This window comes from Amia ocellicauda, chromosome 20 (genome assembly GCF_036373705.1).
Source record: "Amia ocellicauda isolate fAmiCal2 chromosome 20, fAmiCal2.hap1, whole genome shotgun sequence".
Lineage (NCBI taxonomy): Eukaryota > Metazoa > Chordata > Actinopteri > Amiiformes > Amiidae > Amia > Amia ocellicauda.
The window spans coordinates 14,853,832-14,962,549 of NC_089869.1; the positions used below are offsets into that span (position 1 = coordinate 14,853,832).

At 36.5% G+C, this 108,718-nt stretch overlaps 7 protein-coding genes across 8 annotated transcripts in view; 2 read left to right on the forward strand and 5 right to left on the reverse strand.

Moving 5' to 3' along the window:
• Positions 1-1,883: 1,883 nt before the first annotated feature.
• On the reverse strand, positions 1,884-9,143 carry LOC136715893 (putative ZDHHC-type palmitoyltransferase 6). The gene is made up of 10 exons (XM_066693293.1): positions 8,813-9,143; positions 8,288-8,423; positions 8,076-8,186; positions 7,733-7,865; positions 7,278-7,456; positions 6,871-6,944; positions 6,337-6,499; positions 5,760-5,842; positions 4,959-5,149; positions 1,884-4,823 (listed from the first exon to the last, which is right to left on the reverse strand). The coding sequence occupies exons 1-10, from the start codon at positions 8,916-8,918 to the stop codon at positions 4,359-4,361; spliced, it is 1,641 nt and encodes a 546-aa protein (XP_066549390.1). The 5' UTR covers positions 8,919-9,143; the 3' UTR covers positions 1,884-4,358.
• Positions 9,144-10,927: 1,784 nt separating this feature from the next.
• wdfy4 (WDFY family member 4) lies at positions 10,928-62,558 on the forward strand. Its single transcript, XM_066692806.1, has 62 exons — positions 10,928-11,044; positions 12,313-12,620; positions 12,932-13,046; positions 14,125-14,234; positions 14,675-14,821; positions 15,303-15,492; positions 16,185-16,374; positions 17,650-17,810; positions 18,660-19,118; positions 19,243-19,344; positions 19,651-19,841; positions 21,390-22,018; positions 22,191-22,281; positions 22,520-22,734; positions 22,897-22,997; positions 23,223-23,427; positions 23,581-23,657; positions 24,020-24,238; positions 24,652-24,824; positions 24,960-25,191; positions 25,309-25,460; positions 25,593-25,704; positions 26,001-26,191; positions 26,843-26,995; positions 27,358-27,431; positions 28,175-28,336; positions 28,867-28,958; positions 29,284-29,380; positions 29,711-29,916; positions 30,228-30,394; positions 30,810-30,929; positions 31,301-31,462; positions 31,911-32,102; positions 32,580-32,706; positions 33,070-33,227; positions 33,623-33,861; positions 34,107-34,228; positions 35,097-35,288; positions 35,664-35,776; positions 39,431-39,508; positions 39,637-39,837; positions 39,937-40,024; positions 40,160-40,326; positions 42,374-42,522; positions 42,894-43,014; positions 43,544-43,629; positions 43,715-43,777; positions 50,700-50,742; positions 50,836-50,955; positions 51,043-51,160; positions 51,342-51,451; positions 52,781-52,934; positions 53,116-53,207; positions 54,526-54,738; positions 55,371-55,506; positions 56,167-56,324; positions 56,820-56,978; positions 57,330-57,509; positions 57,826-58,008; positions 58,403-58,499; positions 59,475-59,586; positions 61,017-62,558. Exons 2-62 carry the CDS (start codon positions 12,381-12,383, stop codon positions 61,081-61,083), a joined length of 9,573 nt encoding a protein of 3,190 aa, XP_066548903.1. The 5' UTR covers positions 10,928-11,044; positions 12,313-12,380; the 3' UTR covers positions 61,084-62,558.
• Positions 44,820-47,906, reverse strand: lrrc18a (leucine rich repeat containing 18a). The gene is made up of 2 exons (XM_066692807.1): positions 47,599-47,906; positions 44,820-46,369 (listed from the first exon to the last, which is right to left on the reverse strand). The coding sequence occupies exon 2, from the start codon at positions 46,363-46,365 to the stop codon at positions 45,598-45,600; it is 768 nt and encodes a 255-aa protein (XP_066548904.1). The 5' UTR covers positions 46,366-46,369; positions 47,599-47,906; the 3' UTR covers positions 44,820-45,597.
• A 3,626-nt stretch (positions 62,559-66,184) lies between the features above and the next one.
• Positions 66,185-76,851, reverse strand: vstm4a (V-set and transmembrane domain containing 4a). The gene is made up of 8 exons (XM_066693478.1): positions 76,627-76,851; positions 75,244-75,639; positions 72,167-72,220; positions 71,053-71,160; positions 70,677-70,710; positions 69,661-69,782; positions 68,391-68,455; positions 66,185-66,774 (listed from the first exon to the last, which is right to left on the reverse strand). Exons 1-8 carry the CDS (start codon positions 76,676-76,678, stop codon positions 66,649-66,651), a joined length of 957 nt encoding a protein of 318 aa, XP_066549575.1. The 5' UTR covers positions 76,679-76,851; the 3' UTR covers positions 66,185-66,648.
• Positions 76,852-82,963: 6,112 nt separating this feature from the next.
• On the reverse strand, positions 82,964-104,247 carry LOC136715921 (transmembrane protein 273). The gene is made up of 7 exons (XM_066693333.1): positions 104,101-104,247; positions 87,117-87,204; positions 86,398-86,451; positions 86,005-86,115; positions 85,603-85,633; positions 84,956-84,977; positions 82,964-83,267 (listed from the first exon to the last, which is right to left on the reverse strand). Exons 2-7 carry the CDS (start codon positions 87,166-87,168, stop codon positions 83,262-83,264), a joined length of 276 nt encoding a protein of 91 aa, XP_066549430.1. The 5' UTR covers positions 87,169-87,204; positions 104,101-104,247; the 3' UTR covers positions 82,964-83,261.
• c20h10orf71 (chromosome 20 C10orf71 homolog) lies at positions 90,166-103,608 on the forward strand. 2 transcript variants are annotated; one of them, XM_066693331.1, is made up of 4 exons: positions 90,166-90,330; positions 91,942-92,042; positions 96,496-96,602; positions 96,990-103,608. In XM_066693331.1, exon 4 carries the CDS (start codon positions 97,113-97,115, stop codon positions 101,037-101,039), a length of 3,927 nt encoding a protein of 1,308 aa, XP_066549428.1. In that variant the 5' UTR covers positions 90,166-90,330; positions 91,942-92,042; positions 96,496-96,602; positions 96,990-97,112; the 3' UTR covers positions 101,040-103,608. The 2 variants fall into 2 exon arrangements, with proteins under 2 accessions (XP_066549428.1, XP_066549429.1); XM_066693332.1 differs by lacking the exon at positions 90,166-90,330 and adding an exon at positions 91,730-91,850.
• A 2,267-nt stretch (positions 104,248-106,514) lies between the features above and the next one.
• drgx (dorsal root ganglia homeobox) overlaps positions 106,515-108,718 on the reverse strand; it is a 7,252-nt gene continuing 5,048 nt past the window's right edge. Inside the window, exons 5-7 of the mRNA XM_066693599.1 lie at positions 108,561-108,718; positions 108,356-108,468; positions 106,515-107,664 (exon numbers count right to left, since the gene is read on the reverse strand). The exon at positions 108,561-108,718 is cut by the window's right edge and continues 15 nt beyond it. Coding sequence (XP_066549696.1) covers positions 107,399-107,664; positions 108,356-108,468; positions 108,561-108,718 — 537 coding nt within the window. The 3' untranslated portion in view covers positions 106,515-107,398. The remainder of the gene's footprint in view (positions 107,665-108,355; positions 108,469-108,560) is intronic.

Sequence of the window (108,718 nt, forward strand, 5' to 3'; positions counted from 1 at the left end):
GAGCTATAAAAGCCACAATTCAAGAAAGAATACATAACTTACGGCTTAAAAACACACACACACAAACATAAGCTACAGCAGAGTATTCTGTAGTGCATTTGCTAAAAGTACCAATGTTTAAAGGAAAAATTAACAATACATGTTCCTTTCTTTTCCTTTCAGAAGATCTTTGTGTTTTTTCTCTGCCTTGTACGGAACCTAAATAATGGTTATTTGGTTCCATTTTCATTTGTGAATATTATATCCTCAGAATGGAGCATTTCTAACCACACAAAACACATTATGCACATTACGTTTGGGTTAATAGGTGTCACAGTGTTAATAAAAATGGCTGAAATGGGTTTCTGCTGAGTGAGGGGCTCCAGGAGGATTAATCACTTATGAGACGATAAGGGAAGCATGTTTTTAATGTTCTTCTTTTTGTTATTATAAGGATGGTTGTATTCTGTCTTCACTTAACCTTAAATCAAGAAGGCTGACATTATGTACTTTTTACATTGGGGAAAATATATTCAAGGGCCAGAAAATCTCCTGTATCACTATTATCATAAATTGTATTGGCAAACTTTACAGCTGACACACCCAGGCACCCCCAACACAAAACATTATTGAAACATTTCAGAAACATTGCTGTAATGTTTTGTTTTGGTTGTAACAGACAGTGTCAATTTAACATCACAGAAACTGTAATACGTGTTTGTATATGAATGTTATTACAGAACTTTATATCATTACATTTCCAAAAAAAAGACATCTGTAATAAATACCTATCCATAGTAGGACCTGTCAATCTACATTTTTTTTTTTTTTACATTTTCCTAATAATTACACAACATTCCCACAAGGTTTATAGCAAAATAAATGAATGGTTGCAAGAGACAATGTGTTTATATTGCAAGGAAATTCTACTTTCACATGAGCAGAATATTATAACATAGTCCCAACATTAAACTGGCAGCTGACAATTTGTATGCTTAATATCAAACACAATATATTTTTCTTGAAAAGGGGAAGAGTTTATTGTAAAATGTTTTTGCCCCTCTACCCCAAAATGAAATGCCACCTTTCAAATGTTTGTATTTATTTTATTTCTATATTAGATGTATACACGTCAGCACCATCCAAATCAGTTATATAGAAAATTTTGCCCAACAACAAAAACAATTGAGATGGTTCCCTAATGTAAAAATAGTTTCACTAATTGAATTTAACATTATACTAAATACAGATTCTTATTATACAGATTACTAAAGTTGAATGGATTGCACTTGTTTTGCTAGAAACCACTCAGAAATGGCTTTTGCAGTAGTGGAGTACATCTCGACTTCAAATGCTTTTACTTTTTTTTTATGATGTCAGACATCATTTGTGGTCTGTGCATAACTATAAATTTCACAGTGATTTGATGCAGTCACTGCGTAGTTTGTCAAATAAGATCAGAATGATGTAATGGAATGGAACACGACTATTGATTCTTCAGCTGATCTTTATAATCTGCAAGAATTAATGACTTGACTCATACCATACTAGATGTGTCTAGTTAAGCATAAACTAAAACAAGAGTAGACATTTGTTTCAGTACAATATCCCATTGGCATGTTAGTATGTGAGCACACATTGGATAATTACCTAGTGTTCTGCTGAGGGATCTTGAGAGGTTCATCTGTACTGCGAGTCATTTTCCTAGACCTTAAGCTTGTCCTACCAGAAATATGAGTGATAATATACGTGAATCTCTGCAGTGAAAGAAAGCAGAACTACAAATCGGACTAAGTCTGTACAAGCACAGCATGTCAGTGAGAGGTTAACCCTCACAAAAGTTAACTGCGTTCCCTCAGCAAACACAATACAGAGGGTGTGAAGGAAGAGCTAAACACTAAGGAAACCAAAGAGCTTCACTTTATTCATGGGAGGTGCGTTATGCACAGTACAAACACTGCAAACAAACAACCTGCACTTTAAAACATACTTTAGCAAGACAATATGATGGCATGAATTATTCTTCAACCTCAGACAAACCTTGGCAACTGTGGTTGTCTGAGCAAGCACTTAGGAGCTGAAGAAAAGGTCAATGGAGAAGTGAAAATGATGTGCTCAGCTGCAAGATTTTTCTATTTTTATTATTGTGAGATTGCTTGCTTGAATATTAAAGTTCATAACCACAGTATAAAATCATACTGTTACTCTAGTACATGTGCAGCTGTGCTAAAAGATATTGATGTATATGAATTGATTTAATAGTAGGCCACAAACATTCTTGTTGTTTGTGTAAGGCCAAAATAGATGTTGACAAATTCTAAAGAGAATCGTTTTAAAGATGATTCCATAAATACTAATTGAGAAATACTCATTTCTGCAGCAAACCCAACCTATGCAACAGACACCTAAGTAGCAGGAAATTCTGTGCATAAACCTGAAATGAGATTAACTTGTAATACGCAATTAGATTTGAAATATTATTTAATTTACTAATGGATTTGGAACAATTGAATAGTAGACATGCAGAAGACACAATGTTTCGCATAAAGATGGCTGTTAAAGTCTATAACAATGATTCACTGCAGATAAGGACAGAAAGGCTGTCAGTTGGTATGGAGACAAATGTTATTACGAGACAGGAGGCTTCTGGTCCTTTAAACTCTGCCAAACCTTCTTGGTGGATTTTTTCATGATTGCTTCAGTTATATTACAGGCAATGTAAAATATATTAAAACAATCGCATGTGATATTATAGTTTAGGTGTAAAGATATGTTTATAGGATGAGATGGATATATACATTTGCAGTCTTATTAATAAAAAGTTAATAAAATATATCAGGCAGAGGTGGGATTTCATGTCAGTGTAATTCTAAAACCGTCAACATCTTTGATTTTGCATTCCTTGTGTATTGTTAATGTAATCGTATGTTAATCTCTCAATTGGTATTCACATTGCAGGTCAAAGATGAACTGGCAATAATGAGAGGACATGGAAATCATGCATGCTTACTGCCTGAAACAAGCGCTCGACAAAGCCTGTTGGGACGCTGTATGAATAGACTTTTCCCTAATCCTTCATTGACCAGAAACCTTCTGATAAGCATTCTCAGATCCAGTCTGTTTAGCTGACCATTGATCACATCACAATGTAAACTATTAAATCCTTTTGCAACACTGGGATTTACTAGATCTTAGTTTAGAAGCAATGACAATTATGATGAAAAGTGGTAATAATAAAAATTTAAGGTGGCAATTTGTTAAAATGAAAATGCTCAAAAGTCCTGACACAGATAGTGGTCTCATTTTTAATGTTCTTCTATACTTTTCTGACATACTGAATGTCACAGTACAAATATGTTCAAATGTATGGTACAATATCAAACACCTGACAGTGACAAAAGTGCCCACCAAATGTGACCAAGCAGACCCACATGTACACATTATTTATAATGTATTGCATTTAATGGAAAAGAGGCAATATTCACATTCTTAAAATAAATATACAGTATTCAAAAATCTAGTCATGGGAGGTAGGAAAATATATTAGGAAGAATTCAGTGATATTCAAGTACATAATAAAACACTCTCTGTTGTATAACAAATTGTTTCCTAATACTTACGGTTCACTTTTTTAGCAGATAGCTTTACAATGTATTTATTTTTAACAAAAAACTATTGTTCAAAAGTGAATCCACAAACAACATGGACATTTCCTTGCTCATACTGAAATGAATGAGGTGTGTCTGCCTTTAAGAATAATTCAGAATAAACAAGCGTTTTGGGATAACCATTGAAATATTTAGCTATTGATAGATGTTCTACTCTTAAACACTTTTTTCACTATCCGCCCCCCACCACTGCCCACCCCTGCCAGATGGCTATATTTAAGTTACTTTGCTAAGACATCAATTAGATTAGTTGGTTTCCCCTTCTCATAAGCCACAGCTGGATTTCACAAGAGTGTGGTACAGTATGAGGAATTCCCCTTTGACTCTGTGAGATACAATACTCTTTATATACTTTAAAAATGTATACTTTATTATGAGTATTATTCTATTTGTAAAAGTGTCAAACAGCAGATTCCCCTCTTGCTACTTCACATTATTATATGGGCAGTAGTGTGGAGCAGTGGTTAGGACTCTGGAGGTGGAGGGTTGTGGGTTCAATCCCAGGTGGGGACACTGCTGTTGTACCCTTGAGCAATGTCCTTTACCTAGATTGCTCCAGTAAATGCCCAGCTGTATAAATGGGTAAATGTGAAAAATAATGTGATATCTTATAACATTTGTAAGTCACCCTGGATAAGGGTGTCTGCTAAGAAATCAAGTAATAATAATAATAATAATAATAATATTGTCATGGTATTACCATATAATACTTTATATGTCTATAGATCTCTCTAGCTGGAAATCGTGTCTCCTTTTGTCTTCAATTAGAAACATAAAAAATGTTCGGCATCGCAAGCTCCGGGAGTAACGTCTGTCAGAGTTTTGTTTGAAGTATGTAGTGGTGCCCATTGATATTGCTTCAAACTGTTCTTTAAGGAGCCAGCTTTCCCAAATCAGTGTAAAGGCGTTCATTACAGTCAGAACCAACACCCACACTTCTTCACTAATAACTGTTGTCCACACAGTCAAGAAAGGCCGATTGTACTTCAGGTATATGTAATAAAGTGCCGACACGATAAAGATCACATGTGCAACTATTAACTCCATTATGAAGATAACGAAGATCCGATGGTTATTCTTTGCCACACAGTTGTTTAGAAAAAGACAGTGGTGGTCATATTCAAGTACACAGATGTTGCAAAGTTTACAGTGCCTGGATTTGTCTGGTTGGATCATCTAAAAGAAAGATAAAAATAGATTGCCTGTAAGTATTTGCATTTGTTTTGCAGAGTGTATTCATTTAACAACAAAAAGTAGGAAACGGGTTATTACAGTAATACTTTGACGCGTAATTATTAGAATATCGCTTACCTCACAATGAATGCAGAACTTGTACGGGTTCTGGTTTGCTTCGACAAGCTCGGCAATTGTTGTAAACTTTGAGTCAGTGTCAGCTCTTCGTAACCGCCCTGGATCTTTTGTCAGAACCAGACGGAACATCCAGAGCATCGCTGTGAAGTGGGTGACGGACATCAGGAGCAATGCATTGACAGGAGAAATAAGTATTGGAGTCAAGGAAATGCTTAACTTTCAAATACTAAGATGTATGCTTCTCATTTTAACTTCTAAAACAAATGTTGAAATACCAATGCCTACAGTAATACCTTCACATGGTATAAACATTGTGAGGCAATTTCTGGAATTGTGCAAAATGTAATGAGTATGCATTTTGTACTAGAACCATTTTCATTTACATTCACATCAATTCACTTCATATTAGTGGGATCTGCTCTGGCTTTTATTTAATAGGAAATGCTTTTGGCGTTTAGTTTTGTTTTTTGGACAATCTCTTCCCAAAAATTTGATACAAGCATCAGATGCCAAGTTACTTTCAAGATGGATTGTTTGCACTGTACCGTAACCCGAGTGGTTATTTAAGCTGCTATTTCCACCAGTCCTTATTGTATCCAGGTGTGAAGCAGGTTTGACAGTTTGCTTTTCAAAATGATCAGTTTGCAGGTAGGAATTTTCAAATGCTCATATATAAAAAAATAACTTCAGAACATAAATGTTAATAAAGCATACAATGGAAATAGGGGTTTAACAAAACATTAAATTCTGCCTTTCCAATACAAAGATGCATTCTGAAACCTGACTTATTGCAAAGGATATTTGGCATGATCTTGTGGAAGAAGCACAGCAATGAATGAAATATGCCAGCTGCAAATGTACCAAGATAGATAGGATTTGGCAGCCTGCAAAAAGCACAAAAGAACAACAAATTGTAAAATCTCCTGCAGACGAACAGTGCACGGTCACAGAGAATATTCAGATTGTTTTACACGGAAGCACATTCCCGTATCCGTGGCATAAATGCGTCACACTGCCTGCTCTGCATAGACTCTGCACACCCTCAATAGGCTACTTTCTTGAGCCTCAAAACACAGACAGAGCAGAGATCTCTTCCAGGAAATGTAATTAGCTGCAGAAGTGTGTTGAATGACTGTGCTCTCTGGTCAAAGCAAGCAACCAACCTCAGCAATTGATTTGAAGCCAACATGCTGATCTCAGGCATTACCTCACCCGGCTCACATCACATCATCTCGGCATACCTAGATAAGACACTTCAAAAGCAGAGTACAATGCTGATGTTCTCTCTCATGGGTGTGGTGCCACCTGTACTTGAATTGGATTCTAATGGGCACATTCACAGAGCAGGATATTTAATTAGGGTTTTAATGCGACATACCTCTGGTAGCTGTTCATTCTGTGATATTGTGAGAAAATGCTCTTTGCCAGTGAAGGGAATACCAGCCCACAAAATATCCCCCCGTATTTTCCCAGTACTGCCGCAATCAGGAGGACAATCGATCCACTGATGGCAGGGAACAGAAGGGCCCAGTAGTACATGCCTTTGAAAGAAAGCACAAACACATGATAAAGTATGGGTTTATAATGTGAAGAAGACACAAATATTGTTAATTAACAGGGACCATCTTGTATGAGAAAATGATAACCAATCCCTGATCGAATTCAGTCATGATATGATGGACTTTGCTGCACTCTAGTGGTAAAATAATTCAAATGAACTGATTGAACTACTGTATTGTCTATTATTACTATAGTAGTACATTGGATCAATAGAACACTTTATTGAAAAGGATATGATGAAGTAGAGAAAATATTAAAACATTGATCTTAATTAAGTAGCTTATTTAATGACTTATGCATGAGTGATTAGACATAGTGTTGTTGAAAAGTTTTCAAAATTACAATTTGTTACCATAAGAAGCTTTAGGTTTCTGCTCCACTGGTTGGTTGATGAAGTCACATAAAATCTTTGTAAGTTGTTTATGTCTAGGATAGCAAAATAAACAAACCAAATATTTATCTGTTCCCAATCAGTGTTCTTAAGTGCCAAAATGTATTTACATTTTTTTTAACAGACCTAATTGTGATTTTACTTATCGTGCCCCATATTCAGTGAATATGTATATACAATGACTACACTGTTCAATTAGTATAGACAATCAACTTTTTTAAATCGTACAATCGTACAGAAATAAAACTGATTTATATATGTGCATTCACATACTATCACAGTAATGGGGAATAACCTATTGCATATTAAAAACAATCCTGATTTGATATATTCTCATAACATTGTCTATTCTACTACAGTTCACACACCTGTATGTTGTTCCTTGCCTACAAAGGTCAACTGGGGTAAGTCCACCCTTGTTTTTTAAATGCAGGAGCTGAAACCCAAACTGCTGCAACAATATCCAGCTTATTTCTATTGCTCCTCTCTCAGCCGCTACATGCATGGCAGTCATACCCTGATTGTCAGCAGCATGTGCTTGACACCTCTGTACAACAAATACACAAACAACATTGCCATTTGTTAGTCTCCATTATTCAACTTCTGTGCAATTTAATCAATGATTGCCATGCATTGGATTCTACAACATATTGTTTTTAAAGAAAGGGAATCATAGTGTAATATTTTATAAAACACCAGATAATTATCTGTCATTAACTTTAAATTGTTAGAAAATGTTCCAGTCGTATAGTGTGGGACAAGACATTGTCTAAGTTTATACGACTGTTAATGAAAAATGAATGAATGGCTGAAGAATACATACATTGTTTCTCAGTAAGTACTTCACGACATCGATGTTTCCAGTTGACACCGCGAGGTGCAGGGGATTGACTAAAAACTTATCTGTGTCCGAAAAACTGAAGACCCCAGTATCCTCTATGTACCTTATAGCAATTCTGCAAATACAATCAATACATGATAAACAATTAAAGTAATTATTTTGAATACAAACATTTCAGTCTGTAATCTCTAATCAAAATATAATTCCACACTATGATTTACTGACATTATTTCCAAAATATTTAAAATGAACAGGACTAGCATGAAACTAGTATCTATTGTATAATTTAAATCAGCCTTAAAACAACAACAAAACAGTAACTTACATATTACCCCCGGAGACTGACTGGTGAAGTGCTGTTTTCCCCTGGTGATCAACAATGCTCAGATCTGCTCCATGTTTCAGCATCAGATGGATTACATACACGTCACCATGCCTGGGTGGACAGAGCTCCTGTTATTGCAGTCCTTTCACTGTGTCACACTTTCCAATTGTTTAAGGATGTATACAAATCGAGTTGTGAATAGAAATACTGACCTACAAGAAAGATGAAAAGCTGTTTGCCCGGCATCACTTGGTATGTTGGGGTCAGCTCCATTTTTTAGGAACAGTTCGCTTAGTTTCCTGTTCCCCTGAAATGCAGCATAATGAAGTGGGGTGAACCCACTCCAACCTAGACAGAGAAACAGAGAGACAACTAGTATCCCAACCTCAAAAGTAGATGTATACATATTTCAAGTTCAGCCAGGGAATGATTAGAAAAATAAAAAAGAAATCAGTGATGGCAATAGCAAGTCTACTCCTCCTCAAAGTGGTTCTTCCTCCCTCTGTCATCCAGCACTGAATATTAACAGCAGCAGCTCTATGGATGCTGTAGTTCACTAAACTGATAAAGATGGACAATGGATGTCGCTGTAGGTGTTGCTACCCTATACTAACACTAGCAGGCGCTCTTCTGCACTTGGGTACACAATCAAAACAAAAACGCAGACCCACAGTGATGCATCCACCATAAAGATAATATAATTAAACCGCATCAGTCATCCTCCAGCCACGGCTTACCTCTGCGTGTCAGGAGAGAGCGGTCCAGCTGGACGACCCTCTCGCACTCCTCCACGTTTCCCCTTTGAGCGACTTCAAATATGGCGTATGCGGGGGAAGGATGCATGTCAATGGCAGTGCAGATTACAGATTACAACCCGACTGGACTGCGTTTTATTGTAATCAGACGCACAAACGGCACTTCCGTTGAGCCTCCTCTCATCCCATCACTTGCCAGTTTCAACGCAACACTGGAATCGAGAGGGGAGGGCGGGTAACCCGAAAGGGGAACTTCACAGTGTGTGAATAATTCAGTCTGGGTGACCTGTATCCCGTCCCGCAGCGATGACGCACGCCGGCGTGTTGTTTTCGTCAGCGCTTCGTGTGACGTCAAGCACAGACGGTGCCGCGCATGTCAGTTTGTGTAAACAAGACAGAGACGCGTCGTTTCAAAGACACGTGTGTGTGTTTGATGTATTGAAATGACATTTTGAACTTAAAAATAAAATTGTATTATTGATCAACTAGGTAACAACTTATAAGCTGTAAAGAATTCAACCTGTTCATGTAGGTAACATTATTATTATTATTAATCATTATTAATCTATTTCTGCTTAACCAATCTCAATGCTTCGTTCTCGCCCCTGGGCATATAGTCCCATGACAAGAAATACCAGGGCGTTTTACAACATATAATGAAATAAAGAAGTACAACGCAGCCATTGTTTGACTTGACGCACAACGATCACCGGCGACGATCCGCAGAGTCTTTGGCTACTTTTCTCTCCATGTAAGAGCACGTCTACCATAATGAATATTGTTCAATGCTGATTTTGAGGTGAGCTAGGTTAGTGCTTTATATTATAGTGTCTCAATCAGAGTAGTCGATTAGATCCCAACTAAGTGCAGCATCTCGATCTATCGGCTGTTTGTGTCGGATTGACGGGCCGATTGATTGTATTTGCATTGGAAGTAATACGTAACTGATTACTAGATAGTGTGACGTCATGCTGGCATGCGAAAATGCAACAGAACGAGTTTGATAAGGAAATCTGAAATAAAGCTGCACATTTATACACACTGAGACTCCGCTAACGACGTTTCAGTTTTAAATAAACCCGTATGTAGAAAGAAACTCCTTAACAAACATACTAGACTCATTGTTAGCTCTAGACTTTGGACGGGGAATTAAGTCTGGGGGATCAAGTTAAACGACGCCTTTTTGAACAATTTGGGGTTTGCTGAGGACATCGTCTTATTTGCAAAACCACACCTGCAGCTTCAATGCCGACACCTCTCAGATGCGAGCAAGAAAAGCGCACTGCAAATGAACCCGAGTGAAACAAAAGTAATGTTTAACAGCTTTGTAAGGAGATCAACGGATACCCGAAGAAGACGACAGATGGATGGACAGATACAGATCTAGATAAAGACACTGACAGACACCTGTCTCTCTTCTTGGACGTGTGTGAATGGCCAGGCTGCGCTACCGTGCATTGCCACTAGATGTCGCTGTAGGCTAAACATTGTGGTTCATCAGCACAGGTTCTCATTTTAACACGATTTCAATTGTAACTTTCACTTGTTATTAATTATTTACCAAATCGGCTAGGTGGTGCATTTGTTCAGGTTTATACTTCTCAGCACTATGAATATGTTGGCCTATCATTTAGTATTGTGAAGTGACAAACACGTGTTGTTGTTACCAGTCCTAATTACCTACACCTACTAACTGGTATATCCCCAAAACGACACTGGCTCATAGGGTGAGTATGACGAAAACACTGTTAATCCTCCGTATCTAATTTGGCAGGTGAATTTCACACATTAGCACAAAGCCTGTGCAATGGACGCGTCCTGGAAGTGTTGAAATGTATGCCGTGCTGTTGAAAGTGCATCTCTGTGTGAAGAAGTGTCTCCTGTTTTCTGCCTTGAAGCCCAATTTCCATGCGTGTCCCTGCTGATCTGGAAAAGCTCCTCTGGTCTGATGTGCTCGATGGCCTCATGAATTAGAACAAAGTTTCCCACAAATATGTTGTTATTGATTAGGGGTTAAATATATATTTTTTCTTCTATAAAGCACATGCGTTTAAACGAGCTCGCAACATGTGAACTTCTGCTTTTTCCCAGGAAATGAAGCACATGATCCGCGCAGCTGAGGTGCACGCCATGCATTGTGCAAAGTTCACGCCGGGATTAATGTGACTAGATCATGCCTGCAGTTTCAGAGGGGATATGAACATGTTTTGACAGGTAAAACTTTGACCAGATTCACACATGGACATTCACGGTAAATGCTGTTTAGTGTCGCATGCTCATGCCATAGCAGGCGAACATATTTATTCATTGATGTATATATCGCACATGTAGTACTCGACTCCTTACTTGTACCAAATGAAGTTCAGCAACCTGAATTACATTTGTATGTTAAAATCCTAAAATGGTGTATTAACTACACTGAAAACCAACAATGATGATTGCATTGTCTTGCACAGGTCAAGTTTATGTGAGTGACATGCATCTGTTCTTTGTTCATTTGGGCTTTACAGGTACAGTGGTGATTTACAATGATTCAGATGATCCAAATAAAATAAGTGTGTATGTATATATACAGCTCTGGACAAAATTGAGACCCCTGCAAAATGTTCAGGTTCTCTGGTTTTACTATTTATAGGTATGCGTTTGGGTAAAATGGAACATTTTAGTTTTTTTCTATAAACTACTGACAACATTTCTCCCAAATTCCCAATAAAAACATGAATGGACTGAAATGGCTGCCATACATGTAGAGATGCTGATTTAAGAAAAAAAATGCGGTGGTCTCTTAATTTTTTCCAGAGCTGTATATTGTAAGTTGCAGAATACAGATATAATAATGTAGTGCAATATGTGGTGTAATTGCAGTGCTGTGGTACTATATAAAGAAACAAGGACTTTTATTTGTTTGTTTTTCCTGTTTGGATTAACTGTCGTTCACAATATTTATTCTCATGGATTACATTGGTTAATTCCAGACACTGTTATTTCACTGGAATAACAGCATAGGATTAATGAATCACACAGGGGTGGCTATTTGCTGCTGATGAGCATGTGTTTAAATTACAGAGTGCTGGTAATTATACACTGCATTCCAATGCTAAGGTCTTGGAAAATTCCTTAACAATGTTATTATGCATAGTCTTTTTGGAAAGGAATTATCCTCCCTCCTTTGTACCACAGCGCACAAATAATTAGGTATCATACGATTTGCTTTCAGTCTGATACAGATGATTTGAATCTGAGAAGACAACAAGTTACACTGAGCAGGGAAAAAATGGACATGACTGTGGTCTCGTTAATTGATAGCTTAATGTGTAATCAGTAAAGACGTTTTTTTCTTACAGCAGACTATTGATTTTAGAAAATCAGTGTAACAACTATTCCCAGTTAACTTTACTATTTCCCATCCTGTATTGTTATAAATGCATAAATGAAACTAAAATATCACAATGCTTAAATGTTTTTTGTTTTTCTTTTTAAAGCAGGTGGTGACTTGTTCAGAAAATGAACACATTCTTAACATATTTCAAGGAAACATACTGTACATGACATGGAGGAACTTCATAAAACAGAAGGCACAGAGCTGAAAAATTCCAGACAGCCTGCCGCTTCTGAGCAAGAGGACGCTGTTCAAGACGTCACAAGCCAGCCACAGAATCTGCTCCGACTGGATCAGGACTCCACAATGGCACTGAGCAGTTTCAGAGATGAGTTTCTGATGCTGGACAAAAACGTTGCCCCTGAAAAACGGGAGGCAGAAGTTGTCAATTTATTGCCACATTTTCTTCAGGTATTCTATAGTATGCACTAAATACAGAAACCACACAGGTTAATACATGTAGAAAACACCAACAACGTTAGTTCAGAAAAAGAAACTTGCTAAATGATTTAATTTCAGATGTATGTTCTTCTCTTCAGTAGCTTACAGTTGTCCTTAGGGTTGAATTCTGTTTTAGCAATGGCCCACATGGTAAAAATCACACACACATTTTTTTGACATTTTGCATACATCTCCCAATATATATACATTGCTACATTAGGGAGAGTCAACCAGATCTTGTTTTAAACCTCTAATTTTAAATATTTAAATTTTTCTTGAAGGTTGCTGAAAACTTGCATGGGGAAGAAGAGCTGGCCAGCTTTCACGCCTTTGCTGGTGAAATTGCACAGATCTTGGTTTTAAATATCCAACAAAAATTGTCAAACAAGCCTGCAGGTATCTATGAAGTCATTACTTTGTACTTCTGTAAAGGATCACCCAGAATCCTTGTGATTCAACATATCCCTTTTTGTTAAAGCTCTGTTTGAGTCAGTGAGTCACTTTCCTAATTCAAATATGTAAATGCTGGCCTATTTTGAAATCCTTTATGTGAGTCATGTGTTTTTTTTTTTTGGACACAATGATGTATTTGACTATTTTTGGTTTTAGAAAAAGTAACACCTAAACCCCTGAACATGTGCATCATTGTGTATGTTTTTTTGGGGGAAATTAGGTAGCAATTTATTGCTCACAATATTAAATTAAACAAATTAAAACCTGTGCCATGCAATGTAAATCTAAAAAGAACTGCTAAGCCTGAATTTTAAGTTAAATAGCTATTTTGACCAGTGTGTAATTAGTTGTAATGATAGTGTTTCAGTGGATAGAGATACATTTCTTTGCAGGGAAGTGCTAGAGTTCTGATTTGAGCAATTCAATGTGTGTTTATGTTGCAAATTAGTATAAAGTATAATGATATAGCTTATTTTAGCTTGTGTTTTGTTGTGAACTTACATTTCCTGAGACAATCCATCCCTTATTTCTGCAACAAAGAGGCAGTAAAACGTATTGTATTTAGAGGAGAAAGATGGCATGTCAAAAATGACATCAAACAAATAACTTGGAGATGGTGGTAAATCGGTGGTAAATCCGATTCCATTGCTATCGAGAGGTGAAGGTTGACTTCTGAAACGTAGGGGTGTGTCCCTGACAGTGTGAGCCTAAGCCTTACAAAGCCAGCATGACATGCATTCGTCACAAACATTTTACATTCTTTAAAACAACATATCCCAGTTTTCCAGACCTGGGCAGGTGACCTATAAGTCACTCTGGGTTCCTAAGGGTTATTTCACATAAAACTTTCTTTATATAGACTATAGGCCCTGCAGCTGGTACTGTATAGAATTTATTTGTATTATTATTTTTATTTTAAGTGCCCCATCAATAATTTTAGTTTAACATTAAACAACCTGTTAGCTAACATTTTAACTCACTTCTGTTGGTTAATTTTGATTCTTCTTCTTTTTTTCTTCAGAGGAAGCACGAATTGCGGTGGAACATTTTTTTGAGTGGAAAGAGGAAGTGAGAAGCAACAAAGGGTGGCTGTTATTGAAATCCATTTATATCTTGTCCAGTGTTGATTCTGTAAGTAATAAAGCACTAATTCCCATGGAAGACATTGGCCATGGTCGTTCTACTTAGTTAAGAAATAATCCTGTGAGTTTTCATGTGTATATTCCCCCCAGTATACAGTTTAGTTATACAAATATTTGGAGAATCTGACCAATATTAAAAGTGGTTTGTTCGTAATGGACTTTATAAGATGTGAGTTTACATTTGATATTAAAAGCTGCAAAGGACCTTTTAATAGGCGGGCAGAGAAGCACTGTTACCTTGGTTGGTAAAAGATTTTGCCCATACCATCACACTAAACACATTCCTGTCATTAATAGTAGTTATAAATCCATATAACTGACTGTGAGGATTTCAAAAGACTTTTGCTTTCGTTAGATTGATATTGTAGTGCGTATTTCACATGCACTGGTGTTAGTTAGTCAATCTAACATTCAGTTAACATGTTTTAGTTTGCAACCCAAGCCATCATCGAGAGTGAACTCCCAGATATTCTCATGAAGTGCCTGTATCTGTTTGCCGTCTTGCCTTCAAATCCGAAAAACCAGAAGCATGGGGAAGAGGCAGCCCAGTCTTCCTTCCAAGAGATATTCACTCGGGTAAACTGTATTTTCTATTCATAATCCTAGTAACTTAGTCCAGAAAGTAACCGCATTAAAAATGGACCAGGTATAAATTAACATGTAGGCTTTACAGACCTCCAAAGCAAGAAGGGAAGGTGCTAAGGATTCTTTCGGGCTTTTAAAAAACCAAGTAGTGAATTAAAGTCTAGTATGTGGTTATATAATTAAGGAGCACATTAAGCTTTATGACTCATGGCCGCCTTGACCATGAAATTCACAATGTTCATCTTCTGTATGAGTAATCTGTGGTAGCCTTTTGAAAAGACATTATACAGTGGGATTTTAGATACAGCATTAAAAGTCTGAACCCAAGTATTCATTTAGTTGGTCTTATATTCAATAAAACAAACCGCTATGTTTCAGTTGATCCTGAATAAAGCGATGCAGATGTTTGCACTCTTTAAGAAACATACAGTTGTTCCCCAGCCATTGAATCGTGACTTGTTTGCTTTTGCAGATCATCTTACAGCTTTGTAGGCAAGTGAAATGTGTGGAGGAAATGGTAGAAACCCGTGAACTGCAGTGCCTAATTATAGCCCTGACCTCCCTGTGGGACCAGTGCAGCTCTTCCTGGAGACATCGCACTTCTCTAGTGCTCAGGGCTGTGTCTCGAGCTCGGGCCAAAAACATCGCTGCGGTTCTGAAAGGTGAGCACTCATGCTTGTAAGCTTTATCGTGCCACGCTGTCCTGGTAGAAAAAATGAGCCCCCGTTTTCGAATATACCCACGTGGTTTAGTGATGAAGCCATGCCAAGGTGTAAATTGTGCAATAAAGGAATATGCACTCTATTGTTGATCTATTCCCTACTATTAGCCAAGAATACAATCAGTGGGGGCCTGCCTTTATTGCTCAATATATGTGAGTGAGTGGGTGGGTTGTTTTGCTGTTTACTTCTAACTTGCTCTTCTTAGACTTACTCATGTTAAGCACCTATTTTACGAAGCAGGTCTTTTGCTTACCCCACTGACATGATATGAATACTTAATCGATGATACCAGCTGAATAAAAACATTTAATCCTTGATTCTTCCTTATGTTGGAAGAATGAATAATCAATTAATCCAAAGTTGTTGCACACATTCTCATATGACACTCCTTGTGGGCCGATAATGTCACTTGACATTTATGATTCATATGAAATACTGTAGTGTTTCTCGATTATTGAAGAAGCAGAAAACAAAAGATAGAAAGGTATTTTCCCACTGGCTTTTAAATATATGATGTATTTGTAAAATTAAAAAAACGACTAGAATGTTTATTAAACTGTGGGAACATTTTGAGGCTAAAATCAGAACAGCCACTGTAGAAATGTAACACTTTTTTTCCCCCTCTTGTACAGCGATGGACTGCATAAAGATCTGCATTCAGAACTTGTTTAAAATCACAGATCAAGTGTCGGCTCTCGTCTTGGCTGAAGTTGCTGTCAGTGTGTTCAGTTTTGTTAAGGACTCCTACAGCACCAACCCAGTGCTGCTCGAAGAATTTGAAAATAATGAAGGTTACAGAGTTCTGCAGACAATACTGTCCCGGCAAGTACATCGCACTAAGATTCACGCTGGTATAAGGCAAATGTACTCGCATCAAAAGACTAATGTTGCAATAACTAGGTGTACATCATCACAGAATAAAAGGACGTCACCTCTGCCCAATTCACTGTTTTAATAAAGTGATGTATTGCATGTATGAGGCTTCCATGTTGGTGAAGTCAGCATCTTCTGGTAAATCAATAGTAACAATCTCAGGAAACTGCTTCAGTCGGGACAACTCATGCAATAACATGATGTTTAAAATGATTTTACATAGACTTTTGGCTTTGGCCTCAAGTGGTCCCCGCCTGCCAGTAATTTGATTAGAGCCAGGACGCAGGTGGAGGCTGGGGAGGTGCAGGTGAATTCAAACGCAGGGCAGGGGACGAAAATATCATCACCCCCCCTGGTTGGTGAACTTTGAGTGATCTGGGTCATTTGAAAGCTCTTCAAAGAGATTGTGGATATTGTAGTAAAATACAGATATGCTGTTTTTAGGGCGTGTAAAAATGCCAAGTAATGTCATTAGTGTTCTGTGGGGAACTCCTAACAGACATGGGAAGATTTGTACAAGATATATACAACCAGTCAAGAATTGGCCTTATGAACATGAATGCTGTGCCAGAACACTAGTACGTTTATACCCATGAAAAGTGTATTGTGGAGCAATTGAGCTGTATTCTCTTTACTAATGAGTAATGGTACAGTCTTTTCAGTGATTTTCTATATGCTAGGCAATGGGAAGTACCTCTCAGATCTCATGCTGTGATTTGTGTAATAATCTCCTCTTGGTAGGTATAGTGGTCTGATGAAAGTTTACTATGGATGGCTGTACTGACCTACATGCTTTAAAAGGAGGGCATTTGAAAAGTCATTTTGAATGTTCTTTTTCAGAAATGAAAGAGATGATGATCAGATAATCGAAAGTAAGAATTCCCCCAGCCTCAGCCCGAATAGTGGTTTATCGTACAGCTCTGCCACTCTGTAGAGACTTTCACATCTCGCTGAAATTGTGCACTGCTCTGGTTTGTTCTATATTGAAACCTTATGGTTATTTTAAAAACAATAGCACTTCCATCTTGACAACTCTTTGGTTTCAGAAAAAAAAAAAACCACACTGGTGAAGTGGGAGTGACCTCTTTTGTTTTAAATATCAGGGTTAAATTTCACCACCAAAAAGACAAGGTGGTTTAAAAAAGGAAATATTTAAATACATATTAGTAACTGATGTATTTTGTTGATTTTGGCTGACCAGCATATTTCTTGTTTATGTTGCAGTTGTGATGCGGCAGTGAACCACGAAAATGGAAAACCTATTGAGGAGCTGATGGATTTCATAGCCGCTCTAACAATTTGTGGGAAAGCCGAATTAAAAGTTGCTGTTTGTGTTAGCAATCCTCAGCCTCCAGACTTCAAGTTTGATCCACCTATTAGCTCAGGTATGCAGCTGAATTAAGCCAGAGAAGACCTGAGATTTAGGTTTTAACATGGTGATCAGAAACACTAGTCTAATGCAAGGCAATTATGTCCGGGATGATGAAATGTACCATACTCATTTAACAAGGTTATGATGTACAGCATTTGTTTTCCAGTTCTGTGCACTAAGGAACCATTTTTCATGTGTCTGTGCTTTTGCAAGAGAGAGAAGGTTTATGGAAAAGAGAGAAAAAATATTTAATTTTGTTCTGATTTGAATGGAATCAACAGTGAAATTAAATCTTATTACCCTCTTAGTATGCATTTATTTGGTATGTAGCGGCACTGAGTCTTGGGCTCAGTTGTTGAGGGCGTTCTTTGCACTGTGATATCAAATTGCTTCCACAGGCAGGTGCACATCTGTAGTGAGCACATCATGAGATGACTTTTCACTTGTTAATCTATTTGCCTGAACTCCCTAGAGATTATAACCCAAGCTTTAAACATGCAGTACTTATTAACATGTAAAATATACTAGCCTGCTGTGTTAGTTTGTTAGATTTTAATTACACTCCTGTAACCCCCTAAAGCCACTTTTACATCTGACTTCCCCTTTTTACTGTTACAGTACAGTTTATACAGGTTTTTTTTTGTGTCTGTGCATTTACATTTTTTCCGTTTGTGCTTGTGGAGAATTTTTTTTATCGGTTGCACATTTATGAACAAATATTTCAAAGGTCATTTTTTAATTTTAAAACCCGCTACTACATATTAAATACTATCTCTGTCAGTTGTCAGTGACACATTGTTTACTGTGGATGAACACTTTTGATGTGCTGTTTGGAATTTATATTGTTTCCCTGTCTTGCAAGGTTCTTCTTCCATTGTGAAAAACCTCCCAGCTTTCAGGATATTACAATCTACATTTCTCCAGTCTGAAAACCCATACATCTGTACCCAGCTTCTGCGCACCATTAAGATGATATGGACTTGGGATAAGGCAAATTTCTTTCTCTTGGAGTGGACCCTCCAGTCTCTCTCACAGCTAGCTGAGTGCATTTGTCTGAAATCTCAACAAATCCACCACTTATTCTTTGAACTTGTGGAATTGGTGGTTTTCTGCTTATCCTACATCCCCCACGAAACCCTGAATAAAATCCAATGTGTCTTTAAGAGAAACCTATACGATATATTTAACATAGAAGCCTTGGAGTGCTTTTACAAATTGACCTTGTACAACCCGCTGTTCAGCGATATCTTCAGCGACTCTGGACTTTTGGAGCAGCTCTTGGGGGAGCTAAGGAAACAAGCAAAAATACTGAGAAAAGCAGGTATGAATCGATACGCCATCTTATTTATTTGTTTAGCACACGTGGCTTTCTATCCAGTTTCTTCCATTTGACTATACAGCATACTTACAGTCAAAACAGTAAATTATATTCTTGATTACTGAAGGGAACAAGGAACAAGGAAATGGAGCTGATTGTCAGAAGAAGCTCACCTCCAATATGCTGAAAGTAGTAGCTGCACTGACATTGACATCTGTGAAAAATACAGGTCAGGATGACAATGTTATCATACAATACTGTTAGAAATTGAATAATGTCTACCAAACAAAAGCATTGTTTTATTACATGTTCAACACCAAACAACATACCAACATAAGAAAAACACTCCAATACGAAATACTTTGAAATAAATACTTAAAAAAAAAAAAAAATATCTGTACATGTCTATTAAACGCTAATCCACTGTACTAATTAAATGCACTGTATAACTCAAAACTCCCATTGTATGGTGAGGTTGTTGTAGAAAATCACATTTTGTTTTAAGATATCTTAATAAGGCTTATGTGTTTTTTAGTGTTTATAAGGGACTCTGGGATGATTCCATACATTAAGATATTTCTTGACGAGCAGCAGTTCCGGAATTCCACGCTGTGCATTCTGGAGCAGCTGTCCGATATAAACCCAGAGGAGTACATGAGCACAGCCATCGGGGCTTTGTGCTCCTCCACGGAGGCCGAGCTCCAGCTAAAACGAGACCTCCTTCAGGTACAATCTCCTTTTTTATTTTAGGAAGAACCTGGGCGCTGTCGGAGAAATTACATAAACTAATTGACATCGTTTCATGGCATCCTCGGGCGTACAGAAAGTGGGATGAGTTGAGATTATACCGCTGAATTCTGGGAACTCTTTGGAACTCAGTGGCACATAACAGATACAGTACAGGATCTGCTGTCACTGCTTCATAGCTGATTGTAATACATCAGAATTGTTTACCTGATACAGTTCTAAAACATCCTGTGTAATGTTTACACAATATTAAGTGAATAGAAATTAAGGTATAAAGGTATTGACTTTCCAATAACAAAACTCAGTATTCCCTGTGAAACAGTGCATATGCTTATATATAATGACCTACTCACAAAATACGAAAGCACTGTATGAAGTGAAAACAGGCATTTGAAAAATACAGTTCCATGCGCGAGAACCAGAATGATGTGCAAATTCAGTTTTTGTGTCTAATTTTGACAAATTGTAACACATTTAAAACATAATAAGCAAGTGAATTTATTATCTTAGCCTTAGGGAGCCTGATTGCATTACAGACAAATTCAGATTGATTTGCTAATATACATTTAGCTGTTAACTCAGCTTCAATTTGATTACAGCACCAGTCTTGCAGTGTGACACACCAAAAATTATGAACAATATCAGATCATGGAATGTGAAATAAATCCAATTAGGTCTAACCAAGTTACTGAGTTACAGTACACATCAGTTTTTATAGATTCAAGCCAGAGGAATACTAACTCACAGACGATTAAACTGTAACTGAGTTAAAGCCAGTGGCAATCAGATTTACTCTGACCTTTACTGAAATGTGTCAAAGCCATTCTGATTACTTCTATTGGTGCTGATTAAATTTCTTTTCCCTTTATGACACATTACCCATTTGATATATTATCATGCTAAATTGAATAACACTAATTTAATTCTCTTCAGTCCTTTAAAACAGTTTCCCAAAGAAATATCATATTTATTTATTTTTGTATCTACAAATCCCACTTGCTTTAAATGATTTAGCTTGAAAAAAAAAAGTAATTTGATTTTAAAGATAAATATTAAGCTAATTAAAAACAAACAAACAATAAAATGTGCAGATATCTTGGATGTAGATGTGAACAATTTTTTTGTTTTGCTGTGGTAAAGAAATTATTTGCAAGAGGAAAGTGGATTATAAGAGAAGAAAGTTCAGTATACTTTTTTGTGGGCCTGTCTCTTTTTCCCACTTTGATGTATTTGCCTATTTAATTTTTTATATTAGGTTTAATTAGTGCAATCAGATAGGAAAAAATATGAGCTAAAAACAAATACACTTTTGAAGTATGAGAGAGCTTCTAAGACACTTTGAAAGTGTAGCATACATTTATACAGAAAATGAATTGCGTAAGTTACATAATTTTATATTGCCTAATACATTTCCAAATTTGATAACCTAATTGCACAGATTTCTTACATATAATCATAGACAACAAAGTGTAATTCCCTAAATGTAGATGTGCAGTTTGTTGAACATGGTTTTCTCTGCTCTTTCAGTCTGTTCTGAAGGTGCTGGAGACTCCAAAGGGATGGAATGCCTTTCGCACAGCCGGAGGCTTTAATGGGCTGCTGTCCATTATTGTGGACATGGAGGGGGCACTGAATAACAAGCGCTGTGGAGTCTGGGCTGCAGTGGATCACAACAGCATTATGGACCTCATTCTCTTAACACTTCACACCATTGCGGTGGCAATTCACTTAAACCCCGTCAACGGCCACTTCTTCAAATCGACCGGCCACTATGAGAAAATGGCTGAAGCTATCTTTCAACTGGGCTGCTTCCAGGAGGCAGATGTTGTGGATGACAGTGTGGAGTGCACACACTGGAGGATGTTTCATGAGTTTGTGGAGACTGTTCAGATCAGCAAGGTCTGTTGGCCTCTGCCCCTCAGAGACTGTATAAAGCTTTTGGACTGTCTTGATCAAATGGCCAGAGGAACACATGTGACCATGGACTTCCCCGACACCTCTGTGGCGATGGCCGATAGATGTGACGTACAGTTAATGGAACAAGACAATCGGACAAACACTTCACAGTCTCAGCATATGGGGGACCACGATTTCATAGGCAGAATTCGAAGTGCTGCAAGCAGCGTGTCCTCTGTGGCTAATGAATATGAGAACAGGTATGCTGCCTTTCTGCCTTTAGACCTTTCTTACTGCTTTGTATTTATAAACCCCAAAACATTGGCTCTAGTGCCAAGCCTTTAGTGTTTTCTATCCTAGGATGGGCTGATGCAGTTGTGTGCCTTGCTTTGTTGATATCTGTGACCATAACGTTGTGTTTGTTTGATCCAGGTCGATGAGTGACCAGTTGATAGTTCATCCTGGCGCAGTTCATGTTATTATGACTCTTCTCCCAAAAATAACTTCTCAGGAAGACAAACTGGTATGTTCATATGTAATACATAATGAATTATCAGCTTTTTTTCCTCCTTTGAAAATAGCATCTGTGAAATGAATGGATACAATCTGCCTTTATTGACTTTTCAATCGCTTGGCCCATCTAGAAATGCACCGCAAACTGTAATAATGTGGTAAATGTATATTGAGATATGTTGTTGTGTTTTGGTCTTATTTGTTATTATTGAAAAATCAAGCAGTTAACATTCTTGATTCCTTTCCAGTTGTCTCAAGAGCTTCGTTGTGCTGTAGCTAACCATGTTCAGTCCTTAGTGAAGTCTGAGAGAAATCGGCAGATAGTGTGTGAGTCCGGGCTTCTAAAAACACTCCTTACTCACTGCCAAAGCATCCTTGAAAACACAGAAGATCCTATCCACCTGCCAGTCATAAGGATCTTTGAGAAACTGGCTTCCCAAGCTATTGACCACAAATCTTTAAGGTGAATATTTTAGATTTCTGTAAATAGTTTTTCTAATGGTACATCGACCTACCACATTTTCCTGAAAATAAACAAAACTTACAATGGCTTTGGTTTTGAGGCCATATGAAGATATGTTTAATGTGATTATGAGCTTTAATCGGTTATAATTTACATTTGTAGATTGTTTCTGCGACTGGGAGATCCTCTAAAATGTGGTGCTGGAAAACCGTCCCACTCCACGTTAAGGGATGACTCTAAGGCTGAAAGTCTTGTCCCAGATGGTAAAAATATGTTGCTTGATCCATCATTCTGTTGCTCAAATCAACATATTTTCTTAGTACTGGAATGGAGTTTTCATTTTTATAATAATGTTTTAAAATGTCTATATAAATCTAATAAAACTGCACAAAATCAGACTCCGCTGTACCGATTTCGGGGGGTGCTTTTTTGTAATTTAAATTGTATATGCAGATGTTCTTCATACCACTTTTTTGGCTTTTTTTTAGGGGAAAAGATAGATCACACTGACCGAAATGTTAACCAAAAGCTGAAGCCAAGTTTTAGTTTGCTGAATGTGTCTTGGGGATCAGTCATCCCAGAGCACCGCATTGTCAGCCTCATCTCGATGACCTCGCCGCGGAACTTTCACCCCAACAAAGTGTCCACATCCCCGTCCTTCGTCGAATTTGATATGAGTGGCCCTGGATATGGGTATGGATGCCACGGTCAAGTCAAGCTTTTTGCCATCGTGGATAATTAGAATTGAAATCTGTAGACTGTCTGATGTACCTATGATCATGTGGTAGCTGCTTGCAGTGCCTTATTATTATTTTAACTGACAGCATGTTCTTGTCATTTTGGCAGATGCCTGTTCCTCCCGTCACTAGCCACAGTGAAGGGTGTCAGTGCAGACACTATCTCGACTGGCGGTGTTGGCTCTGGTAGGGACTTCTGTGTTCTCCTGTCTTTAGGTCTGCGGTTATGAATTTGTTTGTGTTTTTACTTTAATTGCATTCTTTAATTCATAACTTATAAAGCCAGAGGAGAGTACTGGACAGGGATGAATATGTGTTACCCTAAGGTGGTGAATGTCATCCTGAGTGTAACATAAATCATTACATCATGCTTCTGAGTAATCTATGTTGTCACTTCAGTTGATTTTAATTATTACATCTGAAATCTGTGTCTGAAATATAATATTCATTTTCAGGTCACTCATACTTTGTTTATCTTGTGGCTGCTTTAGTCAAATCTCAGATAGCAGAAATGCCATTGCATCTTTTCTCTTTTTTCCCCATTTCAGAGTGCCGGGGATTTCCTCCATCTGCTGGCTTGTCCTTTTCCACTTGGTTTTTGATCAGCAGGTTCAGTTCCTCTTGTGACACACATCCCATCCATCTGTTCGCCATAGTGCGCCACATGTCCAGAATGCCCTTGCACTTTATATGTCTGTCCATTAGCATCTCTGCATCAGATGGCTGTTTGGTTATTTCTACAGAGGAAGAAGCATTTCAGTTTCTAGGTAAAAAAAAAAAAAAAAAAAAAAACTTTGTAAAAAGGAGAAACAGTCCTTTATTTTTGTTTTTGATATAGTCTTAATATCCATTTCATTCTTAGTTCTTCTCACATAATAGGAAGCAGTGAAATTGTCAGCCCATCCATCAGTTGTTGTTTCTTCCAGACGTGATCTTGATTTAATTTCACATTTTCCCACCATTTTATCCTTGAAAGTTCACAGGATAATTTGACAAATGTGGCTCAATTTGATCAAGAAAAGGGTGATCCTTGTTCAACTCATAAACCAACTACAACATCTCATTATCAGTGTTTTCATTGTATATATCAGCTGCACCATGTAGGCAGTAAAGTGTTGTACATAACAAAATTAATGTCTTCTGATCTGCAATTCTCTCGGATCGAATCTTTGTGTTACAGATGTGATGGAGCCCGAAGTCACCAGCGCTCTGCCCAGCTCCGTTCGCTTCCAGTGCTCCAAACACCTCATTCCAGGACAGTGGCATCACTTGGCAGTGCTCATTTCCAAGGACCTGAAAAAAACATGTAAAGTCTCTGCATATCTGAATGGAAAGTTAATGGGGACAGGCAAGGTAATCCATGATTGATAGGTGTTATGTTGGTTTTGTTTTGTAACTTCACAGGCACTCAGTGATGTTTGGCAACCTACAGATCTTGAATGTACTTCAAAGTAAATTAAAAAAATCTGTCTGTTTGTCTTCTTGTAGATGCGTTACATCCTGCCCTTCCCTGGCCAGTGTATCTCAATGGAACCGACTGCCGTCATCGATGTGTACGGGATTATAGGCACTCCGCTGCTATGGAAGCAGAAAGCGTCTTTGATCTGGCGCATTGGCCCCACATATTTGTTTGAGGAAGTGATGAGCTCAGAGTCTATTGAAATTATTTATAGATTGGGTCCAAAATATGTTGGGAATTTTCAGTGCCTGTCTCTTGAAGGTGTGTTCAGAAATGTGGGCATCTATTTAAACAGAAAAAGTTAACTTACATAAATAAAGAAACATTAAAAACACATTCTTGTTGCTGTTGTTGTAAATGGTTCTGTGTTTGTTTTAGGGGTGGATCTCAACAGTGAGCTGTCACCATGCAGGATCATCACAGAGGAAAGAATTTCTTTTGGAATCAATCCAGAAATGTCTTCCGTCACAACTGTCGCTGAAATTCGAGACTCTTACAATGAAGTTGACAGTCGCCTCATAGCTCAAGAGGTTATGTTTTTAATATATAGTTTTTAAATTGAGAAAGTTTTCATCTGAAAGTAATTGCAAATGTCTGTATTTTTAAGTTAAATGATCCACATCTTATACGTTATTAATTCAGCTTCTATTGTTGTTTTTTAGGTGGGGATTACATCACGTGACAGCTCAACTCCAGTTTACCTGGCCAGAAATATCAGCCAGCACCTTGCAGGGACCTCCCGCACTATAGGAGCTGTCCTTGTGGGACAAACAGGTAAATGCAACAAATAAATATGCACTGAGGGAGTTTCAAAAGGATGTCTCTGGAATTATACGAAGTTCTTTTGTTTTTATAATAATTAAAAAATATATATGTTGCAAGGGACTTAATAGCATTATCATAGAACATATTCCTGTAAGGAGAAAACACCAACAAAATGTGTCTCCAGTTTTGCAGTTGGCTAGAGACAGACTTCTGCCAATTGCTGTGTTTTCTCTAGTAGGGTATTGTAGTATATTGGTATTATTCAGTTGTGCTGCATCTTTCTTTAAATGTGTGATGTCTTTCAGGAGTGAGGACATTCATTTCGAAATGCGCTGCCAACAGCTTTCAGAGCATCGGTGGACCCACAGTGATCCTCAGCCTAGTTGCGATGGCGTCCGATGACAACTCATTGTATGCCGCCATGAAAGTTCTCCTCTCCGTCCTGAGCACCAGCCCTAGCTTTGAGAAGGAAATGATTCGAATACATGGCTACAAGGTACTGAAAAAACAAGATGACCTTAATTGTCCTCTGTAGGTGAGGAAGTGAAAGCTTTTCAACTCCAGAAGGTCTAGTGAAGTGCCATGTGGAAAGCTGTTCATTCATTGGAGATTCATTAGTGGTGCTGGATATCATCTGTGTTTTTTGTTTGAACCACAGAAATGTAATTCTTTTTAAAGAATTATCATTACTCATCTGAGTCTTAATTGCTTAATTGTGCAACACTAATTAAGACACTACATAGTATTAATCATTGCACACATCCAGAGCCTAGTGCAAACAATCATGGTCATAAAAAAGAAAACTGGTCATACCATACTTATATTGTATAAACTGATGTATAAATAGCATGGGATGAACACATTAATACTGTATGCACTTAATCTGAAACCTGCCGTTAATTGCATGTACAACAAGGTTACTGTTAGGGATTGGGTTACAGACTAGTTTTGGGGTTAGGTCTTATACATGTGATTAGCTTTAGAACTCAGTGGAAGTGCGTGAAGCATTCATGTGTTATTCCTGTGGGATTCATTCATATATTCATTAAGAATTGGTGTCCATTATTGTAAAGTATTACATAACTGTTCAGTTTGAATATTTCTTCCTAAAAGCCTTCTGAGATTGAATCATGCTTTCTCTTGTCAGCTGCTGGCATTTCTGTTAAAGATGAAGTCTCCTCTGATCAACAACAGAATATTTCAGCTCGTTCTGTCTATCGTGGGAACCATGGCACTGGGCTGTGATTCGGTGTCTGTCCAGAACCTCTGTGCCTTTGAGGGCATCCTCTGTGATTTTCAGGTGCTTAGAAGTTTCTCAGAGATTACAGAGTGAGATGTTTGTGACCAAGAGTATACTTCATACTAGATTAAAATTAACAAACAAACATGAATACATTAAAATACCATCACTCACTTCAAGAATTGCATATTGTGTCTTGCTTTTGCATGGACTTTGATTTTCATGTTTAGAGTTTAACAAGAAATTGCATCTCCAGGACTATTAAGGCACTGTCTGTCTCAAGGCTATAATATTCTATTTAAAAGTGATTTTTAACAGTGTATTTATTCAACTGAGAGGTATTTATTTTGATTGAAGCCATTGAATGATGCTATTGCTGCATTATGATAAAATAAACATTTTTTTTATTTTTCTATTTTAAGGTTTGGCAAAATGCTCCAGAAAGTCTTGACTTGGCTGTTTTAAATCACTTTGTGGACATTCTGAAATCTTCAAGGTACTCTTATTTGAATCCATAATCGAGTATAAATGATGTGTAGTCATGGAAACATCTCTTATTAAAATTCTAGTATTGTTCAACTTTTAATTGAATCATGCAGAATAGAGTTTCCCGAGCACTACTTACTAATAAATATGAAGTAACATAAACAGTGGGGAAAGGATAGACCATTGTCTAGACTTTTAAAATGTACTGTTAGACAAATCAATACATTCATAAAAAATAACCTGACAGATAAAGTGGCTGTCTGTGCTGCCATAATGCATATAGATGCAACAATTGAATGTTATGTTCTTTAATGGTTTTAATCCCCAGACGACTGCAGGAGTTGGAAAAAGTATTACAACCACAGCCTTGATTGAAAATGAAGATACCAATCAATTAATAATTACTTCCAATATTTAGGTACAGCCACAATATGTGGTAATATGATGTAAAATAAACTTTCTGCTCTCTAAATTATATTAGTTATGTTGAATTCTGAAATGTATCCATTACTGGTATTGAAATATGAATATGCAGTGGGCTTTGGTTAAAACATCTAAAAATATGGAGACAAAAAGTTACAGATTTCTGTTGCATTGATATCAGGAAGAGTAGCAGCATTCCTCTATCTGACACATAGCTGTGTTTTGGGGACACATGCTGTTCTCACTATCCTGTGCTGGTAGTGATGTGTAGTTGATGCTACTAATAATAGATATGGCTCTGCGCTAAGTTGATATTCTTGTGATTGACAGGGGTAACCCTCGAAATGCAGAAATCATGCATCGGCTGAATGTGATGAAAAAACTAATTTTCCTACTAAATGAACCCAGTGTGACTTGTGAGAAAGTACGCATCATTTCTACAATCATGAAACGTCTGCTGAAAGGGTTTTTCAACACCAAGGATGTTTGCAGGTACGACAGTCTCGTTGGTGAATTATGTTTTTTGTTTGAAGCTGTATCTGTTTCAACACAGCCCCCCTCCCCCCCATTTCTGTGCTGAATGCTGTACTGATATCTCCGCACCACTTCTAAGCTGGTCTAAACCAGACAAGGCCTCCCGTTTCAGCTTCAGAGCAGCTCCTATGGAAATGTCTTCTTGGAATTCTCTGTGTGTGGTCAAGCCCATTTTATCTAATCCCATAATAAATAATGGACTAATGTATTTATCTTAACTTGACAAACATACAATTTGTTATATTTAGTGACTAGTTATCAATAGGAATCTATGTAACCTCCAGTATTGTTCCTCTACATGAGTTAAATGATTATTTATTATTATTCTTGCAGTTAAAACAACCTAGATAGGCTACTATCTTTGATTCAGAACAATATTACAATTTATTGCATGTTTACATTTCATAGTTTGTATGGATTTTTGCTAAATATATTTAATATCATAATGTATGTGCCTTTTTCTGATTGTGCATTTGTTTTTTGCCTAGACTTGGACTGTACCTGGTTTACACATTGCTGCCACCTAACCTAAATGAGAATATCATCTTTTCAGATATTGTCTTTGATTTGTCTGCACAAGGTAACGTTTCATATTTAAATATCCAAATTATGTAAAATAAAACTTGACCTACTTGAATTTTGCAACTGTTGCCATTATGAATCCCTGATCATTGATATAAAGTTTCAGGAGGCATGTGTGTGGCTTTCAGACTTAATTTCCCTTATATATGCATGGTTACACCTTGCTGAAACTTAAAATCTCCCCCTATTACACGTTTTACATTAATCAAATATTGTTCAGCAATTTATCTTCTGCACTAGAAAGAGACATATATATTTTTCAATACCTACAGTGATTTGAGTAGAAGTTCAACCAACAGTTTCTTTTGCTTCTACTTTTGTAGCCTTGAGCCAAACACCTGCAAGAACAATCTGGATACGAAACCAATTGTTGGGGATGCTGTTTGATTTAATCTGTTCAGACAAGGCTCTCCCTTCAAAGTGAGTGTCAGTAAGAGGAAATGCATTTGACATTGCTTAGCTGTTGTGTGTATTTATAGCTTATAGATATGACAATAATAATGTTGTACCTTACTAATTTTCAACTAAATTATATCATAATGTATATTTTATTTATATTTATATTTTTATTCAACATTTTGTCTTCTAATGAAGGATGACAATTATGTGTACTTTTACTGCTGATTATTCGCGATTAGACTTTGTACCTCTTTCAGCGCATCAAAGTGCATTGCTGGCTATACATGTATTTAACAGTTACGTTCTTTTTTTTTTTATTCTGAATTTACGTGTTGTGTTCACTTTTTAAAGGGATCAGGAGGAAATCTTTACTGCTTTGGGGTCAGACTGGATTCTTCTCTTTATACAAGGAAATCTTCATTCAACGTCTGTCCTGCTGGGGGTCAAGTTACTAACAGGGTTCCTGTATAACCGGAACAATTTGGTGAAGTTCAGAGATGGCATGTCACCAGGAACCTTAGTAGAAAACATGCTGGAAAAGCGTGAAAACCTCCTGGGTATGCTTCTGTCACCTAGGGACATATTTATCCTACCCTACAATACAACTGCACCATGCTGCACGTCTAAGGCTTAAATAAATAAAAAAAGAGACATTTGACATTAAAATATTTTTGAGTGTTCCATATAAACTGCTGTTAATTTAATTCAATTATTTTATCTTTTAATGCTAGTATAACAATTTATATAATGCCACCATTACTTTTGAAGGTTGATGGGGTAGTAACTTATCTAATGTTTTGATAAGAAGGCTTTCAGTGTTCCTTAACTGGCTGCCGTTTAATGTTTTTATTTTATTTTTCTTTAACAGACAATTTAAAAAGCAATTCCTGGTCATTTGAACGTACAAGTTCTTCATGTCTCGGATTTGACTTGTTGCAAAGACTCTTGGGAAGCCATGTGAACATCCCCCAGATCTACTCTTTACTGGCAGCTTTGTTCCTGCAAACGACAGGCTTTGAGACCCCGACAGAAAAGGTAGTCATTTGCGTTTTGGTCTTCCGCTCTACAGAGAAATGATAAATGGGATAAATGTAGTCTGGGTGGATTTGTAATCAATTTGTTTGGTTCAGATTCCATTTTCAGAGAACAGACTTTTATACAGTGCATATATGTATACTCAAGGAAATCCTCATATCCTGGAACTGATTTCCCAGGCCCAAAGAAATAAATGGAAGTGGAGATAGAAAATATTTCTGAGAAGTCCTACATTAGCAGAATGATGGATAAGTGTGGTTGTTAACTATGTACTGACACTGGTAAAATGGAAGTGTGTAAGAGAGGGTTAAGGATTGTGTTGCCTTGATGAGTAAAACGGTTTGTGTTGCATGAAGTTGGTTCATTAGCAACAGTTTAACACTTCATTTAGTGAGACAGTCTACTCTGTTCCCAGCTGAACCTTGATGATGTGCTACAGAGTCTGATAGATAGCAGAAGTGAGAGCCAAGACATCCTGCTGTGTCCCGATGTGGCCATTCTTCTGTTAGAGCTTGTGAAGACCATTTTAACCAAGGTATGGGGAAAAGAAACCAAGAACAAATTGATCAACTCACTAATTAGGAATAGGCCTTTCTCGCTCTCTGTGATATACGTACACAGTATCTACAGGAAGTGCCTACTCTGTGTCTCAAAACCAAAGTTGATTTATAAAATGTGTCTATATAAATTTGAACATCAGTTTTTTTTTAGAGATTATGTAATAAAATAAATAAAATGACATTATTGCATTCCAGTTATACAATCCTTATGTAGTTCTGTGCACTCTATGCCCTTTAGTTAACTTTCTTATGAGCTATTTAAAATGGGCTGAGGCTGAGATAGAAAATATATTTGCTCTAACCTTGATCTGATATTTTATGTCTTTGCCATTCCCAATCCACGAAGCCCACAACTGGTACAGAGGACTCCTGGGAAATAAACTTCCCGGGCAGTATCATGCAGTTCTTTTGCTTGGTCCACAACCTGTTCACCAGGGATCCTCTTTGGCACTCTCCAGATTTTCTTCATGCTTTGGCTGGAACGGTTTTCCCACCAGCTTCTCATGAGGTGAGCTGTAATTCTTTGTTTGTTGTAATTGCTAAACTTTTTTAATTGACACTTCCACTCTTGTTTCTTAAAAACGACCTTAGGAAATACATTAAGTTAAAGTGCATGTGTAAGACAAGTTGTTGAAATTGAGGTAGTGAGTTTGTAATGTTCCTGTTTCTGGAAAAGTCCCGGACTGAGTATAGTCTAAGGCCCACCAGACAGAGTCTAAAAGCAAGCCTTTGGTCAACAGAAAAACTCCACCCGTGTCGCATTTTGAATTTATGATCGATTTGGTTTTATGTCTTTCATGTTGATTGAATTACTGTTATAATTAATTCTTTATGAGTGGTGTCTAAATCCGTCCTGTATGTCTGTTTTCAACGCACTGCTTGCTGTCGATCTCATGATAAAGTCATGCTTGAAATGTTGATCATCTGCACTGGGTGATGTCATTATTCTTCTGCAGAGTTTTTGTGCGCCAGCCTCACAGGACGGCTCAGTTGTGTCAGAGGCCGGTGCTCTTCCCGAGGGGGTGTTGCCCAAGGTCGCCCACCCCGCCAGGAAGCAGGTGTGCGATTTTATGCGGATCCTGTTGATGGACACTCTCATCAACATCCCCGCCAAGAAACATCCGCACCCCTTCATGCTTCTCCTGGAGGTACCAAATGGCGTGTGTTTCTGTTATCTTAGTATGACAAATATTTGAAACTCCACAATGAAGCTCCATGTCTTCCATAGTCTTGTGTTGTAATTGAAATGACTCCTTAGTTGAATACTGTAGAGTATTTGGAGAACATGAGGAAAATGCAGGGTCACATTTCTTTTGTTTTGCAAGGCACACACTGGCTACAGACTGTTTTCATTTTCCTCCATGGGGTGCCACTGTTTGCTCAGTTTTGAGGAAAATGTTTTCACCGTATTTACAGTATACAGGATTAATGACATAATGCATTTGCTAGGGAACACTTTTCAGGTGGGATTCGATAACTGATGCACAAAACTGTATTCCGAGAGTTTAATGTAATATTTGATTAAATTAAGGACATTTCAGTAAAGATGAGAATGTGTTCACTTCTGTTTTTTTTGTTTTGTTGCGGTTGTTGTTTTTGTTTTAATGTATGCGTTTTATTTTAAGTTTTCAACAGAGAATGCAACCCAAGATCAAAAGCAAAGTTTCCAGACGGAGGTGCTGGTGTTTTTGATGGACATTGTTCGTATGACTTGTCAGGAAGAGGGACAAGCTACGCATGTATCACGAGATGGTAAAGAACCATCTAGCTGTTACTCAGTGCCATGCATTTTCCAGCCCAGGATCATGTAATTACTGATCAATAGCATTGTAACAGGCCTGCTTTTGAATTATGCATATATCGCATTATGTATATTCTGCTGTCATTTTTCTCCTTCATATTCTGCAGTTGTTAAATTCAGCAAACTTAATTAATTCAAGTGAGATGTCTAAGAAAGAAGTGGAAGGGTCTAAAAGTCATGGCAGGAGGACAATAACAAACATACATTTCTGAAACACATGACATGAAAAGCTTTAATGTTTGAGCAGGATGTTTTGAATGAATAGGCAATATCCTAAGGGGAATGGAAATGATACAGTTTTGATGTTTAAGCAGACTACAAATCCTCCAAAGCAAGAGAAGATGGGAAGATCGCCACACTGGTGGGGAACGTTGCTTTCTTCAGTAAAAAACTAATGGAGAAGCTCTACCTGGGAATGTTTGTCGTCGAGCCGGAAAAACTTCTTCAGTTTATTACGGAGCAGATAGTGGTGGTAAGTGTGTCCTTTCATCAGGTGAAGAGACATTTGTGCTTATGTTATTAATCATTTATTTATTTAATATTTATTTACCCCAACATAATACAATCCGTTATAATGTGAATAATTGCCCTGCAAAAAGGAGAATCCAATATTTGAAAATTCAATCAAGCTGAACTACAATCAGGGATACAGTAATTATATGTATATTTAGATTAAGTTTAGTGATTCAATTAGGGTTACATTTTGGAGGAAATACTAGTATAAAAGGAATTGCTTATCTGTCCTGTATCTATGGTGAGAGCCTCAGTGTGAAGGTCCTTTGGCTAACCTCAGTGTTTTCCGTTTCTTTTCTTTGGCCTGACTATATGAAATCGTACAAATCTTTAAAACAAGTTCTTATTTTACAGGTGATGGAGAAAGCACAGTCTCACCGGGAGAAAACTGTGAGTGTCCTGTACAACAGTTTAAACAGAGCGATCCTGTACTTTCTGTCTCGACCACGGCAGACGTTGCCAGAGCAGACGGCCATTGTCAACACGCTGAAAATCCTACAGGAGCAGTGGGACATCATCTTGGCTACATACAACGCCAATGTCAACTTCATAACCTGTTTGATGCACTGCCTCATTCAAATTAAATCTGGAAGGTATGAACATTTCATTGCAGAGCTTTTAGTCGTTAGCTTGGGTGTCATTGCCAATAGATACAATAACTGCCCTTCTATGCATAATTTGACAATCGCTCCAAATATTTTAAAGTAGATTATTTTTTTCATTATTCAGGGCTACAGAAACTATTTTAAATATTTTTTGCTGAACAATTCAAACAATTACTTCAGTTCATAATGAAGTTACGTTAACATGTTTAACAAATGCCATTTAAATGTCACAGCTACACTGATGGGTTTGGATGGGAGGCACACAAAAAACATCCCAAGAAAATTTGGTATAATTTTTTGCCAAATAAAAACTTGCAGACGTATGTGACCCCTGAGGTGCTTGACAAATTTGATGGTAAGTTTGCTTTCTGTGGAAATATATTTCCAAGACATATTTGTTATTTTCAGTGAGAGAATATGGGAAACCGCTTGGATGTATCCACAGTTGCCAGCATAAAGTGATTAATTTTGAACTGGCAAAGAGCAAGGCAGGGGGAATACACAAAAGCAGTAGAACACAGTGTTGCGCTTTTCTCATTACCAAAGTCCTGGCTTAAATATTTAATCCCCTGTTAACATTACCAAGCAACATAATTCTGAATTAATGAACTGTGGCCTGGAATGCTTAGCTTCATACAGTAGCTGCTCATAGTTCATTAACCATGTAATATGCACATATTTTTGGTGCGGCTCAAATGCCTTTATAAACTTTTACACTTAGCAGGGTACTATCCAGATTAAAGGTATAGTTTTCTTTGTTAATTACTATTAAATTCATCTTTAAATTAGTTTTCACAATATGAATATGTATATTTGCTTCTCAGTCAGGTGTTAAGTTTTGGCATTAACTATTTCTTATAGGTTTGCCTGTTTTGTTACAGATTTAGCATTGCACTTTTTACTGTTTATCAAGGCAGGATGCTTGTACCTAGTGTGAGTCATTTTGTTTCGTTTTTAAGAGTTCAAAATTTTACTTCAAGGTTTGTGTATATATGAAGTCATCTTAACATTAAAATGTGATTTCAAATATATATTTTAAAGAAACCTTATAATTGTTTAAAAAAACACATTTGATAAAAAAGCAGTCCATTCAAGAAAATATACACTAGTGTTTATTTATCAACTGGCAGTGGAGAAATGCTTTTCAAATACTATATAAACAAAGCTGAGAAATAAAATTTGAAATGCACATATTTTTCCTAACTTTATCTCTTTTTTTATAGTTAAATCAGAACTGTTTAATCTTGTGGAAAGTATATGGAAGAAACTTATGACTGAGAGAAAACACACTTTAGAGGATACATACAAGATTGATCTCTCTGTGAAGCAGGGGAATACAGAGGGTGCAGTAAGCATTTCTGAGGTGTCTCCTCTCTGGGAGGAAACGGCACTGAAGGCTTGGCAACAGTTTATGGGTTTGTTCAGTTTTAAAATTCGTATTAATTGCAATTGGAACAATAATGAATTGATGTGCTCGTGTGTGAGTGAGTCATCCTCCGAAATAGATTCAGCTGATCTAGATATGACACTGACTCTTCTAAATTTCTACACAATAAATAAATATATGGTATATATATAATGACAAAACATGTTTTTTCCACCTCTCTATACATTTATTATCAGTGTATTTGTCTTTAAATCAGGTGTGTGATATTCTAAAAAAACATAAAAACATAATTTATTTCTTAATATTAAACATCTTTCACGATTGTAAAATGTATTGTTTTGTATAATCACGGAATACCCATTTTGTTTTTTGACATGATAATGAAGATTTTCTTCTTGCTTAGATTCTCAGAAAAAGAAATTGAACAAGATCCACAATAAGAAGCCCAATGCTCTGACAACTGCAGTACGCACAGCTCAGAAGAAGTTTGGTAAAGACACATGGTGCACTGTAGAGGTAAAACATAAAAATCCACCATTATTATTATTATTATGCGTTTGCATTCTATAATTTATTCAGTACATATTATTCTGTTTTCATAAATACAAATGCATAGTTTCCTTGTATGGAATGTAAAATGCGATGAGAATTTCCAAAAATCTTAATCTCATTAAACTAATTTTCTTGAATCCGCAGGGTAAATAAAAGCTACCAAGATAACATTAATTTTAATATAAATCATAAAAATAAAAAAATGGTTTTAGAAGAGCAGCATGTTTGAACTGATACCTATGCAATACTAAGCTGTGGTTTTCTGATTTATACTTTGCATGCAAAACTGAAATGAAAACATTTTCAAATAATATAGTACATACTGGATTTTAATGGATGTTTCCAGACACCCAGAGTGCTATTACATTTTATGTGAAGCGAACTTGTTGGCACCAAATACGTGCACATATATCATTAATGACATATTTTCAATCAGGCAACAACAATAAAAAAAAAATGTAGTCATTTCTTCTACACTGATACAAAAATCTGTATCTCTTAGCTGTGTTGTTATGCTGCAAGACTTTTGTGATGGACAGGCATTGAAAGTTCAGTTCTCTAAGAAACTGGGGTTATTAGCATAGTGAAAACTCATTCACAGGTACATATGTATCTTGTGATGTCATACCACTGAGCTGGGGCAATTCGCCCTGGGGTCTGTTTAATTATTTTTTAAAATTAATTTTGATTATTACAGCCGATTACACCTCAGTGAGCAATGTAATTGATATTTGTTAATTTATCCCAGGGAACATTTTGTAGAACATGCATTTTGCTGTTGAAGGTTAAAGACGCTGTTATTGTTGTTTTTTTCCCTAAATGTGCCCACATCATTAGTTCCTCCAGTGAAAACGTTGCCATCTGGAAAAGGAAGCACAGAGATATTATTCAGGCACGAGTGCATGAAATTGGCGTTTCTGCAACTGCTGTCTCTGTTCACTGACAAAAGGGGGTTGTAATTATAAAAAGTCCCAATCTGATGAAAACATTATTCATTTTGTGTTATTCCTTATCATATCAAGCCTTGACAGACTATCAGCACCTTTGATAAATTGTTTCTCTTTGAGATACAATATACCACAAGTAAAATGTGGATTGTTATTGATTTTAAGGGCATTAACATAGTTGCCATCACTGAACTGTCCTTGAAAGGGAAAACATTTATCTGGACTAAAAGTACAGATGGGTTTTATTTTTGAACTTCAGGTGTGGAGTGATATGAGCTTCATACAATGTCATTACATCTAAAATTAGTTGAAATTGTAGCTCTTGTAGTATTGTTATTATCCATTTTATTAGAATTAGGATTGATTCACCTATAATGTGGCTTGTCTGTTTATGTATCCATTCTAGGTGACACACACACACTGAATATCTGGAATTCCCCATGCCAGATAAAACTTAATTGTTGTTCTGGATATTTGCTGTGAATTTTTTGTTGTGTTCTTGTAATGTGACCTATAACTTTCACCATCCCAGGGATCTTATTCCATTGCCAGATCAGTGACATTTTAGAAGCACATTTGTGTTTAGCATTGCCCTGTATATGCACTATAACTCTGTTGTTTTCTGTCACTTGTTTGGTAAGTAAGACTTAGAAAATATGTACTTTCTTGGTTTTAAAAGTTATCGGCAACTAAAAGATGCGCTAACAAAGAAGAGCCTTCACTTGTGAATTGGCATTTGTTGAGTGTATCCTGGATATGATGAGAGAGACAGATGTTTTACCTCCCCAGACGTTGGCCTTGCAGTTGTTTTAGTGCAAACCTTTAAGGGATTTAGTTCGAAAACCAATGTACTATTTGCATAATTATATCTTTATCTTCATATTAGAAAGATAATTAACATCACTAATTATCAAATTAAGTTCATTACGCATTCACCAACAGCACACAATGAAGTTGACATTATGTTGTATTGTCAACAAAGGTAGTGATTTCTTGGGAAGTAATTAAAATGTAAATTAGCATGATGTTAATTGCAGAGAGGATGTTAGGAATTGAATATTTAATTCAGGATGCTTACAGCAACAATTTACTTTTTATTTAACACGCATATTCATTAATGCTATATATCACTTGTTATGTTTAGTTTAATAATGGATGGGGTCACTAGATAGCAATGAAAATTTTTTATTTTAGTTGGAACAAAATAAGCCACCTGTAGTATTCATGAAAGAAGGCTTGTTGCAAGAAGATACAGCAAAAATGTTGTATTTAGCAGTGCACTGTTTGCCCCTTTTTTATCAGTTATTTGTCTACTTGATATGCTTTTTTATGTCTTGTTTTAGCAGTTGAAAGAGATAAAAATAATTTAATGATATCCATTTCTGGCAAAACTATGCCTGGGTGGAATAGTCAGTTCTAGATTTGCTTCTGCAAGTGTTCATTTATGGCTTTCTTCATATGGCACAAAGTAAATTAGGTCGGCGTTTGTGAAACCATGGAGTTTCTTTTTTAATTATTCATTCTTATGCACATATACCACAAAAGCTCTTTCAGTTTTCCATCATATCCTTCAATTCCAACACTAGAGGATGCCATATTCCAAGGAACAAACCTCACAGGTATACCTTACACGAGACCGAAAGATGTCTAGCAGCTTACAGAAACCTAGAATCTCAGAAATGAACTTGCCGTGCGTGTCAGAATTGACTACATTCAGATAGAAAATGACTTTAATGGTTTTCTTAACAGAAGCTGTCTGTGTTTATCCTGCACAGGACTCATATTGTTAACTGGCACTCCCTGAAGAAAGCAAAATGTGCTTTCTGGGTCACTCTTTATAGTGGTGTCATGTTGATAGCTGACTAGTTTTGTGAGGACACCACTGTGATTATTGGCTTAATGACCCTTTAAGCAAACTAAATATAAGTGTGTTGTCAGTGTACTACATGAGCTTCCTGCAGAGTAATGCCAATCATTGTAATATATCAGCAGGGCATCAACCCTGGCAAGCAGCCAGAAGCCATCTTGCACCATTTAGATATTATAGTTTAACTTAATTATATCACACTGAAAACAATTGTGTTTGGATCCAGGTTTTATTGTAGCCACTGTAGCCAGTAGGTTATTTGCCCAGCAAATGTAATTTATATTTCGTGCAAAAAATAATTCAAAAAACACAAAACTGGCCACTAAATGTATAAAGCAAAGCAATAAATAAAATTAGAGTATTAACGTGTAGCATGGAGTAATCAAAAAATAAATTGCTTTTTTTGTTTGTTTGTTTTTAATAAATCAGGTAATTTTCTTGGAACACATAATGTAATGTAGTTAAACTTTTAAATATTAAGCCTTTGTGGCCTTTAATCTTTGTATTTTTATAGACCTTTAAGGTATTAATTGGAAATTTCCTCATAGCTTTCATTTACATTTTAAATTTTGCTTGCAACTTTAAAGAATAAAAAACACATAGTTGAAAATTATCTGTGACCAGTCTCTGTCACACAGTGAAAACATTTTGGAGCTGTGTGTCCGTTGAATGGGGAAAATTATTAGGAGACTTCTGTGCCAACAGTGGCTGTCTATTCTCCCAGAAAACATGTCACAATGTCTGACTTCAATTTAAAGAATTCAATAGTGATGGGTTGCCTGTGTTTTCCTTTTTGTTTTTTAGGTATATCTGACTTGTATGGAGGTCCACAGGAAAGCCTGCCAGGAAATGTTTGAAGCCATATTAAAGAATCACATACAGGTCTTGTTATAGATGTATTTTGTCATATTTTGGTGTGATGTAGTTTGTTAAAGTGTGTCAATATATGTGAATCTCAAATTAATTCTGGTAAGTGAATCAGTTTTAGAATGTTTTATTTGTATCGACAGATGCTTCACAGTGAAAACAATAGATTCACTAAAGAGTGGCTCAAGACTGAACGGGCGCTCCTTCGTGAACGAGGATTATTTGGGCCTGGAGAAGGTGCTTTCCTCCCAGAGGAGTGGACACAGGATACCGCAGAGGGGCCATCACGAATGAGGAAGAGGCTACGGAAGAAGGCCACACCTTATACGAATAAGGTGTTGCAAGTCAGTAATTTTTCAATTAATTATGAAAATAATAAAATTCACCTTTTATGTCATATTATTCTTTATAAATACTATGTGAGTTAAAATGTTATTTTAAAGTTCCCAGCATCCATCAAAGGACTTTACCTGAAGTGTAATCCCATTGAAGAGATTACAGGGGTGACAGAAGACAGTGAGGCAGATTCAGGTAACTAATACTTCTCCAATACCTCTACTGCTGTGGATAAACATGAAAGAAAATAAAGTCATATAGTAATGTCTGTGTTGAAATGCATTATAACATTTCCATTTTTACTCTCCATTATATATCCTGCTGAACTAGTGCCAGGCATCCTGTGTTCAGTGGGTGAGGAAGTCGATGAAAACGGTCTTGACTGCGACAAGCTGACGTTCTTTCCTTCTCTGAATGATTCCTTGCTTTCGGATGACTTCTCTGAGCAATGTATGGAGACTCATGTCATTCTCCAGGAGCTTCGTGAAGCAGAAGAGGTAAGGGGTGCTTTCAGGTTTCGGATTTTGTATTTTTATTTTATTTTTTATTGATGACCACTTGCTAGTTGTAGTTCTAGCTTTAGATTGCAGAGGACAAATCCCTAGCCACATTAGAAATATTATATTTACACATCGCTCCTGCTATTAGTTGTGTTTACCAATCAATGAAGCTGCAGTTTTACCAAATTTCATGCAAGTATTAATTATTTCCTCGTAGATGTGTTTGATGATGCATTAACAAATAAGTAAAGCCATCAAGTATTGCATCCTGTTTCTCAGTAAATGTTTTAAATAAATTGCATCAATGCAGTCAAGTTGGAGGGGTTTACAGTCCCCAGGAAGATGAGTCTAAGGATGACTATTGCAAGTGTGAAAATGCTCGAAACAGCCACAGGTTGAGTGGGAATTAAAAAAAGACTGGCATGGTTTTGAATATTTGACAGTAGTATTAATAAAAACAGTAGGGGGTGACGTCAGCTGTCTTGTATTCATTTAGAGGTTTTTAGTCCTGCTGTGCTGACTGTCAGATGAATAGTTTCTTTCATGCTCATTAATCTATGATCACAGTTCAAGCTGTCTTGTATAGTACTTTCTGTTTCTCAGAATAATTAGGCTTGTACTGTATGACAACACAGTGATGAACTCTTTTCATAATCACTGTGCTCCCATTTAGTTTATATAGTCTTTAATTTGAAGCTAATGCATCTTTTTATACATACCATTAAACAACCATTTAAGAAGAGAACCTTACAAAAATTTTGAGGAAACGGTTTGAACAACAAAGGGAAGTGGTTCCCTTTTTAGACATTTGATTATATAAAAACATCCAGTAGTAATAACATGGCTTTTATTTGGCATAAGTGAAAGTTTTTGCATCAGCCAGAGGGAGTGTGTGTAATAAACAGAGGAGTTTGCCATCGGTGTTGAAGCAGACTGGTTGATTCTTCAAATTATACCAAAAGGCTACGGTAACGCCAGCTGCATAGATAACTATAACATCCCAGAGCTTTCGAATTCCTGTCTGCAAATGCATGAGAATCTCTCAAATAAATCTCCTTTTTAAATTCCGTTGTGCCTCACGCTGGTGACGTTATAGATACTAATCTTGTGTACAATAAATATCACAAATGTGTAAAGGTGTAAGATCATTTCGAAAAAATGTAATGTGCAGACAGAAGACACTTTCACTTTTAAGAAGTATTTAACCATGACACCTGTGCAGCTCCAAACCAAAATACATACATTAATGTGTGCTTGTTAGGTTACGAAATATTAGATTGAACTGAATGAGAAAATCCCTGACTTTCTGGGGCAGAAAGAAAATATCTTTAGTCTGTTCCATTTGATCAGGTGTGCAAATGTAAGGAATTCAGTATTAAATGTGTCCTGTTGCAACAGTCTTTGTAATTTTGGTGCTTTTGTTTTATTTTGCATATATTAAAAAATTTAACCAAAATATTTTTTTTTTCCTTGGGGGATCATTGCATCGCAAAGTTATAATCAATTAGCATGTTTCTATTGTGTGCATGTCATTGATTAATTCTTGTAATAAACACCAAGGTCTCTTTTCACTGTGGCCTAGAAGTGTTTACTGAAAGGGAAGGTTTATATGATTTGTATTAATTGCAAACCGGCTGCCAGTAAGCTGGTGCCCCATATGGTTTGGGTATTTCAGTCCTATGGGGTTTCAGCTAGGTTGATGATAGGAAGGGGCCAGGTGCAGTTGTTGTGTTTGAAATGAAGAGGAACAATAAAATTAGCTAAGCATAATTAAGGCATTTACTGCAGGTTTCAGTTCTGTGCTTGTTTCTGCCTTCTGTTTCATAGATATAACCACTGTCAACTTATTTCGGTTTTTGTTAAGATTAGTTTTTTAGATAAATCTATTTTGCATTTTTAAATCTTATTCTATGTTTCAAGACGTATATTAATACATCACCTAGGTTTAAAATAAAACATACTTTTCTATTATATTTTGTTTTCTTAATTTTGTAATTGAATTATCTTGATATTTATTTTTTGTTTTAAATCTCTGCCTATTTAGGTCAACATGAAGCTGTCTGTGGTCATTGTTGAAGCTCATGCCATAGCAGAGGGAATCCTGCTGTTTGGGAAAGCGGATTTCTATATATGTGAGGGCTTTGCACTGTCAAAAGCAGGGGACGTGTATTGTAAAAAACACCATCCTACCAGGTAATGGAATTATTTTGCTGGTCTGAAAGACTTTAATGTAATTGGTAACAAGACGAAGAAAAACGAATCGAAGTACATTTAATCTAAATACTGCTGTACATTTGGGAACAATGTATTCTGTCTATTGAACTTATATTTCTGACGTTTGTTAGTGGCTAATGTTTGAATGAGGGTCCAGATGTTGTGATAAACAAATTTAATATGATCGAATTCAAACTAGTGAACGTGACTGCGTATAAAAGAGCTTATAAAAGTTATGCTTAATACACTTGCATTTTTATTTAGCTTTGTTTTTATACCTTATGCTCAAATCAGAAAAAATGCATTATTAAAATACTGATGTACACTTTTTTTTTTTTTTTTTTTCCCAGTGTCAGGGATTCCTTTATTTGTAGCATGTTTAACAAGGAGAAATCCTCTGGGAGTGTAAGCTGTAGCAGGTATCCTTATGAAGACATTAAGGAAGCACATTTTATGCGCTTCCTTCTTCAGGTGAGGCTTAATAATCAGAAAATAAACAGGAGCTGGAAACATTCCCAAAGGCACAAATTCCACCATGTAAATTCACTAGATACACTTTTGTATTTCCTGCGTGTGTGGTTTTACTGAATTGGTTTCATTACACCATGGGTGAACTCCACATTGCTTTAGTGTCTTCAGTGCTAAAGGGAATGAATTTGGCCCACATGGCAAATGTATTTTGATTGTAGTAAAACTGTATTTTCATTTGTAATTTTATATCTGCTCCTGCAGTTGCAAAGTAAACACCCCATATGACCTTAAATCACATGACTTCGCTTCTTATCTGCAGTTATATAGTTCCTTCTAGAGGAACCTGTTTTGTCTAGTTGTGTCCTTCGAAAATGGAAACTTAGCCAAAGTGACACTTGATTCATAACTGTTGACAATAATCTGATGTCCCACGACCACACTTGAAATGGGGAAAATCATACATTTTTATTCTGTATATTTGTGTGTGCGCGTGCCGATGGTTTGTTTTGTTGTTTTGTATCTTTTCCAGGATAATGCAGTTGAAATATTTATGAGAAACGGACAGTCCAGGTTTCTCGTTTTTGAGAACAAAGATCATGTCACAGCATTTAAGAGGTAAAGTCAGGAGCTTTAACAGTTTCCACTGTCAATGCCTGATGTACTTAAATGAAGAGTAAGATTGATTTTCTTGTTTCCTTAGGTTGAGCTCTGCTGTACCTTCATTAAAAGGGAAAGGGGTCACAGAAGCCATTATTAATGTGCGGTAAGAGCCAATAGAGTCTGAATCTTGTATCGGCTTAGCTAATTATAAGACATAATAGAAACAGCTGATATGTGGACACATGTCATTTGTACAGTACTAGTTAAGTATATTGTGTCTCTTGTGATTTAGGTACTTTTTTTTTAAGCAATTGGTAGAGGCAGGTAATCATTTGGAGCTATATATATAGAGTGGTATCGAACCCTTTTACAGACGATATCCTCTGTTTTTCAGTTGGTACACATAATACAAATTACTAATCTCAAAGACACTTGACAGCTTATCACAATCAGTCTCTGGAAGCCATTATGCTGATACATGGCCACTATAACTAGAAAATTTGCTCCCAATTAAAAAGCTAGTGAGCATTCTTCAGATGCTTCATAATAGCAATAGGATGCGATGAATTTGGCATTTCCACTTGGTAATTGTCTACAAGGGTACAGTAAGCCCCCTTCAACTAATATGTCAGCGTTTATCCGAAAACTCATTCTCTCACCCCTCCTTCAGATTTTAATTTTGGAAGCTGTTATTTGTATCTAATAAACTTCCTATCTCAACTGTAAATCATATGCAAGACTGAAGACATTTTTTAAGGCCGATGTCACTGCAGCTTGGCATAATCACTTTGAAATAGTTATCTGATTTTGTCTAATGTTTTGCTTATTATTGGCTACAGAGCTTAATCAGTTTACATTTCATAATCCGCAATTTGTTATGCATTGTAAAACATCTCCTCAGGAAATCTATACAGTTTTAGTTTGAATGCCAAATAGCTACTCTCTTCAACAAAATGTCTGGAGAAACTTATGCTTTAAACAAATAATCCTAATTAAAGATGGTGTCTTTAAAATTGACTTAGAAGATGGACTTTGCATGGGTTTTGTCCTCACTTTTTAAAATTTAACCCTTTGATACTCACGGTCAATACATTGTTGAATTTCATAACTAATTATATAATTTGAAGAACTATTTTCCATTTTATTTTATCTTCATAATATTTGTATGAACATATTTGTGTACATGTTTGATTTATAGCAAACTCACCAGTACTGTTTAAATATATATACATAACCTCTGATTACATAACATAACCTTTGATAAAAATACCCATAATTTTAGGGTTTACATTTTCTTTATGGAGTCTGATGCTTCAGATTTTTCAAATTGTGTTCATAATCTACTATAGGTAACATATCTGTCTTTCCCCAAATTACAGTAATCTAGTAATTTAAATTTAATTCGGCTTCCAGTTTGAGATCAGATCAACTCTAGGGGTGAAACGTTGTGGTGTAGTCCATGTTACTGCAATCACACTAACTTTACCAAAGCACTGTTCAGGAAAAAAACAAAAAACATTTTTTTATGATTACACAGACCTTCCAGTTTAAAATTGTAATACTTTTCACATTTCAATGCTCAGAAGAACATTTTACTCTAACCATTTAATTATTAATCAAAACAATAATCTCTTATGCAGTATTCACAGGTACTTTCTCTTTATTTATGTCTAAGATTAAGTTGTCTGAACACATTATTAGTATTTTGTTTACATGAATATGTATTGCGCTACTGGGTTACAGTGTGTTTATTTTGTTGTTGCTGATTTATGTGGAAGGCTAAATATGAAGATAAAACCTAAATTTAAAATCAAAATGTTTCTGTTCAGATTATATGTAGATTGTTGCAAAATGAAGCATTCTCTAATTTTGATTTATGTATGTATTGTTCTATTTCAACATATTTGTAATTTAAAAAGAAGACTGTGACAATTGTCTACATCTGTGCTTTTCTGAGAAGTCTTGCAGGCTTGTGGGGTTCTTTCATCTCCACAGCGCTTGAGTTTCCTGGGCAGTTGAGTTTGGTGTTAGCAGCCCAGAGAAATTTGACTTCTTCTGTGAAGGGGCTGAGCTCCTTAGTTTGTTTAATCTATCCCTTTCATCTTTACATTTATTGCTACAAGGCCTGCACAGACCTGCCTCATTCACTAAATACAGACTTTCTACTCGCTTGATGGTGTCTAAATCTTGGTCGTCATCAGGCTTAGGTAGTGGGTTGCGTGTTGTGTTTACTTTCTTCAGTTTGGGAAGTTTCACAATGATCTCTGGCAGACCGGTTAGGCTGTTGTCGAACAAGCCAAGTTCCTGTAGCTCTTTGAGAGCAGCAATAGACGAAGGAAGGCATTCGATGTAATTCATTCCAAGGTTCAAAATGCGCAGGTTCTTCAGCTGGCCTATCTCGACGGGGAGATTGGTAGACGTCAGTTTGTTGTTGCAGAGGTTGAGGTAATAAAGATTTTTGAGCTGTCCTATGGTATCTGGAAGATGTTCGATTTTGTTGCTGTGGAAGTCCAGCCAGCGCAGGTTCTGGAACTTGTCGATGTAGTCTGGGATCTTCTTCAACATGTTTCTGCTCAGGTCAAGCTCATCCACATCAGCCAATTTCAGGATGCATTTGGGGAAGGTAGCAATGCCCATGTTGCTGAGGTCAAGTCGGCGCTTTCCATCAATTGTCATCTTCAAGGAGTTTTTGGCTATTTTAAGGGTAATTTTTTTCCCTTTGGGGCCTGCCTTTTTCTTCCCTTTAGCCATTGTCCTATATAGAGAGAAGATGTATTTTGTCAGTGCTAACACTATTACAGCAACATTTTCAGTATTTTATGGAAAAATAAAACATTCCCTGTGATTAAATGTTAAGAAGTTGCCCTTGGTGGTCAAGGGAGGTAAAGCAATGTCCTAGAATTATGCAAATACAACGCTATTATTTACAGAAAAACAGCGGTGTCATAATGCCTGCAGCAGTATGAAGAAAAGCATAGCCTTGTGGGACTGAAAAGGTGTCAAGTCTCCAGTCTTGTTCGCTCACCCATCTCTGCCTCAGGGGGAATTCTAAATTCTTCCCCTAATTAAGGTTAATAAACAATAACAATAGGTAGGGAAGTAATTAATGTAATTTTACAAAAACAAATGACTGTTGATTGCAAGCTGAAAACTAACATGGGTTACAGCTGATTGATCTCTAGCTTCCTTCACGCTACAGACTCCAAATGAATGAAGTCAAATCAGGGCTGTGATAAATGATAGTTTGGGAAGTGATGTGGGTTTTTGTACTTCACACCTCCCTGTTTAAAATAAAGGCTTTATTATTAGCCCTTCAGGCCCTTTGGCTACTCATTAATCATATTCATGACTATGAAGGGGAGCTCTAAGAGAAGCTAATGTAGTTTAGCTAATTTCGATTATCTAGAATACAAAACAATTGAAGTACGTGTGTGTGTAATTTACACATTCGTCTGCATGGGATTATTCATTTAACATACAAATGCACAATCTCATGAATCAATAATTATATTTATTATTACGTTATTTTATCAGTGTAACCCTAGGTTTTGATTTGCAGTGTAGCTGTGTGGCTACAGATATTCAGAATAATTCACAGCTAGCTTGTAGCAAATACGCACAAGCTCTATTGTACCTGTCTAAGTAATAAAGAAAAATACATGTCCTTTATATTAAAGAAGCAATTGTCCTAGAAAATTGGTAATTTGGTACATAATTAAAAATAAAAACAGATTTTGACAAAACTAACATATACTAATGTATATAATCTATTAATTTGACACCTTTTTCAGCATACCTATGGTCAATTATTTTCAGATGAAATTAACAGGTCATTGGTACAACATTCAACACAGATTATAACATTTTATTCATCTAGACATATGATGTTGATCTTTGTAAAACAAGATAAGTTGACCTAAAATGTTATTTCATTAGTGCTAAGAGGAAAGTTGTAAACCGATAAACACTTCTATTTGCTCTTACCAGCTCCTGATTCAGTAAACTCAGTAATGCAAAACACACGCTGCTCAGCTCAGGCACTGCAGTCAAAACTGTGGAATTTTCTCCCTCTGACCGCCTTTGTTGCACTTTCTTCCATCTCCGGTCCTTTGAATTATAAATAGAGCCTTCTGACGATTCGGTAAATAAAACCAGTAGGTAACAATTGCGTAGCTTACACTCTACAATACATTTAAATTAAAGTATTGGAAATAAAACCGCCTAATATGCAGCTCCTAGACGCACTGTAGACACGCTGTAAAGCAAGCCTAGTTTAACTTCTGTTCCTTGCCTTGTTTAACTTTGTTACTAAGCAACCAAAATCTGTGGTGCCTGGTGTTTATTGCGATGGCCGTGGCCTACATGGGGAAAAGGGGATTTGATGTTCTTTACTATATACTATAAGCCTTGAACAATTCTGAAACCAAAAGGATAGTAAGAATTCTGAACAAAATGTCACCTTGAACAAAAAATGTAAGGCTTTAAGAATGAATAACTGAAGAAAAGAACAGCTGCCAAAAAGGACAGCTATTCCACAGTGTAGGGTGGTCAATTAAAATTCACGAATGAATCACTCAAACTTTGTCCACATTGGTAGTGCTGTCATCTTTCCAACAAGACAAAAAGGATTTCCCAACCCTTCTTTAACAGACTGTCTTAAAATGTCTGCGCTTAAAATAAATAAATAAATAAAAATACAATTCTTAATGGCTATGCTTGCTGTAGTGATTATATCATTTTAATCTCGTAAATTGTTATAAAGTGATGCTGTTCTGGGTAAATGATTTGCTTATCTCTCCCTCCACATTATTGACACTGCAGATTAATATTTTACACTGCGCTTCATATGTATATATCCGCAGTACAAAAAAAGAACATAAAATGCAACAATTACATTTTATGATAATGAAATTGTTGTTGTTTTAAAAGTCGACCTTTTGTTTGGAGTGTGAACTGTTGTTAGGGAGTCACCGTCCTTGCTTTTGCTTACAAATAGTCTACATAATGAATGTCGGAGCACAAACTCAGCATGTTGAAACATGTTCAGTTGAAGGAAATTTGAGGTTTGGTTTAAGATATCAAATTAGTAGATTGCCCTGGAAAGGTGTAATTGTATAAGGCCTGTGTTGTAAAGAACACAGAGCAGGCAGAGTGACTCAGGGCTTCTGTCCAGTACTGCGTGTGTGTTGCAGAGAGCTTACAGATTGCTTATCTTAATATCGCAGCGTCTGGTAACCAGTGCCAACAGAGAGGGATTGCTTCTCACAAACATCAAGAAAACACAAACTGGGTCCAAATGAATGTAACCACCCCCACCATATATATGCAATCCATGAAAATGCTAGATGGTCTTTTGTGCACACATTTTATTATTAGGTCTTTAAAGTTAAGGATGATTATGATTCCTGTAGCTCTGCAGCTCCATCTATTACCTTCAGGGGCAATAATATCTCTGAGAAAATCATAATTTTTTAACAGTGAGTTACTAATGGCTGTAATTGCAGATGCGCGTTTACTTTTCTGGTGTCTTCAATCTCATACCTGTAGGTTTTGGCTGCAATAGTCTTTACCTGTAAATAATTCCTTTACGTATATTGGAAGAGTGATTCTTACTTTCTCCACATTATTTTCCAGCTGTCAAGCAAACAATGCCCATGTTTTTTTAATGTGGTCTTCTTTGTTAGCAGTAATATAATACTACAGACATGGTGGGAATTGACCACTGTTTCATAAAGTTTTGTAACAATATTAATTTAGCTTTTACATTATTTTGTTATTCCTCAGTTAAACCAGAAATATAATTTTTTATGTCTGTTCCGTTAAGTAATTTGGTGGTTCTCTCTGGAATTATTTTGTAATTCTGAGATGAGCGGTAATAAAAGACTTGAACAAACCGGATCTGTTTTTCACTTATAAACACTTAATTACATTTCAGCAATCTCTCATACTGAACAAGAATGAGAATATACATAAATAAAGGAATCATTTCTTTTTTTGAGTGTGTATTATATGAAGGTGATACAATTTGTGGCACAGAATATAACTGTAAACCACCCATAGATGGCACTACACTACATTTTGAAAATATTTTAGGTGTATGAGATAAATAAAATGTAGATTATATGTATTTTTCTTTTGCCATCAAGTTTCTAAATAAATCCAATGTACCTCCTCAGTATGCTTTAAGGCACCGTTCTGCTCTGGAAATGCTTTGTGTTTTCGAATACAAAGAATAATTTAAGATAGTAATTTGCTTCGTTTTCAGTTGCTATGCAACTAGCAATGAAACTAATTGTTATGATGTAATTCTTGTAGTTCAGGACTAAACTGCTACATTAGCAATACTAAATATAAACTACAAAATAATAGAGGTTTGCTCTCCAGTTTCGATCAGCTTAGGAAATAATACAAATAAATATATGTTTAAGTGTGTATATGTCACCTTTTCACTGGTATAAATTTGTCTATGACAAAGTTGACTAATTTCTTATTTTTTAAGACTAACCGCATTTAATGTTAATTTGAGAATATTAGTTATTGCACTACTTTTATTACTTGTTTTTAGAGATTAAAAATCTTAATATTTGATTATTTATGTACATCGTTTTGGCTAGTCTATATCCTTGACATCAATTTTCTGTTGAAATTTTTGTCTAGGCTCGTATTACAGGCTACAAAATTCTCTCATCAGTTTTAGCATCTTCTACAAGATAATGCCACTGCAGTTAGAGAGAGATTAAGAGACATGGTCAGATGTAAATCAACATACCATCCAGTAAACCGTGTTACTATTTCTTGTTTTCTTGTTAGGTTTCAGTATGGTAGTTGTAATAACATGTCCTGGTTAAAGGTGGCAGTATCCTCACCTTGGTTCCTTGGTTTTCAGCCGCTGTCATGCAGGCCCCTTGCCCTGTAGCCTTGCTAGACTGTGGAACAGAGAATGTGATTATTTCCATCACAATGTAAAACTAAACCGTTCTGACATTCAACATCAATATATTATTTTCAGTGATTATCACAATTTCTCCAGTATTTTTTTTTTATAATACATACAATCAATACATTTTGTTTTATTTTAATTTCAGAAAGAACGCAGGAGGAGAGAAGTCTGTGCTCCATAGATGGCAGGTATGGCTACATGTTTTTAATGTACATAATATAAGTTACATATTAGGTCACATGTTGCTGGTTTTATTCCTCTGAATGTATTCTTTCTAACAGAAGGGAGAGATCAGTAATTTTGAATACCTCATGCACCTAAACACCTTGGCTGGACGGACATACAATGACTTAATGCAGTATCCTATATTCCCATGGATCATTGCTGATTACGATTCACAGGTGAGCAAAATGAAGTTACTGCTAAAGAAAGATCATGTCGATTTAACTTTTCCCTAGACAGTTAACCAAACTATTTTTGATTTGCAGGAACTGGATCTTTCTTGCCCGAATACCTTCCGAGACTTATCAAAACCTATGGGTGCCCAAACTGACAAAAGAAAAGATAAATTTATTCAGAGATACAAAGAAGTTGAGAACAATGATGGTGAGCATGAAATTGATTCACACCGGCCCTGGCAATCACACAAACGTCATCGGAAACTGATTTTCTTTATAATTGTACTTTAAAGTATTATTGTTGTTGTTGTTAGTAATAACAATAATATTGAGTTCATATTGAAAAAAAGTGATACAAAGATCTTTTTCTCTTTCTTGCCCTGCTTCAGGTGACCTGTCCGCCCAGTGCCACTACTGCACACATTATTCATCTGCCATTATTGTAGCCTCCTTCCTAGTGCGAATGGAGCCGTTCACCCAGACCTTCTTGTCTTTGCAGGTATGGTAATTTACTCTCATATGAAAAAAGATCAGGAATCACTTTGCTAGTGTTGTTTTTGTATACATTAAAATTGTAATTGTTTTCAGACATGATGGTACACATTAAACAGAGGACAAAACTTTTCACAATACAAGATTTAGTCTTTAACTTAAAGGAAAAAAAAGTATGAGATTGCATTTTCCATTTAAAGATACACATCCTTAAGATGAAGCTGCAATATCCATGTCCTTGTAATATGTAAGAATGTTAAAATATCTTAATAACTCTGGAAAAATTAAAACATAGACATGTTATAAAGCTTTTGGGGGATTTGTGTTAGAGAGACACATAATACAGTAACAGTGGGGCAAAATGAAACTTTTTAGTGGTTTAAACTGAAAAGACGTAATTGTGGAAATACCCTTTTTAGATTAAATGACTGCCACTTCGTCTTTCTTATGAACGGAGTCCAGCATCCTCTGGATTCTTTATAAATCCTTTCTTTTATTTGTTGTGAAAAAAAGCATGATTTCAATATATATGCAAATAAATTTATTAGCATCAAAAGCATACAAAAATCAGGTTTCCTCTTTTAAAAGTATTAGATTTATACAGTGCGATCCAATTGATTAAAATAAAATGTCATGCATATTTAATAGCCTGCATAAAACAATAAAGATATTAGGTGCACCACAATGCATTAGGCTGCAGAAAAATCACATTCTTCTTCGCTGTAATATCTTTAACTTGATTTGTAACACTAACAACATTTACTATGTATATATTATTTTTATTTAATATAGGTAATCTTTTTACTGCAAATTATAGTGCTTCTCGGGAGATTACTATCAGGACTTATAAAACCTGCAGAAATGAAAAGCTTCAATCAGCCTCCTGGCACATATAGCGATCTGCGATTAAACGTATAACGTGTTTAATATGCGGCAGAGAAAGATATTGTGGCCTAATTTATTGACACTTGCCTTTTTATGTGGTTTTTCAGTCTTGTCCTAAGTTCCATTTCACACTGCGCTTCAGCATAGATGTTTCACATTGAAATGTTCCCAAAAAAGCAGAAAATTGAGGAAAATGTTTGCCATGTATTGTTTCCTGAACACATCCTAATTTAACAATCTGTGCTTTAGACACGTAACTTTAAATAACACATTATATCACAGAGTATTAATCTGATCCCATGTGCTATTAAGAACAATTTATCGGTTTGTTTGTCTTTTCATCATTAAAGCAAATGTTCTGACCAGATGTCTTTCACAGTCTCTGTAGTTCTGTTGGATCCCCACTGTGACTTTACTGCTCACCCACCTTGTGTTTGCTTGTTTGTTCCAGGGAGGCAGTTTTGATGTTGCAGACAGGATGTTCCACTGTGTGAAGAAAGAGTGGGTATCAGCCTCCCAAGACAACATGAGTGACGTCCGAGAGCTGATCCCTGAGTTCTTCTACCTGCCCGACTTTCTCGTCAATTCCAATGACTTTGAACTGGGTGCGTGTCATGTGAAATGACTTCCTAAACAAAGACATAAATAAAACCATTAATATATACAAATCTCAGACTTTAACATATCTTGGTCCAATGCTGAATCTGATTACAACAGAAGGTTTCAGGCACAGGTATTTAGCAACGCCATTTAGCATCAGGATGAATTTCTTTGGTTTCATTTTAGGTCGCATGCAAGATGGCACCTCCCTGGGTGATGTGGTGTTGCCACCCTGGGCAAAAGGCGACCCTGTGGAGTTCATCAGACTACAGCGGGAGGTCGGCAGTCATTCAGTCATTCAAATTTGCCTGAAGTCTTCCCTCATGTTCCAAAAGTAGTTTCTTCTGAATATTGTATGAGAAATTACTAGAAATCTTAACCTTATGGAAAACAAACAAACATGTATTTGCAGTCATTTTCAGGAAAAACAAATATTCAGAGTTTCAGAGCATAAAACTCCTAAATTTAGAGTAAAAATTATGAAATTGATAAGGTTAAACATTTGTATGCTTTGTTTTCTGTAAAATAGATTCTGTTTTCATCATGAAACGGTCATTATTCTGTTGAACCGCATTGTCACTGCCAGATAATATCACAATTCAGTGGGAGCACAATATCTACAGTCTCTCATAACTCCATTATTGTTGCTGCTTATTGGAATGAATGCAGTCTTTTTTCATAGTTTGCCTGAAGGTCTTTTTAGCCTGTGCTTTATCAATTGGCAATCTAGTGAAAAATATCTGTATCATTTCCAATTCTGGGGAGATTAGTAGATTTTTGTTGTATGCATATTGTTCTATTCAAGAACTTGCTTATATTTGTTTTCCCTTTGCAAATTAACTGAATTGACTATGGTACTCAAAACAAAACTTCAATATACCAGTGTTTTTCACAGTGAGATCATTTCACTAAATGCTTTCAAAGAAACATAATGATATATTTTAAAACACTTTTTTCCAGTGCTTTAGATACAGTAGCCATTGAACCTATCAACCAAACAGTTCATCTAGTGATTTGAAAGTGAATTTAAACCCTGTCCCTCAGTAGGTAGAGATGATGTACAAGACTTAGTGATGCTCCTGTAGAATAATTTAAGGGCAATAAATCTGCATGGAAATTTGCAAACTCAAAGCAAGTCCATTTTATGAATGAAAAAGTTTTGGCAAAGTGTCAGACTAATAAGTAAACACAGCCTACTGCTTGTCCTGTTTCATGTTGTCACTGGATTCTTCTCCAGGTGGAAGTAAAACTCAATGTTTACATATCCGTTACAGAAGAGCTTCTTCTTACTTCACTCGGGTTCAGTTGAAGTCTGAGAGGGATCTTTCGTGGCAGGCCTACGGAGCACAGCCCTTACCTACTCAATAGTTAATGAACATCGTATGCTGTCATCATTTTCAAGTGATTCCTCTCAGCTGGATCAAAATTTGAATTGATTTAATAAATAAATGAGCTTGAGAAATAATACTCAATTCTGAACGATCCTTCAGTGGGTTGAATGGCAAAAGAAAGGGCAGAGAAACGTGTGTATGTACAGTATCTCATTAATACACAATTAAACCATTCATATTCCATATGTGACGGTTGTCTTTTCAGGCATTGGAGAGCGAGTATGTCAGTGCCAACCTGCACCTCTGGATTGATCTGATATTTGGCTTCAAGCAGCAGGGTCCCTCTGCAGTGGAGGCAGTGAATACTTTTCACCCTTATTTCTACGCTGAGAGGTTAGATGCGGACAGCATGAAAGATCCTTTGAAGAAGAGCACAATTCTTGGCTTTGTTAGTAACTTTGGACAAATACCAAAGCAGGTAAAGGTTAAAATTGATTGAATTAACTGTAATTTAAGTGACTCTTTCCTGTTCCACCAAATAAATATCAGCTCACATGTATGTGTCATTATGAGAGTATTAATTACACCACAGGAAGACATTCTACAGAGTACTACAAGTTTATTTTTACAATATTGTCTTAAATGCCCCTTTTCCACTGGCACGTCCGACCCTGAACCAAGCCGGAACCTAGCCCAGCTGACCTGGTGTGAGTCGGGAGTTTTTCCACTGCACCAATTTCAAAAGCTGTGTTGCATAACGCAAATGTTTGGATTAATCCTTGTTACCGGTTCCGGGTCGGCTCGAATAGGCCAGTGGAAAAGATACACAAACCCATGTAATCTGAGTCTAATTATGCCATTTATATTTTAACATTTTTTAAATATTTACCCAGGACTTTGTCCAATAATAATCTGACATACAGACGTTGTACAACTACATATATTAACATCAAAATACTTTAATCACACACACTGTGAACCAGTTATTTCTTCCACTGTGAATGTTTTGCTGCTGGGTTCTAGTAACATGACATCCGAGTTAATCTCTTGAGAACAATGAGGCAGTGAACAAGTCCTGTTAATTAATAAATGCAATTGTGTGAATCCTAGCTTTTCACGAAGCCTCATCCTCCTCGAGCTGGGCATCAGAAAAGCACTGCGCCCAAAGAGGCTCCCGGTTCAACTCAGACACAGCCCTTCTTCGTCAGTCTCGACAAACTGAAGCCCTCTGTCCAGCCTCTTAAAGGTATTCGACAAAAAATGTTTATTCATGTTTATGATTTTGCTGCTGCAGAAATAAATGCAAGTGAAGAACCTGCAGTGCTTAATCTTTCTTTGTCACTGTTGTACGTTATCCCATTCTTCAATTATTATATAGAAGATGCAGCAACGTCCACAGGGAGCAATAGGATGGCAGCAGAAGATGCTGGCTAGACTATTTACAGTATCTTTTTCTTAGGCACCGAGAGCATGCATACTATTTGTTAGAACTATCCTGATGATGCCGCAAGTGATGCTTATTTAATAATCTGAATATCCCAAAAGGATTCCTTCTGAAAATGAGATGAATTTCTCTCTGCGATGTGGGTACTCGCACATTACATTTCAATTTGTCATTCAATCAATACGTAAATAAATATAAATTGGAAGATGAATATTAAGGTTTGTGAACACGAGGTTTACTTGGGCCGTGGTGGAGGAATCTGTAACTCTAGTGAAAATTAGCAATTTTCTAGTGTTTAAATGCAAGTATTGAATGGAATGGGTGCTGTGTGTTTCCTTGCCTTGTATCATGAATGCATTCTTAATTGAAGTAGATCAAATCCTTTATAATGATGGAACAGTTGTGATTGGTTTATAATAAGTGGCAGCCGACCCTTACAATTTTCCTCTGTCTTCTAAACAGAATTGATCCGCGGCCCCGTGGGGCACATCGTGTGCGGAGAGAGAGAAGTGATGGCAGTGGAGAAGAATAAACTCCTGATTCCTCCGCTCTGGAACACATACTTTTCGTGGGGATTTCATGATAACACTTGTGCTTTTGGAAGCTATGCACTAGAAAAGGTTTTTTATTTTTTATTATAATGTATTTTTTTGTGTTCTCCAAACTAATTAACAAATGTTACATATCTGATCTAAAAAGACTGGAAAATAGTTTTTATCTTAATTTGGAGAGTACTTTCTCTTTATGGAAGTCAGTTCTGCTTTTTTTTTTTTCCTTTCTCACTTCTTTTGGGATCAGCAAACTTCCTCTGCAGCACCATATATGGATATGCTGGATGCTTTTCTGGTAAACATGCCAAAAAAATAATCTGGCTTTAAATGACCAGGATCTACTAGAATGTTTCTGTAAAAGGTTAAAAACCCACTTCAGTCCCATGACTTCCATTTAGTTTAAATCTCCCATAATAGCATTCAATTAAATTCCACAAACATTAAAACAATACATGCTCTGCATATTCTTCCTTCCACTTATTTTAAATCCTTCTTTAAAATCATGTATTTATTAGAAATTGTATATTTACTGTGGTTACAATATTTTAAATGCTCTTTTGTCAGAATTTTGCCATTAGCGAAAGCCTGTCAGACTGGGGAGGGTGTCTGTGTGCTGCTTGTCCTAACCAAACCACCATCGTCACAGCAGGCAGCAGCACAGTTGTGTGTGTGTGGGATGTATCAATCGGTAAAGAAAAGCTGAAGCACTTTCAGTTAAAGCAGGTTGGTTTCACATATTCTCAGTTTGACTGTGCTGTTGGTGAAGTAGACAATATAGGTTCTATATTATAGGTTAATATAAGGTCATGACATCCTCTGACTTCATAGATAATTTATTGTGGATCTAAACCAAAAACTCTTTCTTAAACTCATTTCAAGTCATTTCTTCTCTTTCCTTGGATTAGTGTCTACATGTTTGCATTCTTCATGTGTGTCTGCCTATATATTATGAAAATTATATTTTCTGGGATCTTAGAATTCTTCCACATGGAATTATCGAACACAGATACAGGGGGTTAATTATGTGCTTACTGTATACTTCCAGAAAGTTAAACTGCTTTGTCCCCCCCGCAGACTCTTTATGGACACAACGATGCGGTGACCTGTTTGGCAGTGTCTGTACCATACAGTGTTATAGTCAGCGGATCACTCGATAAGACATGCATTATTTGGGATTTGGATCGACTGAACTACATCACCCAGCTTCCTGAACACAGCGCAGGGCTTTCAGCTGTGGCCATCAATGATCTAACTGTAAGGATTGCATCCATTACTATCCTCATAACACTTCTACACTCACTTTGAATCTCTAATGCATGTATAGTGTAGGTTTTGAGGGAAGCGTAGTTTGCGCTTGGTTGTCTGAAAGGGATAATGAATAGGTGGAATTAAAAATGCTTTTATTACTTAGTATAACCAAAGACAGGCAGTGATTTGGCGCTAGCTCCAAAACAGTTTATAGGTTTGATTAGCAATGGAAATAAACCGATAAATCTTCTAATGAACCAATGTTATGAGCTTTAAGAGATAAATTGACAACACTGTTGATAATCAGACTTCATTTCTGCAGGGAGAAATTGCTTCTTGTGCAGGAACACACCTTTACCTGTGGAATATGAAAGGACATCTTCTGGCTGACATCAACACCTCCTGTGGGCACGAGGACGACATTCTCTGCTGCTGCTTCGCCCAGAAGAACGAGTGGGACTCCAGGAGCGTGATTGTCACCGGCTGCGCTGATGGGATCGTACGGGTGAGAAAGTGCTCGAAAGCGTCCTGATTTACAAGCAATGTGTCAGTGCAAGAGTTTTACTGTGCTGGTCATATACTGGAGCAACAGAGTGTGTACCTTGTGAGCAGTATTTCAGAAAGTGATGATCAATTGAAAATTACAACTGGCTACACAAATGAATTGAAATTGAAATAAAGAGAGACACTTTTCTGCATCTGACAATTGAGCCTGGAATTAATAACTTTGTATTATTGATAATGGTAACTGATTTTGAGCTTGTGATGTACTCTAAATGTGAAGCATTCTAAATTAGGCATCAAATTGGGACCTCGGCCTCCTACATCAGTGGGCAGTAGATTTGATTTATGATTATATCTGTGTGCTGTATTATGGTTGATTTTTGTTCCCCATATAGTTGTGGAAGACTGAATATGTGAAAACACAATTACCAGCACATCAAGTCCAGCACCTTTCTCTGGGGCACACATCATCTTCAGCTCTAGAGAAAAGTGGTAACATTAATATACTTCATGTTAACTGTGGCTAGGGACCAAAGTTATTCCTGTTTTTTTTGTTTGCCCTTTTTATTCCTTTCATCCCTTTCCCCCTTCATCACATCACATTTCCTGGCAACTGTTTTTGATGTTCGAATGAAAATCTACAATGCTGTCTTCTGCTTCAGAATAACCTTATTGAAGTATTGGCTTGCTTGTGCATTTCTAAAACTATACAAGTACCAATGCCTACTACTGACTACCTGGCACTGGAAAGCAATAGAAAAGCTTGCTGCTTATAAATGCACTAAAGATTTGTTTTTCCAAAAACCATTCACATTTGAGTGTAAAATAAATAAATAAAAGAATGGGATTTTCAATCTTCTTTTTAGTGCTCAAAGTACAAGAAAAGAAGGTAACCCATTAAATGAAAATTGCTTGTGGTTTCTGATTAAATAAAATGTATTTCAAAACAACCGAGTATATAATTTCAGTTATTTAGATTGAAACAGTAGGTATATGAAAATTGGGATTAAAAAAACTTTTCTCTTGCAGCAAAGCTCCTTATGAATTTAATTAAATTTGCACTTAAGTATGATATAGATTTTGAAGTGTTCAGCTGTAAGTTTGATTGTACAAGGGATTTGAATAAAAGTTCATAATGTTTGCGCCTGTTGTACACAGCATTAAGCCTTGCTGCAAGGGATTGTGGGGCAAGTTATTAAACATACAGCCAGTAAACACTGATGAGCAATTCTGCTGAACTAGGCATGCAATTTAGAAAGCAATAATACCCAAATCCAATTTAGTACACATTGGTTACAGCACAGCGTCAGCGCATATAAGTATCACAATGTACAAATTAAATTGGGACAACCCCTCTTGTAACAGCTAAGGCTTATATTAGATGTATTTTTCTCAATTTAACAACATGCTGACCATAAATAAAAGCAGCTTCTAATTCTTGCTCTTCTTTGTTTTCTAATATATCAGGTAAAGAGTGGGAGAAACACCTTGTCCTTTGTCGTGAGCTGAACAGAAGCCAAGCAGTTTCTCGTAAGCGCTACAAAAACAATCCTGCTGTTACAGCTCTGGGTATATCAAGGTAACGTTTCTTTCATTAGTGTTCATATTCAAATTTATATTTCCTTATATAATAATAACAGCAATGACAAGAAAAACACCAGCACCACCAACCATAACAACAATAATAATAATAAATCATCATCAAGATTGAGATGATATGTAAAGCCCAGTAGAGGGCATTATATCAGAAAAAATAATTTCACTTTCTCATGTCATTATGCATAGATTCACAGTACAATATGTTTTATATGGTTATCTAGGTCATTACCGCTTTTATTTGTATCAGCTATGTGATTAACGGTCTATTTTATTCTTTATGATAAACATATTGGTATATACAAATACTTATTTCTGGTCAATAATTCCCCTATTTGGGAACTTAGTTTTGAAATACAGATATGATCCAAGTTTATAAATCTATAATCACAGGCTAAAAATAAAAACAATCTGAGGTTGTGTTCTTGGGAACAGGCGCCATTAGTAAAAAAAAAGTATATTAAACAATTAACAAAATAACATGTATTAAGTACTTACAACAATATACTGACATAATATAACTTAATATTTTTAAAAGCCTATTGCTTTTTACATCCGAGAATAGGATTTTGAATATACTCTGAAGTCAATTACTAATATTAATACTTTAGAACAGCCCACATGGGTGAACATATAATCATTTAGTTATATCGGCAAACCTTGGTCGAAATGCCTGGATGAATTCATTTATTGCCTTTGAGGAACAGCATGAACAGTGCTGTGAATCGAGGCTGATTCCTGCTTAAGAAATGTAATGTAGGAGGTACCGAATTTGCCTGACATCCTTCGGTCTATACCCATCTTTCTCAAATTCCAAAAGACGGGAAACCAACCAGGGTAACGTATATAAGCTTTGAACACCTCAGGTCAAGTGATACATTAAACAGTGGTTACTGACCTGTTTGTAACAATAATGGACTCTAAATACACCCAAATGAAGTTGAGCTCCACCAGCTTCCCTAACCCGTTTCAGCAAAATTGCCATCACAGATCTCGTTTGATGAGCACAAAGCAAGCCCTGTAAGAGTGCTGGCTTTAAAAAACGAGAAGTGCTTGTGGCTTGACTCAGAAACTAAAGCACACTTTAAAACATGATTTCTTTAGCATGACTCTTCATTATAAAAACAAACCCTCCTACATGTGGTTTCCTATACTCATCCCAATGCAAGCTTAATAATGTAAAATTAATATGAATATATTATGCGTCTTGTCACCTTTAACGAAAAGTAGTAAATGTTTCACTTATGGATAATTATGTTCTTAAAACGATCCAAACAAGCTGCCTATATGCAGTCTAGCCCTTAAACAGCTGCATGGCATTTAACTGAAAAGCAGAAGAATGCATTTATTTCTCTTGTACGAACAGGTCACATAAGAAAAACAGATGTTTTATTTAAACTGTTCTCTTTCCAGGACCCACAACACTCTGCTGGTGGGTGATGCCTGGGGCCGGGTTTACAGCTGGTCTATTGAAGTGTAGACCAGACGGCACAGCGCCACCCACAGAGACTCGCTTCCATCGACAACAGACCGTAGATGACTTCTGTCATGCTCCGGTCTATGACTTTTAAAACTTTCTTTCTGGTTCTTCAAATTATAATACTAATTTAAAAACTGTGTTTGGACCAAAGCATTTTGGCAGACAGAGCTCTGTTTACTGGATGACACATACTTTCTCGGAAGTTCTGGAAATCTGGCGAGAAGGAGAGAAAATGCACATTGTTAATTTAAGAAATGGAATACTGGGTCGTTCCACAGGTTCATTTCAGAAACATGAATCCAATTCAGTTTCATAGCCACATGTCTGTGTATCGATCATTCTTTTTTATATCAATTCTGTTATAAGGATTTGTCTTTCTCTACCCATTAGATGATGTATGCCCTGTTTCCTGGAGGTTTCTGTGTCTTACTCTGGATTATATTTTAATATGGGTGATTTTTATGTTTGATGTTTCAAGAGTGAACATTTGACACAGTAGAGTTTTTAATATGAGGATATGTCATGAATTATGTGTGTGTGTGTGTGTGTATATATATATATATATATATATATATATATTTTTTTTTTTTTTGTTTTTTTTTGTTTGTTTTTTGTTTTTTAGGGCGTTCAATCAATCACAATTAACTTATGTGGTTAATTTCTTCCAATTCCTTTTTTTTTTTTTTTTTTTTTACTGGACTTCCTCCCTGCTGGTCCATTTCAGCTAATAAGCATATTACACACAGTTCCAATGCAATAAATTGCAGTGCGGTTCCTCAGTGGCCTCAAGCAATGTCTGATACCGTGAAACATGATATCTGTCGGGTTTACAAGATTAAACCTGATCAATATTTTGCAATCCCAGTCCTTTAGTGCTACTGTGTGACATTCATCTGCATGTGTATGTTGATGGCATGGGGCAGTTTGTAATCAGCTGTAGTAAACAGCCAGAAAGAGCTGCGTCACATTTTGCAGCAGTACCTCTATTTTGTGTTTACTGTAGCATTGTGTGTATGTTGAATGAGATAATAGCATACATTATGAAAAGTATTATTATAGTGAAACTCATGATCAGTCATCCCTTTCATGCCTTCTGGCACATAGAGCAGAAACAAAGCTTCTCCATCTTTGCCATTTCTGCTGCCTTGAGATACTGCCTCTTCATGGCCAACCCAATTTTTGCAATAGAACTGTTCTGTGTTGCATTGTTTGTGATCACTATTTTATTTAACCACAGTCACCTTTAAATTTTGTGGAAAGTTATTGACATGAGGGAAGACTGTTCTTAACAACAGGGGGCTATAATTCATGAAGTCCTAATATATATAGATCGAACTGCTATATTAATGAAACACAGCAAAATGTGATGTTTTTAATGTATATATTTTTCTACTACTGTTTATTCAATTGACAAATGTGTTTTTTTAATGTAATTTAATAAAATGTAATTAAATCCATTGGGGGAATTTCCAACACATTTGGCAGCAGTGTGTTTAAAGTATTTATTTTCTGAGTGATATTGTACATAGCGATGGATTAATCAATAAGAAAGCAGCCCATTTCTGGGTCAGTGTTGAATGGGTCTGTGTGGTTCTGTAATCATGTATTTTTCGTGCTTGCTGTAAATTGTTTGCATGCCTCAGAATAATTATTTTGTTATTTTCCATTCGGAACCTTACTTTGATTTAAAGATTTTCTGCAAATGAATTAATTTACAGCCAATACATTATCCATTAAGGGAAGACTATGCTGCACTTTATGAAACCAATTAAATGCATTTGGTTTCCTGTAATTATAAATAGAAAACAAAATAATTGCTTTTCTGCAGTGGCAGCTACCTCAACAATTTTTATTCCTTAAAGTGTTATCTATGACCTAAAATTACGATGCGTTGTGGCTTGAATGTTTGTTCTATTCTGTTCGTTTTTTTTTGTGTTCTGCTACCATAGGTGTATAGATGGCTTCCTTCAAATGCTATCTTGTGCTTTTGTTTTTAGTCATTATACCCAATGGAACACATGTCCAGCTTCTTCAAAATTGTAGAAAACAGGGAAGCAGCAGGAAATATGGCATTTTTTTAAGTAGAGCACTGTTATTACACCAAGTACAGTTACTGATTTTCAGCATTGGCTGCAACTTTCTACTTAAGGCTTGATACTTGTAGTCATCCCTTTCTAGGCCTTAAGTACCTTATGAAGAACACATATTATTTTAATTATTTAAATTTCTGTTCATTAAGACCTTGAAAGTGAACTTAAATACATTGAATGGGCAAGACATATCCATAATAAGATGATGGCATAGTATGTATGATATAGGTCATCATCTTCCTGGTATAGAACTTCACATTATGTGCTATTAGGAAACGATAAATGCAGGCCTTTCCATAATAAGACCCATGCAAAGAAACAGTGTCCACATCCTTGCCATTCAACTCCAGACCATAATGCCTACATCGCCAAGTTTGACAGTCGGGAATGTTCCTTATGAAGACATCTTGTTTGTGAAAGGTGTTCTGGGTAATTTAAGTTCTGCAGGAGTTTTAATGCAATGGCACAATATGCATAATTCATTAATATTGGTAATTGTATCTTCACATTATATGGTAAAACAACCTAAGTATTTTGTACATTTATTTATCTGCTCGTTGTTAATGTATGAACTCAAATGCTGTTACTCCTTCTGATGTGCTTTTTGAAGACGAGCCTAGTCTTGTAAATGCAGTGCATAGCTCACTGTACACAGATGTGTATATAGTGACTTTTAAGAAGGTGACAAACAAAATATACCCCCTCCCAAAAAAAGGGATGTTTTTCACGTCCACATGGTCATTGGTAAATTTATTTGTTGGAGTTCCTGCATAAAAATAGTGTAATAATGACATCAACACATTTTAAAGGGTTAATGATTCTCAAAATGATTGTAATTGTTAACAGTTGTTCTATATGAGGCAAAGTAAATACATATTTTTTTTAAGTTGCTATAATGTACAATGATGCTGCCTGTAAGTTAGCATTCTGTGGTTTTATTGGTTTAGATGACTGGAAAAAAAAGAGAGTTGTACTCTGGTGATTAAGTGTTTTGTTTTTCCACTGTTTAATCTACGGGGTCATTAAACTCTGAATGAAACGCTGACTAAGCATTCTGCTACAAATTCAAATTAAGAGTTAGGAAAACAAATAAGAGAAATAAGGGCTTGCTTGCACGCATAGATCTGGGTCCTCATGACCTTTCAGCCAAAGGTCAAGACCACATGAATGTAACTCCAACCATCCTCTGATTTCTCTGTTGTGTGTCCTGAGTGCAAAGAAGGTGGAAAACTGACTATCCTAATTCTGCCCAGATTCACAGGCAGCTGAACAGCGGCGGTGGGAACTAGAGTACAGGGAGTTGGGGATAGACCAGCTGACTTCATTCTGCTCAGCCTTGGCAACAGACAGCCATTTGTGCTCCACCTTCTGGGAGCTCCCAATAAAAAGTTGGCCAGAGGCACAGCCTGGATGTGTGCTGCTAGACTCCAGGCTATAGGGCCTAGCCTGTGCTCTGAGTGGAGGCTTTTAATGGGTGAGTTCCATTTTCATATAGTATTTTATTTATATGATCTCACATACTGTAGAACCTTTTTAATCGCAAGCCAATATTTGTGGGTGGCCCCTTCGATTCAGAGAAAAATACATAAAACTTCAGGAAGAGGTAGTGTTATATTGTCACTAAGGGGAAAGTGATATGTTGATAGCTGGGATAGGTAACTCCCCATGTACATGCATCACTTATTTCCTGGGGGAGAAGGGTAATTGTTGCTTTCCTTCCAACCCTTAGAACTGCATTCTCTAATTACCATCATTAAGACATATGAATCATCCTAGGAAGGAAGGGTAGTCGCAGTGATGGGAACTGCCACCGCATAATGAGAATACGCCATCAACTTAACAGGAAGGTGCTTTTGCCGTTGCTTTCCGGTACACGGACTTCGGTTTATCTCTCTCTTGCTTGCTAGAAAGGTCCTTCGGAGAATCGCCTCGACGTTAGTAGTGGGAAATCATAGCGTATTCATTTCCATCCCCCCCCCCCCCCCCCCCTTTCTTGGCCTATATTTATATCTATATCTTAAAAAGTAACCAATAATATATGCATGGTCTTCTCTTGTCCCACCAGTCCTCCTGGTGATGAGACTTACTATGCATTAAATGTTGAACTCTACATGTCTGTCTCTATGATAGGACATTGGATGCACCACAAGGGTTGCAATAGCATGCCTTAAGTTAAATGCACATTAAACCAAATTCCTTGAAGCCTTGTACTTTAGAGAAAAGGGCAGATGCTCCTAGAGATAAATAAGTGTTATGACCACAATGAAGAGGGAGTGTGCTCTCTTTAACCTTTGCACACAGAACTAATTGTGCTAAGTAGAAGGGCTTAATAGACTGGAAAATAATCATCATATATCTCACTGAAGAAGCAAATGACCTTCTAAAAGACAATAGCGGTTTCAATTTTAATACACCAATGATTTTATAATATTAAATGTCAAACTGTTAGGCCCTTTGAAATAATTAAATCAAATAAATTATAGCACCTAGGCAGAACCATCTTGTAGTCTAACCCAATTATAATGCACTGTAAAGCTAATTATTAAGCATCATTACAATTACTATAATTTTTAATAAATGTAACCATTAGTTGGTTCATCATAGGCAGTGACAACGATGACACTGTTCTTGGCACTGGGCTTACTGGAGGAGGAGGGGGTATAGCTGAGAATCATGGATGGATCTACTATGGCATTTTCAAATCAGGTTAAAAGGATTACTTGAGCTTCATCCTAACATATTGCTTTCATTATCAGCAAAGTTACTGGGAATATTTTAATGTAAACCGTATGTTTGAACATGAGAGCATATCTGTGAGCTTCCTAACACCATGTTCTACACACATTCCCGTGAATGAAGTGGGAGGCAGCCCAATGTCTGTATCCACTCTTATTCTAGGCTCCGTTTTATGAATCTGTAAAGAAATATTCATATTAAATCACCTTTTGAATTGTGCCCTGGAAGATGCTGAACATATTTGCACAATGCAAAATGATCTCACTTGAGTCATCTTGAGTATTGCTATTTATTATGTAGATTTTCTGTTTGCATTAGGTCATTCCTTTCATCACAGAAGGATTAAAACAAAAAAAAGAAAATATTTTAAACTGAATAAATTATAAATCACAGTTTTACATTACATGCAATTAAGATAAAAATTGAATAGTTATCCTTCATTCCTTTGGTTAAAAAAAAAAGTCAGGAGTCTTATAATGCATACATGCAAACATTTGACATCGGATTAAAAAAAAAAAATAGGATCTTGTTTTATTCTTTCAGAGCATTATTCTTCCAATAAAGTAATTGTTACAAAATAAAATAGAAAACAAGGAACACATATATATACACTACACACACACACACACACACACACACACACAAACATCAGTAAAATACATACATAAATGTAATTAAAAACAATAAAATAGATTTTATATAAATTAATGGTTTGAATCCCATAATGGTATGTGTATATTTACAGTTGTCTCTCTTCGAACAGGATTTGTGCATAGACGGTGCCTGTGCAAACTGCTTTGCTCTCTGGTTGGGTCTTAACAAGCTCCAATTCTGCATACGTTAAGCTTTCTTCTGCAATTTTGGGCTGAAAAATACAAGAATAAATGAGGTAAATGACAAACTCATTACAGCTGGGATTTTAAACTTAAGCAGAATATGTGCATTTATGTATAATTTAAATTGAGCTTGAAGTTTTATAGTTTTAAAATATATAGCTTTTCTTGTGGAGCATTACATTACACCCCCCGGTTGATACATTTAAATGAACTGGGTTTGACTTGGTTGGGTTTTTCCACATGCCACAATTTTTAAAAGTTACCACATTTCTAGAAGCTGGGTAAAAAACAAAATGGTGGCAACAACACTATATCACATTTGAATACATATAAATGTTTAAGGCATGGCAGCTTGTGATATAAAACACAAAATAAAAGGTACACATAATATCAGTGGTACATTGTGTTGGAAGTGAACAGTGTGTAGATTATTCCATCTACATGAAGTGAACAAGCAATACTGACTAGATAACCTTTACCAAGTATCCCTGGCTTATTGATACCTCAGTCTCCCAAAAAGCCAGACCTGAGATAACTTCAGCGCCTTTCATATCATACAAATTCAAGGACCTGACTAAGATCATACCAGCCAGATGTTTGATTTCAGTAGTTCAAAATTGCATTGTACCTGGTGTATAATATCTCCTTATTTTTGAAGTTATGTTATTATAGCTGGATTTGGAAAATGACACAGAATTTCTTTAGATGGGTCACAGAGCAGGCTTCAGTGAGGTGTTTTTTTTCATATACATACATTTTTATGATACTTCAATTGTAAATATAATGTAATAAAGACGAACCACGCTAAATAAATAATTGCGTTTTGGAAAGCAATAAAACAAAATAAAATTAGTACTTTCATAAATGGAAGAAGGTACAGCAATAACTTGTACAAACAATGGGGCACTATAAAGCATGTTGTATAATTTCCCACATGCATATTTCTTGCTTGTAATAATTCAATTGAAAATATGAAGAAAAGCACCAGAGGTTTTAAAATGTAAGATTATACAATTTATAACAAAAAGATTAAACATACCAGTATGATTAATAAAACAAGGATCTTAAAACCGAAAACACTTTTAATGTAATAATTAAACTTTATTTTTTTAATTAGCTCCCATTTGTTCCAGGCTGCGTATAAAAAAGGTGGATGTTCAGACTACAGCAGGAGAAGGAGTTCTCTGAAATGCCCGGGTTTTATTTAGCACTTGGGAATTGAAGTTCAGTAGCTCTATTAATGCAGCAAAATATTTCATTAGATCTTAGGAAAGTTATCGTAATGAAAAAAACAAAAAGATAAACAAGGACAGTGAAGCATAACATTAAATACATTATTGTGTTTTTATCTGTGTATTATAAACTGATTTCTTGATTAATTTAAAAACCTCAAGTGCAGGAACACAGTAATTTGCAAACACAATTAACACATTTCCATTTAAATCATTTCTATGTAAAGACAAAGGACGCTCGGATACTGATTATAATTATTTGTATACAGTTAGCCCACTTTAAATTACTATTAATTTACCGAATCACAGTTCGGGTCACAATATTTGTTTCCTTCTTTGCCTTTGCACATAAATGATATTCATCTGTGAAAGTCAAGTCAATCAGATGTACACAGTGTAATAGGAAGACTTACCAGCACCACTTTCCTTGGTTGTGCTTTTAGAAGTCTGGGCCTTCTGGGCGTATCGGCAATGGGAACTGGAAAATGTAATCCAGGATAAATTAATAAGGTTTTAGTTTTCAGCTTTTACCTTTCTTAATCCATGTTTGTAAATTGAATATGGTCTAATATTTCACTGGTTTAAGGCTTCAATATCACTGCCATATGTGCTGCAGTATATGTTACTTTACAGGGCCTACTGTGCTTTAGGAAGTATTCACCCCCCTTGGACTTTTTCACATTTTGATGTGTCACAGCCTGACATCTGCACAGTTACTCCCATCTCAGCCATGCTGTAGGTCTTTCAGAGTCGTCACTGGCTTCTCTGACCAATGCGTTTGGTAGGATTGCCTGCTCTAAGCAGATTCTGGATGGGGCCTTACACTTTCTTAATGATGAACTTGACTGTGCTCCAAGGGATATCCAATGCCTTTGTAATTGTTTTACACCCCTGCCCTTATCTGTACCTTATCTGTAAAGAGGTTTCATAAATGCATAAACATTTCAGGCTGAAACAAAACAAAATGTGAAAAAGTCCATGGGGGGTAAATACTTTTCTTTATCCACTGTATAAGGAGATTTTTATTTTAAATGTACTAGATAGATCTTAAAATTGTAAATCAATGTAAGTCCCTAAACTTCACAGGGCCCAATGCTATAATCCAAATCATAATTTATCCCAGTCACCAGAAGGAAAGGGGACTAATTATACTGCCCTAACAAGACACATGATATAGTTGCCCTGCCAAAGTCTGTGTGATTTTGGCAGTCGTTCTGACATCTGAAGAAGAGACTGTGAAACCTCTACTCTAATGTACTGTATTAATTTGACATAATTTAGGTAATATACCATCACAAGTGATATAAAATCAACCTCTATTTGGAATTTCCTTTTCCAGAACATGTTTTTCAGATATTGTGACTCAGATATAGCAACTGTATCCAATGCGTAAGAATGTGTGTTTCCAAGAAACAGACAACTTTGTACTTTTTTGGTAATGTAATCGGGCATTTAACAGCAACATCTCCAGACTTATTTTAAGATTTTAAAGTTTGTAGATAGGACCATGAATGGAATTAAAGATGGTGTTATTACATGTGAAATGGGAGCAGATACTGTAGTAACGTTAAACAGAACAGAACATGACTTGTTTTAGTCTGAAGCTGTAACATATCAGTAGGATAGGTGTATCTGAAAAAATGTGTTACTGAAATATTTAGTTTTAGTTTAAAAATAAATTACCTTTTGCTGGTATTTCAGGTGGAACATCAGCATTTTCTTTATATTTTTTCCGTTTGTATTTCTTTTGTTTCTTTGGCAGCATAGGCGATGAGCTAACAACACTAGTTACAGTCTCTCCTGAGCTGGAGAGGGGGAAATGAAAAACATTTTCAAAGGACAATAAGACAAACAATATTGTGTAAATGAATCAGATTTTTGCTGCACAAGGTATTACTTCCTGTTGAGTTCATACTAGCTCACAAATTCGCTCAGAGAAATCTTTACTTTGCCTTCAGCAGTTACTCTTATCGGTCAGCAGAAATGTAAATGCTTGCCAAAATAATACTTATTTGTGGTCGGTTACATCGGACATTTGTAAATGACTCATTTCTGAAGTATTATTTATGTTATTATGTCTATGCATGTGTAACCTACTGCCAGGCACTTTTTAGTGCGTTTTGATTGATCAGATGAAATGTGGCATAGTTCGAGTACTTCCTAACGGTAGCCCCCAACAACACAACTCCCACCCACCCCCGAGCATTTCAATAGGCAGTATTACGCCACATTATCGACTAACTCTGATTTCACAGTGGAATGTATCAACGCACAGCCTTCTCCTCCTTGTTTTCTGTGTGTACAGGTGTATTCCAGAAAGATAGTTTTAAGACCACAAGAGAAATTGCAGTAGATGCCACATGCGAGTTGTTAACCTTATAGAGTGCTGTCATGGCATTTAATAGAGCCTGAAGTGAGTCTCTGAGATGCATTGTTATATCTTGTGTGGGTTGTTTTAATAGGGGAGGAATTGAAGGATGCTACCATGGGAACCATCCCCATATTCTGCGGAGTACACAGTCTGGCAAGTCACTATCCATGCTTCTCTCTAAAACTAATTAAATGCTCTCCACAGCTGCAACAAATCATTTTTATGTTTTCCCCCCCTTTCCTTTCTTTCTTTTTTTGTTTGATTGTTTTATTATTGTTGTTGTTGTTGTTTAAAATCACACATTTTCTGAGAACTGAGAGAGACTTACCTGTTCTGTGGACATTTGACCAAATAATAACTTGCTGTGAAGGAACAAAGAAAAACAACAGCATTATGATTACTTATTACTATATCATCACTACTTATAGATGTATACCTTTTCAGTAAAATAATTAGGAGAAACATGGTTTTTGTTTAATGATTGTATGATTCTTAATATCATAACACTACTTTTTAAATTGCTTCCGTAAAAAGTATAAACAAGTGTGTGGATCAGGTTGTATGTTAAATTGCATATTCCCTGCTTATGGAAAGGTTATTCTGGAGTCTTAAGAAGGAATTTCAAACCCAAATTATAGCAGATTCATTTACAAATTCACAATTTTAAATGAAGGCAAGTGCATGACTGTCACCACAGTTCGTACCTTTTAATCTTCGTTTTTTGTGCAGGCATTGGCAGATGAGGATTACCGTGAACAGAAACATGCATATAATACCGATAGAGCATATCAGCACAGCACAGAGGTACACGTCTGAAAGGCAAAAGCAAATGAACAAATCCACACTCATTAGCTAATTTCTCTTTAGAAACGCATTCGCTAATTTCGAAAGTTTAATTATTTTCTTAAAAAATGATTTTATTGACTTTTTCTTTGCTCAAAAATATATAAAATGATGGAAACCTTAACCTAGAAGGTGACAAAAATACAGATTAGACAAGCAGGTTAACATGCCATATTACTCATGTGAGATACTCATTCATATGGAAGTTTCCCTTTTATCTGGATTTTTTGGCTCATTCGTGGGATGCACTGAACCCCTTCCCCTTACTGGCATATGACATCCTTAAAACTTGCAATGCTGCTACTTTAGTCTGGGATGAGGAAGGCCTACTAAATGGTTAGTCTTAGAGGCTTTTGTCTACATATTCACTCAGCAAGTGAAATATTGTTTTGCAATATACTCCGTGATATGTTTAATTTCAATGCAGCATTCTGTTATGACACTTATGTTAACATTTAGCTAGTATGCATTTGGATTTATTAAACACTTTTTAAAGGAAGATATTTTATTCTTTAATTAATACTTAAGATGTGCATCATCTAAAGCATCTGTATAAACAAGCTTAAAGCACTTTCTTCCTGTATAATATAGAATTCTGGCTGGCCGTAACAGTGAATAAGTTGTCCTTAAACCTGCATTTTGCAGTGGAGAACCATGTGGTCTAAATAAAAAACAGCTAAAGTTGTTCAGTTAGAGTTTGTACTACGCTCTGTGACCAAATCATCACATAAAGGGTGTTTTCTTTTGCACCCAAGCCAAGAGGCTGTATTCTAAGCTGTGAATGCTTAAGGGTTTGAGTACATATCTGAGGTTTAGCAAGGCTATCAAAAACATTGTACAGTGGAGCATAATAATAATGCCAAGTGTTTATATTTCTGTTGTATCCACCCATTGTAAAATACAAGTTATGAAGATGATTTTATGTTTATCCATATCAGAAAGTCCTGTAAAACTAAAATAAGTAAAATCAAGTACCTTCAAAAAGACGCCATATTCCAGCATTGCTCTTCACAGCTGGTAAAACGTGCACTGAAAGATAGACAGACATAGCTCTTTAGACATCATTATATCTATCTCAAAAAGGCATGATTATATGTGCGTTTGTTTTTATATGTGTAAAAACTACCATATTGTAGGCGGAGTATTACACAAGGATTGTACTGAGGTTATACTTTGGAAAGAAACTAAAAAAAAATGGCTTCCTGGTTCATTCATTTGTGGCTTTCATACACCCACAAAAAAAACACACACAAAAAGAGCTGACTGCCATCTGAAGAAATAAAATGAAACATAAAGGCCTGCGGTTCCCATGATAAGCCTCAATTAAATCGGGCTGCCTCATCTTGTTCAGTTTGTGTGCGTCTGAACATCTACTACGAAGCCGTTCCCCTGGCAGAAACGGGCAGCTCTCTTCGGACACTTCTCTTCCACTTTTCAACTTCATTGCCACTGCCTTAAAATTACCTCACAAGACCAATTAAATCAACAATTACTGCTACAATTAGCCTTTTCTGCTGAAAATCTTTTTGGGAATATTCATTTTTCTTGTCAGTGACTGGGCAGCACCATTTTATACAACCTGACGTACTGAATGTATTTACTGTATTTCCCAGGAAAAGCATGTTTTTGAACCAGATGTGTAATATTATATATTTCATAGTAGATTGGTAGATTAGGAAAAGGTGTTTTTGCAAGGTTGAGGCAGAGGGATATTGTTTTTGGATGTATCTTCATACTGAAATAGCATATACTTGTATCAGAATGCTCCCCAAGGAACTTGTCAGAGCTTGAACAGTTTTGTAAAGAAGAATGGTTAAATATCGCCACATCTGGGTGTGAACAGTTGGTAGACCTATTCCAACAGGCTCACAGCTGTAATTGCTGCCAAAAGAGGTTCCATTAAATATTAACTCGATCCACAACCAGGTGAAGGCCTCTCCTAGATTTTTCCCCTTGTTTCAATCTGTAGCCTGTCTCTTCCATGCCACGCCTGCAAAGTTCATTATTTTATCTTCCCATCTTCTATGTGGTCGTATTGTAAGATCTTTTGTTTTTCTCTTGGGATTCATTCGATAGATTCCTTCGTGCTTCTTTGATCTGTTCTTGCAATGTCTGGCCCATTGCCAATTTCAACAGTTTTACTCTTCTAATTGTCACATTTTTGTTTGTTTTCAGATCCATTTATTTTTATACCCCTTTTTGTTTAATATCTATTAATAATTTATATATATTAACTCAAAAGATAAAAAACATGCTAATAGGCAAGTTTCTAATCCCCCTTTTTTTCCTTTTTGTTCATAAATGTTTTTTTGCAAGATTGCTTCCAGCTGACAAAAACAACAAACGTCTGTCTAGCAATAACTGATTCCGAATGTCCTGCATCTAATTCCACATTATGCTTCTGTCCATCTCTTGCATATAAGAAGGAGTGTAATCATACATAATGACATATAATTAAATGAAGACATTTCCTTGAGCTTTCACTAAACAATATTCAGTAAGAATGTTTATATTTCTCTGGCTTATAGTTTAGTTTTTTAAATGTATTCATTTAAAGAAAGTGATGAAGCAATTTAAAGTAAAAGTGAGAAATCAAACTAATGCTTGGCACATTCTGCAATGAATAGACAACAGCTTTCTGATTCAATTTAAATTTAGCACACATTGCATTCAAATCCACATCTGATTCATATTTTACACACTGATTTCAAGAAAGGTCTGTATAAGCCTTTAAAACCGTGAAGACATCTCACCTTAATATGTTACTTAATCTATAACTGTGGTGCTCATGGTTCTGGTTAAGATTGTATTCTTAATTATTCTGTACATGTTACGTCACTCAAATGGGCCTCTCTGCGCCACAACAAACCAGAGCTCTTTCCATTATCACTCCTGTTGTCACCATTTCATGTTATGGGAAAACAGATCAATCCAATCCAATCTGATATTTGAAATGGAACTGTAGGCCAAGTTTTAATAACATTCAGAAATCCCAGTCTAACGGGAAATAGTTTGTGCCTCTCTAAAGAACAAAAGACCCTCAAGGTCCATGACAACACTAACAGGAATGCTGTTGTGTGTCTTCTGTGCTTCATCACTCAACACCCAGTTCTTTCTTGAACCTTCTCATCTCAACCCTGAGTTTGCAAAGTGAAAAGCAGAGGACTGGAGTGAGAACAACAAGCCCACGAAGAAAAATGTCTACAGTGTTGCCAGTTACAATGTCACCTAAAATTAAAAAGTCAACGTCCTGTTTTTAGACATAATTCTGTTCTTTCTGCTGCGGTGTACCAACCCTTATTGGAAGACAAACTCTAACCTTGCATTTCCTACTCCCGGCATCTGCGTGTCTATTATTGTTCAGTCACGTGGACATGCGACTCTGTGTTAAACATCACACCGCCCAGAAATGGCGGAAAACTGCCCGAGCAGCCAATGTCAATATTTTCTGTAGTACCTGAGCCAAAGTTCCTTCTGTTGTCATCTCAGCAGGTCCAAGTTCTACACATTTTCAGACCTGATGACTGTTTTTACTGGCAGAGGAACAATTCATAGTGGAAATAATACATAGGCACAGAAAGCTAATAGAGCTACCTATGTGCAAGGTAAAAAAATATTAAAGTTAAATATATGTCTCGCAAATTATTAATTATGATGTTTATTTGCATCAGAGTCCTGTCAAACCATAAAAAATCTAATTTGGGTTGAAAGATTATAACCAAATATTGTACTGAAGATATCTCACATACCCACTGTAATATCTTAACTCAGTTTAACTGGAATCTAGGAAAGGAAGCACCTGGTCAGCACTACTGCAACTAACACCAGAGTATCACACTTTCCTATGTCAAAATAAATCCCTGGACAAAAGCAGACATCTTTTCAGGGTCATTGCTCACTCCCTATTTACTTTGCATGTATATTCAATTTCTCATGGATAAACTCTCACACTAAGGCATTCAAACAGATAACATCAGGAACGATTAATCTTGAATACTTTTCAATAATTATTGACCAAGCAAGCTCTTTTTTATTTATTTATTTGGCATTACCTCTTAGTTCTGTAGTTGCTGTGCCATTGGAAGAGGCTCGCCATCTATTCCGGTGCTTTCTGATTTCCTGGACTTTACATATATAATGACCTTTGTCTTCTCTGGAAATGTTCAGAATGATTAAATCAAAGGTTTTGCCCTCTGTTACTTCAACGAACTTGAGCTTTTGTTGGTTGAAGCGTGTTGTGTAATTCCCGTACATCTGCACTCGTCTCATATTCATTTTGACAATCAGATGCTCTGTGTCCGATACAAGAGAGAACACCCAGCGGACAACTAAGAGACTGTTGGGTTTCTTCTTCTGAGAGATATCGCAGGAGAGAGTGACATTTTCACCCTCGGCCGACACTATGACTGGTCCAGGGGAGACCGTCACATTCAGGGCCTCACACACTTCTGGAAAACAAAAGCACAGAATACCAACTGTAAATTACTAATCCATGCGTAGCCAATTAAACTGAAAGACTGGTTAATCCACTTTATAGATTGGATTGTAACAGTCCCATGTAATATCATTAACCCTGCAGTGACCAACCCAGTCTTCACAAATGGGTCATTTTTATATATATTATACTTTTTGTTTTTTTAACATTACTTATTATTTTACATTTTTATCATATATCTAAAAGAAAAGGACAAACATATATTGTTTTTATATAACTGCTGACTGAGACCAGGTTTTATTTAGATAATTAAATTATCTTATTGGCAATACAAACTTCTAAGAAATGTATATAAAAACTGACTTACAAAATGGTTTGCCTACACATGGAAGTAAAAGTTAAAAATATGCGTATTATAATATTGATGACATGGTTGTTGAGAAGCAGGCAACAGACAAGCTACAGGTGGAAAACATTTGCCTGCTTTTATGAAACTAGAACAGGGACAGAAAATTGGAAGCATGTGTTTGAAGTTTTTGTCTTATTTAGTTTCTTGGCTATTTATTATGTTTTCCCCAGAGCCCATCCAGGAACTGTTTTCATGTAATAACCGCATCGCACACTAATAGCTCTTCCAGCAACTATATGTTCTTCCACAATGAACACACTTCTGCCTACACTACAGTTCAGGATTGTCCTAGTTAAACGACTTTCTGCATTTCTAAATTAAACTTTTAATAGTGGTTAATATATTTTAAAACATCTTATTGTTGTACATACTAAGTAGATTCATATTTTCTACATCGAGTTCTGTTTTGTTTGTTTGTTTGTTTCAGCTCGCCTTTTCTATGAACTGTCTCAACATCGTCCTCCGGCAGCAGATTTCTATTCTTTCCATCTATTACCACAGCATCCCGGCTGTGGCGGACAGATCATGTTACCTCAAGGACTTTTGTTTATTTTGTTGTTTTTGTTGAAATGGTCAGAAAAGCGTACTTACCTCCAATTAAAACTCTAGTCAGGAGAACTATGACCACTGAGGAGATTTTCATTTTTCAGGCACACAGGCTCCATAAACTCAGCTAAACGTCTTAACGAAAGGAGTCCCAGGATTTTTCTTTTTCTTTTTTTTTTTTTTCGTTTTTGTAATATGAAACAGTACTTGTTCTGTTCCCAGTTAGAAACACCCTCCCTCCTTAATCACTCCTCTCCTGCAAAATGTAGGAAATGTCATTTCCTGTGCAGTAGTTGGAACCTACACAGATTTCCAGCTGGACCTACATGAAACGCAGCCAGTTGGGCTTTGTTTTCATTGTGTGTGCAGATAATGAGAGAAGATAACTTGCTGTCTCAAGCAACATTATCTAACAATATGTCTTTGTGCACTCTCCATAAATGCATCACTGTAAATGGAACCCAGAGTCTGATAGTTAGGATTAATTAAAATTCCCTGAAATTGCTTCAAATGAGTATCAAACTCCTAATCTGATTACTCCTGGGAGTTTATTTCTGTTCACATAATGCATGGCTTCTCGCATGGAGCTGCCTCTTTGATATCATGTTTTTAACTGATGTGCATTTTAACTGCAGCCAGGCAAAGCCGTTTTACCCAAAAGGCCATGGCTTTACTGTAATGTTCAGACTGTCTTCCACCCTTCCTTGTGGTTGGAAACTTGATCGTTTATTGGTGTGTATAATTTGCTGAGCTAGTTTTTCTTTCCAAAGAGTTGAAGCCTTGGCAGGGGGTTGAGATTGCTCAATATTATATAGACTCAGTTTTGCCCTATAGAATTAAAATACATTTTCTCATCTCTTTGATTCTGGCCCTTGCATTTATCTTTAAATTGTTCTCTACATGTGTTTTTTTTTTCTCATGTTTGTTAAACAAAATTCATAATTATGAACATACGATACATTCCCCCAGTAAAGTTCTGGAATTTATTTATTTAATAGTCCATTTTATCACAATTTATATTTCACAATTTCTTAAAAAATTCTGAATTTCATTTCTAGTAGTATAGTCTAGTGGAGGATAATCAATTGTTACTTAAAACTTTACCATGTATTTTGATTATGTAAATAGTTTCATCAGCTATATATTGAAGGAATTATACATCAAATTCTTAAGACCTACACTTTGTCGATGAAGTAAACTGAAGCTAATTTAGTCGTTCTATAATCTCCACAATCACATATTCTATAACGCACGTTAAGGTTCTGTTTAAAATGTCTAAATTCTTCAATAAGGACTGTCTAAGACAATGGACAATGGGATGAAGTATCACAGCTCCACTATGGCCTGGTCAGTCACCAGACACACCCTCACTGGTCGTGTGTAGGCTATTCTCGAGGAAACCCTGTGAAACCATCCGAGTAAACCCATTTCCCAGGACTCCGCTCAATGCAGATTTGATGTCAGTAATGGACTACAATCCTAGGATTGCCGGTCTCATCCACATAATGTATTAACTCGGCTCAGTGCTGCCTTGTGTTAAGCAAGAGGAGTTATTGAAACCATATGGATTTTGGTAGTATTATGTTTAACTTTTAATCACTGTGAAGCTGTTTTCAATGACTTGCCTTTAAGCTTCAGTCATATTATAATAAGATGAAAGCAGATTTTTTTTGTTTTTATAAAACAGAATTCTTATGTGAAGACATCCCAGCATCCTCTGCGTTCTATCAATTATTGCAGATTAAAATGCTAAGCAATACAATTCTAACTTCTATTGAGTCTGAAGAAATGCATGAAATTGAGTCAAGAGCATCCATTCACTCCATTAGTCTTAAACTTTACTCAGCCTGAAACAAATCACTCTGTGATGTTGGTTTAAAGTAATGGACCATTACAGTAATATGAAACGCATGTTCTTGCATATAGTTGTAGTTGAAAGTATTTACCCCCTTCATTTGAATCAATATTATTTGGTTAATCATTTAGTTTAACAAATATTATTCACTTGTATTACTATTATTATTATTATTTATATTATTATTATTATTATTATTATTATTATTATTATTATTAGTTTGTGTATTTCTTGAACATGGCTTTCTGTTTAGGTCCTAGTGCCTACCATATTAAGATCACATTCTATTTACTGCTGGAATTCCCAAAGCAATGTTTTATTCTCTATCATTTCAAACCCTCCACATGTAGCAGAAGATTTTACAGTGCCACCCTGTGGTTGGAATATAAATAGTTCAAGAGCAATAAGTGACTTGCTGAGCCAAAATGATCATTGCTAGCCATGTAGGGCTTTATTCTACCCTGGCGTTTATTTTACCCCTCATGTTTATATGATTAAAGTATTACACTATGTGTGAGTCTTCTGGTTATATAATTGTTTGTTTTACAGTTTGTTTTGAATATAATGTTCACTGCAATTGGTCCATTTGTTGAACTATGAGTTCATTTCCACAGTGTGTCTGCCCTTCCATCATAGCTGTGTCACTTTTAACCCCTATTGAATTATACATGATGTAATGTATTACACAGTGAATTTGATTTACCTTTCACATGTATTCATCATGAGCTCCTCTTCATGTTTACGAGTGTTATCGCTACTGCAGAGGCTTGTGGGAGCTCTTCCTCAGCTGATAATTGCATCTCAGGTCTTCATTGTTGTTGCATCATTTATTTATTTATTTTCAGGGCAATGATTTCAATCTTTCCTGTTAAGAGACAATATTTTCTTTCTTTCTTATATCTTCAGTATTTTCAGTCACATATATTCTTGCTGCCTTGCACAGTTAAATGTAATTTTTATTATATGGAGACATGATTGTACTTAATTTCTCTTGTTTGTATATGTATATATGTGTGTACATTTTCCTTTCACTGCAGCTGATACACACTCAGCTGACATAATCAACTACAGCAGCTTTGTAGTTTAAAAGGCGCAAAATAAACATCAGTGAGGCATATTTAAATTTGGTGCCATTAACTTATGAAATTGTTTCTCTTTAAATTATGACTTATTCAATTACAGTATTGTAGTGTTCATCATAAACAGATCACCCCCAATTAAGAAATTTCATTTTTTCCTGAATGATGATTAATTGATATGATTTGAAAATGGATTATGACAAATTGTATAATGGTAGTTAATAAATTAACCAGCAGGAAGGCAACTGTAGCAAAACAAACAGCTGCTGTGTAGACCAGAGAGATGTCCCCGTTTTCTGTCACTTCCCCGCCTCTGTTTGTTTTACTTCACAACACACAGAATCCAGATAATGTTCTCCAGATTATTCCCAGTCCCCTCTGTCTTTTGTCATTGGAGCAGCTTGCCAACTGGCCACTGGTCATTTTTTCAGCAGCGTATGTGCCCAACTCGAAAGGTCATTGCCAGATGCAAGACCTTTAGTTGGGCAAGTGCCAGGTTATATAAATGTTTCAGTCTATTTATTGTGAGGTTCTGGATCTGGGGAAATCAAAGGAAACACGTTTTCATATCTACTGTAGACATCCATTCCCATGGGCCCACTAAGCGATCATAAAAGGCACTTGGGCCATTTGTAAGGCAACAGCCAACACTGATGCATTAAATCACTCGCTCAGTTTACTTGTTTATTGGCTGTGCCATTAGACAAATTATTCTCAGTCAATTTGTTTCTAATTATACTGTTGGATGCACAAAAGACTTGGTGTTTATCTGACTTACTTTGAAGGTACTACAGGGTAATATCTCAATTTTCTTAAACTGCCTTTCACCTTTAATATGAGCCTAAATATAATTGAATCTAAATCAATGTGCACCTTCACGGCTGATTCAGTCCCAGCACCTCGATCAGATTTCATGTGTTAAACACAGCGTCTAATTCACTGCGATTGTAGCAGCATGTCCTGTTCTTTGAACTTATGTAAAAAAAAAAAAAAAAAATTGTTGATAACATGATTTCAAATAAGCAATGTCATTGTTGTTCAAATTATTTTTCAGTAATGTTAAAAACAAATCTAAAAAGCAGCAGATAAATGGTCAGTATTCATAATGTAGCCTACTCTATACATACATATGCTGTTGTTGTATGAAGAGAACCAGTTTATTTGCTTAGTGTCTGTGCTGGGAATTGTTGATATTAATGGAGTGACTGGCCATGGTAGGAATATTCATTATTTAAATGCCAGTAATGAACTATTATAACTCACAGAAGATAATTAGGACAAAATACATACTTTCTCTGCTGCTGAAGCATGACCAGTTTGACCTGTGTCTATGCACAGCAGGATCAGGTTTGAAGTCTTTTTGATTCATAGACCCAAGAGTGTCTGTTTACTGAAGTTTTCAAAAACAGAATTCAGAAGGGGCAGACGCTGCTTTTAATGATTCCTTTCTTTCGTTCATTCTTCAAGATGCAGTATTTCAAGAAGGGGATATATCTCACTTTGAGCTTCGGGTTAGACTTTGTTTGTTTTGAGAAAAATACTTTAAAAAATAATAATAATGGTAGTACAAATAGATTGTTTTAAAATCCCTCAGGTATATTATCTTTTTACCAAATGAAATGGACAGATTTAACTGCAATAAGAAAACCAGATGGCTAAAGTCAACAATCTTAAAGCAAACAAGATGTATTCAGTAGTGTGGGAGGTGTACACCAGTGTAATGGAGGACAATGGATTTTCTGTTTTCTTTGGAAAGATAATATATCAGTGAGCAATGCATCTGTATAGATAGATTCCAAAGAATATGTACATCAGGAAATTCAGTGTATTGATCCATTTTGACTGTTAGAGGTCCATCTGTAACTAAACATATTGATTGATTACTCATCTCTTTAAATATGTATGAAGAGTTTGGAATCAAAACGGCTAAGTGACAGTGAAGTAAACATTTTTTGTGCAACGCTTAATGATTTTATCAATCATATATGTCAGAGGTAATGGGTGCATTAGTATCCCATAATCACAGGATATGCAAATAAATGTTGAATACAAAATACAGCATATGCTGATTTAAGTTTAAAAGTGACAGGTCAGCTCTGCAGATACGTTTTGCACGTCAGAAAGCAAGTGAACTGACATTATTCCATGCTTTGATGTAAGGAGCCTATGAAGTACTGTGCCTGTCACTAATACTGAAACCAGGCTTATCATTTATCTGCACTCTATCTTTGTATGATACTGATTTTAAATTAAGCAAAAACTATATATATATATATATATATATATATATATATATATATATATATATATATATATATATATATATATATATCAGTCTGATAACTGAAATCAATCTGGAAAATGCATTCACCTATGTCTTTAAATCCACCTTTATCGGTAAACTTTAATAAATTATACTGAGCATCTCTTGTCTTACAAACTAATACTTTGACTTCTAGTCACAGTTAATATAGGTCAACCACAACAGTTTTGCAACTGCTTTAAATTACTATTTTTACTATCTTTACAAAGGAAATTTGTTATTTCTCGTTGTGCTTGCTTATCTGATTTATCTCAGATCTCTGCTATGCAAGTTTCCTTCTTCTCAGAGCATAGTAAATGTGAAAAGCAGATGTAATTACATCCTCAAACATTGTGATTTGTTTTTTTTTGCATTATTCTACAAAACATTATAATGTTTGATTGCATTTGAGTATATGTTTAGGCTAGATGTTCAGCATAGATCAGCAGGGTCGCCTCTATGGCCTACTCAGGCAGGGAGCCAAAAGCTCTCCTCCAGGGACCCACACCAGCTGTGAGGTGGAGAGAGGGGACACAGGGAAAATGTGTGAAGAGTATCAGGACTGGTCTGTTGAGCTGAAGTAAGCATTCTTCAACTCTGATTGGTTAATTGGTTGGTTTGGATTTTAGTTTAGAAAAATCATGATCAGTTCCATTCCTGCCTCAAATGTTGAATGCAGTGTATTTATTTATAAATGTTCCTTGCTATAGCCCAATGGTCTCATCTCTCACAACATCCATCGCAGCTGCCCATGAAATACTAAAGAAGCAGGCAAGGAGCCAAAAACTACCCCTCAAATGAAGCCACCCTTAAGCAATGTGAGAAGGCTCCAATTTGGGAACATATAGTCAGTATTATATTTATTATTTATTATATTTATCACTCTTGTGAGTTTGTGGTGTATACAGTGGCTCTCAAAAGTATTCACCCCCCTTGGACTTACAGCATGAAATCAGAATGGATTTAGTCAGGAGTTTTTGCCACTGATCAACACAGAAAATGTTCATAATGTCAAAGTGAAAAATATAATCTGCAAATTGTTCTACATTAATTACAAATACAACACCGACAATAATTGAGGCAAAAAGTGAATTCACAATGTATTATGCTATCAGAAGTGTGTGTTTTTGTGTGTTGTCAAATCAGGCTCAAATACCCAAAAGTGCTGGAACAGTTTTATTGTTTTAGAAATGGTTTGGTAGTTGTTAAACTGTTACTCGCATAGTTTTTTCAATTTCAATTTCAGCTAATTTGAAAATAAAAAACCTTTTTCTTAAAAAAATAATAATTAATATTTTGCAATTAAAGCTACATAATACAGATAATGTTAAATGAACAGTATATTACAATAGTATTCTTTTTAAAGGCAGTGCAGAGTTGATTTCATATTGCAGATGGCCTTTATGAATTTCCTCTTGCCTCTTGATGTGCCATGGCACACCCTTTAGTCCTTAAGTACAACCAGAGAAGAAATATATAATTAATTATTTGCACTGTACCATTCTTCCATATACACTCACCTAAAGGATTATTAGGAACACCTGTTCAATTTCTCATTAATGCAATTATCTAACCAACCAATCACATGGCAGTTGCTTCAATGCATTTAGGGGTGTGGTCCTGCTCAAGACAATCTCCTGAACTCCAAACTGAATGTCTGAATGGGAAAGAAAGGTGATTTAAGCAATTTTGAGCGTGGCATGGTTGTTGGTGCCAGACGGGCCGGTCTGAGTATTTCACAATCTGCTCAGTTACTGGGATTTTCACGCACAACCATTTCTAGGGTTTACAAAGAATGGTGTGAAAAGGGAAAAACATCCAGTATGCGGCAGTTCTGTGGGCGAAAATGCCTTGTTGATGCTAGAGGTCACAGGAGAATGGGCCGACTGATTCAAGCTGATAGAAGAGCAACTTTGACTGAAATAACCACTCGTTACAACCGAGGTATGCAGCAAAGCATCTGTGAAGCCACAACACGTACAACCTTGAGGCGGATGGGCTACAACAGCAGAAGACCCCACCGGGTACCACTCATCTCCACTACAAATAGGAAAAAGAGGCTACAATTTGCACAAGCTCACCAAAATTGGACAGTTGAAGACTGGAAAAATGTTGCCTGGTCTGATGAGTCTCGATTTCTGTTGAGACATTCAGATGGTAGAGTCAGAATTTGGCGTAAACAGAATGAGAACATGGATCCATCATGCCTTGTTACCACTGTGCAGGCTGGTGGTGGTGGTGTAATGGTGTGGGGGATGTTTTCTTGGCACACTTTAGGCCCCTTAGTGCCAATTGGGCATCGTTTAAATGCCACGGCCTACCTGAGCATTGTTTCTGACCATGTCCATCCCTTTATGACCACCATGTACCCATCCTCTGATGGCTACTTCCAGCAGGATAATGCACCATGTCACAAAGGTCGAATCATTTCAAATTGGTTTCTTGAACATGACAATGAGTTCACTGTACTAAACTGGCCCCCACAGTCACCAGATCTCAACCCAATAGAGCATCTTTGGGATGTGGTGGAACGGGAGCTTCGTGCCCTGGATGTGCATCCCACAAATCTCCATCAACTGCAAGATGCTATCCTATCAATATGGGCCAACATTTCTAAAGAATGCTTTCAGCACCTTGTTGAATCAATGCCACGTAGAATTAAGGCAGTTCTGAAGGCGAAAGGGGGTCAAACACAGTATTAGTATGGTGTTCCTAATAATCCTTTAGGTGAGTGTATTCACTATCATCATATCCAGCCTGTTTCTCTGAATGATGATGAAGCAGACATTTGTACTTTTTACAAATTGTTTAAAAATGTTAAAAGCAGGGGTGGATCAATGCAGATTTTAGATCTACCTTTCAATTAGCAACCGACTAATACCTAGAAATAATATTATTTTACATATAATCCAAGCAATTTGTTCATAATATAATTACATTATTAGGATCTGAGTCCTGGAGTCTCCCAACCTTGGTCTAAATAAATGTCTAACTGGTTTGTTTGTATTCAACTTGTACTGTTACAGTGAAGCAGATTTCTGTAACAGATTCACCTGCCATTGTCACGCATTAAAGGAATTGCAGCAGATTTCATTAAATAAATGAACAATTAAAATCAAGCTGAAAACTTTCACTTACCTTTACCTCGATGTGAATAGTTCTGAAATTCCAAACAAAACAGAAAACACAAACATAATAAATAAAAAACAATCAAAACAAATGATAAATGACTTATATACAAAACACAATCAAAAAACAAACATATTTAATCTCCAAAAGGTATGTTGTCTGTATATTTGGCCTAGGGCTCTGTAGGAGAACCTCTTATGAAAGGATGATGAATTTAAAGCAAATTAAAATTAATAATTACATACAAAATTCCAAATACAGACATTGAGGCACTGCAATGTGGAAGAAAAATGGAAAACCTGACTTTATTGTAATTATTTAAAAGCCACGCTTGTGTACAAGGCCTTTTGCGAGGTGGAAGACAAACAAATATACAACAGGGGTGTCTGACATATGAGGTCATATTGCTGAAGGGAATTTGGATTTCTGTATTTGATTCATGCATGGAGACTCTTAAAAATAACTCATCTTTTTCTTTTCTTTTTTTCTCAAATGCATGAATATGTATGAAATCCATCCATACAGACACTTGTCAAAACGTCAAACAGAATATTGGTTTGTCAAAAGCCTCACTCTTAAGAAAACATCTGTTGCAGTTTGAAAGCTTATCAGGATTATGATGATGCTGAAAATGATTTTAGAGTGTTGTGTATTACCTTAAAGATGGCCTTTTCATGTTTTCACTTTCTAAAAAAGGAGGAAGGAAAAATCTTTGAGAACTCTGCATAGTCACTTAATAATAAAACCATAGTTCATCTCATAAGGTTTAATAGTGTGAGGAAAAAGGAAATGTAGGGCTGAACTGTCAAAAGGAAACTTTATCCTCCAGATCAGTGTTAAAGGACACATGTCCAGTTCTGCACTTCTGCACATATGTCTTAATTTCGTTGTAAAGGCATATATAAAAGAAAAAATATGAATGATGACAGCAGATGATCCTGTTAAGGTAATGAGCGTAGGAGCGTACTGAACATATCAAATTCTGACTGTAGAATAGATTAGCATTGCAATTGTGAGGCAGTGAAATCCCCACCTATTTATAAATATAGTTAACTTACCTGATAATTCATTATCTAGCATATGTTTTTTGATCATGTAAAGCTTTATTGCAACAAAACACACAGATAAAAATGCCCCGATTCCAGCTCCAATAGCAGCATACTTGACTTCTGTAAAGCAAAAGAAAAAAAATGTTAAAGTTCAGAAATGGCCCACAAATATGTGGAGATGGACAGATATAGATATATGTATCAAAAACGGGCTGATGAAAAATCTATAGGAGTAGTCTAGAGAGGCGAGAGAGTGCCATCAAGCACTTGTATTATAGTAAAATTCATCAATAACAAGTGTGCAGTTACCATTAAGTAAAAAGCAACAGTGTGTCTCATATGAATGTTGTCAAGTCTGATTAATGGTCGAGGTAGGATTGCATTAATATAAATTCACTTTACCTATTTCATCTGCAGTGTTCAAACCATCTCCATGTGCTTTTGTCAATAAAGACTCTGTAAAATGATATTTACATCTTATTAGCAAAGCGGTAATGCAAAATACTGCTTTACTCTTTAATATGGCTGCACGTTGCATAGGGAAGGACATATTCAATGCAACATAACAACTTAAAAAGCAGCTGCTACTTCTGTTTTCTCTTTATCTAATTGTACAACCCTGTCGACATACAGGAAACCTGACCAAAGAGATCTATATATAAAGAAATGGACGTATCTGGTCGTAGTTTGTTTGGCATAAAGATGAAGACTTTTCTCAAAAGTAATAAAAGAAAGACGGACAAATAGCAGCTCAAAATAGAAACGGATAGAGTACTGAGCTCATTTCATTCATATCAGTAAATCAGTAACAGCATATCACATCTACAGTTGTGGCTTTGATGTGATATAGTTGCAGTATATGCCATGTAAAAAAGCACTGTGGTTTTCATGTTTTTAAAGGTTATAGGTCTTACATGTGTGTGGATGATGTGTGTTGTTTCTTTCAGTAATTCTGAATTTGAATTGAATATTCACTGACAGAAAGATAATAAGGCGGCTACATCTCCATACTGGACATCAGATAAATACATATTTGGATGCAGGAAAGAAATATATCTGTTATGTCTGCCCTTACTGCCAAAACAAAATGTGCCAAGAAGTTAGATGAATTGATCACTCACCAATGAACAGAAGCAATGTGACGGCAGAAACCAGTCGTGGACATGCAACCATTTTGATTTCTTCTGAATTATTGGCTCATCATTATCACTGTTTTTACAAGGGAAACAAAGGTCACGTGTTAGTCTGTTTAATGATGTAGAACCACTTCCTGAGCATCTTCCGTCTTCAAAAGAGAGACAGTAAATGGCATATGACACTGATTTGATTAACACTTATTAGGGCTGCAGAAATCTTATTGCCGGCAATCATTTTACAGCTCGCATTTCTCTCTTTCTCAGCCTTGTATTTAAAAGAAAAACATTCAACAAACATAAAAAAACACTTTCTCAAGTATTTTTGAGATTATTATAAATTTAATAAATATGTCTAATAAGCAGAATCTCTAAGATATAATGTTAATGAAGGTTGCAACATTGAATGATTGAGTCCAGTTCTACATAAAATATACTAATATCAAACCCTGCTGTTTTGGAGTAAGCTTTTCTTTATGAAGCTAGGCAGTCCCAGTGCTTGAAGGCTTGGTAGCAGGAAGTTTCAGTTTCAATCCCAGTATGTGTTGCCCTCAGGCAGTTACTTAATCCTAATTCGGTTCTGTTCCCCATTCAAGCCATTAAACCCAGGGCCTGTTATAAATGATTTCAAAAGTAGCAGTTGTTGAAGTACAGTTCACCCCCTAGTGTCTGTTAACCAAGTTGACGTATTGTCACACATTTGCTAGATTAATAATTAAATGTCATTGTACATATCCACCTGATACTTGCTATATCATGTAATTGTCTAGCTTTTAATAAGAGCAGTTATAATGTACCATTCCACTACAAAGGGGATCTTTTGGCAGCCCAGGGTGTTTAAACTGAGGGCTGCATGGTTAACAATGATTGATTGCCATTTCAGTTTGTTCTGTCACAGACTTAAACCTTAAGCACACCGACAGCTGTCTATCCTGAAATACCGTATAAGCTTTATTCTGCATTTCGTAAGCAGCCTTTGCCCAATACCTCGCTGTCATCTTACAGTTGACCTTTTGAACTTACTTGGTTTGTCTATTTATTTTTTTCCAACAGCCATATTGTTATTTACAGCACACGTTGTGATCACAGAATTTAGGGTTGTGTGTTATTTCTCATGATTATTTTAGGCTTGCTTTTAAAAGGTCTCCAAAGGCAAGTAGTCACAATGGTACAGCAAGTGCATGCTTCAACAGTTTCAAATGCCTTGGCTTGTTTGTCAAGCCACAAAGAGCTGTGAGGCCTGCAGCACTTACAATGTATCAAAATAGACTAACCAAGGTTCACAAGTGTGGAGGGCAGGAGTTACAGTATTTATTAGTGGAATGTTGTTAGTCTAACTTGGCTATAAGTGATCTGGCTCTGAAATGGTAGATACTTTTCTTTCCTTCCCTTCATTTTTTATTTATTTTTGTGTGGGGTTATTTGAGTTTACACAGTCAACACTTCACTTTAGTTGGAATTAAGGGATGCCGGCACCGGGTCCTTTCTGGAGCTTCTGCCAAGTTTACTAAGGGTGGTTGATGATGGAAAAACATGTAGACCATCATCAATGTCTCCCGCTGCTTTGCTAATAGAGATCTGACAGTCATGGTCTGTGCCCTGACAGAAATCAATGTTCCCGTTCCAATGAGCAAGACTGCGATGCTTGTTTTGACAGTAGCGTCATGACATGTGGATTTGTAAAAGGAGTAGGCTTGTTTTGCCTAGTGACCGAGTTCTGTTTCTTGGATTTCTTGTGACTTGTTTTTAGGAGAAGGCTTGTGACAGGATCTCTCTAGCAACACACTGCTTTTAACATTTGACTTGATAACATGATCTGAACTAATAACATTAAGAAAGCATTTAAGAGCACACACACATGAGGCTGTAGCAATGTAGCCCACAGTGCAGGACACAAAGACACCTATGGAGTAAGGAGAAGGGTTACCAACTAATATTGATAGGATGGCATTCCTGAACACTGACCATTGAATTTCATATATGAAATGTATATGAAGATGGGTTTGAGTTCAGAAAACAAATAACAAACTGTCTCTGTGGTTTAGCTGGAGTCCAGAAAGGTTTGCTGATGATCCAGAACTGACCACAACACAGTATCTGGGAAAATCTATGAATCTGTGCCAATATTATTATTATTGATTAGCAGATGCCCTTGTAGAGGGCGACTTACAAAATATAAGAGTAATACAAAGTGCAATAATACAGTGCAATTCAAGGCATAATACATTTTAAAAATTCAGAATTTACACAAGTATATACAGTCCAAATATATAAGCTCTTACATCCTAGAAGTGCAGACAGAGTGTTTCACCATTATCCATATTTTTAACACATGCATTATATGGAAGAATAATGGATGTATGGGATATATGGAGTAATGGGAAGTAATATTCAATAGTAATTTGTTAGTTTTATCAAAATGTTACATAATTTTATATTTATAATATGAAATGTAAGAGAAGAGACATAAATTGTTATAAATAACCTTGTACCTCAAAACAAAACGTGTGGAGAACAGGTTACATTTCTATTATATCGATGTTGCTATAACTACTACTACTAATTATAATAATAACACCATTCTCATAATTCCCTGACAAAAATCTGACAAAAAGTACTCCATTGATCATATTTTGCAATTTTTAAGTAATAAAACATTTCTCAGCTGTGCTAGAAACTATTTATAGACTGACTTTGTTGTTCTTAAATTAACCTTGTGAAATCTGACTGAATCTGTCAAAATATTTCTCCCCCCCCCCCACTGAAGATTTGTAAGTTGAACACCGAACACTACAGTAAACAGTAAAGTTTGCCATATGAAGCCCTGTTTGTAGCAGTGGTGTAGGAGAGCTAGGAATGCTGGGAATGTGTCCATGAGCCTGTAAAACCCAAGCCAATCAAAAATGCCTGCTTTAGTGTTGGGCAGTAACCTGCTTTAAACTGCCTTTCTGCATCTGTGAATGATGACCGGCCCTGTTGCTGTTGGAGCCCATATGTGGGTGTCCGTCATATCAACAGGCTGGGCTGCTCAGCAGCCAAGGCTCTTGGGAAAATATTCACTGCACCCATCTCCTATTATAGCATTGCCTGCCTGCAGTATAAGGCGGTGGGAAGATTACTTGACATGAAAGCCATTTGGAAACTCTGTGGCTGGGTAGCCAGAAAGATCTTCTGTATGCCTCATGACCTTCTTTGCTAAGAGGTAAGTGTCTGCAGATAGTAAAATAAAAATGCCCTCAAATTCCTTTCTACTTTTAAAAGGTCCCAAGTGCCGACACAGCACAAGAAGGCGATGGCCCCGAGACACTAAACTGGGATTTGTCTTGGACTCAGGAAGGTGTGACAAACTGACTGAATATAGCTGCACAGGCAACTGTTGCTATGAATGTAGTACTGTACCCTGTGCAGAGCAGGGTGACTCAAATATTCTCACTGGATATTGTTTGAAATTTATGTTTTGTTTGCTTATTTGTTTAGGTATATATTTGTTACTTTACAATTACACCAAGCAATCTCTCTGTATTTGTAATATAGACACTTGCACTTATTTATTTTAAAGCACCGTTAATTTAAATGTATTTACTTAAAAAGGCAATTTGAAGCGAAAATCCCCATATCATTAACAGAAAACAGAGAAAATATACATAGAATTCTAATATCATACTTGAACTAATTTTGCATTAGAGGTTTCTGGTACATAGTGACATATGACACCATAGCCAGGTATGGCAGGTGTTACCAGGGACCATTGTCTTATATGTACTACTGTATACCATGATTTAATATACAGCTGAATGAACAAACACAAGGCAAACCACCATCAGTCTGAAAGCCATCCTATGAAGATCTACACCACTGAACATGTTTAAACATACATCAGTTTAAATCGTTTAATCATATATAATTGTGATTCCCTTAAAAAGAAAATCCCAAGATTACCAACAGTATTGAAATACTAAGTCCATGATGGCTGACTTAATCATTTACAACCACTTCAATAACAAGGCCTGGTCTGTGATCATAGCATGTTTTTTCTACCCATGTATTTTTATTGCTGCAAATATTAAATGAAACCACCATTTTAATTATATATATATTCACATACAAATGTGAATGGCTAGTGAGTCAAACATTACACTTTAATGTAAATGTTTATAGATGCACGTACAACACAATGACCAGGAAAGCAGATCACACATCCATTTGATGAAGCTGTCATAATTCTTTGTCATAATCAGATGGCATTTGTGGCGCAATCTTAGTATCTCATCCTTACTCCAAGAAAGTCTGACACGCTGGTTTGTGATGCAATAGTCTATTTTTGTTGTGGGACATAAGTATTCAAAAACATGAATGACTCATGTGCTCAACTTAAAGTACTGGCTAACTACCATGGATACTCTATAGTACAAAAATGCCTTACTTTCTGAATTGCGGTGCTGTTTTGAATTGATGTTATAGTCTCTAGAGGTGCAAAAAGGTAAATTAGTCTGTAAAGGCTAGTGGACTCCCAGTTCCAAATATAAAAATAGCTGATGAGTCTGTTTATTTCATCTGCCTGTTACTTGACACCAAATGGTTATTCCAATACGTGTGCTAGCTTCTTCCCATGTTACACGTCTGTTTGGTTTCTGCTGCTCCCACGTCTATTTCAGTGCGTTTTACTTTCTTCTGATTCCTTGCCTAGATCATTTCACCTGGTTTGGGAGGCCTGTTTTGAAGGTTTGCTTGCCATTTAATTACATGAAAAGAAGCTGAGTTTATGGGCTTACACTGTTCTGTAAAGTAATGGGAAAACATGTATTTTCTGCAGTTGCCCTGCCCCAATGACATTCTTAGGATTTCCTGGTGAATCAACTCTCCTGGAGTCCTGACAGAAGATCACATCTCAAAAATGGAGCACTGGAGCAAAAGGTAAGACGATGTTTTAACTGGAGACGTATAGCTTGAGGTGTGTCCTTAAAGCAGTATTTTCTGAAGAGAGCAAACTAAATGTATGTGGACATTCTGATTTATTTTGATTGTTTTGGGTATTTTACCTTGGAAAGGCATGTAGCAATTAAAATACTGAAAGTTTTACTTAAATTAGTATTACACACTGAAAAAAACACTAAACTCTAAACAGAAAACAAATACTTGTTTGTAATCTTTGATGTTAATTTTGTAGTATTGTATTGGAGTTGAGTGACATTATTAAATGTACTTTATTTATGTTAATAAAATATGATATAGTAATTATATTGTTGTGAATTAACCAAGTTAAATATAACACAAATATATGAAATAAGCACGAATATGTGGAAATCTTAATGCATCTGCATATTTGAATTTATTTTAGTTTTTTTTCCACACATATGTTCTCTTTTGAAGTATACAAATTGGCTGCACTGAAGGTGCTGGGTATGTGAAAGGAAAAGGTAGCACCTCAATGATTAAAAATAACCCTGCCACACATCCAGACATGGAGAAATCATCCAGACTGCGAATGGTATCAAATTATAAGTACTGGAAAATTTCTTAAATGCCTGCTATATTTTGATCTAGACAGAGCAGATATCTATGTGTATACTGAACTGTATAAGATTTCTTTTTCCTTTTCTTTTTAAGGAGGGCCTTTATACCCAGTCAGCAAGACCATGCTGTAGAGTATTTAGTTTTTCTGTACATAGGTATCTAGCTACACATACAGTTATACAGATAGATAGATGTATTAATACAATATTTTGTATTTGATGCTAAAAACGTTTGCATCAGTTTTAAGATATGGGTGTGGGGGAAGGTAAAAAAAAAAAAAGTGTTAGCTCTCAGGTCACTTGTAAAATCCTCAGGTCAGAAGATAAAAATGGGTTCATAGGCTATTCCTGGCCTTAGTGAAGACTGTGTGGCAGCTGTTTTAAAATTAACTACATAAGTGGATTCATTTTACTGTCTCAAGGTTAATGGAAGCAAATAAATGAATTTATTTAATTAGTCATCATGCACTAGTTTTGCAATGAAACCTGCAGGTAAATACACTTGTTTCCTAATTTTACTATGGCTTTTCATTGGGGTGGAAAACAGAGTCCTATTGTTCTCACAACAATACATTCCTGATTGTGTTTTAAACACAGGGATTGAGACTAAATGGGATATAATGACTTGATATAAGAAATATAAATAATGTATCTGTAATTACCCTATTGATTTAAAACATGTAAAATGTTTTGGGCTTCTTTTTCTTGTTTTTTTAATTTGAAAATACATTTTCTCTGTGGGCTAAACCCCAAACAAAATGATTAGCCCCCCTCAAAAATGTCTAGTGGTAAAATAACAGCCATACTTTTACAACCCTTCCTCCTTGGAACATCTATGTATGTTAAAGCCTAAATAAGGTCTTCATCATTTTGTAAAAGTGGTCATCAGTTTGATTGTTTGGCCAGTTTAACATTCTAGGTCAGTGGGACAAGTGCTTTTTTTTATTGGACAGAGACCTCCCAGCTGTCAAAATTAACCAGTCACATGTTTAATGTAGGCAACCCCTTTCTCATGCCACTGTGACAAAACCAGTGATGGGCCGGTTTTGTAGAATTACATCAGCTATTTGACATGTTGATTCATTACGCACTCTGTGCCAACTAGTAGTTATGCCAACTACTTTATTGATTTGTTAAATAATCACGTTTAATATTAAAATGAATTACTCACAACTTGGATCAACTTATGTATTTATTATCATTTGGATAATAAATAAATGCAAAATATAAAGATAGTTCAACATGAATACTCCATAATAACCTATTGAATGCTTTAGTACGTAATTAGATTTAGGCTGCTTGTTTGTGTGTTTTGCTTTGCTTTGTTTTGTTTTGTTGTTGTGGTTGTCACCTCAGGCAGCTCTAGGGACAAAGTATGAATAAAATAGCACCAGACAATGTGTGACAGCCACTATAGCCTTCAATCTCTTTGCTATTCCAGGGTTTTAATACAGATGCTATGTGGATTAGTGGTTACATTTCTGAGTCTTAGTCTTCACTTGTTGTGGAAGTGTCTGCATATCGCTACCTTTGAAAAATGGGGTGTGCTATTGTTGTTTTCACTTTCAATAGTGTAGAATTACATCATTTATCATCTTATCACCCTGCATGGACCAACAGAGCTTCCATGTAGGATAGGCCCTTCAGCCCCATGTAGGGATGTTGTTGATGACTTTTTCAGTATATGGCATTGAAAGTAGAGAAATGGGAAATCACTTAATCATTTAACAGGAAGGGTAGGACCAGATGCAGTCAGCACAGGTACTTAGCATCCCTATCTTTGTGAATGATGCCATGGGAGTTTAAACAAGTCCAGATCAGTATTGGTCTTTGAGTTGGTAACTTTCTCAATTGTCATTTCTTTATTTAATTTTGTCTTGACGAGTCTGAAGTAATGGCCCGTTAACCCATATATGTCTTAGCTTAGCTGCAATGTTTGTATATTGGGATTCCCAGTACTGAAACAGTATGGAAGTACATGGGAGTCAAAATGGAGTAAAATGCATGTATTTGTCTAGTTGTGTAATATGGAAAGCAACTGGGTGTGATGGAGGCAGTCATTCTCAAAGATCTGTGTCAAATTAACCTCATGTCAGGCATTGATTCTGATTCAAGAGAGTGGGAATATACTGTACGTAAACATTTTGGGCAAGGTCAAATTGAAAGCACCTGATGAGTGGCATGACCTCTGCACAACAAAGTCACTGCGGTGCCAGTTCCATACTTAGTACCTGCACTGGCGACAGGAGCACGGGCTCAGTGTCAGGCAGCTGGTTAGTGTATATCCCCTTTGCAGGCAGGACATCGAGGGAGTCCGAGACATGGAGCGGTCACTGCTGAGGCATGGTGGTCATTGTCTTATACGGAAAGCTTCTGACCCCACAATAAATTACAAACTACTTGATGTGTTGTGATTGTACTTGAGCTGCAGCTAAATACCATAAAGAGGCATGTTTCAACATTTATGAGGGCTAAGAAAGTTCAGCTCCTCTATTATCACTTCAGGGAGGGTGGAGATGTTTTAAAACTTGGCATCCTTTAGTGTTATTATTCCTGGTCTTGCTTAAAAATCATGTTGGTGTGAGATGAAGAAAAATAAAGACCTTTGATGAATTATAACAAAATATTGATTTAGCAAAATAAAAATGTAGGTTTGTTTTTCAATTCAAATCAATCAAAAAAGAAAGAATTGCCTGACTCACTTTTGCATGAATCAATAGCGTTTCAGTTAAAAATAGTTGCATATATTTCCGAAATCATGATATGCAAATGTATTCAAACCCCAGTGATCAGTTTTTTGTGAGGGAGATTAATCTGTTTTGCTTTGGAGTTATGTTGCGTCCCCCAGTCCTGCTGTCCCATTAGGATTGAGGCAAGGATGGATTTCAAAATATACCAGGGTATCCTTAGGTAATAAAGCTGGCGCCCTCTGTCATGAAGTTCAAGATTGGAGCAGGTGGACATTCCCGCACAATTACGATTAACAGCACTCACCCCAGTCTATGACCAAATGGTAAAAAGAGCACAGATTCTGTATTCTTGACTGGCGATCTCAATCTCCAGATCTCAGTCCAATGGAAAATGTGTGGAATCAACTGAAAAGCAATTCACGGGCCACACAGCACAGAGGAGCTGGAGAAGCTGTGCATGGAGGGATGATCGAATATCCCTCCTGAGCAGTTAATGGACCTATTTAAAGACTACAGGAAGCCCCTCCTCCATGCTATCAAAGCCAAAGTAGAATCGCACAACACTAATTGTCTGAATAGATTTAAACATCTTGTAATTAGACAATATTATATATTATATTAGTGTACACCTGATTTCTTGCTAAAGCAACTTTTAGTTACACTTCATCGAGGGTCTGAATACATTTTGGGGACTGTCTATCATGTTTCACAATTTTTATTAAATATTTGCATGATCTTCAGAAATAATTTCTTTGAACAAGCACTTAAAAATATGAATATGTTTCTTTACTTATGTGGGATGTATAAAGCACGCATCTTTATCTCAGTAAATATCTTGTACTTGCAGAGAACGTGTAGTATATACTGAAGCAGATATAGATAAATGGACAAACTCAAAAGGAAATGTCATTGGGCTCCTGTGTTTGATATTGTACATTATGTGAACAGATAATTTTTTCTTCATACAGGAGTTGATTTGACATGAGATATGGAAGAAGAGCAACCTGCTGTTTTAAAAATAGATTATGATTCGTACTGCTATATTTTCTCTGTACACTATATTGTGAAAACACACAGCGAGTCCACGTGAAGGTCAAAGCTATAGTAAATTAAATATGTACTATTCTAGACATCTAATACACTATTTTAAACTCTTAACTACAGATGGGCATCAATGTGACCAAACACCAGGAATCCAGGAATAATTAAATGTGAAGCAGCGTTGACTAGAATACACAAGTGGTATGCTGCAGCTTCAGCTTACTCACAAGGTAGGCTTTTGTTTCTTTTGCCTCACTTGTGTGAAAATAGTACTGAGAATTGAATCATTGTTTAAGATTGGCAGATACTGAGCTTCTCAACCGTGTATATTTAAAGTGCTTAAAGTGGATAATTGACTGGGTTTCAAAACTGATTGTGACATTAGAGACTTTTCCTCTTGTCTGAAAAACATTTTAAAAAAATCTGAAGGCTGTGTTTTATGATATACCCTCTGCTCTATCCATGCTAAGCAAGACTTACTTCTGCAATGAAATTAGATTCTAAATATTGTTCTACCAAGTATTTCTTTACAATACAACAAATCATTTCAGCCTTCAGGATCATTGCTGTTTGTTTTTACCAAATTAAGATATTTCTAATTCCATTTTCATTTGCAGGAAAGAAATGAGATCATATCGGCTTTTGGAAGGTGAACTGGTTAAATGCAAGACGGCGTAGGTAATGCATCTGGAAGACTGATTGGGACAACTGGTCCTGTGTTTTGCAAATAAGCATTTGAAATGAGTTTTCTGGATAAGCGCCATATGAGTCACAGAGGAAGTATGCAGGGGCACTACAAATACACGGATGGCTTCAGTGACAGGTCGAGTGCTGGGAGTTTCATGGATGAAACAGACAGAGAAGTCAGTAATCTCACGGACCGTGCATTTAGGAGCTTGTGCATTGGGGAAGAGGCCATTTATAACGACTCTGATTTCTCTTCCTCTCCCCCTGAGCGTCACAGGACTTTTATCGAGGATAACCAAAACCATGAAATCCTGAAAAGGACTGCTCAGGAAAGGTTTTCTCTGAGTGTGAAGAGGTGTGCAGAGGTGGAGAGGAACGCAGAAGGTGCTGCAACATTCCAGCAGTCAGTCATAAACCGGTCAGCGCAAGAGCACTTATTCAAAAGTGATGCTGCCTCACAGTTGAGCAATGGTGCTATTGGAACAGCCTGGCAGCAAGAAAACAATGCATCAAGGGTTTCTTCACTCATTAAGGCATTTAATATTGCAGAGAATGAGTTCAGCATAACTCCTGATAGCATGCAGGATGTTCTAGCAGCAACGAAAAATGATCGTGTGCACAAGGAAAACCACAGTGAATCGTGGGACAAATCAGCCCTTTTGAGTATTCAGAAGGAATTATCCGAATTCTCTGATGCTTATCATCAGAATTTTATGTCATGTAAAAAGTCTGTTGCACCTGATAGCTGGAAGAAAGCAAATCATTTAGCCCCATCAAGAAACAATTTTCATTCTTCTGAAGTTGCAGCTACCCAGAAGTCGAATATGGACTGTTCCCTTCCTTCCAAAAACCCCTCAAAAACAAAAGGTAGCAAATCCAGTAGAGGAAAGAAACTAAACTCCAGGAACTCTTTCCTTCATAGTGAATTCAGCCCATTCCAATCATGGAAGGATTACATTAGGTTCCCATTTGAGAGAGAAGAGGTAGCAGACATTTTGCCCACAGTGGAAGTCCCCAAATGGTACGATTCCCCTCTCTACAAGGAGTTGACAGCAGAACACAGGATTCAGACGCCCCCGACTGTGGAAAAGAAACCAAACAGAAAACAAGTTGTTGAAGTCATCCCGGCCAACCAGCCTTCCGCTACAGTCATGCAAAAAGCCTTGGCCCTGGAAAAGAGATGCGAGTCTGAGATGGCAGCTAACTGCCCCCCTTGGAGAAGAAATAGAGACCTGATTAAAAACAAGCCTGCCCTGCAACGACCCTGTACCGTTTCGCCTTTGAGTGGGAAACCTCGAGGAAAGGACGAAGGACTGCTGTCTGTCAGTAAGGCAACACCGATCCATCATAAAGTGTGCACAGTGCTGGACGAGCAGACGTCTAACATTACAACTCCTTCGTTCAACATTTCCAAGCTGCTGACACCTGTTATCCATGCCAGACAAGAAACAGAGACATCTGAAATCCTGCAGTATGCACTTTCTCCTCCAGCCATTGATCTTACAGCATTAGGTGAATCTGAGGTCAGAACCCTGCCTGAGAACAAATTACGGGACAACTATAAAGCTATGGCTTCCAGTCTGCTATTTAACCTTAAAGATAACAGAAAACGCGTAAAAAGCAAGTACAGCCCCACGACATTTAAAAGCCAGGAGGTTCTAGATCGCAGTAAACAGCCCTCCAAGCAAGAGGTTGTCTCCAAAACTATACCAATGATTTCAGAAATTCCTGCAGCAGGGGTCAGTTCATCTGGGCAACCAAAAGCAAAAGATGTCCCATCTGTTACCAGCCCTGTCTTGCGAACAATCAACAAGCAAACTGCAGATCATAAAAATGATGCTGATGCTCGTATCTCAGATGACTACTTGACATTAATTTCACCTCAAACTGTAGAAGAGGCTGCTAATTATAAGTGCTTCAATAATGTAATACAGGAAAGTGCAGTAAGCAAAGATCAGTCTGCTGAAAGCGAAAGTGGTAAATACAGCGGCTCACAAATGACGCCTTGTCCCAGATCGAACGAGATCATGCCGAGAAAGAGACCAGAATACCCTTCACTGAAACTGTATAAGAAAGAAAATACTTTGGAGGAAGAAATTAAAGAGACACTGCCGGTAGTTACAAAGCCTCGGCAGTCTGCTGAACTAAGAGAAGGAGACAATGCTAGAAAGCAAACTGGACGCCAAAATGTGAATGGTTTGCACAGTTCGTTGCCAACACCTAGTTTACCCTTGCAGGACAATGGTATCAGACAGAATCATGCTTTTCATAGCGAAACAAGTAAGGGAAATGTGTCGACAAAATCTTCCAAGGAAGCGTATTTGTTGGTAGAAGAAGCCAGTGAGCAAAACGGCCTGGATCGAGATGTGAAAGCAGAATCTACATTGTTGAATTTAGATGTTACGGAAGAAAAGAGTGAGGTTACTAAGGTAGTGTCTGAGGAGGTGAAGAAAGAGCTGGAGAAAGTAGAATTGGAGTATTACGCTCTAAGTAATCATGAAGGTGAGAGTGAAAGTAAAGACAGATTAGGGGCATCTCCTCAAAGAGAGGAGAGCACGCCTTGGAAAGAAGTAACTGAAACGTCTCCTAGTGGATTAGAAGCAGGTGGGTGGGTGCACTGTTTAATAGATTATGCTCAGGCCAACACACCAGTGCCAATATCAACTGTTTCTTCTCCATCGTTAGCAAAGCTGAACATGTTTAAGATTAAAGATAACACCTTCAAGACTTCCCCTGTAATCAAAGCAGTCAAACCACCTTTGCATAAAGCATTGCCAGAGGAAACGGCTCCCAAGGAGAATTTCAGTGGGTCTGAGAAAGCAGAGTCTGAACAGGATCAGGTCAGTGAACGCAGTGACAATCCCACTGTAAACGAGATTCCTGTCTTGAATGAGACGCCACTGCCAGAGGAAATCCCAGCTCCAGAAGTGGCACCGTCTGCAGAGGAGGTCCCAGCTACAGACGCATTGGAGAATATCCTTGAAAGTAATTCAGTGCCGGAAAGAGAAGAAAGTCATGTGATTGTGACCACCGTGTCAGAGGAAGTCGAATGTGGTGCTGCAAATACAGCAGACGCCGAGAAGAAGGTGGCAGCTTCTGTTAACGCAGAAGAAACGGAAGGCTCCAAAGATGTTAGTGAAAGGTCAGATTCAGTCTGTAGTGCTAATGAAAACAAACCACTCGGCAAACCGCCAGCCGTCCCACCGAAAACTGAAAAAGCACTTCGACGTGCCAAGAAGCTTACAAACAGAAGGAAAAAGGTTGATCTCAAACCTAAAGTAGAAAGTACTAGCAAAATCGAAAAGAAACCCATGCGTACAGTTTCTAGTGTACCGTCATCCCCAACCCGTCTGTTGTCATCACCTCTCCCTGTAAGCATCGCACCGTCAACCAGTCTTGTGCACCTCGAGCCCAGTTTTGTCCCGTCAGCCCCAAATATTGTCGCACTGAATGGAGCGCAGCCCATACAGCCCTTCCCTCTCACCCAGAGAAAGCTTTTGCAGGACCCTGAGTCAGGTCAATATTTTGTGGTTGATATGCCTGTACAGGTCAAAACAAAGACATTTTTTGATCCTGAAACAGGGAAATATGTCCAGTTGTCCATTCGCTCAGCAGAAGGCGGCTTATCACACGCGTCATCGTTGGAGGTCTTGAATCCTCCTTACATGCTGTACCCTGGGTTTTTACCACTCCCTGTGACATCGCTCCCAACTTTGAGATCTTCGTCCCAGATGTCCGCCCCAGCTGCTCTCATGGATGATCAAGAAAAGGTGGAACTTTCTGAGTCCTGGATGCAGGATATGATTAAACAGAATTACAACAGAGAGAGCCAGCCATACATTGAGCCGGCGTATGAGTCTCATAATCAGATTACAGAGGAATCATTGTACAGCGAAGGAAAAGAAAGTGTCAGCCCAAGGAACTTAGACATTATATCAATGAGCGAACTGGAAGATTTTGCTGTTGAAAGCATCTCCTAATGTTGGGGGAAGGGAGGAGGTGGGGGTGCACATTTTTTACGCTTTTACAGTAACACAAAGAGAAATACTTTACAGGAAAATTAAGGTCTATCGAAATATATTAATATATAATATATATGTATGTACATAAAGGAGAGGTGTCAATATGGTTGTATATCAGACCTATTTTTAAACAAAGCAAAAGGTATATTCAAGGACATGAAAGTTATATTTAATTACTTTTATTGCAACTCATAATGTGTCTAGGAGTTGGCAGTGACATTATGCTTTAAGTGTAAAGTTTGATGTTTTACAGCAATATTGTTTTCTTTGTTTTTCTTTTTTTAATATAGATTAGGTTGTGCAGCAAAGCAAAAGATAAAGCTGGGCTATTTCTTTAAAAAAAAGTGTTTTGATAAGAGAATAATTTATAGCATTCCATTTAAAAAAATGTTCTCAGAAACAGGAGACTTTATATTGGGGAATGTATTGCAATTATTTATGCCAAGAGAATAGTTTTATTCTGCAGAAGACAATTAAATTACACTGTATATCATCCAAATTCTTTGTATAATGGTTCCACCGTTTGTGATATTTCCTCAGGATGACCATTATAGGGGAGGACCAAGCAAGAAGAATCAGTCAGGGTTACTTTTCCTGCCAATACATTGTGGTAAAATGTATTTCATTGTGGATAAGGCATACAATTGTGTCACACCAAAAATAAGGCTTGTATCTTTAACATAAAGACTTGTAGGGGTGTATGAAACTTAATGTTACACAAACTATATTTAGATTGATGATCCCATGTATCTTTTTTGGTGGTGGTTAGCAATATTGTGCATCATTTTGGCAAAAAGAGACAGGCAAGAGAATCCATGTGTTTGTTTGTCTGTTTCTATACATTTGAACAGCTTATATTAAAGATCATTGTAAGCTAAGACGATTGGATTTTCTCTGTCATCCATGTGTGATGGGTATAGTGCTTCCTGTGCAATCTGTGTTTTAGCCCAGGGGTCAAGGGCAAAAGCATTCGTATAATATCTTTTGTTTTGTAACTGGGCTCATTCAATAGATCAATCCTAATTAAACTTGTCATGATGTATGTTGATTGTTACATAATACAGTGCTTGCCAACTTGTGCACTGCTGCCCCTAATGTAAGAAATATACATGTGTTGATATAAGTGGTTGCTCTTGTCTGGTCCTCTCCTATCCATGGAAAATGGAAGAGTCCCACATTTCAACATCCTATATTTTAGAATAATAATCCCCGATTAAAATGTAACTTGAAATCTAATTTTCAAAGTGGCTGCTTATAATCCTGGTATTGTTCATAACTTAATTTCATATCAGATGTAGAGAGCTATGGAGTTTCATTACTAGTCTTTTTAAAAATACAGAAATGTGATTATTTGTGAATAACTATCAGCTCACTTCTGTCAGGAGGTTACAGATGGAAATAAAAAGGATCATATAGCCACCCCAGGTAGTTCTGCTTATGTCCCTCTGTTTCCCACATTCATTTTCTACAGTTTAAAAATCCTTCTTTTCAGTTAATTAATTATTATTTGCATCATTTCAGGTGTCTAGAACCTGTGTTGTCACGCCCCAAGATGAGTCTCCTGTAACACTGTTTATTGCACTTTTCAGTTTAATTATTCTTTGCAAAAGTTGATCCGATCCCAATAGAGAAAGAAGATGATTTTATTTCAGTACTGCTTGCCCAAGGCTGTAGTAACCTTTCATCATCAATTTAAAAACAAAACAATGCTTTCTTACACTTGACAACAGTGAATTTCAGTAGCTCTGAATGTATGTTACTCTGGGGAAAACAAAATCTTTTGTCAGTTCTAACCCGATACAATAAAAATGTCATTATTATATGTGATATTCTGGTGTCTGGCATTGCAAGGAGGAAAAATGCATGACAAATTATGCAAAACTTGCAAATCTTTAAATAATAACCAATATTGTGCACAAAATTATGGAAATATTTAATTTGAGGACACTATGTAATAGAACGAAGAGCTAATATAACTGCAAAGCTATCTTAAATGTTATTTTTAGATTATAATTAAATTTTCTGGAATTTGTCCAAGACACAAACAAGTATTTGTGCGATATGCATTCGTCATTACAAATGGTGAAACATGGGACATTTAAATTATCATAATTTTGTTTTACAATGAAAATCAGCATGTGTCAAACTCAAACACAAAATAGGATTGTAAGCCATTAAACCAAATGATTAATTAATTGACATGTTTATATATTTTTTCTTAATTTTAATATGCCTAAAATATGCCTTTTTTGCATCTGTCACATCAATTATGGGAAGAAATTTGGTCTGAATCGAATTTCAGCCAGTCAGATCTTTTTATTCACCTCCACTTTGCCTGATACTGGAGACTCTCTTACATAAAAATACATTTATTTGGTTTCTGACTAAGGATTTCATGTGCAATGTATTTTTATTGTACAGATTTAAAACTATCCATATATAGAATTATTGAATTAACTAAATTGGTTTGGCAAGAAAATGCAGGTGAACTGAATATTTTACAAGATTAAAATAAGTTTTGGCGAAATATGTCTCATTGATACATAACTGCAATACCCTCTCAATGAAGGTTGCTAATCTTTCAGGATTCCTATTTAATAAATGTTGGATTTATTAGACACAAGATCCAATGTTTTAGCCAGCTGGATGTTGGACCAAAGTGGTGATGGTTTCTGACGTTAGCTGAACTACACTCCATGGCCCTCTAGTGGAAGATAATTTTATCCTTTCAATTGTTCTTCTATTTGCAGGTTTCTTTCTGGGTTTTAATCAGAATCGTTTCTTTGTTTGTTTGATCTGCCTTTGTGCCCTGAGTCTTCCTTTACTCCTCCATTGAACACGTTGTACATTCATATTTTTATGAACCAAAAGAGCTCATGATTTCAGCACAGTTTGCTTAGCTGAAGCATTGTAATAAACAACTTCCTGTTGGCACACTGACATAAACACAATCCTGTTCTATCAATCACTCAGTTGTTAATTTAATTAAGATATCCCCCTTAATTAAACAGTTACTTACTCAAGAATACGCTCGTCCACACACTCCGGAAACACAAAACTAGTCAGGATGGTGTAGTTACGGGACGTTTTATGTTTACTTCATACAAGTGGGTGAATTCCCAAAGTAAACAAACACATCATCTGTTGGCAGTATTTCCAGACTGAGTTTTAAAGGTGGAGCTCAGAAGCAGAAGGGGAAATGCTCAATGACTTTCCTTGTGTTCTGCTTTTGTTTGTAAAGCCATTCAAATAGGAGACACAGAAATCAGTCAGCAAACAATTATGACAGAACCCCTGTACTAACCGGTATTTTAAATCAACACAAAGCTTCCTTTGTAGATTAACAGAGTGGGTAATAAACATAGCTGTTACTGTCCAGTATATTTGATATATAAAGACCTCCGGATAATTAAATCTGATCTTTTCACAAAATAAATGACAGAATTATTGACTATATCATGGTTTTATATTAATACTGTAATCTAACTAAGTTTATAAGGTACTTTTGTACATGCTGAGTAAGCACAAAGCAGTTATTGGAATACCTGTAAACACTGGGCAGAAACATTACTCACTGCATTAAGGAATGCTACGTTTGTATAATCTCCACAAGGGATGAGCATAATTGATTGGCATATTGATCATTTTAAAACCTAAGAATCAAAAAGCAATATAGACCTGAGATTACTTCATGATAACCTGTATATCTTTCTAAATAATGTGCTCACAGGACTCCCTGCTTTGCAGAAAGTACTGGCACACTCACCGTACAATTGAATCACTATTGTTGATCGTGACAGTCTTTCTAAAGGAAGAGGATTTTTTTAAAAAAAAAGCAAATGCAGTGTATTTACAGAACAGTAATATACTACTGATGTGAGCTAATTTCTCATGAAATAAAGAAGTAGAATACAAAAGTTACATTAATGCCCCAAATAGGATAATTGGCTAACATTCAAGAGTTTCCCTGTGGAGTATTTCATCCTTGTATAGTAGGTTTTTGAATTATCAGGACTAAAGGCCTAAGGTCATGTCATGTCCAAATAATTGTGAACAGTTCTTAATGTCATCATTCAGAAACAATACTCCTAAAAGACTAGTCCAGGCAAAATGTTGTGAAAATGAAGAAAAGCCCAATAACTATTAATTGCATACAGTAATTTTAGTATAGATTGTGTGAGGAAATCCAGTCATTTTCCCCTCAATATTCCTCCTCATCCCTCAATGATATACAGACAATTATGTCACAGTCTTGTATTTTTCCTTATTGGAGGCACTGGTATCAAGTGCAATTATTTGGCAGAGATCAGGGGAAGATACGGCATTGACAGGGATTTGACAAAGGGTGTGATAGTTAGTCTCTGGGGGTTTGACTATTTTATTTACTGCATTGTCAGAAGCATGCCTGGAATTAATCATTTTAGATAATTGCTCTATGGCACTATGCCTATGGCTTCCACCATGGAGCATTTTATGTAGATACCTAACACATAAAAAGGTTCAGCACTAAACAGGACCCTTATGGTGGGGAGCAATGTGGTAAGAGTACTGCACTGTGGACTTCACAAGTTCATAAACATGGCCTCAGATTATTTGTCCCATTTATTCCATTAATCTTTATATCCTAAAGCTTTCACAATTACAATACACATAACAGCAGATGCCTGTCCTTCAAGACAAATAAAGACCAACTGATTTAAACGAGTCCTTAATTTTATTAATATAATTTGAACATAAAATCATGCATGTGCCACATTATTATAATAATTACTATTATTATTTTTACTATTATTTTTAAGACACAGTCAAACCATACAGTCTGCAAGTGCACAGTGTGCCCAGTTGTATCAGGAAAGACCTTTGACGTTATCTGGTTCTGAGGAGTCACCAGGGTGTCGCATCATGAATTATTAAATCAGTACTTCGTCGTAATACATAATTTCTTATCAATTATTCATGCTAATGTGCGTGTAGTTTACTTAATTGTGTTATTGACGATCAAAAGTAATTTCCCGAAAATCCTCAAGGACACAAAATTTAATCAGCCTAACTACTTTTCATATGCAATGCTGTTAAGTATTCTTAATTTGCTCAACCGTTCTCTTATTTATGTGCCTTTCTGTAAGAAAGAAAAAAAAAAAAACATAAGAATTTAATCAGACAGAATCAAGGAATATAGGCAAGACCGGAGTTCAAGAGGACCAAGATAATACAAAAATTACAACTGAAAAACTAAAGCTATACTTTTATAAGATAGGAAAAAAAAAAGTGGTAGAGTATCAAATTTGAAAAATGGTGATGTTTCTAAAAGTAAATAAGGATAAGACCCACCATTGCTTCTTTCTCACAGTTTTTCCTCTAGGTATACAGAGAAGTAAATTAATAATTAATCAGAGCCAGATGGCCCAAGCAATAGGCTACAGGAGATGTACATAAACGCCTACATCTTTAATTGTTTTAAAACACGTCAGTACAGGAGTAAAGTATGGTCAGCTGAAAATGTGAGGTGGAACTGATGGTACATAGTATATTTATAATGAGCAGAAACCAAATGTAAAGCACAGTTGTGAAATTAAAACAAACCCACAAACATACCAGAACAACTATCCTTCATTTATAGAACATAACAGTCTAAAAGTGACAGAAAAGAGATCCATTTCTAGTGTTAAGCCTTCTTGACACATATAAATGCATAATCCATTTTCTAAAACTGAGTAAAATCTATTAATGATAATCAGCTGAAAGCAAAATATATATTTGCCCATTTTCTCTGTAAATACCTACAGATTAACGCAAAACAAATGTCATTATGGAAGTAGAGTAACTACTGATACAGAACTGGTCTTGCTGATAACCAGGGATACAGAAACTCTTCATTTCCTTCATGACATCAGAATCTGTTTCACTTACAGGATGCAGATGTCTAAACACAGAATTACAAATAAATGAACATACTGGGAAAATGAACACTCTTTACCAAAACAATCATGAGACCCCCTTGTTTCCAATTAGTGTTTTGTATCACAATAATTTTGCTTACCATTAACAGAGATTATTTTACTGTGAAAAGCACTTTGAACATATGCACATACAGAAACAGAACTAGTCATTTCATAAATAAATACATACATAAATAAATAAATAAATAGTCTCATTTGGAAGAAGAAAAAACTGATCTTCAGGTGAGTTTTCTTGAAATTCAGGAGAAAGACGAGATGAGTGTGTTAAAGCAAAGGCTCAAAACCCATTCTGTTTGCAATTCCGGGTGCACCGAGTCCGCCTGTCTGTCCTGATGCACAGTGAGCAGCACGGATCTCTCACAAGTTTCTTTTCTTTTCGAGCTGTTCCTTGGAGCGGTTTGCCTTGTCTGGGCTGCTTTCCTGTGTGGACGGTTTGGCTGTGGGGCTGGGACTGCTGCCACTGGTGGTGAGGAGGTTGGCAGACTGGAGCACGGCCTCCGAGTGTTCCCGGGCCTTCATGCGCAGGGCTGCCACGCTGGCTGTCCGGTTACTCTGGCATCCGTACGTGGGGAGGAAGGAAAGGCCCATGGGGTCCGGCACACAGCAAGAGCAGAGAGGACTCCCTGAGGAGACGGAGACGTAGAGGTATTATCACTCTGGTAAAATCAACCACTAGGAAAACTAGCATGTCTTTTCTAGGCCATTCGGTATATTCAGAAAAACTGGAGACTCATCAGAAACCCTCCTACAATTGTGCAACTGTGTACAAGGATGTGAAAGCAAATAGATGATCATATCCTTATTAAACGCCGTTATGCTTACAGTCTATCCCAGTTCCACTGTATAAATATTCACACAGAACCAAATGAAGAACACAACAAACAGTGCATTGAATCACTTTCAGTTTTATCCTGCATGTGAATATATGTGTGTGTGTGGACCTCAGAAGTTTGGTTTCATACTATTTGATATAAACACAAGTAAATCATATTGTGGTGATATGTCAAATGGTTGGTTTAGTTCAAACTTCATACGTAAGTTAAACATGTCTTTGTCCGTCTGTGTTATGTTTGGGGGAATAAGCTGTAAATTAAGGAAATGTGCAAGGTGTTTTCAAACTAAACTGATGTTTCATTATCTTGAGACACCATTGGATTCTGCAGAAAAATGGCTTATTTGCTGCCAAGGCCTGTCCATAAGCTTTTAAGCAAATACTTAAAAATACTTAAAAAATATGTCTCTCAAAATACAAAAAGATTACATAAAAACTGCAGTCACATAAAGCAGCCCACACAACCCCATCCCCCCTCTTACCCTTCAGAGTTGCAACTTGAGACAACGCCTGCGCGTAAGTGGCGGTGTTGAGCAGAGTCCCGGGCAGACAGGACGGGAAAAACGGGCCACCGGGACCAACGGTCCTGTTAATACTTCACAAACACAAAACGCACGGTTGAGCACACATGTAGCAACATGCACACATTTCATTTCCCCTCCAACCAGCGAGGTCTTCACAACACACCTCTGTTGCATTTCCAGCGGCTCCTTTTTGCTCCTGCCCTGGTCAATGGGGGACGGGGAGCTCAAGTTGCGCACAGGCGGCGTCCCGTCGCTCAGCGGCTCTTTGCTCCCCTCTTGGTCCGAGCTGCCTCTTTCCGTTTTTCTCCACTTGGCTCGCCG

What these genes read in the sequence shown, in the direction of transcription:
- vstm4a (XM_066693478.1), bottom strand. Translation starts at nt 76,678, where the DNA reads ATGAAAATCTCCTCAGTGGTCATAGTTCTCCTGACTAGAGTTTTAATT. An exon ending in AATATGGCGTCTTTTTGAAG is followed by an intron (nt 71,161 to 72,166) that starts GTACTTGATTTT and finishes TTTGCCTTTCAG; the next exon opens with ACGTGTACCTCTGTGCTGTG. An exon ending in GTCAAATGTCCACAGAACAG is followed by an intron (nt 69,783 to 70,676) that starts GTAAGTCTCTCT and finishes CCCCCTCTCCAG; the next exon opens with CTCAGGAGAGACTGTAACTA.
- wdfy4 (XM_066692806.1), top strand. Translation starts at nt 12,381, where the DNA reads ATGGAGGAACTTCATAAAACAGAAGGCACAGAGCTGAAAAATTCCAGA. An exon ending in TGTCCTTGTGGGACAAACAG is followed by an intron (nt 25,705 to 26,000) that starts GTAAATGCAACA and finishes GATGTCTTTCAG; the next exon opens with GAGTGAGGACATTCATTTCG. An exon ending in AAAAAACACCATCCTACCAG is followed by an intron (nt 42,523 to 42,893) that starts GTAATGGAATTA and finishes TTTTTTTCCCAG; the next exon opens with TGTCAGGGATTCCTTTATTT.
- LOC136715893 (XM_066693293.1), bottom strand. Translation starts at nt 8,918, where the DNA reads ATGCATCCTTCCCCCGCATACGCCATATTTGAAGTCGCTCAAAGGGGA. An exon ending in CTCTCTCCTGACACGCAGAG is followed by an intron (nt 8,424 to 8,812) that starts GTAAGCCGTGGC and finishes TTCTCTGTCTAG; the next exon opens with GTTGGAGTGGGTTCACCCCA. An exon ending in GCTTTTCATCTTTCTTGTAG is followed by an intron (nt 8,187 to 8,287) that starts GTCAGTATTTCT and finishes CTGTCCACCCAG; the next exon opens with GCATGGTGACGTGTATGTAA.
- lrrc18a (XM_066692807.1), bottom strand. Translation starts at nt 46,365, where the DNA reads ATGGCTAAAGGGAAGAAAAAGGCAGGCCCCAAAGGGAAAAAAATTACC.
- LOC136715921 (XM_066693333.1), bottom strand. Translation starts at nt 87,168, where the DNA reads ATGGTTGCATGTCCACGACTGGTTTCTGCCGTCACATTGCTTCTGTTC. An exon ending in GAACACTGCAGATGAAATAG is followed by an intron (nt 86,116 to 86,397) that starts GTAAAGTGAATT and finishes TTTGCTTTACAG; the next exon opens with AAGTCAAGTATGCTGCTATT. An exon ending in ATGAAAAGGCCATCTTTAAG is followed by an intron (nt 84,978 to 85,602) that starts GTAATACACAAC and finishes TTGGAATTTCAG; the next exon opens with AACTATTCACATCGAGGTAA.
- c20h10orf71 (XM_066693331.1), top strand. Translation starts at nt 97,113, where the DNA reads ATGAGTTTTCTGGATAAGCGCCATATGAGTCACAGAGGAAGTATGCAG.